Consider the following 140,134-nt stretch of genomic DNA (forward strand, 5'->3'; position numbering starts at 1 on the left):
AGGCAGATTTCTGAGAGTTCGAGGCCAGGCTGGACCAACAGCCTCCAAAACAATACAGAGAAACCCTGTCTCATAAAAAAAAAAAAAAGATGAGGTGTTTGATTGGGCGTGTGAATTAGGGTAACGAAAGGCGGCTTCTGATTGGGCGTGTTAATTAGGGTGACTAAAGGAGGCTTCTGATTGGGCTGTTAATTAGGGTGACTAAAGGAGGCTTCTGATTGGGCGTGTTAATTAGGGTGACTAAAGGAGGCTTCTGATTGGGCGTGTTAATTAGGGTAACTAAAGGAGGCTTCTGATTGCTGGACGTGAAGACTTGGATAGCTGGGTGTTGGTAGTCATCCTCAGGAGGAAGTGGCTAAGGGAGCTTGGTGGCAGCTTTAGGGATGTGGCCTAACAGTTTTTAGCAGGGCAGAGGGAGTGGAGAATGGCCTAAACAGTTTTTAGCAGGGCAGAGGGAGTGGAGAAGGGCAAGCCCTACTAGAACGGTGTTTGCCAGGCTTGGGCTGGCTGCAGTCCCTTCAAGCACTCTCTGTCTGCTTGCCCTCTCTCTGGCAAGTCCAGCTTCCCCAGCATTATAATCTACTTCTCCAGAGTTCTGCTGTACACTAAAGACTGGCTGAGACACCCAGCCTCATGGACTAAACAAAAACTGGATTTTTGGACTTAACATTGGCAGACTGTGGTAATATATTGTTTATGATTTATTAAAGCCACTGGAGATCAAAATAGCAAAGCAGCCATACTAGTTAGTCATAGAAGCCAGGCACACACACCTTTAATCCCAGGACTAGGATTAAGAGGTAGACTGATCCTGTTAGTTCAAAGCCACATTGACTACAGGAAATTGACCCAGTTGTAAAAGAAACAGCTCACACAAAGGGGATCTCCTCAGCACTTGGGATCACTCGCCTTTAATCCCAGCAGTAGGGAGGTGGAGACAGAGGACATGGCTGGGGGGAGAAAGGAATAAAAGGAGGAGGAGACAGGAACTGAGAGCTTTTGCCTCTGAGGATTCGTGAGGACAGGATTGCCATTTCAGCTGGGTAGAGGCAAGATCTACTGGCTTGGTGGCTTTGCTTCTCTGATCTTCAGCTTGAACCCCAATATCTGTCTGTGGGTCTTTTATGCATCGTGCTATGGCAGAATGCCATGGTTTTATCAGCTGGACCACAGCCTGTGAGCCACTCTAATAAGACCCCTTTTAAATATATTCATTCCACCCTGAGTAATACAATATGCAGCATGGATTATGTATTTTGCATGTATGTATGTATATGTATATGTATATTCATATATGTATCAGGCCCCCAGTCCTTAGTACAACTGACAGACACTATGTTGAAATCATCATTCCGACCTTACAGCACAGGGGCCCCAACATCTACCAAAACTGGAACAAAGACAAAATCTAGCCAATCAAAAACTGTCCACAGTCCAGGACCCAGGACCCAGGAAAGTCCCTAAGTGTACTAACCTAGCTTTTTCACTTCTGTAATTTTGCCTCTTGCTGTTCTTGCTAACCGAAGTGTGTCAACCAGGATGTGTTTTTTTGTGCATAAAAGAACTGGCTGGCATGCCTTTAATCCCAGCACTCGGGAGGCAGAGGCAGGTGGATCTCTATGAGTTTGAGGCCAGCCTGGTCTACAGATCGAGTTTCAGGACAGGCTCCAAAGCTACACAGAGAAACCGTGTCTGGAAAAAACAAACAAACAACAAAATGTAAGGTGAGGGACTGGAGGTGTCTCAGCCATTAAGACCACCTCCTAGCATTGGGACTCACAACCACATAAGCATACAAGTGCCCACACAGACACACAGGGAAAACACAGCACGTTTTAAAGAGTAAAATAAATCCAGTAATATGAAATTTTAAAATGTCAGGACTAGCCAGGCCTGCAATCCTAGTACTCAGAGAGGCAGGAGAAACATAGCAAGTGTACCAGCCTGGTCTCCACAGCAAGCTCCAGGCCACAGAGGAGTGCAAAGGGAGACCGTGCCGTGTGTAATGGTGCACACTTTAAAATTTTTTTTTTTGTTTTCTCGAGACAGGGTTTCTCTGTGGCTTTGGAGGCTGTCTTGGAACTCACTTTGTAGACCAGGCTGGCCTCGAACTCACAGAGATCCGCCTGCCTCTGCCTCCTGAGTGGTGCACACTTTTAATTCCAGCACTCTGGATGTAGAGGCACACAGATGCCCCTGTGAATCTGAGGCCAGCTTGGTCTTCATCAAATGTTCTAGGCCACCAGGGGCTGTGCCGGGAGACCCTGTCTCAAAAATAAAGCAAAACAAAAGCATTTATTGATATCAGTTATATTCAGGTTGAGCCACAGATCACCTGAACAAAACAAAAGCTAAGCGTTTATTGATGTCAGTTATAGTCAGGCGGGGTCACAGATCACCTGGACTTGCTCCTCCTGCACACAGCTTTGCCCTTTCAGCTGCTCCCCAAACCCCTGTAAGCCACTCTTCTGTTTTCTGCTTAGACGAATTTGGTTCTCCACTCCCCAACCTTCTTCTTTTAAGTCCATGTGTCAGGGCTGGAGAGAAGGTTCAGCAGTTAATTCACTTCCTAATACCCATAAGGGGGCTCACAACTCCCTGTAACTCCAGCTCCAGGGGATCTCTCTCTCTCTCACACACACACACACACACACACACACACACACACACACACACACAAAATAAAATAAACCCTTAAGAAACGTACGTATCTAGACCCTTAAGAGAAATGCAACACAAATTAAGGAACCATTCTGTTGATTTGGTCCCTTGTGCCCTCAGGCTCAGAAAGGCCAGGCTCTCAGGGCTCTTCAGTGAAGGCAGAGGCCACGGACGAGGAAGTGGATTGTGCAGCCTTGCTGAGGGCGTTTCGTAAGAACAGTCACTTCCTTTATTTATTTTTATTTTTTAATTTTTGGTTTTTCGAGACAGGGTTTCTCTGTATTGTTTTGGAGGCTGTCCTGGAACTCTCTTTGTAGACCAGGCTGGCCTCGAACTCACAGAGATCCAACTGCCTCTGCCTCCGCCTCCCAAGTGCTGGGATTAAAGGTGTGTGCCACCAACGTCCGGTCAGTTGCTTCCTTTAAGGCAATTTTCAGCAGGGGGGTGTGGGAGGAGTAGGGCATGTGTGTGGTGCTTGCTCATAATTCTAGCACTGGGAAAGCAGAGGCAGGAGGGTTTTGGAAAGTTCTAGGCCAGCTTGAGCCACAAAGTGAGACCTGTCTCAAAAACCCAAACCAACGGAAGTAGGAGGGGTGGGCCTGGGGTTTCTTGGTAGAGTGTAACACATAAAATAGAGAGGTAGAGGCAGGAGGATCAGAAATCAAGGTTATTTTTCCTGGCTATGTAGTAAATTTGAGGTTAGCGTGTACACCTGGAGTGTGTGTATGTGTGTGTGTGTGTGTGTGTGTGTGTGTCTGTCTGTCTGTCTGTCTGTCTTCATAAAAAGTTCAGGCTAGGTATTTTGTTACAGTGTAGGAAACTGTCTAAAGTACTGTTGGGTGGGGGTGGAGTCGAAGCTCAGAAGTTTAGAGAGCTTGTTGCTCATGCAATGGACCCACGTTTGGTTCTCAGCACCCACATGGCATCTCACAGCCATCTGTAACTCCAGTTCTAAGGGATACAGCTCCCTCTTCTGGCTTCCATGGGTACTGCATACACATGGTACACATACACACATGCAGACAAAGCACCCATACACAAAAAGTTAAAAGAAAAAAATTAAATAGCAAAATACATATTGTGGGAGGGAATGTCACTAATATCCCCTAGTTGTCCCTCCTTCCTTTCTTTTTTTCATCCCTCCTGATCGTGTATTTGAGTGGTAGAGAGTGATTTGGGGGCTTCTTGCACACTAGGCATGCAACTAACTGTACCACTTAATTATATTCTCAGGCATTTTGCAAAAAAAAAATTATTTCTTACTATTGTGTGTGAGACAGAGAGCTGTGTGGTGTGTGAGCTGGTTCTACTCACACCATTATATATGTCTTAGGAATGTAGCCCAGGCTGTGTCACGTGGCAAGGCCTTCACTAACTGAGCCACTTGGCTGCTTTTCATTACGTAGCCCTGGATGTCCTGGAACTCTTATGTAGACAGGGCTGGCCTAGAAATCATTGAGAGTTGCCAGCCCCTGCCTGAGTGCCGCCTTGGCACACTCATTTCTTGCTTTTTGAGACAGCGTCTCACTAAGGTCACTGAGGTGTTGTATCCGGACTTAATTTGTATCCCAGGCTGTCCATGAACATGCAACCCTCCTGCCTCATTCTCCCAACTACTGCAGTGCCCGCACACACACTCACATCTGTCTTCCACATCTAGGGAGATCTGCACGATGAGGAGCAGGACACATGTACAGGAGGCAGCTATGGCACCTGCCTTGCCCAGTGTCACCTGCAGGGGGCAGCAGGCCACTGCCTGATGCCAGGCGGCAGGCTGACACCCAGAGAGGACAGGAAGAACTTGTGGGTGTGGTACTTGAGAGCTGCCCGCATCCTGCCACCTCACAAATTAACAAAGAGATGTCCGAGCTGGCAAAATGGCTAAGTAAGACGAGCACTTGCCACTGAGCCTGATGACCTGAGACTCCATCCGTGAGAGCCTCGAGGTGGAAAGAGAGAACCAAAAGTTGGCTTCTGACATCGTACTGGTTAGTTTTTGTCAGGCCAGAGTCATCTGGAAAGAGGGAACCTCAATTAAGAAAATACCTCTCGCCGGGCGGTGGTGGCACATGCCTTTAATGCCAGCACTCGGAAGGCAGAGGCAGGAGGATCTCTGTGAGTTTGAAGCCAGCCTGGTCTACAGAGAGAGTTCAAAGCTAGCTAGGGCTGTAGCACAGAGAAACCCTGTCTCATGAAAAAAGGATGGAGGGAGGGAGGGAGGGAAGGAAAATACCTGTCAGATTGGCCTGTGTTAGGCGGTGGGTGGTGTCAACCCTGGGCAGCCATCCCCCGTGCTGTTGCTCAGCAGTTAGAGCACTTGTTGCTCTTGCAGAGGGCGGGGTTGAGTGCCCAGCTCCCACATGGTGGCTCATGGTCATCTGCAGTTCAAGTTTCCAGTACCCTGCTCTGATCCCGTGGGCACCGGGCACACGCGCGCGCACACACATGCGTGCGCACACACACACGGTGCACATGCATATGTATTATAATATACACCTAAACAGAAAAGAGCAGGCTGAGCAAGCCACGAGGAGCAAGCTAGGAAACCGATTTCCTCTAGGGTTTCTGCTCCAGTGTCTGCCCCTGGGTTCCTGTCTTGAGTTACTGCCCTCACTTCCTATCAGGGTGGACTATAAACTGTAAGATGAGGGCTGGAGAGATGGCTCAGAGATTAAGAGCACTGACTGTTCTTCCAGAGGTCCTGGGTTCAATTCCCAGCAACCACATGGTGGCCCACAGCCATCTGTAGTGAGATCTGGTGCCTTCTTCTGGACTGCAGGCAGACATGCAGGCAGAACACTATATAATAAATAAATAAATCTTTAAAAAGCAAAACAACAACAAAAAAATCAACCCTTAATATTAGAAATAAACAAATAAGCTGAAAGATAAGAGAAGTCTTTCCTCCCCTAGCTGCTTTTGATCAGGGTATTTATCATAGTTACAGAAAACAAACAAAGGTAGTTCTCCATAAACAGATCCTGGCATTCTCTAAATAAATAAATAAATAAATGGGGGCTGGAGAGGTGGCTCAGCGGTTGAGAGCACTGGCTGCTCTTCCAGAGGTCCTGAGTTCAATTCCCAGCAACCACTTGGTGGTTCACAACCATCCGTAATGAGATCTGGTGCCCTCTTCTTGCCTGCAAGGATAGATGCAGACAGAACACTGTATACATAATAAATAAATCTTTAAAAAATAAATTAATGGATAAGTAAATAAATAAATAAAAGTCCTGCTCTTTCCCAAGCAGCCAAGCAGCTTGGTCTCAGAGGTGAGTGTGAATGACTTTGGAGATCCTTCCCTCGACACCTAAAGCTGTGTGTCCCTGAGGCAGTGTCTTGGCTTCTCTGAGCTCTGGTCCCTAGCAATGCTGACAAGATGACAGCGACAGCAGCTGGTGCTCTGAATCCTTATTCAGATTGGTTTCTTTCATAGTCACAGACATTCCTTTAGGTAGAACAACCTCATTGTACAGATGGGGAAACTGAGGCACAGGTGTTATCCAGCCTCTGCTTAGTTAGCATTGCTGGTTCTGTCAGTGCTCTCATTAAATTAGGGACTGAGTCAAAGGGAAAGAGTGGGAGAGGAGGAAAGGGAAAAGGGGTGACAGAGGGACAGCGAGAGGAGGAGGGGAGGTGGGGCACGGAGCAAGAGGCAGAGGAGGAGAAGAGGGGGAGGAAGAGGGAAACAAGAACCACCCACTCTCGGCATAGCACTGACACGGAAACAGGCTGCGTGCAGAAAGAAATGGCTACAACTACAGGCGTAGCATCCGACTGCTTCCCTGCACCCTGGTGTGACAAAGGTAGCTTTCCCCAGTTGACCAGGGAAGGAAAGGAGGGCATGAAAGGCTTGGGGACAACCACTCAGAAATCTGCTGGTTTGTAATATCAAAGGAAGGAAAGAAAAATGACCTATTTAACCTTTTACCACATCCCCCAGTTTCAGTACAAAATACACTCAACTAGCCTCTTAGAAATAGTTTGTTGAGCTGGGCATTGGTGGTACATGCCTTTAATCCCAGCACTCGGGAGGTACAGGTAGGCGGATCTCTGTGAGTTCAAAGCCAGCCTGGTCCACTGAGCGAGTTGCAGGAAAGGCTCCAAAATATTACAGAGAAACCCTGTCTCCAAAAAAGAAAGAAAGGGGCTGGAGAGATGGCTCAGAGATTAAGAGCACTGACTGTTCTTCCAGAGGTCCTGAGTTCAATTCCAGCAACCACATGGTGGCTCACAACCATCCCTAATGAGATCTGGTGACATCTTCTGATGTGTAGATGTACATGGAGACAGGATGCTGTATTCATAATAAATAAATAAATCTTTTTTTAAAAAAAAAGTAAAAAGAAAGAAAGGAAGGAAGGAAGAAAGAGCTTGTTGGTTATCCCCAGCAGAACTAGAACGTGAGACCCTATTACTGTAGAGACTCTGGCTGCTGGACCCAGAGAAACCAAGCAGGAGCCAACTGGAAGCTTCCTCCTTGCTGGCCCAGCTCTCACCATTCCAGGCTGTGCTATGGCAGCAGGTTGGTGTGGGGGAGCAGACACCGACAGTTTCACTGAGCTGCGGATGCTGTGTCTGCACTCCTGACCTGCCGGATCTGGGGCAGCCGTGCACCGCTGCGATAGTGGCGCCTCTGTTAAGGTGTAACTAACCACTCTCTGCTTGGAGGGGACTCGTGCCTGGCATTTAAAATCAGGTCAAAGCCGGGCGTTGGTGGCGCACGCCTTTAATCTCAGCACTTGGGAGGCAGAGGCAGGCGGATCTCTGTGAGTTCGAGGCCAGTCTGGTCTACAGAGTGAGTTCCAAGACAGCCTCCAAAACAACACAGAGAAACCCTGTCTCGAAAAATCAAAAATAAAATAAAATCAGGTCAAGCGCACATGGTAGCATTTTCTTAGCTGTGGTCGCCTCTTCACAGACGACTCTGGCTTGTGTCTAGGTGACCAACCACACAGCAGTTTCTCAGCTTTAGACTTTGGATCTCTTATTTTGTTGCTGGGGTGCACCATGTAGCACCAGGCGGTTGAAGAAAAAAGGAAGTCCAACACAAAAATTTAAGGCCTACGCGGCCCCAGGAAAATCCAACCTCCTCTGATGGTCTGAACCCAGACAGCTGTCCAAAGGCGTATTTATTGATTGTTACACAAAACGTTTGTTGAAAGTGACACAAAGTATTTATTGATTGTTACACAAAGTATTATTGATTGTTATACAATGTATTTATTGAAAGTGACACAAAGTATGAATTGATTGTTACACAAAGTGTTTATTGGAAGTTACACAAAGTATTTCCTCACTCCAAGGTCCCTAATCTAATGTACATGTCTTACTGATGGGAACATCACATGCCCCCATGACTATAGTCCTGTATTGTATGTTGCTTGCAATACACAATAATACAAGAGCCTCAGGTATGCCTGAGGTGTCATGTGACCAAAGTCATGGCATGGCTGTCATGAACTTTCAGCAAGATTATCGCTGTTTTCCACAAAGATTCTCCAAGGTCAAAGTACTTCTAGGAAATAGCCGTTCATTCTAATGTCTACCCCAATGTAGTGATTCTGCTAAATTCCTACAACACTTCATCTAACTCAGCACTTAATACAAGGGTTGCAGTGCTCACCCTCATGCTTCCTCTAGCTCCATTCCTTCCTGCATTCCTAGGGCCTAGAACTGGCTTATGACCAATGTCACTTAATTGCCCCTCCCTCTCCTGTTCCCTGTGTAGTGCGTGTGTGTATAACCTGGCACTTTCCTCTATCACTCACCATCTGTTCTTTTTGAGACAGGGTTGTGGTGATACATTGTTTATGATCTAATAAAACTTGCCTGAAGATCAGAAAAGCAAAGCTGGACACAACCATAGAGGCCAGGCAATGGTAATCCACACCTTTAATGCCAACAGCCACACTAGTTAGCCCTAGAAGCCGGACAGTGGCGGTACACACCTTTAATCCCAGGACTAGAGAGGTAAATAAGACAGGAACAGGGTCTCAGACCCGGCAATTAGTCTCCAGCCTTGGTAGATGTGAGAACTCTCTGGTAGCTGGCTGCTTTGCTTTTCTGAGCTTCAGCTTGAGTCCCAATATCTGTCTCTGGGTTTTTATTATTCATGTTACACAGGGTCTCTCACTAAACACAGAGCTTGCTGATTGGCCAGATTGGCTGACCTGTGAGCTCCAGGGATCGTTCTGTCTTCTCCCACCCCCCACCCCTCACCACTAAGGGCACAAAAAGTCCTTCATTGGCAGAGTTGTCCCCTAGTCTACTTCCCTCCCTCCCTCCAACCTCCTCCTCCTCTCTCTCTCTCTCTTTTTTTAAGACAGGGTCTCTCTGTGTAGCCCTGGCTGTCCTGGAACTCACTCTATAGACCAGGCTGGCTTCAAACTCACAAAGATGTGTCTAACTCTGCCTCCAGAGTGCTGGGATTAAAGGCATGTGCCGCCATGGCCTGGCTCCTCTTCTTAATCTTCCTCCTTCTCCCTCTTTCCAATGTGCAGCTTCAAACTGTCCTTGAACTCATGACCTCTCCTGCCTCAGCCACACCCAACATAACTTCTGCCATCAGCAGACTGATCCTACGATATAGACAGTAGTGTAATTTCCAGTTCACAAGAGGTCAGACAGCTCAGAGAGGACACAGCCAGTAGAAGGAAAGCTGGGATTTGAGCTGGTGTGTGTGTGTGTGTGTGTGTGTGTGTGGCCTTCCCCTGAAGGTGTCCTAGGCCACTAGCCTCAGCAGATGGTGATGAGCCTGGCTCCCTGTGACCCTCTCGCCCCTCACCTGTGGACACACTCACCTGTGGACACATTCACACACACTCACCTGTGGACACACTCACAATGTCCTCACCTGTGGACACACTCACACACACTCACCTGTGGACACACTCACAATGCCCCTCACCTGTGGACACACTCACAATGTCCCCACCTGTGGACACGCTCACACACACTCACCTGTGGACACACTCACAATGCCCCTCATTCACACACACTCACCTGTGGACACACTCACAATGTCCCCACCTGTGGACACACTCACACACACTCACCTGTGGACACACTCACAATGCCCCTCACCTGTGGACACACTCACAGTGTCCTCACCTGTGGACACACTCACACACACTCACCTGTGGACACACTCACAATGCCCCTCACCTGTGGACACACTCACACTCACCTGTGGACACACTCACAATGCCCCTCACCTGTGGACACACTCACAATGTCCTCACCTGTGGACACACTCACACACACTCACCTGTGGACACACTCACCATGTCCCCACCTGTGGACACACTCACACACACTCACCTGTGGACACACTCACAATGCCCCTCATTCACACACACTCACACACACTCACCTGTGGACACACTCACAATGCCCCTCATTCACACACACTCACCTGTGGACACACTCACACACACTCACCTGTGGACACACTCACAATGCCCCTCACCTGTGGACACACTCACACACACTCACGTGGCTGCCCAGAGAGCCAGGCTGTAACTTGAGCCTCACTACGCTTGGGGTTACTGGACGGGTGGGCTGGTGACAGCCAGGACAGGGACATCTGCTCAGATACTATGTGCCCGGGCGCCCCCAAGAGCCACCTGTAATTTCATTTCCAGTGGATTCAAGACTGCGGCCTCCAGCATGGGCAACAAGCAGACTGTGTTCACCCACGAGCAGCTGGAGGAATACCAGGTGGGTGTGGGTGATAAGTCCTGAGTGGCCACAGCCTGGTCTGGGATGCGGGCAGTCTCCCAGAGCCTAATCTGTGACATCATGCTGTCTGTGTGGGGTTTGGAGTGACTGGAGGGGCACGCAGAGAGACTGCCATGAGGCAAGCCGGTTCCTCTCCCCACAGGACTGCACTTTCTTCACAAGGAAGGAGATCATGAGGTCAGTGGGGAGGTGGCACCCAAAACAACTTTCTAGTCACTGCTGGCCTGCGTGCAATCTTTTGCTTGTTCTGTTTTGTTTGAGAAGGAGCCCAGGCTAGCCTCAAATTTACCTCTCCTCTTGAGTCCTGAGATCTCAGGTGTGTGCCAGTATAGATGTCTGCAAGTTTAAAAAATTATTATTATTGTGGGGAGCATGATTTGTGAGTGTGCACATGTAGAGTTCAGATGACCATTTACAGAGTTGATTCTTTACCTCCTTTGGGTGCTGGGGATGGAGTCCAGACAGTTCAGATGTTCTTTCCACTGTATGTTCGTATTCAGGCATCTGTGCTGGTCTGCCCTTGGGGCTCTGGCAGGATACACTCTCAAATGCTGCCACTAAGAGCAACACCTGTGCACATTCACTATGTTCCCTTTTAAAGGGGCCCACCTTCCATCTTTCTCTCTGTTCCCTCTCTCTCTCTCTCTCTCTCTCTCTCTCTCTCTCTCTCTCTCTCTCTCTCTCTCTCTCTGCTTCTCTGTCTATCTGTCTCCCCCTCCCACTTCTCTTTTCTCTTCCACTGCTCCTGTCCCCAGAGGCCAGTCCTCTCCACCCCCACCCCCTCCCTTTTTACCCATTTCCTTTCCCCTAATAAAAAACCTCTCCATGTGAGCTCTGTTATATGGCATCCTTCTCTCTAGCACTGCTTTTGAAATTACAATGCCATGTGGGTCTCAGGGTTCAAATTCAGGTCATCAGGCTTGGTGACAAGTCAGCAAGCATCTGTCATCATTTTGGTTCACCTTAGATTTTTGGTGGTGGTGGTTTTTTGGTTATTTAGGGTTTTATTTTTCAGTTTTTGAAAACAGGGTTTCTCTGCGCAGCCCTAGCTGTCCTGGAACTCAATCTGTAGACCAGGCTGGGCTCAAACTCATAGAGATTCACCTGCCTCTGCCACCTGAGTGCTGGGATCACAAGTGAGCTCCCACCATGCTCTGTGTCTTTTGCATTGTGGAGGGAGTCAAGACATAGTGCCATCAAGACCAAAGCTTTGATGTGGGCGTTGCCCCCAGGTCAGTGGACTGAAGCAGAGATGGCTGGCTGAGAAGTCATATCCTGTCATACTGGCAGAGTTTTTGCACTGAGCAATCTGCTTATACCCAAAGATAGAAGGGAGCCATGGAGGGTTTGAGGTTGGGAGTTCAGAGCAGAGCTGAGATCAGCTCTGAGCTGTGAATGATGAAAAGGAGATCGTGACGTGGGTGGGTGGTTCCTGGTGACTGCAGGTCCCTGGCTCGAGATGGCTGAGAGGGACACAAATGAACCCCCCTTGTCATCTTCTGTCTGCTGGGTCATTAGCCATGAAACCCAAGCCGGCTGGGGTTCAGCTGTGGGGCGCTCAGGGATGAGCCCCTCGTGTGTGGGCACAGGGCATCCATTATTGATGGGCACGCCTCTCACCCATCAGCCCATTGTCTGTGTGAGGACAGTTGGCAGGGTCACTTTGGCCATCATGATCAGATTACTGGTGGGGAAACTGAGTTTTTGACAGAGAGGACTTCCATTTCCACACAGACAGGCAGACAGGCAGAGTCCTGGTGAGTCTGGCATTTCGACTTGCCCAAGCTTCCAGATTGTCAAACAGAATAACTGAAATTGGGAGGAGAGAGGGACTCACTGGATGTCCCAAAGGAAGACAAACTCTGGGGGTCCTAAATATGGCTCAGCAAATGAAGGTTCTTGCTGCCAAACCTACGGACCAAGTTCAAACCTCAGGGCTCACACTGTAGGAGAGAAATCACTCTCAAAAGCTGTCTTCTGACAACTTATACATGCAGTGTAACACACATACACACAAGTTAATACATAACACAACTGTAAAAATATTTTTTTGATTTTTCGAGACAGGGTTTCTGTCCTGGAACTAGCTCTATAGAACAAGCTGGTCTCACACTCACAGAAATCCACCTGCCTCTGCCTCCTAAGTGCTGGGATTAAATGCGTGTGCCACCACTGCCTGGCTCTGTAAAAATATTTTTAAAGGAAAGATAAACACATTCAGGGCATCCCTGGAGGGCAAGGAAACGGGCCGTACTCAGATATGTAGTCATGAGAACACCCAGGGACACAGGGACATCCTTGTCCCTGGGAGAAAGCTCTTAGCAGCTTGGGGACATCAGATGTCAAGGATGGTCTCCTTGAGGTTTATTATGCACTTGGGGGGGTGTACAGTGTCACCAGTGTTTTCTAGATTCCCTTTTAAAAGCCCAACTGGAAGTGGTAGAATAAGCCTGGCATCCCCACCCCTGGGAGCATGAGATAGCCTAGGCTACATAGGGAGACTCTGTCTCTGTCTTGGGGGAGGTCTGAACATTAACTGTCTGTGCCCTGCTCCAATGGGGAAACCTGCCTCCTCGTGTGCAGCGTGGAGGGGTCAGCGGAGGCTGCATCCTGCCAATGCCATAATGAACCATGTAGGTTACATAGCCAGGTCCCGCAGATATGGGCTGTGGAATGACGGGTCATTGGCACCAATGCCGCCTCCTCCAGGAAGCCTTCTTCCTCTTTACCTCGTTTCTACTTCCCCTCTCCACCTTGGCCTTGTCTGTGGGGAGGGCGAGAGAGCTGCCTGCTTCTGGTTCTGTGTGCTCCTGGGGGACCCAGTGTCCTTCCTTGGGAAGGACTGCCCATGTGTAAGAGAAGAGACAAGTCCCTTCTGCCTCTCGGCTCCCAGCCTTTCCCGGCCCCTCTCCCCCACGCCAGGCTCTTCTATCGCTACCAGGACCTGGCCCCCCAGTTGGTGCCGCTGGACTACACCACCTGTCCGGAGGTGAAAGTTCCCTACGAGCTGATCAGCAGTATGCCAGAGCTGAAGGTATGCCTGCGCTGTGCGGACAGAGCGGAAACGGAATGAAGACGGCTCCACTGTGTTCTAACGAGGCGGAAGCTGCCGACACCTTCATTTTACAGAAAGGATAGCCGGGGTCAGAGAGACACACAGGGATCACAAGGGAGTCCAGGCATAAACCAGGCCAAGGGGCAGGGGCGGGCCGGGAATGGTGGCATCAGATCTCCTGCAGAGGCCAACAGCTCTCTGTGAGTTCCAGGCTGGTCAGGGCCACACAGCGAGTTCCAGTCCAGCTGGGGCTCCTCAAAAATAAAAAATAAATAAAAGGAAGGAGGGAAGGAAGAAAGAAATCAGAAAGACAAAGGGCTTAGTTACTATTTGGGAAGGAGACATGCCAATGTGTGGGAGGATAAGAGGGGGGTTGTGTGCATGTGTGAGGGGAATGTGGGGGTTGGTGAGTGGGTGACAGATGTGGGGGATGGGCATGTGGGGGATGTGGTGAGGAGAGTGGGGCCATGTGGATGTGTACAGGGGACGTGTGTGGGAGTTATAGGGGATGTGTGTATGTATAGGCATGTGGGTGTGTATGCAGAATATGTGTTTTATGTGGAAATGTATTGTGGAAGGGGGATGCTCGTGTATGCGTGTGTGTGTGTGTGTGTGTGTGTGTGTGTGTGTAGTGACAACGTGCATGGGGATGGTGTGTGTGTCAGGGGAGGGTGTGTGCGTGTACAGGGAAATGAGTGTATGTGTGGAAGGGGAATGTTCGTGCATGTGTGTGTGTGTGTGTGTGCATGTGTCTGTGTGTGTGTGCCTGTAGGGACAATGTGCATGGGGATGGTGTGTGTGTGTTAGGGGAGGGTGTGTGCATGTATGTGTGGAGGGAGCCACCTGGAACAAGGCGGCTCACAGGCAGACACTGCTGGAGAAGCAGCTGAGAGGTCTCCATCCGATCCGTAGCAGGCAGAAGGACAGCCACTGGGCCTGGCTTGGGCTCTTGAAATCTCACAGCCCACCTCCCATGACACACTTCCTCCAACAAGGACACAGCTTCTAATTCTTGTCAGTGCCACTGCCTGATGACAAGAATTCAAATATGTGAGCCTATGGGGCTGTTCTTATTCAAACCATCACAGGTTCCTTAGGAGCAGAAAAGACTCACAGACAGCTGCGTCACCAAAGCCCACAGCAGCGTGGGTGGCAGCTCACAGAGCTGGGGTCCTGGAGCACACAGGCAGCTCAGCGGGTTGGAGGGTCCTTTCAGGTACCTCAGCTGGGCTGAGCCTCTTTTAAGCGGCCAGTTTGCTGAGCATCTCTCAGCAGTCATTACGGCGTCTACACTCTTGGAGAAGAAAGGGTACTGAATCTGATTAGCTCCAGGGACTTCCTGAGGATGCTTCCATCTTCATGAGCTACTCTTGAGGTGGAGTGTCTCTCCTCCCCTTGGAGCAGTGGCCCTCAACCTGTGGGTTGTGACCCCTTTGGGGTCAGATGATCCTTTCACAGGGGTCGCCTGAGACCATTGGAAAACACAGACATTTACATTATGATTCAACAGTATCAAAATGACAGTTATGAAGTAGCAACGAAAATAATTTTATGGTTGGGGGGCACTACAACATGAGGAACTGTGTCAAAGGATCACAGTCTTGGGAAGGCTGAGAACCACAGTCCTAGCAGATCTCTGTGAGTTCATGGACAGTCTGGTCTACAGAGTGAGTGCCAGGACAGTCAGGGCTACTCAGAGAATCCCCGACTAAAAACAAAACAAAACAAAAACAAACAAACAGACAAACAAAGATGTTTTGCTCTGGTGGGGTGGGGTGCAGGGTACCTGCACTCAAATACACACTCACACTCACACACACACACACCATTAAAATTAAATAAACCTTTATTTTTAATTTTACTTTTTTTTTGAGACAATCTCTCTGTATAGCCATAAAACTCATTACATATATCTACCTGTCTATGCCCCTTGAGTGCTGGGATTCAGTATGTGCACCATTACACACAGCTTTTTTATTTTTAAAAAATATTTTATCCACCGGGCGTTGGTGGCGCACGCCTTTAATCCCAACACTCAGGAGGCAGAGGCAGGCGGATCTCTGTGAGTTCGAGGCCAGCCTGGTCTACAAGAGCTAGTTCCAGGACAGGCTCCAAAGCCACAGAGAAACCCTGCCTCAAAAAAAAAATCATATGAGTATGAGTGTTTTGCGTGCATGTCTGAACTGGAGCTACAGGTGGTTGTGAGCCATTTTGTGGGGACCAGACACTGAACCTGGGTCCTCTGGGAGAGCAGCCAGTGCTGTTACCCACTGAGCCATCTCTCCAAGCCCTAAATCTATTTTTAAAAGATATATGTGAATTTAACTGTCAAACAACGACTAAAAATATTTAAAAACTAAAATAACAAAGAACAAGTACACACACACTGAGTGGCAGAGTATATGTGTGAAGTCCCATCTCCAAGCCTGGAAACAACACACAGACACACAGACACACACACACAGACACTCACACAGACACATACATACACACAGACACAGACACACACATACACACAGACATACACAACACACACACTAAGAAAACTCAAGGAGTAGTCACGGTGGACTTGGACAGGGCCCCTATAAGATCGTCAATCTCCCTCTGGAAAGAGGGACAAGCCTCAGTTATGGCTGTCGGGTAGATGTCAGCTTCTGATTGGCTTCCTTGGATCACAAGCAGCTTGTGGAACCGGAAATGGGTGCACAGATGCGCGGGGCCTGACTTCCTGTCGCAGACCCCTGTGTCCTGGGGAATGGGGCAGGAATGATACCTGGGGGGTCTGGGGGAGCCCTGCAGAGCAGATATTTGCCTTCCTGCCCCCAGGATAACCCTTTTCGCCAGAGGATTGCACAGGTCTTCTCTCAAGATGGGGACGGCCACATGACCTTAGAGAACTTCCTGGATATGTTCTCAGTGATGAGTGAGATGGCTCCTCGAGACCTGAAGGCCTACTATGCTTTTAAGATTTATGGTACGTGCCGGGCCCTGGGGTGGGAGCCAGACGGAGACCAGACAATGCTCATCTCCCCAGGGACTCCAATTCCCACAGGGCCCTGGCCTCCGCCCTATCCCAGACCTCCCTGTACACTAACTAGTCCAGCCACATTAGGCTCATCCTTTCTTGAATTTATCAAATGCTTCCAGCCTCTGACGTTTTCTTTTGCTGTGCCCTCTGCTTACAGCACCATCTACAGCCCCTCACTGGGGAACTCTAGGCAGGAGCTATACCCCTCAGCCATGCCCCCAGTGCTTCACTAGGGGATTTCAGGCAGGAGCTCCACCCTGAACCACGCCCTCAGCCTGTCACTGGGGAACTCTAGGCAAGGGCTCCACCCCTGAGCCACGCCCCCCAGTGCTTCACTAGGAGATTCTAGGCAGGGGCTCCACCCCTGAGCCACGCCCCGAGTGCTTCATTAGGGGATTTTAGACAGGAGCTCCACCCTGAACCACGCCCTCGGCCTGTCACTGGGGAACTCTAGGCAGGGGCTCCACCCCTGAGCCAGGCCCCCAGTGCTGCACTGGGTGTTTCTAGGCAACGACTCCACCCTGAGCCATATCCCCAATAAAACTCTCCCTGGCCACAACAGCTCACACACCCCATTCATGGTGATTCCTCTGGTGACTGATTCACTTGAGCTCCTCGGTTAGCTGACTGGGTGGATGGATAGATGAAAAAGTTATCCCAATGGCTGGCAAACAGGAGGCACTCAATAAATGCTTGAGTAAGAGAAACTCCGTCATCGTGGTGCCTGGCATGTAATAAGTGTTACATAATTAAACAGTTGTCACAATGTCTGGGATGGCTCTCTGTGCCTAGGGTGAGAAGCTCTGGGTAATCAGTAGGTAATCAATAACTGCTGCACGAATTTTGGGCATCCCTGTATAGTTCCAAAGCATGGGGACAGACATGTCCTCCTGCCACCTGGTGTCCCCAGCCCTACTGTTGGCTTCACAGACTTCAACAACGATGACTACATCTGTGCCTGGGACCTGGAGCAGACGGTGACCAGACTGACCCGTGGCGAGCTGAGTGCCGAGGAGGTGACCCTGGTCTGTGAGAAGGTGCTGGACGAAGCCGACAGCGACCACGACGGGCGGCTGTCCCTGGAGGACTTCCAAAACATGATCCTGCGGGCACCAGACTTCCTCAGGTGCAGGTTCAGACCCAGGGAAGAGAGACCTCAGGGAACTCCCCTAAATGCTGTGGCTTCAGCCCACTCTGTCCGAGGACCAAGGCCAGGAGTCTGAGGGCAGCTTCTCTGGGCAGAAGAAGGGTTTCCATCAACTGCCACAGTGCTTGGCTGGGAACTGTCCACACACACAGCTGGCCTCGGCAGCCTGGGGTAGGGCAAGAGCCCCTTTGTGGGGCTGGTGGGTAGATGCCTGTATGGGGACACAGGGTTGGCAGACTGTGGCCCAGGGTCACATCCATCCATTCCTTTATTTGTTTGGTTTGATTTTTTTCTCAGAAAGGCTCTCACTATTTAGACATGGCTGTAGCATGAGTTCTAATTGGTCTTAATAATAAAAACCCAGAGTTATATTATATTAGGGGGTGAAAGCTGAAAGATCAGAGAAGCAGAGTAGTCACTAGAGCTCTTACCTCCAGGAAATCCTCAGACTGGAAAGAAACAGAGTTCCTGTCTCCTCCTGTCTCATTGCTTCCTCTCTCTGCCCAGCCATATCACTTCCTGTCTGTCTGTACAGACCTCCAGATCTCTATGGTTAACTAGTGGATAACTCTACCCTCTGATCTTCAGGTAAGCTTTGTTTGTTAGAGTACAAACAAGATATCACTAAATTTCCCCCTTTTTTTCCTAAAATAAAAGGCTATAACTAATATAAGAAAAACTATATATAACAAGTACAATAACTATATACAATATAAACAGGCAATAAATATGTCAACAATGTCTAATCCATTGGCAACTATAAATCCAGAAAAAATACTCCATATCTGTCCTATCTTGGCGAGTCCAAAATGTTGAACTAATTCACTTTCTATTCTAACTTGCATTACCAAAACCATCTTTTTATGTCTCTCACCCTTACACACTTTACAGTTCTTTAGTGAACTTCTTTTCTGACTCTGGTAACAAGGAAAACTATAACTATAAATTATTCAACCCTATTAGAGACCCCAGAGGGAAATAATATTACCTGAGTAAGCAGGAAGTGCAAGTAAGTGACTTCCAAAAAATGTGAGAAACGACAGAAACAGGGCATCCATCTTCAGCCTATAGGCTGAGCATATCTAAGACTTTTCTGTGAAGCTAGATATTCTGAATGGCTGTCCTGCCTTTTCTTGGCAGTTCTTTCTTTTGTGTTCTGCTTGTCCAATTTGGACAACATCTTGTTTACAGTTGATGCAATGGCAGTTTCTTGCCCAGTGACTAACTTTTGTCACAAAGAAATGTATTTCTTTGATGCCCACCATCTTCTCTTAAGTTGCTTGGCACAGCCAGGAGCAGATGTAACTCACTGTCATAAAAAAAGAAGTCATGTTATTAAAACACCTTAAATGCCATATTCTGTAGATCTCTGAAGTGTTTGAAAATGGCCTGCCTATCTAAAATATCTGTTTGACCTTGAAAACATACCTAATATGACTACAAGTTTGATTGTAATAGGTGACTAATTACTAACCTGCGTTTCCTTATTCTAAATAGTTGGTAATAATAACTATTAAGGACTAAAATTTGCATTACATTGTTAAATGAGTTACATAGGTACAAAACCTCAAGCAAGATTAGAAATATATGTACAATATGTTCTAACAAAAATAATTTCAATTTTGTATCAGTATACAAAAAACATCCAAGCCAATGTAAGATATTTAAAACTAGTAGTTGGTTTTTTGATCTAAAATTTGATTTAAAAAACTACCTTTTTTATCCAATTTCTATATCCCCCTTATTTGTTTTCAGAGTAGATTCAATAATCTACCATTATATCCTACCATATCTACATCCTGCTTTTTGTTTTCAAAACAAGAACTCTGAATCTAATCTCCTTTCAGCTCTCTTCCTGATCCTAACCTGATCCTAACAACTTGTAACCAACTCCCTAAACAATGACAAACATCCGTGACCCATTGAACAACCCAAACCACCTAGGTCTTGGGAATGTGAGTGTCATTTTCTGAAATTTACTTCCTGCTGTCTGGGGGAGACGGCATCTTTAGGTGATCCTGAAAGGAAAAATGTTGGGTTAATTTTTCCCAACTAGGAGAAGTAGCTGTAGCATTTGCTGTCCATTCTCTGTGCAATGGGAAAGTGCAGGGCTTGTCTCAAGGCCTGGTCAGAGTAGTCTGTGAGGCTGGATCATCTCAGCTAGCTGCCTCAGTTTGTAGTCCAAAGCTGATCTTTAGGTGGTGTTTTTTCAGCTTCATGGTGTTATCACAGTCCTGGTGGAATCATCATTGTGGGGCCCCATCATCCTTTTTGATACCTCAAAGATGGCTTTTACGCATTATCTTGCTTCAGTGCAGAAAACTTAAAAATGTTCTCAAAGAGGTTAAGGAATCAATATTTGTTATGTATATCCAGAGTACAAAAACTAAATTCCTAGTTACCAGATACTCAAACCAGAAATCATGTCAGGAAGCTAGATGAAGCCTTTTTCTAGAGTGCTCTGTATGACCATTAATATCATGACAAAAATTAAAAATATATTAATCTTATAAATTTTGAGACAATATTTGTATCTCAAGAAAATCTTCAAAGACTCAAAATAGAACCAAAAGATTATGAGATTAGTGGCAATTGAATAGTCCCTTAATTTTTGTTTTTCTTCTGTCCCCTATCAGGTGGCTCTTCTGATATGAGCAGAAATTTTGCATTTTACTTTAACAAGCATGCTTGGGTTTAGAGAAGGAGAGATCCACACTCCAAATCCAAAGCCAGCTTTAATTTCTAACTGGATGGGGACTATAAAAAGACCACTAGCATTATATGTCTGTAGAGAAAAGCAGAAACCAAGATTTGGGAAGATTTATGAAATTGTATCTGTTGGAGATGTGATATGCTCGTAGGCCAAATTACTCTTTTTCTTGGGGCATTTTTTCCTGGATGGTTTGTCCTTTTTCTTCAGATGTCTTATTTGTCCAGTGGCCTTCAGATTTCTTAGCTGGATGCCTTCATTATCCTGAAAAGACAAAAACAAAACCCTTCCCCTCCCCTAATTTTGGGGGAGGTTCCCTTATGGTAAGTTATATCTGATCCAATGAAAAGCATTTGTTAGTTTTAAAGTTAGTTTAGATTGAACGGCCATGCTGCTTGATGAACTATCACCTCTTCTAATCAAAGGGTGTCTCTTGTTGAAAGTTAATCTTTATCCATTTTTATAGTATCCATATCTTTTCTTCTCCTGTGGAAACAAAAGCAAAACCTCTTCTCCAATGTAACACATATCCTGATTTCCATTCTGATGTCAGCACATGTTTAAAATATACTGGCTGATTTAATTCCATACTTTTTTCTATTATCCAGTGTCTCTCCACAGCTGTCGTTCCTTTCCCATTAACATTCAGAAAGTTCAAAATTAGTAAAGCATTATGTAACCTATTTCTGGGGGTCTTTATTGCCCCTTTCTGTTCACTTAGCATATCCTTTAGAGTTTGATTAGATCTTTCTATGACTGCTTGCCCTGTAGGATTGTGTGGTATACCTGTAATATGCTTTATATTGTAATAAGTAAAATCTGTTTCATTTTACTAGAGACATATGCTGGAGCATAGTTAGTCTTAATTTGTACAGATATCCTGTGATGGCCATAACTTCTAGCAAATGTGTGATTACAGAACCAGTCTTTTCAGAACTCAAAGCAGTTGCCCATTGAAGCCTGAATAGGTATCAGTGATGTGGTGTGCATATTTTAATTGTCCAAATTCTACAAAATGGAACACATTCATCTGCCAGATTCCATTCCTTTGAGTACCCTTTGGGTTACTTCCTGATGGTAGTGGAGTTTGGTTGTATAAAGAACAAGTAGGACATTTCCTTCTGATTCCCTTGGCTTGTTGCCATGTGAAGGAAAAATCTTTTTTTTCCAAACCTTTGCTGTTGATATGTTGAAATGTTGAAATTCTGAGGCCTCTAGCACATTTCCTATCAATAGGTGATCAATTTAATCATTACCTTGTGCTAGAGAGCCTGGAAGGCCCCTACGGAATCGGATGTATGTTGTATATATAGGATGATTCCTATTCCTGATTCTTTCTTATAACTGAATAAATAACAAAGTCAATTCTGTGTCATCTGGTATAAATTCAGCAGTTTTAATATGTAAAACAACTCCTTGTGCATATTGCACATCAGTAACTATGTTGAGAAGTTCCATAAAATTCATCAATACCATGAGAATAGCATACAATTCTGACTTTTGGACAGAATCATAAGGGCTTTTGAGTCACTTTACTTAAATTTCCTGACTTGTAACCTGCCTCTCCTGATTTATTTGCATCAGTGTAGAATGTAGGGGTTCCAGATATTGGTGTTCACTCTACAACGTGAGGAAGGATCCAGTTAGTTCTCTTATAAGTTGAATTCTCTTACTTTTGGGATAATTGTTAATCTCTCCCAAAAATTTTCTGTCCATAATTTGTCAATTTCATCATTAGTAGAAGGTACTATAATTTCTGCTGGGTCTATTCCTGCTAATTGATTGTCTCAATTTCCTTTTAGAATCAACTCAGAGACCTTTTCCACATAAGTTTTTATTTTTTACTCTACTTAGGTGGCAAAAAGATCCATTCTAGGCCGGGCATTGGTGGTGCATGCCTTTAATCCCAGCACTTGGGAGGCAGGGGTAGGCGGATCTCTGTGAGTTCAAGGCCAGCCTGGTCTACAGAGTGAGTTCCAGGACAGCCTCCAAAACAATACAGAGAAACCTTGTCTCAAAAAAACAAACAAAAAAAAAAGATCCATTCTAAGACAATATCTTCCCTCTGCATTAATATTCCAGTAGGAGAATGCTGAGAGGGTAAAAAAAACCAAAATACAATCAAGTTTTGGATTCAAACAATCCATATGTGTATCCTGTAATTTCTTTTCCACCAAAGCTAATTCTCTCCCAGCTTCAGCTGATAATTCTGTTGGAATATTTAAATCCTGTCACTGTCTAAGGTTTTGAACAAATTACTCAGTACATTTTTTTCTACTCCTCCCAATCTTTGAAAGTCATTAAGAGTTAGCAATAAATTTCTCCTAATTTGCACCTTTGGGGATCTAATTTTCTGTAGAACTATTTTATGTCGTTAATAATTAATAGAATCTCCTCTTTGTATTTTTCAGGAGCAATTTGTAATCTTCAATAAGGCACATTTTTTTTTACTTCTTCAAACATTCTTTCTAATGTATTTACTTTTGAGCCAGCTAGTAAAATATTGTCCATATAATGGTAAACTATAGGTTTGGGAAATCGCTTACATATTATTTCCAGTGGCTGACTTACAAAATATTAGTACAGGGTGGGGCTTTTTAACTTTCCCTGTGGGAGAACCTTCCATTGATCTCTCTCTCTCTCTCTCTCTCTCTCTCTCTCTCTCTCTCTCTCTCTCTCTCTCTCTCTCTCTGTTTTTTTCAAGACAGGGTTTCTCTGTATTGCTTTAGAGCCTGTCCTGGAACTTGTTCTGCCAACCAGACTGGCCTTGAACTCACAGAGATCTGCCTCCCTCTACCTCCTGAGTGCTGGGATTAAAGGCATGCACCACCAATACCTGGCTTTCATTGATATCTCTTAATAGGCTAAGAATTGTTATAAGTAGGCACCATGAAGGCAAAATTTTCTGTTTTTTTTCTTGTAAAGGTATGTAAAAAAAAAACCAATCTTTTAAATCAATAACTATAAGAGGCCATCCTTTAGGTAATAAAGAAGGCAAAGGAATTCCAGACTCCAAGAGAGCGCATTGGTTGAATTGTCTTATTAACAACTCTTAGATCTGTTATCATTCTCCATCTTCCAGATTTCTTTTTAATAACAAGGGCTGGTTGATTTTTTGGGGGGGGGTTGCTTTCTTTCTTTCTTTCTTTTGTTTTTCTTTTTCTTCTTTTTTCTAGACAGGGTTTCTCTGTGACTTTGGAGGCTGTCCTGGAACTCGCTTGGTAGTCCAGGCTGGTCTCGAACTCACAGAGATCCGCCTGCCTCTGCCTCCCGAGTGCTGGGATTAAAGGCGTGCGCCACCACCGCCTGGCAGGCTGGTTGATTCTTCAATATGCCGAGCATTTAGCTGCTCCTGTACTGGCTGTTCTAAGGTCTGCAGTTTCTCTGTTGTTAAAGGCCATTGCTTAACCCATCCAGGTTTGTCCATCAACCATTTTAAAGGTAGGGCTGTTGATGCCTTTGAAAGGTCAGCAGCTGTGGTGCCCTGTTCTTGTACAATCTGATTGGTCAGTGACTGTTCTTTATAAAACCTTCTAATATTTTCCCAGAAACATATGTTAATTTACAGTTTGTTTCTGAGATTGGAGGAATGTTACTCTGAGTATTCCATTGCTGTAACAAATTGCATCCCCGTAAGTTCATTGCTATGTTAGCCACATATGGCTTTAATTTTCCTCTCTGTACTTCTGGCCCTATGGATTTGAGCCATCTCACATTCTGTTTTTACCTGGGATAAAGTTCCAATCCCTAAAAGCTGACCATTTATCTCCTGAAGAGGCCAATTTGGATGCCAGATTCTGGTGCAATTATTGTGACATCCACACTAGTGTCTACCAGACCTTCAGTGACAATGTCATTTATTTGTATTTTTAATTTTGGCCTTTATTCATTTATAGAATTGCCAAAATATTTGCTTTATGGTTTCTCCTGAAGTCCTTGTTCTCTCCTCTATAGCTTTGCTATCATCCAGAGCAGCATGGTTTCTTATAACAAGCATTAGGTTCTTTAACTGCTCTGGGAAGGAGTTTCCTCTATGGTTACAGGAAATGGCTGAACCGAATTTGGCATGGGGGCTTGCAAGAGGCCCCTCAAGGCCTTCCCTGAAGGCAAAGGGTTACTTGACTGTTCCTTGTTGACCTACATTTATTTGTCCAATGCCTGCCTTTGCCACACCTTCTGCATAATTCAGAAGGGAGAGGAATTCTGTTTGAGCTATGCTTAGAAAAAAAAAACATTCTTTCTAGGAACACCCTGCCTACAATTCCCTTTAAGGTGACCTGTTTGCCACATTGCAACACTTGACATTTTGATTTTTCTTCAACCCTCTGGAAATCACCTCTCCTATCCATGATGGTCATGAGACTCAATATTGATTGTGTCTCAGACCCATTCCTCCATGGTGCTGATGATGCCTTTAAAAGCCGAACTACCCATTTGCATTGTGCATTGGCATTTTCAAAAGCCAGAGGCTCAACTTTTATTTGTCTAGCTGAAGTCAGTCTTTGTAAGAAATTCGCGAGGGCTCAATTTTCCTTCCTACTTCTCCAATTCTGTCCCAAGCATTCAAAGCTGCTGTGTGTCATAAATCCAGGATGTGATCATCACCATAGAGATTGCCTTTGTACATCAGCATAATCTCCCTCTCCAAGAAGTTGGTCTTGGGAGATTTCCATTCCTCTAGTCGGGCTTTGTTGTTCAGTGGTCTTTCTGCTGCATCTTCCCACCAGGTCCTCTGTTGTAATTGAGGACCAGGTTCCAAGACTGCTGTAACCAATTCTCCCCAGACTTGAGGGATAACATCTATTTCCCAATAGGTGAACGCATGCCACATGAGACTATCACTTCCTTGAATCTCCTTAAATCTAGCATTTCCACAGGAACCACTTAACTCTTGCACAGTCTTAGGGATATCTGTCTTTTGGCAGTTCCTGTAAGGTGACTGGATAAATTAATATTGGTTGTTTGAAAACCTTAGGCTGTTCCTTTCTAACCTTATAACAAAACCCTTAAATTGATTCTCTATTAAATTCTGCGGGTCTGAATGTCTCTATGATCTGTTTTATTAATTGTTCTAAACCTTGTATCTTAGCACTCATATTAATCAACTTTTTAGTGATAAGACAAAAGTGGTAAAATTGATAATGTTTATTATTAACATTACATAAATCCCATCTGAATTAATTATCCTCTCATTTAATTGTTCCATTTTCAAACTGTCCAGGGTATATCATACAGAAACATAAACCCCTCCATTGTAATAATGTTTCCTATTTTTTAATGTAGGGAAAACTCTCTCTTTTAACTAACTCCCCCCTTTAAGAATTGTTTTAGATAATCTGCTGATGATGTCAGTGAGCTGTGAGGCATAGCACGTCTGAGCAGAGAGCACAGGCGGTGACAGACTGGCCGAGGACGGTTGTAGCTGCTAGCGTGTAGCCGCGAGCTGAGAGCCGTAACTCCAGGCGAGGGCATCTAAAGGAAACCGCAACCCATGGGGAGAGGGAGCCGGAGTTGGTTGAAGAGAGGCTACCAGAACAACAGCTACACATCTCAAACTCGATTAGGGCTTCCGGAAAAAGAGGGGAGAACCAGTCAGCTGTGGGGTGACTCTAGCAGGAGCTCCGAATGCATTCCGGCCTGTGCCAGTGCTGCAAAGCCACAGGCAAGGGCTTTTTCATAAATTTATGCCTTTCAGTTGGGTGCCAATCTGTGGCATGAGTTCTAATAGGTTTAATAATAAAAACCCAGGTGGAAGCTGAAAGATCTGAGAAGCAGAGCAGCCACTAGAGCTCTTACCTCCAGGAAATCTCAGACTGGAAAGAAATTAAATTCCTCCTCCTCCTGCCTTACCACTTCCACTCTCTGCCCTGTCTGTCTGTACAGAGCTCTAGACCTCTATGGTTAACTAGTGGCTATCTCTACCTTCTGATCTTCAGGCAAGCTTTATTTGTTAGAATATAAACAAGATATCACTACAAACCTGGCTAGCCTGGAACTCTCTAAGTAGACCAGACAGGACTTGAACTCACAGAGATTCACCTGCCTTTGCCTCCCGAGTACTGGCTTTAAAGCACCTGCTGTCACGTTAAGCCTAAGCACTTGTGTTTATCAGAGGATTAAACTGAAGCTCAGAGAGGGCCAGTCTGGGAAGGAGCTGGCGAGTAAATGCTTATCCAGACAGGTGCTTACAATCCCCATGGAGATCTGGGCCTGGTAGCACATGCGCCTACAGGTGAAGCATCCAGAAGTCTGAGGCAGAAGGATTACCAGGAGTTACAGGGCTGCCTGAACTACAGAATGAGCCAAGGTCTTCAAAACCCAAAACTAACCAAATGAAAAAGGTCTGGGGGGTCTGGTGAAAGGGCTCAGTGAGTAAGTGTGATTGCTGCTCAGGCCGAAGACCTGGGTTCTGTTCCCAGCACCCACATGATGGCTCACTACTGTTTGTACTCGTTCCAGGGGATATGATACTCTCTTCTGGCCCCTGCAGGCTCCTGCATGTAATATGCTGCATATGCCCATACCCAGGCATACTCGCACACAAATAAATAAACAAATAGGTAAATGTAAGTACCTATTTGGAGAGCTGCTGCCTGTGATTTCTAGGGTGTCCATGTCCCTGTGGGTCCCTGCTTGCCTCTGGGTCTAGAAGAGGAGGTGCTGGGGACGTAGTGTCTATTTGTCACTTTCCAGTGATGAGTCTGCTTTTTCCACACAGCACCTTCCACATCCGCATCTGACAGCGCTCAGAGGACGTGGCCTGGCCCGCACCCGTCTCCACTCAGACCTCTCTGAATGAACAGCAGTCAGGCCTGCCTCAGGACCTTTGCTCTTTGCCGTGTGGCCACACCCATGGATTGCCATCTTCCATTCGTATAACAAACCGACTTCTAGACCTCCAGGTTAGCGAATGGAAGAAGTCCAATGCCACTCCATAGTTCCTTTCCCGAGGCCAACTTGAGCCCAGGAGGCCTCATTTTTCACTCACATCTTCATGTTTCATGGATTCCAGGAGCCCAAGGTTGTCCCAGGGCCTTTGGGGAGGGCTCCCTCCTGCCCACCAGGTGGTTATCCCCCCAGACAGCCCAGCCACCCAGATCTTTCCAGAACACGCACCTGGTGATTAAAAGCACCAGGTCTGGGGCTGAAGAGATGGCTCAGCTGTTAACAACGCCTGCTACTCTTGCAGAAGACTTGGTCTTGGGTTGTGTTCCAGCAGCTACATGATGGTGGTTCTCAACTGCCTGAGCCGCCCGTCCCAGCAGAGCTGACGCCACCTTCTGGCCTGTATGGGCACTTATGTGCACCCACCCAACCACATACACACACTTAAAAATGAAAATAATTCTAGCCGGTTGGTGGTGGTGCACACCATTAATTCCAGCACCTGCAGAGGCAGGTGGATCTCTGTGAGTTCAAGACCAGCCCTGTCTACATACTGCGTTCCAGGACAGCCAGGGCTACACAGAGAGACTTTATCTCAAACAAAACAAAAATAATAAATATGGAACTAGGAAAGGCTGGTGGGGCACAACTCTAATCTTGTTACTCAGGAGGCGGAAGCAGGTGGGTCTCTGCCAGTTTTGGCACAGCCAGGGATACATAATGAGACCCTGTCCCAATTAGTAGTGGAGATGATGATAAGTGGAAGTCCCAGGCCCTCCCTGCCTCTTTTCTGTATGTCCCTCCTGAGGAGCTGCTGCCTTCCTCAACCCCCAAGTGAAGAAATGTGCCCAGAGAGGCCATGTTCATCGACGATCACACAGCGCTCTAATGTAGGAGTCTCTTCAGAGGCCACTGCCAACACCCACTTTTGTGTTTTGGGGGGCATTTGTGTGCTCTCGTGCAGGTGGATGTCAGAGGACAACTTGTAGGAGTCAGATCTCTCCTTCCACCATGGGGCCTGAGGCTCAAACTCAGATTTAGCAGCAAGAGCCTTTACTGGAGTTATCTTGACCGTTTAGATTTCTTTTAACACTGGTCTGTGTTAGTGTCCTTGGGGTTCTGACAGGATACGTCCTCAGCTGCAGTCAATAAGAGCACCACCTGTGCACTTTCACTATGTTCCCTTTTAAAAGGTGGGCCTTAGTCAGGTGTTGGTGGCGCACGCCTTTAATCTCGGCACTTGGGAGGCAGAGGCAGGCGGATCTCTGTGAGTTCGAGGCCAGCCTGGTGTACAGAGTGCGTTCCAGGACAGCCTCCCATCTCTTTCCCTCTCCTAATCCATTCCATCTCCCCCTCCTTTCGTCTCTATAGCCACTCCTGTCCCCAGCCTCCCTCATCTCCTCCTCCCTCCCTTTCCCCTCCTCCAATAAGAAAACTCTCCACACGAGCTATGTTGAATGATGGCTTGACTCTCTTTCACCGCCTTTTTATAAACAGCAGTCTGGAATTCATTAAGTAGGCTAGTGTGGCTGAATGTGAACTATGAAGGCTCATGGATATAGAGGGCTAACTCATGATCAGAGAGCTCGGATACAGGCTTGACATGTGTTGTGCCCACCAAGTCACTGCGACAATTATTTTTAAAGTTATATTTACTGTGTGTGTGTGAACACATGTATGGGGCGGTTGGAGGGCAACTTTCAGGTGCTGGGTCTCCCCCTCCATAGTGTGAGTGCCAGGGATCGAACTCAGGTAGTCAGGCTTGCCTGCAAGCCTTTGCTGCCTTACCAATGGGCCATCTCATCCGAGTCCCTAACGTGGTAATTCTATTATTATTAAAACAATCAGGTCCCTCTGTTGGCAACTGCAGAATTCAGCCCTGTAACCCTTTCCAACAGTTCTCTGGTTGTGAGGGCAGGGGTGGGGACTGGAAAGAAGAGATGGGTACCCAAGATAAAGGGGGTGCTGTCAGTACCCAGGGGCGAAAGGTGGTGGTCGGAGGTATTCCTCAGGTAGCCAGCCCTGGGCTTCTGGAAACTCTTCAGGCTCTGGTTTGGTTGCCTGGACCGACAGGGCCCTCACCACCTTTCCACGCCAGGCCCTGACCCCTGAGACTGCCTCCTTCCAGCCAGCAGGCCTGGAGGCTGTGAAGGTGGCGTCTCCCTGGGGCTCTGAGGGGTTCTGGAGAGAGGTGGCTGCACCGGGGTCCGCGGAATGGCAAGCACTGTCCCAGCTGGATGCTCGAGTCACCGGGCTACGGTGCTGCACCACACGCCTGGCGTCTCCCAGCAGGTTCGTGGCTGACAGGTGTGAAGTGAGCCTCTGTTTCACCTTCCGGCTGGTCTCTGGCAGCGTCCTCAGGTTCTTCCACAGTCTCTGTCCTGCCTCCCCAAAACGTGCTTTTGGGGAGGAGGGGGCTGATGCGAGCTTTCCATCAGTTCCTGCGGAAGGCTTCCTTTCAGGAGCCTGGAACAGAGAACGCGGAACAGAGCAGGGGTGGCCTGGGGCCCGGCTGATCAATAAAGCTCTAGGCAGCCCCACAACCTCGTCCCAGAGCGCTGGAGCTCCCAAGCCCTATCCCTGCCCCATCTCTCTGTGTGGCTTTACCGCTGCTTGTCTACACTGAAGATTCATTAGCTCCTTCAAACGGCCAGGTCCTGGGGGGCTCCTTGAGGCCTGGTGGAGCACACCTTTAATCCCAACACTCAGAAGGCAGAGGCAGGAGGATCTCTGTGAGTCTGAAGCCAGCCTGGACTACATGGGGAGTTCAGGCCAGCCAGGGCTACATAGACTTTATCTCAGCAGAAACAAACAGAAACCCTTCCTCTTGGAAGGGTGGGGACAGCCGTGCAGAAGCAGCCATCTGGACTTCGAGGTTTGATGGGAGAAACAGAAAGGATATATACACACCCAGAATAAACAAAAAAAGCCTCTCAAGTTGGAAGTTGTTCTCTGTAACAACCACACAGGGTGATATGTGTGGGGAAACTTTAGATCCAGAGACACTTGAATGACTTCTAAAAGAAGTGTCTGGGCATGTGCAATGGTCCTGTGGAGGGAGCCGGGAGGAAAGGCCCGGGGCAGAGCAGCACAAAGGGTTCTCAGGGTGGCGGATGGGTCGGTCTGAGGGCAAGCACCCGAAGTTGCAGAGTTCTTGGTTGCTTCTGATGGGGTGGGGATGGAGCCCTGAACCTTAGGCACCCCTGACAAGCTCTCTACCAACTGAGCAACACTCAACCCAAGACTGCAACGTGGAGTCTAATTCGAGAGTGTGGAAGTCACTCGGAAGTTGTTTCTTCTTTAATTAACTAGCTACAAAAAGAGAACTCTTTCTAGAAAAGGCCTGCTCTCGCATCTTTCTCTGCCAGCCCCGACCAGGCTGGAGGTGCCTACCTCCTCGGGTGGGCAAGAAGAAGGCCTCTGAACTTCCGTGGGGCCGCGGTTTTCAGCATCCTGAACCAGGGCATTAGAGTACAGGAAGAGATCTTCGTAGTCCACGTTTGCTGGATCCTTCTGCAGGGTGTGGAAGAGGCATAGGGCTCAGACCTAGCAGTGAAAAAGGCTGGGGTGGGGAGAACCATGGGTGGTGGGGACCCCTGACCAATCTCAGAACCCAGGTCACACCCACCGAGCCTCAGGAAAAGAGCCCCGCCCACAGTGCCTAGACCACGCCCACCAGCTCGGATGAAAGAGCCCTGCCCACAAGTCTCAGAAAGAGCTCCAACTACTGCAGATCTTAGCCCACGCCCATCATCCATTAGAGGAAAGAGCCCTCCCATAGCAGGTTTAGGTCACATTCATCGTCCATAAACTGAAAGAGCCCAGCTCACGCCAGGTAGGCCACGCCCACCAGCCTCCGAGGAAAGCCATTCCTGCAAATACACCCCTGTTGAATTCCCTGCAGGGGGCCTCTGGTACTCCCTGGTCACCGGCTGATGTCCCCTTGTCCCCACCTGCCCGCAGGCTTGGGTCAGCAGCTCCCCGTATGGACGAATGGGTTTTTGCTGGTGGAAAGTGACCAGGGCGTCCAGAGAAGCGTGGCTCACGTGATCCCCAGCAAGGCTGACCGTCCCGTCATCTGAGAGTTTCACCATGAAGTGACGGCAGCAGGCCTGGGCTCTGTGGAGACACGCTGCGGTTGGGATGCTGCCTCTGTACCTTGGTTTCCCCAGTTACCACACGGGGTTTCTAAGGTCCACCCCAGGAGTTCTTGGGTGGATGAAATAAGGGGATACAAGCTAATTGTGGTGCCTGCCTGTCATCCCTGCGCTGGGGAGATTGAGGGTTTGGAGGCCAGCCTGGGCTACACAGTGAGACTCTGTCTCAACCAAATAGTAGTAGCAAAATGATGATAATCTTTTCATTTTAAAGATACAATCTCATGTGGTCCAGGCTACACTTAAACTTTCTATGTAGCCAAGGATGACCTTGAATTCCAGGTCCTCCTGCCTCAGCCTCCCCCTCTTTGCTGGGTTATCAGATGTGCACCTCCACACTACATAATCAGTTCAAGGCCAGCCTGGCTAAGAAACCCTCTCCCAAATAGGAAGACAGGGAGAAAGAGAGAGTAGGGACAGGGTGTTTATACAGAAGCTCCACCTCAGCCCCCACCCCACCCTATGCCCCCCCCAGCTCAAGCCATGCCTACAGGGTATTTAAGATCTGATCTCTAGACCCTCCATGTGATCTCTCTCGGGTCTTCCTGAGAGTCAGCCAGGAGTTGCTTTGCTCTGTCTTATTAATTGGGTTGGATTTGGCTTTTTGCATTGCAGAGAAACCCACAACCACGGATTTCAAAATACGTATCAGAGACGGAGGAAGAAAGGAAGGAAGGAAGGAAGGAAGGAAGGAAGGAAGGAAGGAAGGAAGGAAGGAAGGAAGGCTTCCCTAATGTTCTAAGATGCCAAAATCAGGCTTTGAGGCCCCAGGAGCTTGCAGCCCTGGCTTCCCTGACCCGGGCATGGGACTTCATGTCACTAATTTGAAGGTGAAGGGTGCAGGAGAGCCACCCTCAGACCCCTGCCTGCCCCAGCCTGAGATCGAGTTTCAGGTCTGCCCCTGCGTTCCATGACTGCTGGAGACAAGCAGCCTGCAGACTGGGCAGACTCCCCATGCATGAGGTGACCTTGGCCGTCTTCCAGAAGCCTTGGCCTAATCTCCCCTATGGTGCCCTCTCCCTGAAGCCTGGGCCTAACCTCCCCCATGGCCTTACTTGTAGGAAAGGGTATAGCCCACATGGCTGTGGCTGACTCGGATAAGAAATGTCCCCAGGGGTTGTGAGTCCAGCAGGTTCTCAGCAACTCTGGAAGAGACACAGAGAAAGGCAACTGGCTGGATATGAAGGCAAGCATAGGGGACGGCTGGGGTCCCGTTTGGCTTGGTTATGCACAGGGCACGCTTACAGCATTGCCCTTGGCAGCCTAGCTCTCACCTGTATGCTCTGTGCATGCATGTACACCCACCCCTCTGAGCCATGCACATAGCGACCTTGGATGTCTCATGCATCGGACTACCTGTATATCTCTCACTTAAGGATGGGATAAGTTCCCCCACCCCTAAAAACAATCACATTTAGTTTCTACTCAAGTGCACTCCCTGAGTATCTAGGAGGAAGAACTGAGGGTTGATCCTGGGCTGGCCAGATGGCGCTGCCAAGCCTGTCAGCCTGAATTCAATCGGGGGTGGGGGGACCCAATGTTCACAAATTGTCCTCTGACCTCCACACACAGTAAAGAAAGAAAATATAATAAAAACGTAAACACCTTGTTACAAAGAAAGAAACATTCTGACCCAGCCTCAACTGGCCCAGTGTGCATGTGCATTCAAGCAAACGCGTTTTTGGGGAGAATCCTTTGCTTCCCATCTTATACCTGTGTATAACTAGGCATGCGTGTGACTAGAATCAACTATATCACAGTAAAGGCATGCGCTGTGAGCAAAGACCTACATAATCCACCTGTGAATCAAAACGCAATTGCACAAGCACACTCCCTCGGCAAACAAACTCCCCTTGGAGAGCACACCTTTTTGGTCCCAGCACTCAGCAGGCAGAAGCAGAGACTAGCCTGTTTCAAGGACAGCGAGGGCAGGCAAATGTGCTTTGATACATTCAGAAGTCAGAGGACAAACCACAGAGTTGGTTTTCTCCTTTTGCCTTGTAGGTCCCAGGACTTGAACTTGCATAGTGAAGTTTGACTACAAGCACTGTTACCCCTTGAGCCATCTTGCTGGCCCTTGCTGTCAATCTTGACAATGTAACCCTCTCTAACCTGCACTGTTGCTTTGCTTCTAATTAGACAATTTTGCTGCTTTTGCAAATTCATGTGAGCCTTTAGCATAAGAAGCCAAGACCCTAGGAACACTTGACCCTGACCTAGGAACACCAGGGCAGGTCCTGGGTCTTGGGGACCCACACTTTCAGATTGCCTTTCTTTCCTTTTGGGGGGAAATGTCTGAAGTCGCTCAGGCTGGCCTCACACTCACTATTAGCTAGGGACAGCCTTGAATTTCTGGTCCTCCACCTCCTGCCTTCTGAGTACTGACGTCATTACGCCTGGTGTCTGCAGAGTGGGAACAGAACCAAGGACTTTGAGTATGCCAGGCAAGTACTCTACCAGCAGAGTCACAGCCTGAATGAGCAAATAACACTGTCTTTCTTGGTGGTTTGAAGTCACTGATGTTGACCTGAAGTAGATCTCCTATCTCCCACAGCCCCTGCCTGCCTGTCTCAAGCTTGAAATCCTCTTAGGTGGGACACGGTATCCAAGAGAAAAAAGCAGGGGCTATGGTTTGGGTCTGTCTCTTACACTGAGTCTAGAGCCCAGCTGTGCTATGCATGTGCTGTGTGACCTCAGGCAGGTGTCTAACCTGATCTGCTCCTCAGCTTCCCAGGGCCTGGAGCTAATCCGAGAGTAGTGAATAGGGGGCTTTGCTCCCAGATGTTCACTGTGGTTAGGGGAGACCAACCAGGAAGCAGGATATGGCAGGATGGGGGTTGCCATTATGTCCTTACTCTCGAGAGATGGTGCCATGGAACCACTCCGGGATCCCGTATTGGGCCAGCTGGTCCACCTGGGTATGCACAAACCAGTCCAGCCGAGGGGGCAGTGGCGGGGGCAGCCTCCCCGTTTCTGCCATGGCATCCAGGGGAGGGGATCACCTGTGGGGAGAAGGAAGGGGTGGGTGTCTCTTGGCTCTAATATCCCACACCGTGGTGCCTCCTCTCCTGGGAGCCCCCCTGGTGGCCAGAGCAAGGGTAGTTCTGTGAACACAGAATCGCTTCCTGTTACTATTGTGTCACAAGTGTTGTTTAGCTTGTGAGTGGGAAGGAGGGGTCAAGTGTCTTCTTCTATTGCTCCACACTGTGGTTTTGTTTGGTTTTACTTTATTGTGTGTGTGTGTGTGTGTGTGTGTATGTGCGTTCATGGGCCACAGTGTGTGTGTGTGTGTGTGTGTGTGTGTATGTGTGTGTGTGTGTGTGTGTGTGTTCAGGGGCCACAGTGTGTGTGTGTGTGTGTGTGTGTGTGTTCATGGGCCACAGTGTGTGTGTGTGTGGGGGGGTCTAGACGACTTCTGGGAGTCAGTTGTCTCCTTCCACCACACGGTTCCCTGACCAACGTTTGTTGTTGTCCTGTTTTTAGACAGGGCCTCTTCATGTAGTCCTAACTGTCCTAGAATTCACTATGTAAACCAGGCTGGCCTCCAGCTCATGGAGATCCACCTGCTTCTGCCTTCTAACTTCTGAGATTAAGGGCATGTGCTACCATGCCCAGTTAAACCGACATTTTCTTTTCCCAAGATAGCTCTGTATAGCTCTGGCTACACAGATCAGACTCTTCCCAAATTCACTGAGATCTTCTTGCTTCTGCCTCCCCAGTTCTGGGATTAAAGGAATGTACCCTGCTAAACTGACTTTTTGGGGGGGGGTTGAGACAGGGTTTCTCTGTGGCTTTGGAGGTTGTCCTGGAACTCGCTCTGTAGACCAAACTCACAGAGATCCACCTGCCTCTGCCTCCCGACTGCTGGGATTAAAGGTGTGTGCCACCACTGCCCAGCAAACTGACACATTTTAAAAAGATTTTTTTGTTTTGTTTTTATTTGTGTGTGTGTGCACACGCATGCACACTCCTGGGCACAAGCACAAACAGGTGCCTCTGGAGGCCAGGGGGCACTAGATCTTCTGGAGCTGTAGGTATGGTGGTTGTGAGCTGCTCCCCGTGGGCTCTGGGAACTGAACTGGGATTCTCTAGAAAGAGCAGCGAGTGGTTGAGACATCTCTTCATACTTCACCTTCTATTCTGAGAAAGGGTCTGTCACTAACCCTGGGGCTGGTCACAGAATTCCAGGGGTCCTCCTATGCCAGCCCCCCACCTCAAACTGGGCCTTTGTTTTGCTCTGTTGTTTCCATGCCTACTGAACAGCAAATATGAACTCAGGCCTTCATGCTCACACAGGAAGCTTTATGGGCTAAGCGAGACCTTGGTTTGGTTTATGAGACAGGCTAGCTTGACACTCACTGTGTAGCCAAGGATGGCCTTGAACCCCCAACCCCCTGCCTCTACCTCCTTAGGTGAAGCTCCTCCGGTGTGCAGTTAATTCACGCTCTTGGTTGATTTACACTCAAGGTACCACAGGGCTCTGTGGACTGGTGACATAGGGACACGGTCCTGAAATGCAAAGCAGTATTGAGCTGAAGGGTTCTTCCCTGGGGCCCATCAATTACTCTTCATTCAGTCCCTAGACCTGAGTGGGTTGATCCCACAGGAGGGTCTGTTGACACAGGGTGGCTGTGCTGACTTTCTTCCTGGAGAACAGACACACCCCCCTCAGGTGTGGCCCAGAGGCACTCAGAGGAAAGTCATTAACCAACTCCATTAATGAACACTTGATAACCAAGCGGCACACTGTCTCTGTCCCCATTTCCTGTTCCCTCTCTCTCAGGGGGTTCCACGGAGGTGAGTAGTATCTTCCAGGCCCGGTCTCTCCTGGATGAGGCCTGGGATCACAAGCATCTGGAATTAGAGGCAGATTATCTGGGTTCAAATCGTACCCTGTGGAGTATGAAATCACAAACTCCGTTGGGGCTTTAACTTTTATTGTTAAGTGACATCTTTGGAAGAAGATGACAGGGACAGAGGACTATATAGTCACTACATTACACATATAGAATTACTCATACCTCCATGTATACGGAAAGATGAGAGGCAGCCTCTTTCTTTTCTGTTGTTTGTTTTTGAGACAGAGTTGTATAGCCCAGGCTGGCCTCAGTGTACCTAAGGATAACCCTGAACTCCTGATCCCCCCTCCCAAGTGCTGGTTTCTAGGCCACTCTGGAAAATAACAGGAGTGGAGCTGAAACTCTTCTATTTCGAGGCTTTTATTCATTATGTTGCTTAGTTGCTTTTTTATGGTTTTGTTTTTTGTTTGTTTTCTGAGACAGGGTTTCTCTGTAGCTTTGGAGTCTGTGCTGGAACTCTCTCTGTAGACCAGGCTGGCCTCAAACTCACAGAAATCCTCCTGCCTCTCTGCCTCCCGAGTGCTGGGATTAAAGGCATGCGCCGCCACTGCCCGGCTTTTGCTTTTTAAAGTTTTTTGGTTTTATTTGTGTGCATGTGTGTGTGTACAAACGTGTATCAGCCATGTGTGTTCAGGTAGTGGTGCTGGATCACTGGAGATGGTTTACAGGCACTGGGAACTGAACTGGGATCCTCTGCAGGAGCACTGCGGACCCCTGTCCAGGCTCATTCTGATATTTAAACAATTTAGTGTGTCTGGGCAAGCGTCCATGTGTACACACGTGTGCGGGTGTGTGTGTAGCCTGAAGTTGACATCAGTGTCTTCTTTCACTCTCCCTCATGTATTGAAGTCTCGGAATGAGCCGGAGAGACTGACTAGCCAGACCAGACTAGATCCCTGGGGATCTCTGCCTCCATGTCCACACACCAGGAGGACAGGTGGGTTCTGGGGATCTGAACTCGGGTCCTCGAGGCCCTCCAATGCTCTATTCAGTGAGCCGCCCCGTCAGCCCTTCCCTTGACTTCCCATTTCTTCACTACTCACCACGCTTCACAGCACCTGCCGCCGTGCTCCGGGTCTCACAGAGCTCGCAGATTGCAGTTCCAGCCCCCAAGGGTGCAGCAGGAACTGTTCAGGCTGTGTGAGTACACGCTGTGACAAAATCACCTACCAACACGTCTCCCGGAATGTACCCCATCATGAAGAGACTCTACATCTGCCTCTGTATGAAATTCAGCTGAACCCAGTCACAAGCTGGCACAGAATGCTCTTTTTACCTCGGAACACTCCTACACATCTCTCAAGACCCAATGCAAATGTCCCTTCCTCCAGCCAGTCTTCCTTCCTCCGCTGCCCACAAAACCCTGGCAATGTTCCCTCCCCTCCCCTTGAGTGTCCCCATTGTTCCTTCCTCTGCTGGCTCTGGCTGGACCCCAAGGAGCTGGAGGGCCTTTATCCCTCTCTGCCTTACTTTCCTTGCTTAGGACACAGGGTTAGGTTAGTTGGCCATTGGTTTCTTTGAAACAGGTCTCATTACTACGCTGAAGCTAGCTAGCCTCAAACTCATGATCTAGCCTGCCTTGGCCACCAGAGTGCTGGAATGACAGTTGTGTATAACCATGACAGAGCTTGCAATGGTCCCCTCCTCTGGTAAATCCTTCCCTCATTTCCCAGCCCCACCCCACCCCACCCAGTGCTGGAGCCCCAGGGGTTCCTCAACTGGGATGCAGGGATGCAGGCGACATACCTCGGGGAGCCTGGGTTAGGTTGCTCTCAAGCAGTCTCTGAAGTCTTAGTTTCACTTCAGGGTCTGCACGTCAGAGGGGCAGGGCGGGCAGCCGCGGGCGGTTCCTGTTTCCTCCAGCAGGTGAAGCAGGGCGGGACTAAGGTCTGGGCTTGGTCTGTGGCTGAAGCTGATACTGGCTCCTGCCAAGTCTTTCACAGTATCTACTCGCTACCAGCTCCATGGAGCCCCAGGACAGTTGGAGCCCCTCCTCCCCTTTTGAGACAGTCTCATGTACCCTAGGTTAGTCTGGAACTCACTGTGTAACTGAGGATGACCTTGAACCCCCCCACCCCGTGTGCTAGCAGGTCTGCGCCATCATGCCAAGATTATGCATTGCTGGTGATGGAGCCAAGACCCTGATGCTTGCCAGGCAAGCACTCTGCCAGCAGAGCTGAGTTCCCCACCTTTATGGCAGCCCTGTCAGGAAATGGGGGTGTGACGGTCAGAAAGTGAAAGGGGACAACAGGAGACTGCTGGGTGGGCATGGGGTGCAGGAACCGTGTGTAGACGGGGAAACATCGTGGGCAAGCGTCCTGAGGTTGCACACACAGCTCTATCCTGCCTTCCTTTGCAAAAACACACTTGAAGTGACATTCTACGATTGTGTTGCCCTCTAGGCCAACATAGAAGTGTGATGTGGTTCAGGTTTGTAGTCCCAGTATTCAGAAGCCCGAGGCAGGAGGATTTGGGGTTCTAGGCTAGCCTGGGCTACATAGGGTGACTCAAACTCAAAATCCAAACAAAATCAAAGCTAGACAACACCCGTTTTGTTTCATTTGTTTTTCTAAGGCAGAGTATCAGCGCCCTGGCTGGCTTGGAAGCCACTCTGTACCTGAGGCTGCCTCAAAACCCTCTTCTTCTCGCTTCCCTCTGGGGTGCCAGGGTTACAGGCATGACCATAGTTTCTGTGGTACTGGGATGCTGCACTTGTGGGGGGTGGGGAGGGCGGGACCCCTGTGCACACCCTGGGTCCTGGGTGATATGTCCCTGTTCCTAACAGGCACAGCTGGCTTGGCTATAAGCAGCCTGTCCCACCATCTCTTGGCAAAGCCACTCTCTCCTCTCTGGAAGTTGACACCTTCTAGGACGGACTAGGAACCTTTCTGACCCCTGCTCTTCCCAGGGTGATGTGGGCTTGGGAGTCTTTGGGCTAACAAAGGCCAACAAACAAGGAAAACCATGTCAGCCCCATGACAGAGCCACTCAAGCAAGGGGCCCAGGGGCTCAGCTGAGTTGGCTCACTGGGGCCTGTTACTGTGACTTAATAATTCGGTGCCTTTTGACTGGGCTCAGGGGAGACACCTTCTGATATTACTGGCTGGGCCAACTTCAGGTAACTCCCCTAACACTTGCTTGCTCTGGGCTGGTCCCCAGCCTTCATGGTGAAGGAGAGAAGAGTCCAGAAGGCAGTGTCACTTGGACAGTCGGACCTTTGGGGTTCTCCAGTGCATGGGGCTCAGTGTCAGACAACATGAGCTGTTTTGGCTTTGCTCTTGAGCTGCGGTCTTTCACGGGATAACATCTTCCTGTCAGCAGTCAAAGTAGAATTCCCCTACCCCCCATGTCTGTGGTTCACAAACGGACACAGCTCCCCAAGGAAGCTGTGGTGGCCACCAAGGCAGTGTAAACAGGGCTGCCTGATGGAAGATAACAGGGACCCTGAGGTCCAGCGCCCTCTATGTCAGCTTCTTTTGTTGACCTCATAGGGTGAGGGCCAGTGGACAACCCTCAGGGTAGGCAGTTGCAGTCGAACTGCATCAGCTTCGACCACAAACTCTGGGGACAGGGGACGGGTAAGGAAGGGCAGAGCCACCATTTTATAGTTCTCTCTGCCGAGGGCATCTGCCTCTACTCTGTGTTCATTCCACAAACACTGGCTGGGCTGGACTTCCGCCCAGGTACCATGCCGGATGTCAAGGCTGAGGCACTCCTCTCATTCCAGCACTTGAGGAGGCTGAGGTGGGAGGAAGGCTAGATCTGGGCCAGTCTGGGCTGTACCCTAGCTCATAGAGGGGGTGGGCAGCAAGACGGCTCAGGGGGTAAATGCACTGGCTGCCAAGCATTACGACCTGAGTTTGATCTCCAGGAATCACAAAGTGATTCCTTCTACAAGCTGTCCTCTGACCTTGGAACATGTAGACACTCAGAAAAAAAAAGTTTTTAAGTTAAAAAAAAAGCTTTGCTGGGTGTTGGTGGTGCACTCGGGAGGCAGAGGCAGGTGGATCTCTGTGAGTTGGAGACCAGCCTGGTCTACAAGAGCTAGTTCCAGGACAGGCTCCAAAGCTACAGAGAAACTCTGTCTCGAAAAACAAATAAATCAACAACAAAAAAGTTTCTGCTATCACATTAGGCTTGAGCTGTGAGCCCAGGAACCTTAGCAGACACACTGAAAACATGGTATCACACACTGGAATATTACTCAACCCTGAGAACAACAGAAGCTCTGCCCCAGACTGTAACTTGTGTAAACTAATAACTTGCTCCTGGGTACGATGGCCCTTGCCTTGAATGGCAGCCCTTGGGAGGCAGAGGAAGGTAGATCTCAGATCAAGGCCAGCCTGGTCTACATATCAAGGACAGGCTTGTGGGGGCACACGAGGCGGCAGCAGTCAGGCACAGGAGGGTGTGTGTCATCACAACTGGCATACAGCCAGACAGGCAAATCCACAGACAGGAGAAGACAGGCTGCCAGGGGCACGGCAGGAAGTAGTGCCTGCTCACGAGAGCTCAGTGATAAAACACACTCTATGATTGTGTTAAAAACCTGCCCAAGGACTGGAGAGACACTTCGGTGGTTAGTATCACTGCCCTTGCTTGAGTACCAAGATTTGGTTCCCAGGGCACACAAGGTGGCTCACTTTTAACTCTGGCCCAAGGGATTCCATGGATCTTCTGGCTTCCGTGGGCACCAGGCATGAGTGTGGTACACAAACATACACAGAGGCCAACAGGCACACAGAGAAATAAAACTCAAAAGCCTCCCAACCTCATCAACAGCCCACTGGCCTCACACCCTCTCCCTCCTGCTCTTCTCCAGGGCTTGGGAAGACCTGCTTGGTTCCCACTCTGCTCCTTAATGCTTTCCATCTCTTGACTTTGTACCTTTTGTCACTGTTACCCTTCTGTTACACCAAAGCATGTCTCTGCTTAAAGACACATGCTATCATTATCTCCAGGAGACTCTGGGCACCGAACCTCAGTCTCAAACCTGCTCTGCGGAACTGTTGTAGAACCTAGACTGCACACGTGCTTGGCAGGACCGGATGTGTGGAGTTCCTTCTGAGGGCCAAATAATGCCACAGGGATATCACTCATGATGCTATAGGATACTTTCATTTTTATGTGTATGGGTGTTTGGCCAGCAGGCGTCTGTGCACCACGAGCATGTGTGCCTAGTGTTACAGCAGACTTGTTAGTCCTCTGGGGCTGGAGTTAAGGATTGTGGTGAGCCACCAGGTGGGTTGTGGAAATAGAACTGGGGTCCCTCTGCAAGAGCAAGCTCTCTTAGCCACTGAGGCATCCCACTAGCCCCGCAGGATCTTAGTGTAGCCTTTGTAGCCATGGCTCCCATCTTCTTCCCAGCCCCACCCCATCCTGACTCTTCCTACTGTCCTGTGCGGGGGAGCTGGAATCCCTCCATGGCACACATGGTAAGGCACCTTCCTCTTATCCCCACACAGAGTCAGCAGGGAGGGTTTGGTCATCCCAGCACCCAGAGGCTGCAACAGGAGGACTATTGGGAGTTGCAGAGCAGCCTGGGCTTCACAACGACCTCGGTCAAAACCACAAGAAGCAAATCCAAACGAGCCCTTATCTGGGGGCTCAGTGTGGTTCGAGCCATCTGCACACACCCTAAGGTCTGTGCTAAGCAAGCGCATGCTCACTGGAGAGTCCGTCCTCCTGACACCACACAGGAGTCTCCATGACTGCCTCCATGGAAACCTGCGTGCACACACTAGCCTTACCTCCTGGACCACTCCTTCACATGCTGGCCGTCTGTTCGTGTGAGGTGGCGCTTGTGATATGTCATTACTTTGGAATTACTCTGCATTACTTCTGGAAGTTTCTGTCCACTGTGTCCCTTGCTCACTCTATTAACTCCCTTCAACCTCCTGACAGTTTCTCTGTGTAGCCCTGGCTGTCTTGGAACTCATTCTGTAGACCAGCCTGGCCTCAACTCAGAGATCTGCCCACCCTGCTGGGATTAATGGCGTGCTCCACTGAGTCTGGCTTCATTAGCTGACTTTTTAGTCTGGCTTGTGGCTAGAAAGGCTGTGTGCTTAAGTTTGGCTCTGTGAACTTTTGGGGAGTGTGGAGAGCTTCTCAGGTAGCAAGCAGGCAGAGAGTCAGAGGGGGGGATGTCTGTAGCCAAACAGTACTCTCCAGACAAGGCAGGGTTGCCAAGTAACTCACAGCTGCGGGACTGCACTCACAAGGCTGGCCCAGGACCACACGGCCGGGGAGGGGCTCCTGAAGTCCCACCCCTAGTTGAGGAGCAATGGATGGCTGCCAGCTCCTTTGGGAGAGGGGCAAGTGCTCATCTCTCCAGGCCCTGGGCCACTTGTTCTAAATGTCATCCACTGAACCTGCCACCACATAGCATCCTGGTGGGTGCTGGGTGTACAGAACTGCTTCTTTTCAAATGCACTTAAATCCGATTTCAGGTGCACCCGTCAGGGTAAACAGGAAACGCTAGACACTCCAGGGGAAGGTGACTATTGCTGGTACGTTGGTTTTAATTTCAAAAAAAGGGAGATTTGGATGCTGACAGCTTGGGCTGACAGCAGCATGGGGAAAGGTTGGAGTAAAAGGAAGGGGCTCCCAGGCAACACCCCTCCCGCCAGGACGTCTGGTCCCAATCAGTCTCTCCGGGAGGACAGAGCTGTCAAAACACAACTGGGTAGTGACAGCGACAACCCACCAGACTGCAGGGCGGCACTGTGCCGTGGAATGCCTGTCTGGGTCTCAGGGACCAGGTGCCCCTGTGGGGCCAGGGCAGTCACGCTGGTTCCTGATCACCTGGGTACGCTGCTAGAAAATCAAAGGCGGAATCATTTCATGGTGTTAGGAATCTGGAAAAATAAAAAATCATCTCAGCTAGAAAAGGAACGTCCGTTTGGAGCCAGCCAGAGGATGAGAAGAGCTGGGAGGCGGTTTTGGTGCCATTGAGGCAGGTGGCCCAGTGACAGTGGTCGTGGGAGAGTGATGATGGTGGAGTCGCCTGCTGTGGGTACAGTGTCCCCTCAGTGCTGGACCACAGACTCCCATCCTGCTGTGGCCATGAGAGCCGTCCACTTCTTTCAAAACCCTCTCCATGGATTTTCCTTAGCTTGTGCTTCCCTTTGGTTTGACATGTAAGGAGACAGGGACATGGTTCTTTGTCACATGTCCGAAACTGAGAACAGGTGAAGGCAGGTGTCAGGCGTGGCCTGCAGTGGCTCTTGTGGCGGTGCTCAGGGCATGGGGCCAAGCAGGTTGGGCACCGCCGCTGGCCTCACTTCTGTGGTAGAGGGGCAGGGACAGAAGGCTGGAGATGGTGGCTGCAATGCCCCCACCCCACCTCTCTCCATCTGTGGCAATATGACAAGGGATGGATAGGCCTGACTGGCAGATGACACAGGAAAAACAGCAAGATTCTAACTCGTTCCATCTCTGAAGGTGGAAAAGATCAGACGGTTACTAAAATAATCAATTTCTCAATTGTGTCCGGGCGGCTGTATCCGAGCAGCAGAGGTGGGGGCTCGCCCGGGGCAGGCACAGTCAGCTGGGCTGAGCCAGGCTCAGGATGGGTGGTGGCCTTGTCCTCACAGGAGGCTGCACCGGAAGAAGCTGGTCCTCTTCTGCTGCTCCACTGTGATCTTGACCCCGTGGCTGCTCCCCTGTGGGCTGTTCCCTTCCTGAAGTCACAAGTGTGCCTTGTCACTCACTGTGGGATGTCAGCACCACTTGCTCCCACATGCAGCTGTCAGTCATCCAGTCTGTCTGCCCGCCACTGTCCAACCAACCACTCTGGCACCCACCACCCAGTCAATCCCCCACTATCTATCCATCTATCCATCCATCCATCCATCCATCCATCCATCCATCCACCCATCCATCCACCCACCCATCCATCCATCCACCCACCCATCCATCCACCCACTCATCCATCCATCCACCCACCCACCCATCCACCCACCCATCCACCCACCCACCCACCATCCATCCATCCATCCACCCACCCATCCACTCATCCACCCATCCATCCACCCACCCACCCACCCATCCATCCATCCATCCTTGCCATTCAGGTATTCCCTACTAACCACTCAAGTACCCACCCGTCACCCTTCCCATTCATCCACCATTGATCCTATCCACGAAAACTCTATCTCAATAACTACGTAAATAAATAAACAGGGGTAGGAGAGACAGCTCAGCAATTAAGAACACTGGCTGCTCTTTCAGAGGACCTGGGTTCAATTCCGGCACCTACACTGCAGCTCATAACTGCCTGTCTTCTGGTCCCTGAGGGCACTAGACATGTACATGGTGTTCAGACATAGTGAGTAGACATTCATGCAGGCAAAACACCAAACACATAAAAAATAAAAATCACAAAAAAACAACAAAACGATTCAGGGTGGTGGTGCTTCTAATCCCAGTATCAGGGTGGGGAGACAGGAGCGTCCTGAAGCTCACTATCTAGCAAGACCAACCTAACCAGTGACTCAGGGTTCAGTGAGAGACCCTGTCTCAAAATCTAAGGTAGGAATTGAATGAAGAAGACACCTGACAACGACTTCCGGCAGCCATTTCCACGTACATGCGCACAGTAGGATGGCTTCCTGGGCATCATGTGCTGCCCTGGCCAACGACAGCTGTACCCTACAGAACCCCACGTGGAGACCTAGGAAGCACCCAGACTCACCAATTTTTTGTCCATTTTTGCTTTGATATCCCTGGCGAGAGTGAAAAATGCCTGTGGAATGAAGAGCAGGCTGTCAGAGCCCTCTAGTGGCGGGATGTGATTGGCAGACAGCGAGGGAGGGATTCCAGCTAGCATTCCTCCTGTCTCCAACTAGGCCCCCGTCCGTCACCCTCTGGAGAGCACTAGGGGGTCAGAGGCCTGCTGTGCGGTCACCTCCCCTCAACTGGTCCTTGACACAGAGGCTCACAGGAGACCATGCGATTTGCCCAAAGGTCCCAGTGGTTAGCTGGTTCAGAAGGGTAGGAGGACCTGTGTCTGCCCATGCTGATGTCCTCCCTTTTGTTTTAGAGAGGTTCTCTCTAGCTTCAAACTCCTGTTTCTCCTGCCTCCACCTCCAAAGTACTAGGTCGACAGGTGCCACCAAGCCTGGCTACTCCTCTCTTGAAAACATTTGCCACAGCCAGCCTGCTTGCCCACTGCCCCGAGAGAGCATGCAGAGCCAGCTGGGTTTAGCCCATGCAGGGCTGGCAACCTGGGAAGCGGTACGAGGGGAGAAGGCACGGAGGTCTGCACAGGGAAGATGAATCTGACGGCAGGAAAAAGGAAGGGATACAGAAAGGCTGGGAAGGGTGGGCCCACCCAGGTGGCTTATGGGAGGAGTGGGGGTGAAGGCCATCGAGGGGGGTGGGCCCACTGTCCTCTGGGTACCTTGTGGGGTAACATGGATGATTTCGTTTTCTTATACAGCTTGCTCTGTAGCCCAGGCTGGCCTCAGCAATCCTCCTAGCTCAGCCTCCTGAGAGCTGGGCCTACAGGTAGCTCTACAGGTCTGTTTTTGAATATCATTAGGGTCATGTGAAGACTTGGACTTGGAGACAGCGTGGGGATCAGGGCACAGCACTGAGCCTGGCTCCCTTCTGGGGCTGAGTCAGCAATGTGGCTGAGGTGAATGCAGCTGGGTCTATGTCCTGGGTTGGCTGGGACACAGCTTCACTCTCCCCCGTCTGTGTGACGTGTGCCCAGAGTGCTGACAGAGGGCGCTGCAGAGGCCCACTCAGCAGCACTGGACTGGGGCCTGAGCCAGAGGCCCGTCCCTCTGGATCCTCCAGTTGAACCTCCCAAAGAAAGGCCTCTAAAGCCCTACAGCACTGACCCCACAAGCCCGTGTCTCCCCAGAGCCTGGGACTCACATTCTCCACATTGATGTTGGCCTTTGCACTGGTCTCCATGAACTTGATCCCATAGTCGAGGGCCAGCTGTAACAGGGACACATGAACAGTGAACACCTAGTGTTCCCTCAGGAGTGAAGCTGGGGCCGGGGACACAAAGCTCAAGTGGAGATAGGCCTGGGCAGGCAAGGGTGTCACCTGCACTGAGTGACGTACTGCACCAAGTAGGGAGGGAGCAGAGAGGAAGGAGAGCTGGGTGGCACGCCCCATCTCTGTTCCTTGCTGTGGCGCTGTGTGCCTGGCCTGGTGGGCTCTGGTGACATGACTGGAGCTCACCGCCAAGTTCTCATTGCCAGGCACGAGCAGCCTCTGTCTTCCAGTCCTGCCCGGCTCTCTCTCCTCCAGGCCAAGCAAGCCAGGGTGGCATGCCATCCTCTGCGCAAAAGCATGGGAAGGGGCACGGGGCCCCGGGCGGGACAGGCTCTGGCACCCACCTTTTCTCCCCGCTCCTTGGACACTTGTCTCTTGTCATTCACGTCACACTTATTCCCCAGTATCATCTTCTCCACATCTGCAGAGGCATGCTGAGGATAACGGACAACCAGGGTTGAAGTGGCCAGGTGGGGACTACTCGGGCTGACAGCCCACGCCCCAGCTGTTGAACCTTCTTAACTGCAAACAGCTTCCATGGGCCATGGTCATCAGGCTCCAGGGCCAGGGCTCCCAGAACGGATGCTGAGACCTTACCCACGGCCTCCCTGCTGCTGTTAGTGTGTGTACACTTGCGTGCACACACCACGGCACATGCTCATGCAGCACACCATGCGGAGGACCACGTGGAGTCAGTTGTCTCCTTCCGTGGGTTCTGCGACTTGAACTCAGGACGTCAGGCTTGCTGCCAAGTGCCTTTACCCATGAGCAACTTGCCAGCTGAAGCCTCAATGCCTGCTGGGACCTTTTTACTCTCCTCTTTCTCTAGGTTCTGGAAACAAGGCTGTGCCTAGAACAGCCAAAACTTCAAGCTGAGTTCTTGATGAGTACAAAGGCTTGGCCCAGCTCTGATTTCTCTCCTAGGAATGGATCCCTTGTCAGTCCCTTCAGTCCTGGGTCCACAATGACACGTGCTCCTATGTGGCTTTATAGATGGGATAGTTCTTGACATCCCAGACCCAGTGCCTCACCTACTTAGTCACCAGGGCCACATGAGAGCTGGCCAGGAAGGGTAAGGGGTGTGGTAGCTGGTCAGAGGACAAAGTTAGCTTTGGGAGGGGAAGCTGGGCTGGCTGCCTCCTTGTCTCTTCACAGTTTAGGGTCTCTTTCTATGACCGGCTGTTGACCTGAATATGGGCTTGGATAGGCTCATACTCTGTTGCAGTTGCAGCTCAAAATGTTTGTAACACACCATCCAAATCACAAGTCTCAGCTGCTCTAGAACCTTCTCTCTATATATAAAGAGCCAAATGTGCCTGTGACCCCAAACAGAGATGATTGCAAGGTCAGCCAAACACTACTGTGTGGGTCCTGGGCCAATGGCAAGTTTGGGTAGACAGCAGGCATTTTAGTCCCATTCCCCACTCCCTGCCGGTACCCCATGTTCCTGACTCTGAGGTGCAGCCTTAGGAGAAGAAGCAAAAAGGTACCCTCACCTCTTCAATGTTCCGAATCCAATTCCGGATGTTGTCGAAAGATTTCTCATTGGTGATGTCGTAGACCAGCATGATACCCTGGGTGAGGAAAGAGACATAGGCTTTGAGGGGCCCTGAGGTAGGCAGTAGACCATCAGGAGTGGTCATGGCCACTGCCAGAGAGGACCACTGTCTCAGTCCAGCCTGTCAGCTTCCCCACCGCCATGGTGACTTTTCTGACTCCCAAGCTGACCTTGACACACACCCTCTGTTATGAGCCTTGCTGGCCCCCTATGCCAGTAGAAATGCGGACCTGAACTTCCCAGTGGCCTCCAGACTCAGCTGGCGCCTCTTTGGATACCTGACATCATACCTACTATGTGCCAGGCTTACAGCAGGCAGGAACCTGAGGCTGGGGTGTGCACTCAGGCCCTGTCCTTGGAGGTCTAGTCAGATCCCTAATGAATGTGAGGGATGCCTTACAAGGTGCACAGGTCCTGAGAGATCCAGAAGGCAGCCTGAGCACACTGCCTCACTACTGCTATAGAGAGACCGAGGAACACGGAGACGAGATCTTTTTCATTAAGACTGAGGTCCAGGACACCTGAGTACTGGTTCACGCCTGAAACCCTAACACTCAGGAGGCTGAGGCAGGAGGAGACCAGCCTGGACTATGTGGTAAGGTCCCCCTCCCCCACGAAGCTCCAGAGGACGCTGAGACAGAGGGCAACCACCCTCTGATAGTCTGGTACTGTCCTGGCTTGTTTATGTGGTACCTCCAATGGCCCAGGTTCCATTCCACTATCACAAGGCCACACAGGACCAAGCACTCTGGGTTTTAAGACCCATAGTTGGCTCCAGCCCAGGCCCTGCTCGCTCTTCTCCTCAGGCATTGGCTACTGGGTACAGTCCTGTGTAGAACGCAGAATCCCACTTGTAAGGCCACCCACACTTGCCAAGGAAGAGGAGTAATCAGCGGGGCATAGCACAATGGCAGGCACGTGTGAGGGCCTGGGTTCCATTCCCAGCACTGAAATGACAATAAACACAAAGTCACACAGCTACCATTGCCTGTAATTCAGCCTCAGGAAACTGAGGCAGAGGCGGGCCACAAGTCTGAGGTACAGACATGATGCCAAGAGAAAAGCAGACTCAGGGATGGTGGTGCATGCCTTTCATACCAACACTCAGGAGCTACAAGGGTCAGGTGGATCTCTGTGAGTTCAAAGCCAAGCTAGTCTACATAGTGAGTTCCAGACCAGCCAGGTTGCACAGTGACACCCTGTCTCAAAACAACAAAACTGGGCTGGGAATGTAGCTCAGTTGGTAGAGCATTGGCCTAGAGTGCGTGAAGTCCTGGGTTCCATCAAGGCACTCTGTGAACCAGACATGGTGGCATAGGCCAGCACTCAAGAAGCTGAGGCAGAAGGATCAGAAGTTCTAGGCCAGCCTAAGCCACACAGCAAGAATGTGCTTCAACAAACAACACCGAAGGAGACCGACACCATTTTGGTGCTGGTGCAGGTCAAGTCTTAGGGTTCTGGCTGCAGAAAAGGGCTCATGTCCATACCTGTACTCAGGGCACAGCCATGATCCAAGGAGATACCAGACTAAGACCAAGGGTGCTCTGCGGAGTGTGTGTGTGTGGCACACTCAGGGGGGGCAGGGAGAGGCTCAGGGTGACTAACTCTGCCCCCAGTGCCCTCAAGGGGCAAAACAGGATTAATTTTAACGAGGGTGCTAAGGTTTCAGGCCATAGGATTGAGTTTCCAATTTGGCTGCACTTCCTGGATGCTCTAAATACTTAATTTAATGTTGTCATTCATGCCTTTTGCTCCCAGGCTCCTCAGGTGTCCCCATGAGTTCTCAGGCATCAGGCCTGAACAGGGACTGAGACACACACTGTCCTCACAGTGTGGACAGCTGCTGGAGGGACTGGGGCCTCTGGCTCTAAATGACAGGTTGAGCTACAGAAGTTACAGAGATGGGGAGAATGCGGCTCTGGGAAGACGGCCATTTGTTCTCATAGCAGCCCGCGGGCGTGACCCAGGGTTCTGGGCAGGGCTGGGGTTGCTCCTCCTGCCTCCCTTGGTCCCTCAATGCCCTGTTTTACATAGTCTCACACAAGCAGGACCAGGTCAGGGTAGGAGTCCGTCTTCTCTCACCGCCTCCCTCATCTCCATGGGGGAAATACACGGGGTGACTTTGCTCACATGTCATCTGTCTACAGGCCCAGGTGAAGATGGGGCAATGATAACCCCAAGTAAATCCAGCCTTCAGGTTCTAGCAAGTTCCAGAGACACGAAGGTGGCCCATGTGGCCTTTCTCAGTATTGAGAGGCCAGCCCAGGGTTTGTCCTTCCCTGAAGGATGGGCTTCCTGACACTCCTTCATCCTTCAACAAAAGGTATTCTCACCATTTAAGCCTTGTGCTGGGTCTGAGGCCTGGGAGTGTGTGCGGGATGTGAAGATGTTGCAGGAAGCTGGTCGGGGCACAGTGACCTCTCTAAAGCCAGTTTGAGTCCTGAGTTGCCTGAGGAGTTGGAACACAGGCTCCTCAAGACTTGGCCAGGTGTGGTGGCATACACCTGTGATATTTTGGCCTCGAATTGTGAGTTTCTGGCTAGCCTGGGCTACACAGTGAGTTCTAGGCCAGATTGGGCTGCACAGAAAGTCTTGTCTAAAAAGCAAACCAAAAAGGAGGCTGAGGAGATAGCTCGTCCATAAAGTGCTTACCACATGAGCCTGAGTTTGATCCCTAAAACCTCTGTCATGCGGCATTGCACTGCAATCCCTGCACTGGGGAGGCGGAGACAGCTGATTCCTGGGGCTCATCGCCAGCTAGCCTGGTCTACTTGGCAAGTTCCAAGCCAGAAGCACTCAAGGAACAATGCTGGAGGCTGACCTGATCTCTGACCTCCACACTCATGTACACACATGCATGTGCCCCCACATGAACACACACACACACACACACACACACACACACACACACACACACACACACCACACACACACACTTTTAGAACACATAAAACAAGCTGGTGCAGTGGTATACACCTACCATACCAGCACTTGGTAAGTTAAGGCAGGAGGACTTTGTTCCCAGGTCAGCCCAGGCTACATTTGGGACTATTTCAACATGAAAAACAAAACAAAAGCCAATCACAGGCCTTCTTACTGCCACTTGTTTCCACTTCAAAAGCAACAGAAATGATAACAAAGTCAGTACCATGGCACCCCTGTAGTAGGCTGTCGTGATCGTCCGAAACCGCTCCTGGCCAGCCGTGTCCCTAGAAAGAATGAAGGATATTAGTGATAGCTATGGCCTGCTGGACCTCTCCCTTGATTCCCTCCTGCTCAGGAAGCAGGACTAGAACTATGACACAGGAGAAGACTGCGGAGTGACAGGCCAAGGCCTTTCCAAGTCCCCTGACACAAATGCTCCGCTGGGTTGTGTCCCCTCTGCCCCTCATGTCTTAGCGTGCAGGTATTGTCCTGGGGGTCCTGTAGTTGATGCTGAGGCCGTCAGGAAGAGCAAGGTGAGCTCAGGCTGTGGCACATTCTGCTCCACCTTCATGATGGGTACTTGAGTTGGTGAGGCCATGCCTGGACCAGTGCTGGGCAAGTGGATGTGATGTGGCGTTTACAGATAGGTGCCTTACATAGTCACATGCCTGCCTGTTATCCTGGCCCTGGGGAGGCTTAGCAGGAGGACTGTGACTTCCAGGCCAGCCTGGGATACACAGTGAGACACTGTTACGGAATAAAAAAGGGATAGGGTGTGCCTGGTGGTACAGTATTTGCCTAATACATACAAGGTCTGAGAGGAAAAGTGATCTGGTCAGGGACACGGCTTTTTGTCCCTGAGCCCATGGTTCCTCCTGAGGGCTCTGGCCATCTGAATTACACAAAAGCGTCTAGTGCTGAGTCCAAGTTCTACCTCTTGCCTTTATTGTTTTCTTTTTTACTGTTTTGTTTTCCTTTAATGTTTTCTTATTTGTTTGTGAATGCCACAGCACAAGCATGGAGTAACTTGCAGGAGTTGGTTCTCTCCTTCTGCAGTGTGGGTCCTGGGGACTGAACTCAGGTCATCAGACTTGGCAGAAAGCACCTTTTCCTGCTAAGCCATCTTGCTGCCCCTTGGCTTTGACTCTTACTTTATCAGGGCTCAGGGGATGGAAGTCTGTGCCCTGTGTGCTAAGGCAATGCTCTGCCACTGAGTCGAAAGCTCTCGTTTTAGTATTTTTAGTTCTGAGATGACCTGCTGGGGGCACCTGCAGTGTCAATTACAGCCTGGGCCAGCTTTCTAGTGACTCTCCCCTTGGCTGAGAATGCTGAGGGGTGAGGTGGAAAGGGAGGAGCCAGGGTTTGCTGGGACTGTGTCACTTTGGACTTGGGCACAAAGGCTGCTGGATGGCCAACCAATTGGAAGCGGAGAACTTCTATGGCTCCACTTACCATGTGGCCAGGACTGATGACCAAGCCCTGAGGACAGACAAGGATTCTCCCTTATGCAGGTTCAAGGTCTGAAGTCAGACTGTGGGTGCTGACTGGCTAGAGACAAGCGCACCCAGGAGGCTCCCCCAGAGATATTGGCAAGCTGGGCGATGGCTCATGCTGAGGTGAAAGAGAACTGACCATGCCATGGGGGAGGGGCACCTAGGCTCTCTGTTCCCACTCAGGAGGGTCTGGCTGGTGAGCGACTGACCATACCATTTTGTTTGGTTCTGACACAGGTTCTCCCTGTCCGCCCTTAAGGGTTGGGATGACGGATGTACACCACAAGTCCACTGGAGCCTGCTCTTTGGGTCTGTTTGCCCAAGGCTGGCTGGATCCAGCCTCCCAGGATGCTGGGCCACCCCAAGTCCACACCAGTGATGGGGACGCTCACACTTCCCTGACTTTGGCGGTGAAGCCACACTCAGGGCTGAGGAGTGTGGACACTCTGGGCCTGGCCTTAGCTTCACAGTTGTTTGTGGGTTTCAGGTCCACACACCAGGAAGTGAGGCCTGGGTTCTCTCCTCAGGGGAGAAAACAGGAAGTGGTATGAGGCCTTTAAAATTTGGGGTGAGGCCGTGGGTTCAGAAGGAAACTCCCAGCTGGGTGCAGTGACACACACTTGTTATTCCGGGACCTGGGAACCTGAGGCTAAAGACTGAAGTTCCAGGCCAGCTTGGGCTACATGGTGGGACTCTCTTCCAACACAGAAAGAGGAAATTCGTAGTCCAGGTGTCCTGGGCTACCACCTCTGCCTACTCCTCAAGACACTTGGGAGGTCAGAGCCACCAGACTGAGCTAGTGACAGGAGCTGTGGCTTACGGCCTATCTTCTGAGCCTGGGCTTTAGGATTCTCTCCATTTCCATTTGAAAACTTCTAGAAGTATTTTCCCTGACTCTGCTGCTTTTGCTAGTTCTTGACATGGAGGGATCCCTCCAGGTTCAACATAATCCTTGAGTACCCTGGGACACTGAACTCACTGGACAGGTAGCTCTTCCCCCATAGGTTATGTCCCTTAACAAAACCATTAGGCTTCAATGGCTGGCAGAGCATGGCTACTTGGGCTGGGTATGAAACTCTGGAAAAGAACCGTGTGCCAGGGCCTGGTACCAACAAATTTTTCTCAATTGGTAGTGTTTGCCTAGCATGCACCTGGCTCTGGGTTCACCACCATCAGTGCAAAAACCAGGAGCTGAGACATACATTAGTCATCTCAGCACTCAGGAATGGGAGGCAGGAGGATCAAGAATTGGAAGTCATCTTTGGAGCTAATCCCAGCACTCAGATGGCAGAGGCAAGCAGATCTCTGTGAGCTTGAGGCCAGCCCAGTCTACATACATAGTTCTAGGACAGTCAGGGCTGAACAGAGAGACTCAGCCTCTCACACACACACACACACACAAGACAGTATGTGTGGGAAGGGGGCACCAACACCTCTGCTCCAATTGTGGAACAGCACTCACCATATCTGCAGTTTAATCCTCTTGCCATCAAGCTCTATGGTCCTAATTTTAAAGTCAATTCCTGAAAGAAAAATAAAAGGTGTTATTAAGGTTGGGTCACTTCCAAGCTGCCAGCCTAGGCTGGTGACAGGGACTGTGGCTTGTGGAGCAGCAGCTGGGTGCTGGGTCCTCAGGAGCTCAGGGTCATCTCTACGCCAACAAGACTGGAAGCTTCTGGAAGGATCCTCCCCTGCCAGAATCAGAGCCTGAGACTATAGGAAGCTGACAGGTGATGGGAGGTGGGCAGGCCCATCTAACGCTGGCCCCACCTTCCTGCCACCATGGCCCAGTCTCACAGTGGGCATCCTAAGGCCTTCTACGAGCCAGATCCTGCACTACAAAGTATCTAGCAGCTCATCTATCACCCCAAAGTGAACGGCACTGCCAACAGGCCACATCCTTTCTCCCTAGCCATTGCACAGGGTCACTTATTTATTTATATTTTTGTAACAGTAGTTCATGTAGGCCAGGTTGGCGCCAAATTTACTATATAGCTAACCTCAACCTCCTGATTTTTCTGCCTCCATTTCCTAAGAGTTGGGATTATAGACACGTGTCACCACACCTGGTACATACAGGCTTTCTTCTGTACAGATGGCCTATCAGCTACCTGTCAAAGCCTTGCCTCAATGTCACCTCCAAAGGCTCTTTCCTGATGGTGTCAGCTCTCTACCTCTGTACTCCCCTCTGCTGAGAGTGACTTGGAAGTTCTTTGGTCCCACTGTTACTTCTCTGCCACCACCAGCCTTCAAAGACACAAGCCTGCCAGGTGGTGGTGGCACACACCTTTAATCCCAGCACTTAGAAGGCAGAGGCAGGGGGATCTCTGTGAGTTTGAGGCCAACCTGGTCTAGAGAGCAAAAATACAAGCCTTGGCCTCCAGATGTAGCTGGGGTAGAGCACTTGCATAGCATCCACAACAAGGACTGGAGTTCCATCCAGAACCACAGGGTAGAGGGCAACGCGGTGAGTTGTGCCAGGCACACCAACACCCAGGAGGTGAAGGCGGGAGGATCAGGAATTCACAGTTAGCTTTGCCTACATAGTGAGTTTGAGGCCAGTCTATGCTACATCAGGTCTCAAGATCAATAAAACCCCCAAAAAACTCTAATTGTAAATATGTTCAAAGTGGGCCTTGGCCCCGAGCTTGCAGTGGGCTCAGAAACAGGCATCTCTCTATGGTGGGATACTGCTAGGTCATTGAACTGAATGAAGGACTCACACAGTAGATACTCTGTGGAGAAGCCTCAAAAACACAATGTTGAGTGAGAGAAGCCAGAGAGGAAGGATGGCCACATATGGAGTGACCAGGCTGACAGAGCAGGCAGATCTGGAGACCAGGACTGTGCCTGAGGTTGCCAGGCCAGGGCATGGGGAAGATAAAGGGCTGAGGGGCATGAAGGTGCTGGTATTTCTTTTTGGCACAAGGAAACACTCTGAAATTTATTATGGTGATGGATGTGCAACTCAAAGCATACCAAAGGAGCTGAGCTGTAAGCTTTAAATGGGTAGACCCATGAGATGTCAATTATGATGTTCCTTTTTATTTTCCTGTATTTATTTTTATTTAGGGGTTGGTAAAACGGCTCAGCAGATAAATGGATTTGCTGTCAATCCTCATGATGTCTGGAACCCACATTATTGCTTGCCATTGACTCATATATTTGAATGCTTAGTGATCAGAGAGTGAAACTGTTTGAATGGATTAAAAGGATTAGGAGGTGGGGCCTTGGAGGAGGCGTGTCACTGGGAGTGGGCTTTGATGTTTTAAAAGCCCAGTCTATCTCTGTTGGCCTGTAGATCAGGATGTAGCTCTCAGCTACTGCTTAGTGTCATGCATACTGTCATGCTTCCTACCATGATGACAATAGACAAACCTCTAAAACTGTAAGCAAGCCCCAATTAAACGCTTTTCTTAAAAGTGTCATGGCCATGGTGTCTCCTCACAGCAGTAGAACAATGACTAGGACCCTGGCTCACTGTGTAGCTATGCCAGTCCCCTGGCAGTCCCCTCACGTTCTAGGGGCTTTCACACTTGTTATTCTCTCTTCTGGAATGTTCTTTGCTTCCACAGTCATCTGGTGCCCCTCTCCTGCTCAAGTTGTTCAATGGCTTTGTGGGGCCTTCCTTCATGATCACCACTCCAACACTAGACACAACCATAGACACCTACCCCATGGCGAGCAAGAGTTGACTCAGGACCCTCTACCTAGGCCAAAGCCTGATGATACTCAAGTCCTCTCCATGCTACGACACTTGGTCTACATAGGAACTCTGAATGTATCCCATAGATATTTTAAATAACAGATTTGTGAGGTGAGGGTGCACTTCAGGAGGCAGCTCTCTCCTCCACCAGGTGGGACCCAGGAATTGAACTCAGGTTGTCAGGCTAGGCTACAGGACCATTACCTGCTGAGCCATCTCATTGGAGGACAGGACCTCACTGTTTCATGAACTTTCCTGGAGATATGAACAGGCCTCTATTTAAGTCTAACAAGAGACTAAACGAACAATCCCATCTAAGCCCAACTGGGTGAACCATGTGGACTTGGTTACGGAAGCATGGGTAAGGGGGTCACTAAAAGCTGCAAGACAGACCTCCATCGTGACAAGGAGAGTCCACTCTTACCTTACGCATACGTACTCCAGCACTCACTGAGACTCTGAGAAGCAGAGACAGAGCTACTGTGTACTGCAGGGAGGTGCAGACAGGAGCAGCAGACAGCAAAGGTCTGCTGGGTCCCCACCCCACCTTCGGAGAAGGTCAGCAACCAAGAGATAGCAGGGGAAAACAGTAGCCAGCTGTGAATCTGAGACAGCCAGGGCTGCACAGAGAGACCCCGTCTGGGGTTGGAGAGGGAAGGAGGGAGACAGAGGGAGGGAGGGAGGGAGGGAGGGAGGGAGGGAGGGAGGGAGGGAGGGAGGGAGGGAGGGAGGGAAGGGGGAGAGACAGAGAGAGAGACAGAGAGAGAGAGAGAGAGGAGGTGGCTCTTATTCTCAGAGTACAGCACCACAGCAGACCCTGCAGCCCAGGTTGACCTGGAAACTCACAGTGATTCTCCTGCCTCAGCCTCCCTAGTGCTGGGATTACAAGCACTATGCCTGAGTCCTCTGTAGATTCCTGTCCTGTCTAGAGGAGACACGACTACCCATTGTCCAGGATGGCAGTGGGTCAGGATGCTTGCCAACAAGCTCAATGACTTGAGTTCCACCCCTATAATGCACACAGTGAAGTAGAGAGCCAACCCCTATCAACTGCCCTTTGACCTCCGCACACCGGCCACAGCAAACACACATCTACACACATCCCAACCAAATCATAAATGTTATCCAAAACCGTTTGAAATCATGGGTGTGGGGCTGGGGCTGGGGTTCAGTGGGCAGAAGACTTTGTCTAGCCTGCACACAGGCCTCAGTGTACCCTCAGCACCACAGAAACAGAGGTGGCGGACACACCTGTCATCCCAGCATTCGTAGGTGGAAGGAGGGGTGAGGAGCTCAAGGCCAGTCTTGGCTACAAACAAATTCGAGGCCCAAGAGACTTAGAGCAGCCTGGGCAGCACTCTCCCTCTCCCTCCCTCCCCCACCCCCACAGATAGTGAGATGACTCAGTGGGTAAAGACACTTGCAACATAGCCTGAGATGACCCAGGACCACACATGACGGAAGGAGAAAACGAACTCCAAGCTGTCCTCTGACCTCCACATATGCACTATGACAGGAACACCCACACACAAATAAATAAATGTGGTCAAAATTAAAAAAAAAAAAACAGGCTGTGACTGGGGTTCACTAGGTAGGCTGCTTACTTAGTATCCTGGGCTTTACTCCCAGCACCCAAAAAACTGGGTGTGCTGATGTATCCCAGCAACCCCAGAACTTTGAAGATGGAGGCAGTTGGATGAGGAGTCTAAGGTTATCCTCACTACATAGCGACTTTAGGCCAGCCTGGGCTACACAAGGCCCCATCTTAAATAACAGAAAGATGATCAGATAACACTGTCTGCTGAAACAATGAACGGGCCCGAGGAAGTGGCTGGGTTCTGAGCCTGTCTTGAGAACTGATTTCAGGGTGCTGCAGGGCCAGGTTCACACCACAAATAACTCATGCAGCTCTGGAGGGCAATCTGCCACAGGGCCACAGCTTCCAGAAAACAAACAGCAATCAATCCTGGTCCATTAACGAACACAGGAGCACAGCTGGCTGCCAGTACAGACACACCTTCCTGCATAATTTTAGTACTAAACAGCCAGGGCACTCTCCCAGAGACATTTCCCAGTGTGTCACACAAGCCCAATGACACATAAAAGTCCAGGGTCACTGTGTTACCAGCCCTGGCCATGAATCCTGCTTTGGTCTAGAGCCCTCCTAGTTTCTATTAATACATGAATTGAATTAGGACTGAATTAGGAACTGTAAACTTTATGAGGCTCCAGAATTATGAGGCTGTAACTTGAAGGTCAATGAGATTAACTTTCCTAGAAGACAGAGGTCTGCGGGATGCTGACTTGGGGAGGGACAGATCCTGGTTCAAGTGAAGGAGGGCTGTCTCCCAGGGACCCTGAAGGGCTAAGTTGGTTTTCTAATCAAGAGATTCAAACCATCCAGATGGATATGGTCAGTGGTCAGATATGGGCTCCATATCCAGTACTTCAAAAAGAAAAACTGAACAAACCCACATAAGACGTAAAATATGTGTTACGGGGCCTACGAGAAACCTCAGGGGGTAAAGGTGCTTGCCACCAAGCCTGATGACGTGAATTCAATTCCTCGGTGGAAGAAAAAAACTAGCTCCCACAAGTTGTCTCCTGACTTTGGCATATATGCACATACACTAAACAAATGTAACAAAACCAGTGGATCAGGGTGGCTCATATCTGTAATTCCAGAACTTGGGAAACGGGCAGGCAGATTTCCAAGAGTTCCAGGAAAACATGTTTTACACAGTGAATTCTAGGCCAGCCTGTTTCAAACAAGCAAACAAACAAACAAACAAACAAGGGCTAAGGACACGTTCGATCCCTAGGACCCATGAAAATACCTGGGCATGGTGGTGTCAACTGACAATCCCAGCGCTGGGCAGACAGAGAAAGAAGGGTCCTAGGGCTGGCTGGACAGACAGCCTAGCTACTTGCTGAGTTCCAGGTTCAGTGAGAGACTCACAAAGATGGCTTGGTGGGTAGAGGTACTTCCCCACAAGCTTGGCAGCCTGAGATCAGTCCCCAGGACCCATAAGGTGGAAGGAAAGAACAGACTCCCACAAACTGTCCTCTGACCCCCACTTTCTGAACGCATGTACTTTCCGAATAAAAGCATTAAAAAGAAGCGACAGCAAGGTGGAGAGTGGCAGAGGGGCACCCCCTGGGTGTTAGCCTCGAGCTTCCCGTACTCACACGCATGCATGCGTGCGTGCGCACAAGCACACGCACTATAAAGCAAACACGCAAACAAAGAAACCACCTGAACTAGTATGTCTGTGACTAGGAAGTGTCTGAGGCCGGGAAACTGAGGTCTGTGTTGAGAGCAAGCCAGAGCCTGTGGGCAGCTACTGTCATTTCCTGCTTGGTCCTCACCTAAGGGTGACTCCAAAGCTGGATGTCTGGGTGGGGGAGGGGAGAAGCTTCAGGCGCACCTGTGTCCAGGGGTAGCTAAACCCTCTGCTTCCCCCAGATGGACCTCTTCACCCACTGTATAGAGCTAACCCTCAACCACCCAGGGCACCAGCCAAGCCAGACAGTGCCACATCTGCTCTGAACCAAATCAGATCAGAAAGGCTAGAGTCTGTCCAAGGATGGACAGCACCTGGAGTCCAGGAATAATTTTCTGTACTTGACAACTGACACGTGACTGTTTTAGAGTCCACCAGGAAGGAGAGCTCCGATGACATTAGCACACAATGGTCTGGTCAGGGAGACAATACAGCTTAGTTGACATTCCACAGAAATCATTCCCTAAGTTTTCCCTTTCTTTCTGAGCTCAACCTGGCCTTGAACAGGCTATGTGACCAAGGGTGCCCTGAACTCCTGATCCTCCGGCCTCCACCTGCCTAGTGCTGTCATAGCAGCTACTGGCCAGCGCGTCTGGTTTCAGGATGCTGGAGACGGACCCCAGGGCTGCAACAACTGCACAACAGCTTGGCTTGGGACAAACCAGGCGTAGGGACCATTCCCCTGTTCCAGGGCCAAAGAGCACGCACATCACCTGTTTGACAGCAGTAACTTCCAGATCCTACTGTCTCAATTCCGGCCATGACTAGTCAAGGCAAGGAGCAGGGTCTGTGCCATTTTTGACATGAGGACTTTGGCAATCACAAGCCGATTCTCTTCAACTGCACCGTGAGGCAGCCCTAGGGGAAAACTGTTCAGAAATTGACAGGTGCTGTCCTGCGCCCGGGACAGGGAAGTCAAGGCCGACCTTAGTTTCTCGCTGGAATTTTTTCCTCATATCCCCACCGGGATGACAGGTGCTAGCACCGCTCCTCGGGCAGAAGGCAGGAGGACTTTGGAGTCCCGACTTAAAGGTGAATTGATGGTGCTGGCCCTGTGAGGGTTTAAGCCGACACCTCTCTGGGACAGCTAGGCTTTGAATTTGGGGGTCAGACACACATGGGTTCAAATCTCATCCCTGACACCTGTAGACTGACTTTCAGTGCGTGCCACACCCTCCCTCAGTTTCAAATTCCTCCTTCAGCGACGCAGCACCCAACACGAGAGCACTCCAGTGTTTGATACTGCACAAGCCCAGCCTGCCACATAGGAAATGACACGAGGTCAGGTGTCACTTCCATGCCTCAGTTTCCACTGTTACAAGACGGGGATCTCTCTCTCTGGAGCTGCTGAGAGGACACGGAGCTGACAGGCTCCAGGACCCCAGCCCAGGGCAGGCTCTCCCTCAGACAGCAGCCCGAGTGTTCCCGTCTGCACCTCGTTCCCCGGCGTCCCGCCACCGCCCGGACTGCCGTCGGGGAGGCGGAGACCGCTGCGGTTCTCCGTCAGGGCCCGGATCCTCCGCCCGGGTGGATACGGAGTCGATTCCTCAGCCCAGCCCCACAGAGGCGCGGCCAGCCCCGGCCCCGGCCGCCCCAAGGCCCCGCTACCTATGGTGGAGATGAACGTGGAGTTGAAGGCGTCCTCGGAGAAGCGGAACAGGACACAGGTCTTCCCCACCCCCGAGTCCCCGATCAGCAGCAGCTTGAACAGGTAATCGTAGGTCTTCGCCATATTACACTCTCTCCCCGACGGGAAGTACGGCCGGCGCCTCGCCACTGGTCGCTAGACCCGTCCATCATCGCAGATCCCGCCCCCTATTGGACCTCGGCCCGCCGCGCGTCACCCAGGCCGACGCCCGCCCTCCAGAGCCCCGCCCGTCGCAGGGAGCCCAGGGGAAAGAGGCGAATCCGGCGCAGAGCCGGAAGCAGCCGGACCGCACAGCTCATTGGCTGACCCTTGGGATAGGGAGACCTGTGATTGGCTAGTGGTGAAGAGGGCTTCAAATGACCGGCGGTGGGTGTGGTTATACCCTAGCCCCGCCTTCTCATTGCCCCGCCCCTGACGAGAGGGACCCCGCCCCCAACCATTCCGCGCGCTCGCTGCCGAGAGGGAGGGACGGCTTGGTGGAATTGCGCATGCGTGCTGGAAGACGGTTGGCTCCAGCAGAGGGCGCACGCGCGCGGAGGACGCCTCCGCTTTCCCGCCGTCACAGCGCGCGCAGTCGCAGTAGGCGCAGCGGCGAAGCGCGGGAAGTACGCGTGTGGCTGTGCTGGTTCCTCGGCGGAGGTTTTCGGAGGAGGTGGGTGGCGCTGCTTCAGGTGGCCTCCAGGCTGGATGCGCTAGCTACGGCCCAGCTGATGCCGCGGGAGCCCGCCCGTGCCGTGGCAGCGTGTGCTCTGTGTCTGCGGGTGCGCTCCACACTTGCAACCGCGCACGACCCTGCACCCCACATCTGCCGGGGGAGGCAGGCGGTCCTTCCCTAGTTTACGGAAGTACACGGGCGCTGTAGGTGAGGTGACTTTCCCAGGCTGCAGAGTGGCACGTTTCCCCTTCTCGGGATTTTGGTTTGGGGTTTTTTCGAGACAGGGTTTCTCTGTGTGGCTTTGGAGGCTGTCCTGGAACTCGCTCTGTAGACCAAGCTGGCCTCGAACTCACAGAGATGCCGGCCTCTGCCCGGCTCCCCTTTTGTTTTTCATATGTGCTTCTAAAAGTCTGTTGATATGGAACCCGGGGTGACAGGAGAGCAGAGTGCCACCTGAAGGTTGACAGATGAGGAGCTGACAGTGTGGCTCAGCCAGTAAAGGCACTTGCTGCCAGGCTGGGGGATCTTAGACTCCTGGTTCACACTTAGTGGAAAGCAAGAACCAACTCGTGCAAGTAGTCTTCTGACCTCTACACATAGGTCTGTGCCACCCTCCCCCAAAAGGTTAGCTTAACACTAGGGGCCAACAGAACGGCCCAGTGGGTCCAGATGCCAAGCCTGACGTGACACGAGTTTGATCCCTGAGATGACACATGGGGAAGAAGAGAAGCAGCTCCTACAAGTTGTTCTCTTGCCTCCACAGGTAGACACATGCTAAGTAAATAATGCAATCAAAATATTACACATGCATTATATACATGAAGGCTGAGGGGATGGCTCAGTGGGTGAAACACTGGCTGAGTCTTAGATTGCAGACCAGCTTAGGTCAAGCCTGTCTCCACATGTGTCTCTCCTCACCCTCATAAGTGATTGTGCATGCGGGCTCCAGGCTAGTACTGAAAGACCTCAATACACCCCCCTTGAGACTCAGAAGGTCGCCCCAGTGGAAAATTCTCCAAGGTCCCCCAGGCTGGGAACAAGGTCAAATCGAAAAGAACATCTGAGCCGGGCGGGTGGTGGCGCACGCCTTTAATCCCAGCACTTGGGAGGCAGAGGCAGGCAGATCTCTGTGAGTTCAAGGCTGGGCTGGACCGATAGCCTCCAAAACAATACAGAGAAACCCTGTCTCGAAAAACCAAAAAAAAAAAAAAAAAAATAACATCTGGTCCAGAGTGCTGACACACGAAACCACCAGACTGTGGAGATAAGCTTAATTTTGACCTTGTGGTTTCTCCAGGAAGGTTAAATTATGCCCGCACTTTTTGCAATACCCCTATTGCTTGCCAAGATTATGTACATAAAAAGAAAACTGTCTTAAAGCCTGGCGTGCTCAGCTAGCTAAGGCTGCTGGAGTGCCCCCAAGCGCCTGTGTGAACAATAAACCTCTTGCGGTTTGCATCCAACTGTCTGGTTATTGAGCTCGGGACGTCACAATACATTGGACCTGATTACCCTAGGTCCTTCAGTACACACCAAGTTATCTTATGCTGCCTCCTGAGAGGAACAACATTAATTAAATGAACCCTTTCCCACTTCCCCTACATCATGCCAGCTGGGAATCAGAGACAGTCTGACTGCAAGCTCTTTCTGTAGACTACTCAACCATGTGGTAGCATGGAACCACTCCCTATAAAACCTGTGAGTAAAGCCACCGTATTCTTCTGCATTGACCTGGATTCTGAGATCCTACCATGCCCTCTGCCTGCCTACCTACCTCAGAACTCCATCGCCGCTGCTTGTATGTCTGTGTTAATGACTCTTCTAATAAATATCTTTGCTGAGAAGATAAATCTGTCTCAGTATCCCCCTGGAAGCTCAAATCAGAAACCTTTCACTGCATAAGGTAAGGACTGAGTTTGAATCCCCAGAACCCACATAAAAAATAGAGTGTGGTCTCACTCAACTATAATTCTAATACTCCTAACGTCAAAGGAGAATCTCTGGAAGCTCACAGGTAAGCCTGGCAGCAGCACAAACTTTTAAACAAACAAAAAGCCCCATCTCGAACAAGGTGGAACGAAAGCATGGAAAATTGAGGTTGTCCTTTGACCTTCATGGGCACACATACCTCAACAGGACGACATACAAAAAGCCAGTTGGCAGAGAACTGGAAGCTCTTCTCCACCTGAACTATCTACAACAAATAGCATGTACAGAAAAAGGCCACCATATGCATATATGGGAGAGGTTGGTCATAAGTTCTGTAACCCTTTGCTTTTGAGGAGAGGCCTGCTTCCTGCTCACAAGCCTATTCTCATTCTCAAAAGCACTATCTCTTACTAAACTGTTTTTATGTCCCTGGTACAATCCTTTGTCCTGGTATATAAGAGCAGGAAACCTGAGTGTGTGCTCCTGGGATGCACCTATAAAACAAGGCCTTCCTTGTATATGCCGGGCAAGTACTTTGATCCTGACCCTTGTTCCCAAGCTAGAAACTGGTTTCTGAGCTCAGACTGTAGGCATTTCAGCTGGATTGGGAGGGATAGGTATTCTGGCACTTGGGAGTTAAAGAATACTGAGTGTTACACAGCTCAGGTGGAAAGGTATCCTGGAGCTCGGGAGTCACAGAACACTGAGTGACAGCTTAGATGGAAAGGTATCCTGGAGCTCGGGAGCCAAGGACCACCACAGGTTGCAGTAAGCATAGCAGCTTACAGCCCTGCCTCAGGGAAAGGCTTCCCCAGTGTATCGGCTCGGCTGTGGCAGGTGAGGGTCTTCCAGCTGGGGATGTTCGCCTAGTGTAGCAATTTAGCTCAGGCAGGAGGTTTCCTGGGCAAAGTTGGTACAGTTCAGCTCTGCTCTCAGAGTGGACAGCCAAATGTAACAACTCCAACTCCGCTAAGTGTTACAGCCCTGCTTGCTCTGCTCTGTTCTGCCCAGGGTCGGCTCTTCACCGGAAGCTCATCCAAGGGGTTTATTGGGAGGGAAGAATCCAGGAAAGGGCTGCCCTCTGCCAGGTAGCGTGAACAGACACAGCTGAACAGACACAGGGTTTATATAGGGCTTCCAGGGTGGGTGGTCAGATTTTAATGCTGAGCTCAGATTGGCTAGAGCTCCTGCTCAAGGATTGGTTAGTTTTCTGCACAGGATAAGGGTCAGATTTGGCTCTGGTTTCAGGGCCAAAGTGTGTTTCTTTCTCTGGCCCTTTTTAGCCTTTTGATTCCAATTTCAGGGCCAGGGTGCATTTCTTTCACTGACTCAGACTCCAGAGACAAAGTGTGTTTCTTTGACACTGGTTTCAGGGTCAGGGTACATTTCTTCGGTTCTGGTTGCAGGGCCAAAGTGTGTTTCTTTGGCTCTGCTCAGGATGTTTCTTTGGCTGGTCCCTTTTCCCTACACAGACTATCCTGGAGTAATGGCAAGAATTTGATCTGTGGTTTCCTGTTACTCTGAGATGGTCTACTTTTAGGTTACTCTGGAGCGTTGGGAAGGCAGAGATGTAGGAAGCTGGCTTCTGCCTGCCTCTTCTCCCTTCTCATTCTGCTTATTGTATTCGTCCACCCCTGCTTGGGAAGTTTCCATCAGAACTGAGGCCCGCTTTCTAGGCCTCAGCTTCTGGGGTAGTTGCTTCTCTTGACTACATCTGCAAATTCCTTTTACTTCATGCTAGCTGCCTCTTCTGTCATCTCTGTCTCCCCTTCACTAAGCACTTCAGACATCTGTAGATTCCTGTTTGTATTTCAATACTGGTGTTCTTCGAGGTTCTTTCCATCTGACTATCATTTTCTGGATAGTTTTTCCTGAAACTTCTAATATCTCCATAGTGATAATTCTGAATTCCTCATCCAGGGGCCAGTGAGATAGTTTTGTGGGTACTGGTGCTTGATATCAAATGTGACAACTTGAGTTAGATTCTTAAGACCTATGTGGCGGGGTTCAGTGTGGAAGGGAGGTGCAATGCCTGGAACCTGTGGAGGAGAAGCCTTGATGTTCTGGGTATCAGGCTGAAACTGAACCAAGAGGATTTGAAGCTGAAGATGCATAAGGATGTGATCTCCATTCAGAACTTTCTCATCTATTTGGCTCTGCTGTGAGTCATACCACGTATCTTAAAGCTTATGAAGATTGCGAGTCATATGTGGATGCATGAAATGAGGAATCTGATGACAGTTTCTCCTGTCTGTAGATAACTTGGCCTAGAAAGGTATAAGAATGATTGAATGGCTGGGTAGTGGTGGTACACACCTTTAATTCCAGCACTTGGGAGGCAGAGGCAGGCGGATCTCTGTGAGTTCAAGACTAACCTGGTCCACAAGAGCTAGTTCCAGGACAGCCTCCAAAGCCACAGAGAAACCCTGTCTCGAACCCCCCCCCAAAGAATGATTGAATGGACATAAAAATTCTATCTGTTAAGAACAAGTTGGGCTGTGGGAACTGACATTCATAGCTGAAATATAGAACCATTTGGGAAGCACAAAAAGATGTATTGTGGTAATAGTCCTTAGGCTTATGGTGTCTACTTCTATGAATATTGATGGATTTGTTAGTAATATCATACTATAAAGGGATTATGTCTGAAATGGTACTGTCTTGGCAGGCATTTCTGTTTACATCTCTGTTAAGAGAAGCTTTTTCCTTGAGAAGGAGCCGTCCCGCCAGCCTGGTTCCAGAGCCGCATTAGTCCCAAATAAACACACAGGAGGCTATATTAATTATGAAGCTGTTGGCCTTGCTTGTCCCTTACTGGCTAGCTCTGTCTTAAGTAATTACCCTATAATTGTTAATCTAAGTATGTTTCTTACCGGAGAATAGTTCCCGGCGTCCTACCCCCATGGCGTCACATGTTGACTCTCTTGTGTTTCCCCTTCCCAGAATCCTCCTCGACTCCTAGTCCCTCCTATCTAGGTTTTCTATTGGCCAGACAGTACTTTATTGACAAATGCACAGGCAAATAACAGGACTTCCCCAACACATCTCTACTTCTGTTCAGAATGTATTTGTGAAGAGTCTGGTGGAAGTCTGCATATACTCAGTGACATTTAAGCACAGGACTATCAGTTCATATTTTTAGTAGAATACTGATTGACGGGGGAAGTCCTTCCGCATATATATTTGTCTGATTGGTTGATAAATAAAGCACTGTTGGCCGATAGGGAAGCAAGATAGGTGGGACTAGGAGTCAGGAAGAAGTCTGGGAAATGTAGTCAAGAGTGGGAAGTCGCCATGTGATCTCGGGAAGAGGACACATGAGGTTTTGTCCTCAGTAAGATGAGTCCTTGTAAAAATATATAGATTAGTAATTATGGGTTAATAATTAAGTCGGAGCTAGCCAATGAGAAACCATAGCAAATGGCCAACAGCTTCATAATTAATATAGTGTCTAGTGTGTTATTTGGGGGCAGAGACAGCGGTGGGACCCAGGCAGCTGGCAGGAAGAATACAGTTACAACTGATGAAAGAAAAAAAAAATCCAAGTGATGAAAGAAGAGACTCCATTTCTACAAGCTGTCTTCTGAGCTATATAAGTATTCTATGGCATGTACCATGCACCCAGACCCATATATACACACACAGAATAAATAGATGAATAAATAGTGCTAAAATAAATTGCTCATCCATTGCCCATGTCTAATTGCTTTCTGGTCATTATCCAGACTAGCTTGTCCTAAATTCCCTTGTGGGTGAAACTGAAGTAATTTTTGAAACTTTAAAAAAAATTCTCATATCCTGCTGGGCGGTGGTGGCGCACACCTTTAATCCCAGCACTCGGGAGGCAGAGGCAGGCGGATCTCTGTGAGTTGGAGGCCGGGCTGGACCGACAGCCTCCAAAACAATACAGAGAAACCCTGTCTCGTAAAACCAAAAAAAAAAAAAACTCATATCCTGATTCTTTGTGTATATAGGGGTGTGTGCGTGTGTGTGTGTGTGTGTGTGTGTGTGCACACGCGCACACACACACCAGAAGTTTATTTTGTCAGGTGTCTTCCCCAGTCACTCTCCACCGTATTGTTGGAGACAGGATCTCGATGTACTTGCCAATTCAGCTAAACTTCCTGTTCAGAGAGCCTCTGGTGTCTTCATCTCCTAGTGCTGGGCTTAGAGATGACTAACACCATGCCTGGCTTTCTCACAGGAATGCTAAAGATTGAACTCAAGATTCTTTTTTTTTCTTTTTTTTGGTTTTTTGAGACAGGGTTTCTCTGTATTGTTTTGGAGGCTGTCCTGGAACTCACTCTGTAGACCAGGCTGGCCTCGAACTCACAGAGACCCGCCTGCCTCTGCCTCCCGAGTGCTGGGATTAAAGGCGTGCGCCACCAACGCCCGGCCCCAAGATTCTTTTGTTTGTTTGTTTTTTTTTTTTTCAAGACAGAGTTTCTTAGAGTTTCTTTGTGGCTTTGGAACTAGCTCTTGTAGACCAGGCTAGTCTCCAACTCACAGAGATCTGCCTGCCTCTGCCTCCTGAGTGATGGGATTAAAGGTGTTACTGGGCCCTTTTTATTGTTATTTAGTCTTAGAGTCTATCAAAACTTGCCTCTATTCTAAGTCATTACTAGAGATACTGGGAAAATGTTCAATTCCAGTCACACCTGAGATTATCCTCACTGGCTCCAACTCTCCCATTTGATGGTAAGCACAGCTGAACACGTGTGCTGAGGCCTAACTGTGAATGAAGCTATCCTGAGTTCAGTTAGACTCCAACCTTGTGGGATGAGGAAGGAGCAAAGACATACACGAAATAATAACTTAGATCTTATGATAGTATGGCCCTCAGAGGACAGGGGTATGCTGTTTAAAAACATCTGTACCATCTAAACTCATGGTGTCCACACTGCATAGGGAAGCTCTTAATTATATTTGGTTAAGAAAATGGTTTGCATGTTGCATTAATATTCTGAAAGCTTTCATTTCTCTGTCTTGAGACAGGGTCTCAAATATCCCTGGCTGGCCTAGAACTCAGAGATCTGTCTGCCTGGGTGGTGGGACTAAAGGTGTGTACCACCTCACCTGACTTTTGGAGTCAGGTTTTACTCTAGTATAGGTTAGCCTGCAGCACTACACCCAACAAAAACTCCTTCTTCAATCCCTTAACCCCCTTGAAGGTAAGACTTTGAAGGCCAACACTAACAATTGCAGTAGTGAAACTATAGTGAGTGACAGGCTCTTACTCCATGTCCTCTACACTCAGCCAAACAGCAAGGTCATTTCTCCTTTATAGCAACTGCTCTCCCAGATGTTCCCTCTAAAAACATTTGGTCTCATGTGTGAGTACAGGTGTATGTATGTGTAAGTTGAGGTCAAAGGGCTTGGTTTTTTTTTTTTTTGAAGAGTTTCACATGTAGCCCTGGCTGTCCTGGAACTCAAGTGTTCTATAGACTAGGTAGGCTAGCTTTTACCTGAGAGGTCTCCTATAGTGGACAACTTTTATTTCTACTTTGTATATGTGTGTACGCCTGGTTATCTGTATGTGTATAACCTAAGAACAAGCGCCCCCTTGAGGTCAGAAGTGGTTGTTGGCTTCCCTGAAACTGGGGTTAGGGATAGTTGTGAGGTCCCATTGTGGGTGCTGGGAATGAAACCAGTCTCTTCAAGAGCAGCAAGTGTTCTTCATGCTCAGCCATCTCTCCTGCCCTGAAAGGATGTCTTTTAGAGTTGGCCCTCACTTTCCATAGTGGCACAAGAATCTAACTCAGATGGTCAGTCTTTTTTTGTTTTTGGTTGAGACAGGGTTTCTCTGTGGCTTTGGAAGCTATCCTGGAACTAGCTCTTGTAGACCAGGCTGGTCTCGAATGTAGAGATCCGCCTGCCTCTGCCTCCTGAGTGCTGGGATTAAAGGCGTGCGCCACCACTGCCTGGCGTCTCGGGTGATTAGTCTTGCTCGGAAAGCACTTTTACCCTGAGCCATCCTGCTAGCCTGTCCTAGGTTAGTGGCATTTTCCCACCTTGCCTTCCTGCCTATAAAACCAGCCAGTCACAGTATTCCTGAGATTAAATGCTAAGCTACTCCCTGATACTGCTAAGTTCCAGTCTTTAGCAAGTGGATCCAGTCTTCTGTATTTTCTGCTTGGCTTTGTATGTAACATAGGAAGCCTTTTTTCACCGTCTATTAACATCATTCCCACTCTGCTCAACCCAGCTTAGGCAGGATTAGGAACCACAAAGGACAGGACATCTGGAGTGACAGAAGCCACATGCTTATTGCTGGCAGGTTTTGTCCCACGGTTGCTTCTCTAGTCCCAAATAAGCACACAGACACTATATCAATTATTAAACTGTTGGCCAAAGGCTAGGGCTTCTTATTGGCTAGCTCTGTCTTAATTATTAACCCATTTCCACATGGTCTTATCTTACCAGAGAACACCTGGTGTGTCCTTTCTTCCTGCCTTTCCCAGAATTCTCCTCTCCTAGCCCTGCCTCTACTGGCCACAGGCCAAACAGTGTTTTTTTTTTTTTTTTTTTTTTTTTTTGGTTTTTCAAGACAGGGTTTCTCTGTATTGTCTTGGGGGCTATCCTGGAACTAGCTCTCAGACCAGGGTGGTCTGGAACTCACAAAGATCCACCTGCCTCTGCCTCCCGAGTGCTGGGATTAAAGGCGTGCGCCACCAGTGCCCGGCTCAAACAGTGTTTTATTCATCAACCAATAACATATATACAGGGCATCCCCATCACCTGAAGTATGGAGATTATCATCATTGTACCATGAAGTCACAGTAAAGAAGCTCTTGACAAGTCTCTCACTTTACATTCTGCTAACATTTGTTGAACCAAAATGGTTTGTGTGCCTGCACATCCTAAAACACAGCTGGGTTCCATAGGAAAAGGCAATTGGTGCTAAGCCTGAAGACCCCAGACCCAGATGGCAAAAGTAGAGGGACAACTCCCCTAGGTTGTCCCCTAACCCCATGTATGGTGTGCATTTAAATGCACAAGTGCACACACAATAAACGTTAAAAGATAAGCTACACAACTAAATCCTAAACAAGACATACCATTCCTTGGAAGGCTCAGGAAACACTGCAGAAGAGGGTGGCAACAATGTTAGAGACAGAAAGGATAAGGGCTGGGGAATGACATTGGACAGATATAGCCATCATAATCATAACTCTGAATTACTAGTAATATCCATGGTAGGTCTGCACAGCAGCAGGGCAAGCCAGGCGTTGATGGAGGAAGGGCCTGGGGCCCCACCTTCAGTGTGGAACTAGTTTGATGATAGGTTCACAAAAAGGGAGAATAGCGGGAGTGCCCGCGGATGATCCCAGCAGGCTCCAATAGAGACCACAGGCAGCCTTGGCCTAACTAAATATGTTGCAAAGCAAAACCAAAGGAGACTGGATGGAGGTGAGTTGTAAAGGCGTGGGAGGGACATAAGGGTGTGTGTGTGGGTGATAACCAGAATGTATTATACATAACCAAAAAGAATAAATGCATACATATTGTTTATGTAAAAATTTATTTGACCAAAATGTAGAAAAAGTGATATTATCACATATACAATTGCAAGAATCTAAAGAACAGAGTAGGTTTTATTCAATTGCACAGTTTGCTAAAAGTTCATCTTCCTGGTAGTGTGATGCTTAATAAATAGGAGTGAGGGCGGGGTCCAGATAAGCTAGAAGCAGGGTGATTTTCAGTGGAATTGTAAACTTGACTTGTCCCCACACTGCTAGGGAATGTGGAATGTTTCAGTCTGAGATGGTAACTTAGAAAGCAAAACTACAATAAACCCAAAATAATGTGCAGCCTACAGAATACTCCACATCCAGTTCAATCAGGGGTTTCTTGGTCTTTTATTAGTGTCATTCCCGAAGGAATTCAAGTCTTGGCAAAGTCAAGCTTCCATTTGTTGTTCCCTGAACAATGGAGATGAAGGTTTTAAACCAATTTCTTTTTCTATCACTGTGCTGCCAGAGAGACCTTTTGTTGCCCAACAGTTGTCTGTATTAATGACTAGCAGTCCTTTTGTTCCAGGCCAGTAGACCAGACTGGCCTGGAAATCAGAGAGACCCACCTGCCTCTGCCTCCCGAGTGCTGGGCCTAAAGGTGTGCACCACTGTGCCTGGCTTTGACATGGCTGATCTGGAAAGGATTGGACTCTGTCACGGGCTCTCTGAGCATGTCATTAGACCACAGCAGACGAGTCCTGGAATAAGACACTTGCTCCTCAGAGAACACTTTTGGAGTGAAAGGAAAATGTGCATGGAACAGCATCAAGGCTCTACTGGATGACAGATGGGCAATCACTTCACACCCTCACTTGGAATGCTTAAAGGAAGTTTGTTCTGCACAGTGGAGTGTGGAGCCGACTCAGCATCATCAGGCCAATCTACCGTTTGACTTCCCATGCTAGTCTGTTTTTAATTTTTGCTCTGGGTGAAAAATTCCCACTTTTCCTTGTAGCAACCCCCAGCCTCCCATAACTTCCCCAACAGTGACCAGACACTATCAGATACTTGAGCTTGTGCTTTAAAGTGTGGGGCTGCTAATTCCCAGAAACCAAATGCCCTCAGCCTTAAGCAACTACACTCAGTGTGAAATTCCCTGCCTATTTTAGGAATAAATGCAATTTAAGAATAAGACTAGCTAAAGAAGCTGGTGCCATTTGAAAAGAAAAGGAAAGAAACTTAAATGGTGCTCAAAGCTTGTCTGATACAAAATATTTGGTCATGAATTCATTATGTGCTTGGCATTTCCATCCAGCAAGGTGGAGACACAGTAACAAGAGGAACTTCTTATAGGAGAGGAAGACACCGCACACTCTCTGGAGTCGAGTTGATGTCAGAACAGGACTCTTCTAGTTTGGGTTATATACAGTTAAGTTCGTTTAGTGTCTGATCCAGTGTCTGATGTAAGCCCACATTCTCTTCTTTGGCCTGGGCAAGTTTTTCTGTTAAGGATTAAGATAGGAAAGAAAAATGAATTAATAAGCAATTTTGTTAAAGGAAGAAAAAGGGGGGAACCTCAAACTATCAGTGAAAGTCACAACTAAAGAAGTGCTTCTGTTCAAATCACACAGAATACCATGGAGTAACAGGGATCAAGGACCAAACAAGCTAAAATATGGATTATTAGGCTGGGTATGGTAGTGCATTATTTGAATCCCAGCTCTGAAGAGGCACGTAGATCTCTTAATTTGAGATCAGCCTGATCTACACAGCAAGTTCCAGGCTAGCCAGAGCTGTGTAGTTGGAGCCTGTCTCCAAAACAAAGTCTAGCAACAGCCTGGCTTTGTGGTATATACCTGACTCTCCAGCACCTAGAAGACTAAGGCAGGAGGATCAGGAGTCTGAGGCCATCGTGGATTAGCTTCAAGTCACCTGTTTCACTACTACCCCCAACCTAAAGAGAAATCTTGGGTTGGTAGAACTCCTCATCAAGAAAAGGCACTTGCTGCCAGGTCTGATAGTCAGGTTTATTTTTGTTTTTTGAGACAGGGTTTTTCCATGTGGCCCTGGCTGTCCTGGAACTCATTCTGTAGACCACGCTATCCCTGAACTCACAGAGATCCGCCTGCCCCTGCCTTCTGAGTCCTGGGTTAAAGGTATGCGTCCATCCTTCCAAAATCAGTTTTATCCCTGGGACTTACACAGTGGAAGGAAGAGCAGTGAGTCCTACAACCTGTTCTCTGACCTCCACCCGTGTGCTGCGGCACATGAGCATCTCCCACCCAAACACAGAAGTACAGATGAAATTTTAACATCCCACATGTTTCACGAGATGACTGTACAAAAACAGAATTCTTTGCCTGGGTGAAACTCAAATTTGACCTACTGCCCTGTATTTTCCTTTGCTAAATCCAGCAATCCTAGAGCCAAGGCACTTGGAATGAAGCCCTAAGCTGTACAATTAGAATGAGCCATTTAACCTTTGCAAGTGTCAGTTTGCCCATCTGTGAAATGGAGAGATTAACACCAGTGTGTATGATCTTAGGAGAACTAACTGGGACATGCTTCAGAACTCAAGAGGTACTGTACACATAAAAGATTTTGGTCCCAGATACAGGTACTTATTACATTTGTTAGGAAAGTATCTGGGGATGACTGCTGTAATCCCAGGCATACAGTGTTCATTATCTTTGTGCCTCTGGCAATGGAGTCAAACCCCAGGTAAATGGCATAAGACTGAAACCTAAATCAGACTACAGGTAAACTATTCCATAACTGAGAAAATGGTGGTTTGTGAGGTGGCCAAGGTTCCTGCTGCCAAACCTGAAGACCTGAGGCCCTACATGGTGGGAGAACCCTGATCCCTGTGTGCTCCCTTCACCCCCAAGGAAATAAGTAAAGACAATAATCTGCAAGTCGTTGAGAGCCCTGCATGATCAAGCAGGAGAACACTGGTTCGCGTGAGCGATGGCTGATAAAGGACCAGACCAGGAGCCATTGAAATACTGGAAGGAAGTGAAAGGCCTCCTAAACTGTGACAGGATCAACCTGGAAATTTTCAGAGGGAAAAGCACCTTACACTGCAGAAGATGAAAACCTCTCTATAGCCACAGAACTTTCATGTGACAAATTACTGTGACTAGCCCATGTTAACTGCATGCTCCTGGGAGCCAGCTGCTCCGTGTTCTTAAACAACTCTCCTGGTAATCCAGACTGCATGTCATGTTTGTTTAACAGAAAAGCTCTTGTAGGGCTCTAGTAGAATGATCAGACAGACAGAAAGGGATGGTTATTTCAAAGGGTGGAGGCTATTCATGTCTGGAAAAATCTCAGGGAAATACAGAGCAAACAAAAGCACTCCACTCCCTTGTAAGGTCTGTAATCTATCCCAAAGTGCATACAAGACAAGGTATGCAGGGCAGGGTTTACAAAATTCCCACCCCACCCCTCAAACAGGGTTTCTGTGTAGCCCTGGCTGTCCTGGAACTCGCTTTGTAGACCAGGCTGGTCTCAAACTCAGAGATCCGCCTGCCTCTGCCTCCCGAGTGCTGGGATTAAAGGCTGGCCAGCACTTCCCTGCTTACAAACTGGGTTAGAGTAAACAGCACATAGGAATGGGGGGCGGGCGGTGGGTGGACAGTGCAGAGATATGAGTCTTTACAAGGTTGGTCAAAGGTCAACCTTGGCTGCTATTCTAAGACGTCACTTTTTTTTTAATTGGGGTGTGTGTGCGCCTTTGTGTCTATGAAGATGTGTGTAGGTGCCTGCAGAGGCAAGAAGAGGGTGTCAGATGCCCTGGAGCTGGGGTTACATGTAATTGTGAACTACTTGGTCTGGATGCTAGGAAATGTACTTGGGTCCTTTGAAAGAGCAAGCGGTCTTAACCATGGCTCCAGCTTCCTTACTTTGCTTTCTTGAGACATGGTCTGTCACTGGCCAAAACCTCACTCAGTAGGGTAGCCTAGATGCCCAGCAAGCCCTCCTCCACAGTTCTGGCACTACAAGCCCAAGTCACATCCTAGCCTTTTCACTTTGGTCCTTACGCTTGAGAAGCAGGCTCTTTACAGACCAAGCAAACAAACAGTCCTTGTTTCAGGACTAATAATGAGGTTTTGGTGGTGAAAAGATTAGGAGGAAATAAGACTTCTCAGGGGAAAACCCGATTCATTGCCCCTCTCTGCCCTCCCCCTAAGTGTATGTGAGCACCCCTTGTGCACGTGCAGAGGCCAGAGGCCCGATCACTCAACCTTATCCCTGAGACAGTGGAGATGTGGAGACCCCAGTTATCATCCTCAGAGTTCAACAAGAGTTGAATACAGAGACCACAGCACTACTGTAACCACTTGGATTCATAGCCTGAACCCAATCAAGGGCAGGCTCCTTTTATCTGCCGACTCATCGGACACTCTCCACTAAGAAGCTCCGACTGGGCTGCCACTCCATTTAGCTACTGCTGTGTTTGAGGACTCCTGCCAGAATGGCTTTGGAGTTATTTTCAGAAAAGAGCCACACGGACCTCATTTTTCTTTAGGTAAAAAGAGCCTCTACCTCTCAGCCCAGCCATGGTCAAAGGCTCCTGCTCGCCTCTGCTCAAAGATGAGGTGGCAAGGACAAGATGCAGATGGCCTGTTGTCATCCCAGTCAGAGGCTGACACGTGGGAAAAGGCTAAAGTTCACACCAGGAGGTGGGTCCCTGGAGCTCCCAGGCACCAGAGGCAGGAGGCCATCTGGGGATGGCTAGGACCCAAGGTGGCACCCAGTGCCCTCAGAAAGAGGTTTTGTCATTGAGGGCTGGCTCAGATCCTTCATGATAACTATTTACTTGAGCTTCTCGGCACTCTGTCTACAGGGTGGTGTCCCCAGGGAGGGAGCGTTGAGATGGAACAGTGAAGACAAACAGGAGGAGAAAAGGGAGAAAACTGTGACCAAGACGGAGTTGAGCCCCATGTCAAGCAAACGACTATGGAGTGACTACTAAGACGGAGTTGAGCCCCATGTCAAGCAAACGACTATGGAGTGACTACTAAGACGGAGTTGAGCCCCATGTCAAGCAAACGACTATGGAGTGACTACTAAGACGGAGTTGAGCCCCATGTTAAGCAAACGACTATGGAGTGACTACTAAGAGGCCTCAGGCTCTGAACTGGAGTAGCCTAGGTGAGCTCTTCAAAGAACGAGCTGGGCCTGGGGCGCACACCTTTAATCCCAGCACTGGGAGGCAGAGGCAGGCGCCTGGTGTACACTGTGAGGTCCTGTCTCGAGATAAATACCCCACTACCATCACCACTGGGCCCAGACGACATTGATGATTTAATGACGTCATCCTGTCACAGGTCATCCTTTGGAATGGAGCATTTTCCCTTATATGGATAAGGGATATGAAGAATGAGTTTTACTCCCTTCCTGGATGAGACAGCATGGAGGATCCCAACCCCCAAGTGCCTGGAATTTCCGTGCTCTATCTCGAAGAATAATAAAGTCACTTCAAGAAATGCTGAGTTACGTGTTGCCCAGGGAACCAGGGTGCTGCAGGCCCCCCTTTTCCTTTTTTCTTCACACTAAGATAAGCTTTGACTCTGGGAGAAAGGCCAGCAAGAACTGGAGGCATTTAAAAAATGCAAGGCATCTCTGAGAATTCTCAAGACCTCACTCTGGAAACAAAGGCCAGCTCTGTCCCTTCACAGACCCCCTCATCCAACTTTTTATTGTCACTTAGGGAGGTGGAGATTCCTACCTTCCAGGTCATCGATTGTCTTCTCCAGTTTGGAAACTGTCCTCTCTGCAAACTCAGCTCGGGTCTCAGCCTAGGGAAGAAGAGAGTCACTACCCTGCCTCAGATGAGCCTCTCAAAAAGGACATGGCTGGGTGTAGTCACACTCACCTCCTTCAGTTTGTCAGACAGAAGCTTAATTTCTTCTTCATATTTATCCTCCTTTTCAGAATACTGTGGGAGAAACCAAAAGGCAGTTCTTAAGAAGCGGGGAAGGGGGCAGGAGAGATGATGGTTCAGAGGTTAGGAGCTCTTGATGCTTTTACAGAGGGCCGGTGTTCAGTTCCCAGCATCCACATGGAGGCTCACAACCATTTGTAACTTTCAGTGCCGGGAGGGGGGGGCGAACCTGACACCCTGCAGTGCAGACAAATGCAGGCAAAACACTTGCACACATTCAATAAACACTTTCAAAAAGGAAGGAGGAGCTGGGGAGGTGACTCAGGGAGTGAAACACCGGCCAGCATCGAGGACCACAGCATCCACATAAAAGCTGGATAGCTGTGGCAGCCCATCATGGGGATGGACTCCTGGAGCAAGCTGGCTAGCTAGACTAGCCAAATAGATGAGCTTCAGGTGAGAGATCCTGCCTCAGCAAGGCTCCCATTAACAAAGGTCTGCATGCCGACACCCTGGCATGGGCCAGGTCACCTGGACTGAAGAGCAGAGCAAAACGCAGCAAGTGCCCCTCCATCTGACCTTTTCAGATGCAGCCTCCAGGGACTTCAGGTTGTTAGTGACGTTCTTGAGCTCCTCCTCCAGGTCGCCACACTTTCTGCAGCAAGACAAGAGATCTGTGTCTTCCCTCACATTATAACAGGCAGCTCCCTTCCAAGGAGCCCCCACTCCCCAAGGAATGCTGGGAGCTTATCAAACCCTCTCTTGCCAGACACAAGCAGAGGCAGGGCAGGAGGGCACTTGGACGCTGTAAAGCAACCTGGGCATCTGCCAGGGATGAGGCAATAGGGACTTGTGAAATCTGTGACCGGCCAGGCTTTCTCACAAAGGCGTGCAAATGAGATGAGGGTGGAGGGGGGGGTTGGGGGGTGGAAGCCGGCATTTAGAGCTCACACTGGACACTCCAGGAAGCAAGCCTAGAATGCATCTGTGAAGCCAGCCTGCTCCCAGCCCCGAGGGCTCTGTGCAGCTGGATCCCTGGTCCAAGGCCAAAGGGAGAGGTGTTTTGTTTGTTGGGACTTGTGGGATTCTAGGTGAGCTACCCCAACAGGAATGTGTCAGGCACCAATACCAATATCAGCAGCAAAGCCCTCAAACACTTTGTGGGGCACCTGCCATCTACAGACAGCATTCTGTGAAGATCACATGGCCTGGCTGGGTGTGCAGAGCTAAGGAAAAGTCCAAGTTCCAGGCCAGCCTGGCTACACAGGAACACTGAGGAAGTGGGAGGCGGGATGTAAGAGCCGGAGGACTGAAAGGAGCGCTCTGAGATACTGCCTTCTGTATCAGACAGGGCTTTGCAAACTCACAGCAGCAGCGGCCGCCTACAAGACCTGCACAGGATGCGGCCTGCCAATATTCCATCACGGGGGAGGAATGGGCGCATGAGGCCCACCTTCCCCAAGTAGTTATCAGCAGTTAATGGCCTCTGGGGGAGGAGGAGATACATTTCTTAGTGGGGTAGCTATACAGCAAGTTGCCTTGCTCAGGTAAATAAGCTCTACCCATGCCCATGCTATGTGTACACACACACACACACACACACACACACACACACACACACACACACACATATATATATATCTCACTGTAGCAGGTCACACACAAGAAGAAATAAGAAATGAAAGTTAGGAGGGGACACGCTGAGCAAAGGGAATCACTGGGAGAGGATTAAAAGAGGTGTAAGGGTATGATATAAACAAAGTAAAGTGTGTGTGTGTGTACATATATAAAATTGTGAAAAACAAAAGTTTAAAAGCTCAGTTTAGTAGTGTGTGCCTGTCATCCTGGCAGCCAGGAATCAGAGGCAGGAGGATCAGGCGTTCCAGGCAGTAAGAGACCCTGTATCAAAAAACAAAACGAAACAGAAAGCAAAGCACAGTAGCCTTGGCTGGCTGAAGGAAATTTCAGGGCCTCTATGTTGTCCTGAGTCTCAACCCAGTTTCCCAGGTTGTTGGTGGGAAAGGGACCCAGCAAAGCTTTCCCTGGGTAGTAAGAACCATCGGCAACCATGTTCTGTCAGCGGATGAAGCAAAAAAGGAAGGCTGAGCCCTGAACCCTGGATGCCCAAGCCCTTGAGCAGAGGCTCTAGTTGTAGACAATTCCCATTCTCCCGCCTCCACCTGGAGCCGGATGAGCAGCTCCACCCCGTCCTGCCACTTACAGTTCAGACACCTCCGCACGCTCCTCTGCTCTCTCCAGCTCGCCCTCCAGGATGACCAACTTGCGTGCTACCTACAAAGACAGAAGGGCCAGCTGAGACCTATCCCACCACGGTCATTCCGTACAGGTGACGGTCCCTTCACATCTAAGAGCTCTGGGGCCTGCAAATGATGGGAAACCTCAGGTCCCCAAAGTGGAGCAGGCAAGAAGAAGGGACAGCTGAGTCACTGAGGGAAGAAGGACTAGAGCCCAGTGCGATGGTGACACTGTCGTCCCTGCTTGGGAGGCCCGGTTACAAAAACAAAACTAGGCATGGGAAGAAAGGAAGAAAATCAGGAACTAAAGGTTACTTCTGGTTTATAAAAGGGAGTTGGAGGCCAGCCTGAGACATCTTAGACACTTTCTCTGAAAACAAAATTCAGCCATGTATGGCGAGTGGTTCATGCCTATGACCCAGCACTTTGGAGACGGAGGCAGGAGGATCAGGACTTCAGGTCATCCTTTTCTACACGGGGAGAACAGCTTAGACTACAGAGGAACCTTTCTCAGAAAAAAACCCAACAACATAGATTGGAAAACCAAACACAGGATAGCCAGGCACTTATGGTCCTAGCACTTGGAAAGCTGAGGCAGTGGACACAGAGCCAAGAGCTTATAGCTGGGCATCAGGAATTCCAGGCCAGCCCAAGCTAGTATGAGGTCCGAGAAGACACAAAAGGGACAGTGGAGCCTGACGGGCAGACACGACCCCCCGCGTCTGCAAACTCGTCTCACATCCAGCTTAAGGGACAAGAGCAGTGCGCTGACCATTTGGTCTCCAGCAACTCAGACAAGTGGCCGCAGTACCTTTTTTTTGGCACCCATCAAGATAGTGTCCCAGCTAAGTGACTGTGTCTGGGAACACAGACGTTCCCACAGAGGTAATTATCCTAAGTGTGGGCTTCCTTTGGGTTCCTATCCTATCGGCAGCACCGTTTCCTCCCACTTCCTGCGGCCACGCCCATTGGTCCCACTCACCTCCTCGTACTTCCGGTCAGCCTCCTCAGCGATATGCTTGGCCTCTTTGAGCTGCATCTCCTGGATCTCCATCTTCTCCTCGTCTTTCATGGCTCGGTTCTCTATCACCTTCATGCCCCTGCAAAGGGGACGGGTGGGGTGTCAGAGCCAGGTCCTCAAACGCCTCCACCCAGCACCAGGCAGGGACGAAGACCTACAGTCAACTTCCACGCTGAGTTCACTGAGAAGCCAGCTGCACTGGGAACTGAACCCAGGTCCTCTGCAAGAGCAGCCACTGTTCCTAACTACAGAGCCATCCTCCTGCCCATGGTATCTTTGAGACAGGTCTCACTGTACCCGGAGCTTGCTGTTCTCCACAGACTGGCTGGCCACGGAAGCCCAAGGGTCCTCCAGTCTTTGCCTCTCTGGTGCCAGGATTACGGGCACGCACCCATGGCCATCTTTTACGTGAGGGTTAGGATACTGAGGCTCTCAGGCCTGTGCAGGATTACAGACACACACACACACACACACACACACACCCATCTTTTACGTGAGGGTTAGGATACTGAGGCTCTCAGGCCTGTGCAGGATTACAGGCACACCCATGGCCATCTTTTACGTGAGGGTTAGGATACTGAGGCTCTCAGGCCTGTGCGGCGAGCACTTCACCCACAGAGCAATCGCCCCAGACTCATGTATATGTTTTTGAGACAGGGATCTCATAGCCTAGGCTGACTTCAAACTCACTGTGCAGTCCAGGATAGCTCCGAAGTTCTGATCCTCCTGCCTCGACCTCCTCAGTGCTGGGGTGATGGGCTTGTATCACCACACCAGGCTTATGTGGTGCTCAGGACTGAACCCGGCTTTGTGCAAGCATTCTTACCAACTGAGCCTCAGTCCTACCCCAAGACCCTTTCTGTCAGGTCTTAGAAGACAGGGTTTTGCTACTCAGCCCAGGCTACTACACCAGCCTCAGCCTCTGGGAGCAGTAGGAGGACAGGCATGCTTCACCACCATGTCTGGTGTCCTCCAGGCACTACCAAATACCCCAACTCTCACAATCACACCATGTGATGTGTCACTATGCCCACCTACAGATAAAAGAAACGAGGCAGACAAAGGTTCAAGCTATGGAGCTGTGAAGCAGCAGAGTTGGCCCGGCCCCTCAGGGTGCACCGTTCTGTGCTCCCCTCAGGGAGACAAGCCTGAGCATCAGCAGTCACGGCGAGTGCGCGGCCACGCCTTTGGGGATGGAGAGCCGGTGTAGTAGGAACCGAGGGGAGAGCACAGAGGCTTTCTAGCCAAGGGTGAGGAGAGAACTGGAGGAGCCCCCACGTGACAGAGCGGCCCACCTCTGTCACCTCAGCACCTGGGAGACTGAGACAGGCCTCTAGCTCCTGGCAAGCCCGACTCTACAGCAGGATCTTGTTTCAATAAAACAAAACTTAAAAAAAGAAAAGCAAACAATAAACCCAGAGCTACGCTGTGTGTGGGTTTGCACCCCTTTAGTCCCGGCTCTCAAGAGACAGAAGCAAGGGGGTCTCTGTGAGTTTCAGGCCAGGCAGGGCTACACAGCGAGACTTTGTGTTAAAGCACAAAAAGAGAAAGAAGCAACCTTCAAACCAACCAACTAACTACTCCCCCCCAAGCCCTCCAAAAGCACACAGGAGAGCCACAGGAGTGAAAGAACATGCCCAGGAAGGGCAGGGTGTTTATGCTGGGGGGAGGGGGAGTTACTGGAAGCTTCCAGAGCCAGGACTGAATGGAAACAAGCTTCAGTACAAAGACCACAGGGAAGGCAGGCACAACCTGGGCAGCCCTAAGTGCTAAAAATAAACTAATTTCCAAAGGCACGCACCACCGTGGACATGCAGAGGATGTGTGACTGCTGTGTGAACCCCAAGCAAGAGTCTCACCACTAAGGCCCACCCACAACCTGAACCTTTGCGCAGCCACAGCACAAGTGGAACATTCCCCACGCAGCAGGCCACTGTTAAAAGGAGGGCACAGGAGAGACGCACGAAACGCTCCCCCGTCTCGGAGTAGACGGGATGGAGGATGTGTATGGCCTTCCTGTTTAGACAGGAAGATATCTCATTATACATATGCAAACATCTCCAATTCTAGAAACACCCGAACTCCTAAGCATGGCGAAGGACACGTAAGTACATCCAGGTCAGAAAGGACGATGCCCTTGGACAGCCAGAACTCAGCTGCCTCAGCAAAGCTTGCCCTGGCTGAGCTGCATGCAGTGGAGCAGAGGAGGTCATGGGGTCAGGGACATGGCTGGGGCTCAGGTGCTTCCATACAAGCATGAGACCGGAAGCTGCTCCCAGCACCACATAAACACCACCGCTAGGGAGGTGGGGACAGCATCTCTGGAGCTCACTGACCAAATGTATGGCTGACTGGATGAGCCTGTCTCAAAAAACAAGACGGAGAGATAGATAGCCAGAGAGAGCTCAGTGGGTATAGCACTTGTCACCACCAGTCTTGACAACAGGGAGAACCCTAGCATGTCCCAGGACAGCCAGGACCCTGCTTCAAAGACACACACACACACACACACACACACACACACACACACACACACACACACACACACACCAAAGATGGAAGCTAGGCACAAGGCTTGGTGAAACACATGCTATTAAAACTATGCCAGGCAGTGGTGTCGCACGCCTTTAATCCCAGCAGAGGCAGGAGGATCTCTGTGAGTTCGAGGCCAGCCTGGTCTACAGAGTAAGTTCCAGGACAAATAGGGCTGTTACACAGAGCAACTCTGTTTAAAAAAAAAAAAAACCAAAAACCAAAACAAACAAGCAAAAAAACACAGACACACACACACACAAACCCTGTGGAGTATGACAAAATACCTGATTTATTTGTTATTATAACTTCACATTTATTTATTTGTGTGGGAGTGTATATGGCCCAGCATAAGTGTGGAGGTTGGAAAAACCTGTAGGAGTTGTTTCTCCTTCCACAGTGTGGGTCCCAAACACCAACTGAACTCAGGATGTCACACTTGGCAGCAAGTGCATTTACCACTGAGCAATCTCACTGGCTTATTGTTTTTGGTTTTTAATACTTATCATTTTTAAGTGTGTGTGTGTGTGTGTGTGTGTGTGTGAGAGAGAGAGAGAGAGAGAGAGAGAGTGCAGGTGCCCACAGAATTCAGAGGCACTCTGCTCCCTGGAGCTGAAGTTACAGACAGCTATGAGATGCCCAGTGTGGGTGCTGCGTGTGTTCAGGGGCGTGCAAAGCCATGGCACAGATGTGGAGTCAGAAGACAGCTGGCAGGAGCTGGCTCTCTCCTTCCACCGTGTGAGACCCAGGGACTGAACTCAGTCATGAGACTCGGCAGCCAGTACCTCTGCCTACGGGACCACCTCAACGGCCCAAGTGAACCTTTCCCAGTGCCGCGTACAGAACTCGGGGCCTCTCTCGTGCTAGCAGGAGCTCCCCATCAAGCAGCACCACGCCCCCTGGTTGGTGTCTAGTGTCTGGTTTATATGTTCACAGCAGCACATTCTGAGATCAGTTCTGTGGGAGGAGCCCACACTGGAAACCTTCAGTATTGGGCTGGCCGGCCACACTGTCCATGGCTGGAGCTTCTGAGTGCCCTCTGCCCTCCAAGCCGAGACACACCAGAGTCACTCACTCAGGGGGACAGTGGGACAGAGCTCACTGTAGAGGCTGAAACACAGCACAAATACCACCAGAACAGCTTTACACGCAGCAATGGCTGGTTATGCACTGTTGTCAATGCACAGCTGTCATCTTCCAGAAGCTCTGCCTCCCTGGTCCTGGAATAAAAGCGTCCCCCGCTATGCCTGCCCCCTCCACCTTAACTTCCTCTTTTGTCCACACCATCTAGAAGCCCCATTTTCCCCAGAGTGGGGACCGGAGGCACAGTGGGGTCCCCACAAAGCACACTGAGGCCCGGCCCACACCTACACATTGCTGCTTTTCTCTGCCTGCTGGAATTCTCTGCCTGCTGGAATAAGCTCTCCTGGGCCACTATCAAAACAAAGCAACAACAGAAACCCAAGCCGGCCACACGGGGGGAGCATCCGTCATCCCAGCACTCGGACAGCTGAGGCGGGAAGGCTGCCAGGAGTTAAAGCCAGCCTGGGCTATATATGTAGACCCTGCCTCAAACAGAATAAAACAGAAAAGGAAATTAAAAACAAACAAACAGATCCCCCAAATCTCCACACAGAGTGTGGTGTCTATAGGGCTGTCACACATCTATAAAATCCCATTGGCTTTCCCTTCAGTCCTGAAGTCACCAGTACTGTCTCAAATCTTTTTTCCATCCGAAACTTGTGTGTGCACACAGAGGCAGAGGGGACAGCAGGTGTCCTGCTCCATCGCTCTACCCTAGGCCCTTGAGACAGGGTCTCTCACTGAGCCATCAAGTCCCACATCCTCCTGTGTAAACACAACAGGCCTTTTGCATGGCTGCTGGGCATGTAAGTGCTTATATACGGACTCATCAGCCCGCATACACACCTTCTCAAAAGTCAGGAAGGGAGGCAGAGGCAGGCGGATCTCTGTGAGTTCGAGGCCAGCCTGGTCTACAGTGCAAGTGCCAGGATAGGCTCCAAAGCTACACAGAGAAACCCTGTCTCGAACTCCCCCCCCCTCCAAAAAAGAAGTCAGGAAGGGCCTCATGTAGCCCAGGCTGGCCCGGAACTCTCCAACCTCCCCCCGTGCTGGGCCACGGGGCGCCCCACCACACCTGACTCCACCCCGTCTTCCACAGGTGGATGGATCCTACCTTTCGCTCTCATCTGCAGCCTTCTCCGCCTCCTCCAGCTTCTGCAGGGCTGTGGCCAGTCGCTCCTGGGCCCGGTCCAGCTCCTCCTCCACCAGCTGGATGCGGCGGTTAAGAGCAGCCACATCTCCTTCAGCCTGGGGAGTCAGAGTGCACCAGCCGGGTTACAGAAGTGGCAGAGACCCACCACACCTTCCCTGACACCCTGCCGCAGCCCACCCAGAATTCACTCTCATCTGAATTTAAATTTGCTTTTGAAACATTATTTTTCTGTGAGACAAGGCTTTGCAAATCGGCCAGGCTGGTCTCCAACTCGGGCAAGTCACAGCAACCAGCCTCTCTGGAGAACATAAAATAGCAGTCTCTCTGAAAACTTTGGGGAGTTCCCTCTGTGACATGAGAGTCCGCCTGTGCAGTTATCACGTGTTGAGTAAGAATCTGACTGCGACAGTAAAAAGAAAACCAAGCTTGGGGTGGCGCACACCTTCAATCCCAGCACTTGGAAGGCAGAGGCAGAGGATCTCTGTGAGTTCCAGGCCAACCAGAGATACACAGTGAGAGCCAGTCTCCAAAAAAAGAAGAAAGGAAAATTGGGCTTGGTGACACACACATCACTCTGAAGTCTGAGGCAGGAGTATAGCCAGATGGTGGCCACAACGAGATAGAACCCACAACGAGCTCAGCATGAGGGTGAGTTCCAGGCTCCAGGTAGGATTCTCAGGAAGGCTGGCAGTCACTGGGTGCACAGGGACCCCGCTGAGCATGTCAGTGTTCAATCCCGTGCAGCGGAGCAGTCCAGGGAGCTTGGACAGCGTGAGAGGAAAGACGCTGGGCTAAGGGCATGCAGACTGAAGCCCTGCTAGCCCTTTGTTGTTTGTGGTTGCCCTTAGCATAGCGGGAGCGGGCGCTTGCACACTCTAGCGCGGTTGGCAGGCTTTCGGGGGCCTTCCACAGCATGCAGAAAAGCAGGAGCCCTGGGGGCAGCTGGGTAGGGGTAGCTCTCATAGACTGTCTCATGTGCTCGTGTCTCTCACACACTGAACGTGCCACAGGACTAAAGGCTGCAACCAAAGGCGGTGACATGGCTTATCCCTCACATAGGAAAGATGGTGGGGGCAGGGTGTGCGTGCGTGCGTGCGTGTGTGTGTAAGAGGGGACCTGTGCGGCAGTCAGAGGACAACCTTCAGGGTTGGTTCTCCCCTTCCACCATGTCCTGGGATTCAAACTCAAGGTGGTGCAGCTGTTGGCAAACGCCTTTAGTAACTGAGCCTTCTTCCTGCCCTGGTACTATTGTATCTTCAAGTCTCACCCATCTTATGGGTGAGGACACAAGGCCCCATCAGTGCAGTGGTTTTGTTCAGTGACTTGGGGCTGATAAGTTCCTTCTTTCTCTGTCCCTCAGAGGCTTGGAGTCTAGGCCAGCCACCCAGGGGTGGCCACCCTCAAGAAGGAGCTTGGAAAGTTGGTGACAAGAGACTCAATTAGCAGGACATGATGACACATGCCTGTGGTCCCAGCTCCAGGTGACTGAAGCCAAAGGATAAAGTGTTTCAGGCTAGCCTGGGCTACTATACAGCAAGGTCCTCTGTCAAAATACCAGAAGGGGGGGTGGAACTGGCTCAGTGGGTGAAGGTCTTGCTGCACAGCATAAAGACCTGAGCTTGAATTCCATCACATGGGCGCAGGAGTTCAGCTGAAGGAGACAGAGGGAGTCACGCTATCTATTGGGTTCCTTTCAGGGATAACCACTACATGAGGACAGCTATAAAGAGCAGTGAGTCTGGGTCCTCCCTGTCCCAGACCGAACAGCAGGGAAAGTAACAGAACAAGGCTAGGGTGACCTGTGACCCCATCTCCCAACACCAATGTGTGCCTATGTGTCTCAAGTTTCTTCCCTCACCACGTGGGTCCTGGGGATTGAACTCAGGGCATCAGCCTTGGTGGCAAGTTCCTCTACCCAGCTGAGCCGTCTCAGTGGCGGTAGGTGGCTCGTCTTAATGTCTTAAACCTGTCACACTCCAACAACTAAGGCAGGGTTGGTTCCCACCCACTTCATTCCTACTACATTTAGCAAAAGTACACAACTAGCTGCACTATCTAATCCGTTAACGTTTGTCATTTTCCAAAAAGAACCTTGTACCCATCTGCAGTCAATAGTTTTCTGAATCATGGTCTCATGTAGTTCAGTCTGGCCTTGAACTTCTGATTTCCCTGCCTGACCCTCTCAAGTGCTGGGACCACCTCATCCAGTTCACCCAGTCCTGGAGATGGGGCATGCCAAGCAAGCACCGGGCCACTCAGGGACAGAGCCAGCCTCTGGGGTAGAGGCAGCTGCAGAGGTGCAAGGCCACACCCAGGGTGGTTACCAACGTCCATAGACACACTGAGTCTCTTGATTCACGAGTTGTCTCAAAGGAAAGAATTTAGATTGATGAGGCACGTTCTGAATCTTGGCACATTTTCAACTGCTCAAAATCGAAAGAGCTTTCTTTCTTAAACATGCACTAGCGGCAGGACATGCGCACACGGGAGACAGACAGACACACACTCACACACTGCCCCCCCCCCCGCTGCGCAAGCGGGCACCGGATGGAGACACACACACTCACACACACACACACACACACACACACACACACACACACACACTCTCCCACCCCCACCCCAGGCTAGTCATCCTGAGTCCCGAGTCCCGCCCCTTCCTGCAATCAAAGCCTTCCACGGGCTACAAAGGGTTTCCCTTATAAGGTAAAAGAGGCTCGCTAGTAGATACTTGTGGCCAAGGAACAGGAAGACGTCGGTTAATCACACAAAAATCTAAATGAAACCAGCTGTTGGGACACAGGCCCAGAAGTCTGCCACATGCCCCCCCCCTCCCCATTTCTGGTCTGGGTGCCTCTGGCCTGGAATCAACTTAAGACATCTTTCCACAAGGAAGAGAAGTACACTGCCCTAAGTTTTCCAAAAGGCACCCCCTGCCCCCGCCGCCAAATTCCTGGCTTGGCTGGAGACTCGGGGCCATTTTGGAGCTGTCTAGGGTGGAGTGTGAAGGGCCAGAAGCGCTACTGTGTGGAGCTTCCACCCGCAGCCGAGGCTTCCTCCAGCCGGAGCGGCCCTTGAGGGATCCAAGGTTTCTACTCAGGCCAGGCTGTCGCCCAGAGCGTCTCGGGAGGAGCCCAGGCGGTGCCTGCGCTGCAACTCCACCTGGCCTGGCAGTTTCTAGGGTCCCCGCCCTGAGTCTCTACACTCCGGCTTCCAGGGTCCCTGGACGTCCCCCCAAGACCTCTCCTTTGTCCGAGAGGCTCCTCAGCCAGCAAACGCGGCTCTGGTGCCCAGGCTGGGGGTTCTCAGAGCCCCGGAACCGTCTGGAATGCACCTCCCTAGTCTCGCCTGCCCACCCACCTTCGGCGGACTTTAGGGAGAGAAACGCGAATCGAGTGCCTTGTGGGTGTCAGAGCTGGGTTAGAACCCGGATCAGCCTCCGGCCCCGGGCAGGACCCAAAGATGAAACGGAGGTGCGGTGGCCGCTTCCTCTTTCGGAGCTATTCATGCACCCGGGCGCCCTGCGAGGGCGCGATCAGCGGGTGGAGGGGCCCCGGTGGGTATCCCCAGGGGCTTCGGGAGACGAGGAGACGGGGTGCTGCAGGCCCAGATACTCCTGCCCCCCACCCCGCCCTCAGCGGACACGTCGCGGCCGCACCCCAGGGACGCGCGGGCCGGGAAAGTTCGGGCGCGAAGGAGCGCGAGCGCGCGCCGCCCCCGCCCCCACCGGCCCCGGCCGCAGACAATGGGAGCGCGGCGTCCGCCCGGCCGCCCCGGAGAGAGCCGCTCGCTGGCCCGCTCCGCGCCCCAGCCCCCGCTCCCGCCCGGCCAGCGGACGGCGCCCGCTGGGGCCCCGGGGTGCGGGTGACCCAGGCGGGGGACGGAGGGACGGAGGGAGGGAGGGCTGGAAGCGCGCGGAGCCGGGGAGAAAGGAGGGCGCGCAGGAGCGCGGCGCGGGCCCGGGAGCGCGCGGGGCTGCAGCGCGGGCCGAAAGCTGGGGTCGCGCGGGGGCTCGGGGACGGCGCGGGCCCGGGTCGCTCACTTTCTCGCGCCGCTCGCGCTCGCCGTCCAGCTCGCGCTGCAGGCCCTGCGCGCGGTCCTCCGCGTCGTCCGCCTGCTGCTGCAGGGCCTGGATCTTGCGCTTCACCGCCTCCAGCGAGTTGAGGCCGGCCATGGCGCGCTCGCTCCGCTGGGCTCCGGCGACAGCTGGGCGGCCGCGCCCGGGCCCGCGAGCCTTGGCCACGCCGGGGCCGCCCCCGCCTCTCCCCGCCCCCGGCCGCTGCCGTCGGGCCGATGAGGTCACCCCGGCCGGCCCGCGACGTCAGCACCGGGCGGGGGGGGGGGACTGACGTCGGCACCGCTGGTCGCCGCTGCCCCGCGGGCTCCTCGTCCTCCCGCGCGGCCCGCCCCGCCTTGCCCGAGCGGGCGCCCGCAGCTGCGCTTACATCCGAGGCTTTCTTCTCCGCCTGCTCTAGCTTCTCGTGCGCGTCCTTCAGGTCCTCAGAGTGCCTGTCCAGCTCGTCCTCCGCGCCCTTCAGTTTCTTCTGGAGGTGCGTTAGCTCCTCTTCCACCTGGGGACACAGAGGACACCCAGTCAGCCTAAGGGTCTGGGCCCAGCTCTCTGGGCCTCAGTTCCCTCATCTGTAGAGTGCGGACGGACGTGGTGATGCGCGCCTGTCACCCAGCACTTGGGAGACTGAGGCAGAGGCATTGGGAGTTTGAGGCCCTGCCGAGAAACATGAGTCTTTTTTTTTTTTTTTTTTTTTTGTTTTTTGTTTTTCGAGACAGGGTTTCTCTGTAGCTTTGGAGGCTGTCCTGGAACTCACTTTGTAGACGAGGCTGGAAACATGAGTCTTTATGAGCTGGCGAGATGGCTCAGCGGGTAGAAACCCTTGCCTCCAAGCCTGACGCTGTCCACAGACCCCACTCCCATAAGCTGCCCTCTGCCCTCACAACGCGCCCCCCACAGTAATGTAGAAAGTGAAGAGTCTGTATAGACAGGTCTCTTACAGAGAGCACAGGTTTGACTCCCTGCTCCTGTTCCAGGGGATCCAACACCCGCCTCTGGCCTCTGTGACACTGCTGCACAGGCTTGCACGCAGACAAAACACCCACACACGTAAAATAAAAATAAATCATCCACCCATTGCAGTAAGTGTGCACCACTGAATTCCTGGACTCACTAGCGTCCCCACTCTCTTGGGGAAGTCAGAGCCTCTCTTTTCTTATAAACACTACAAATTCCATTTTGCATTCCCATTTTCAGAATGCCGCTTTCGGTGATCTCTGTTTAAGCCAAGTGGGGCCTCTGAGTCTCTCGCCGAGTTTCATAGTCTGAGGACAAATTTCTGATCATGTACAGGCCCGTCTCCCTGCCGAGAACCTTCTGTGGCTCCCCACTGTTCTGCAGAGTCCTGAACCTGTTCCCGCCTGGCTTTGTGGGCTCACTGGAAGAGACTTACCCCTCAGAAACCAATCCCCTTTCAAGCTCAAGCTCTCCCTCCCCCAGTTTTTGTACATTTGTCATGAATCTGTTTTAATTAGCACATCCCTTAACCTCTCCAGACCGCAGTCCTGTTTGTCCTGAGGGTCTGCCCCCCACTTCCTGTTTGAGGTGTTCCATCCACCTCTGTCACAGTCACCCAGGAAGCCACCCAGCCTCGGCTACACCTCCTAGCTGCCAGGACCACTCCTGTATCGCCTCCGGTGGGTCTCCTGCTGCACCCCAACGTTGTACCAGGCTCCAGTCCGGCAGCCCTCAATGACTCCCTCAGCAGGGAGCACACAGGTGATTGCCTTCCCCTAGGTTAACTAGGACTGGAATCCAGTTCTCAAGATAAACTTGTTGAGGACTGAATGCTCACACCAAGACTGATCTCTGTGGACAGCAAGTGTTAACTAAGATGATAACCAGCTGAACATGTGTGTGCGTGAATGCAAGAGAGACAGAGAGAAAGAGCATGCAAAGCAGTCGAGAGAACATTAAATGCTGTCTTCTCTCTCTCTCTCTCTCTCTCTCTCTCTCTCTCTCTCTCTCTCTCTCTCTCTCTGTGGTTTTTCAGGACGGGATTTCTCTGTGTAGCCCTGGCTGTACTGGAACTCCCTCTGCAGACCAGTCTGGCCGTGAACTGGCAAGGATCCGCCTGCCTCTGAGTGCTGGGATTAAAGGCGTGTGCTACCATGCCTGGCTGCTGTACACCCTTTTTAATTTTAATTTTTGGGGACAGGGTCTCACTGTGTGGGTCAGGCTGGCCATGAGCTCTGAGAGCTCTGCCTCCCCACACAGGGGTTAACACTTTGTTCTCTTCTCTCCCAAAGGGAGGATGTTGTAAGAGGGGCCCCCTGGGAGGTTCTGAGGCACCCCTCAGTGGGTAGGAGTTAAAGCCCACCCCCAGGGGGAGACCCAGGCCTGGCATGGGGACCCAGCTGATGTCCCAGATGAGGCCCAGCAGGAGCAGGCCCAGCTGGCTTGTGCGACAACCCAAGGCCGCGCCTCTACAGTCCCAGGCTGCACTGTGAGGGATGTGACTGGGCCATCCATCTTCCCTGGCACTTCAGCTAAAGCCAGCACCCTGACCCCAGGCAGAGAGCCCCAGATAGGTGACCCCTGACCCCTTTTCTGGCCTTGGTTTCCCTATCTGCAGAATGGAAACCTTGGCCTGGTGACCTCTGAACACTCTGAAGCAGGAAACTGACTTTGACTAAGAGTGAGTCATTTTCCTTAAGGACACCTCCCAGAGCAGGGCTGGCCCTCACCCTTGTCTTCCTTCTGGATCTGTGGAAGAGTATTTATTGAGCACCTACTGTATACCAAGCCTGGGTACTCTCGGTGTGAAACAGTTAAGACCCCACTGGACTCAGAGGCGGTAAAGAGAGTTTGAATGGTTTTGTGTGCTTCTAAAAAAGAGGTGTGTGTGTGTGTGTGTGTGTGTACATATGAGTGTAGGTGCCTGCAGAGGTGTTGATCCCCTGGAGCTGGAGTTACAGGCAGTTGTGAATTGCTGGACTCACAACCGTTAGCCACAGACCCGTCACTCCACCTCTCTGTGCAGACAGGGAATAGCTTGAACTCCTGACCCTTCCGTCTCCACCTCATAGTGCTGGGATGACAGGCATGTGTCTCTTCACCTGGGCACCCGACGGAGTTCCCGATGTGTTGGGAGACAACATTTGAACAAGAACAGTTGGGAGCTAACACAGACAGACAGGCTCACTGAAGCCCTGCGTTACGGAGTGGCAAACACTCCCGGAAAGGGGAGCGGACTCCAGGGTCACATGGGTGGGACTTGGATCCCAGACTCTGCTCTCCACAGTTTTGCTGTCAGCCCACCTAAACCTAGTGTCCCCAGCCTCCTCCCTCTGGCACCCTGAGGCTAGGGATGTCACTGAGGACCAGGTTTGCCACTGAAGTCACCATGAGCTCCAGCAGCAGGAAGTGATCTTTGACATGTGTACAGTGTGCACGTGTGTATGGTGTATGGTGTGTGTGTGTGTGTGTGTGCTTGCCTATGTGGAAGACAGAGCTAACATCAGGCCTCTGCTTCTGTCACTCTCCACTCTGTTTTTTGAGGTAGGGTCTCTCAGTGGAACTTGAGTCCACTAATTTGGTTAGCCTGGTGGGGCAGGGAGCCCCAGATCCCCAGTGCTGGGGTTACGGGCGTGCCCTGCTGTGTTGGGCTTTTACATGGGATCTGGGATCCCGAGCCCCCAGGAGTTTGTTGATTGGATCTGTGACACTCCAAAGCCTCCAGGGGTAGGAGGTGGGCATGAAAAAGAAACAGATCTAACAGGAACTGGACCGTTTTCCTTCTGTCCAAATTTCACGCACAAAGCGTGTGGGTGTGCAGCCTTCCCTGGCCAGCCACTGTGCTTTGGGCCTCAGTTTCCCTCCCAGTCAAGTGGTCATAGGATACACAGTCTAGTGAGGCGGAGGCAGGATGCGGGGTCAGAGGGCAGCAGGAACGGATGTTGCTGCCCTGAGTTGGGAGTGGGCAGGAAACAGCCGGGCCAGTTTTCCATCCTATTTCCACAGTAGACAGGCATAGCCAGGAACCGGATCTGGGGTCCCTGGAGACACAGGGGCAGGGGTTGGTTCAGATGGGTCCTGATGGGCTCCCTCTGTCCTCACACTGTGCTGGGCCCTCTAGGAAAGGGGAGTCATGTCGGCACCCGTACCCACCCTGCAGCCTCTAGCACCAGAAGTGACCTAGCTCTCTGCCCCAGCATCCCACGATGTCACTAAGGGCTCAGAGACGGTGGCCTGCGGCCAGGTGCGGTGGTGGACACCTCTCATCCAGCCTGCGCAACACAGTTGGATGTTGTGTCAAAAACCATACCTGGGAAACGGCACGGTGGATAGAGCGCTCTGCCAAGCTTGACAATCCGAGTTCAATCCCAGGACCAGAAGGTGGGAGAAACGAACCACCTGCTAAAAGTTGTCCTCAGAGGTTTCCACATGTGTGCCCCTCCTCCCCAAACACAAAACAGCCAAATAAAGTGGAGAACCCTGGATTCGAACCCCAGGCACTTCTAGCAGGCTGCTTGAGGAAGAGACTTGGAATATATAGAAGAAAACAACAAAGTCCAGGGCAGGGGAGATGGCTCAGTGGGTAAGAACGCTTATAGCACAAACTTGATGATATGAGTTCAAATCCCCAACACCCATATAACCCCCGTATGGATACTCACGTGTTGCAACCCCAGTACTATATGTATGTGTGTGTGTGTGTGCGTGTGTGTGTGTGTGTGTGTGTGTGTGTGTGTGTGTGTGTGTCACAGGAGGGTCACTGGCTGCCAGGCTAGCCCCAGGGCCAGTGAGAGACCCTGCCTTAGGGGATAAGTCAGAGGTTGCTAGAGCAGATACTAGGCATGTTTCTCTGCCATCTGGGACACAGACGTGTGTACACCACACACACACACACACACACACATACTCGAAAAGAAAAATCCAGCAAGAAGCGGGACAAACTGCCACTATTTTGGCCACTGAGCTGAACTGTGAGTCTCTGAGAACGAGGTTCCCTTCGGAGAGCCGATAGAGCAGCCAGTCACAAGTTAGTGAGCAGAGGGGCTGCAAACTCACTTTTCTGTATCCCAAGCCGAGCCCTTCATGACAAGGACTTGAGGGTTGGGCAAAACCCAACATTCACGCACCACACAGTTGTGGGCAGGCAGTCTCGCCCAGGACAGGGAGGGGCGCCAGGGAAGGAGGGGTGGAGCTAGCCTACACAAATGTGCCACACAGGTTCTCCAGGCGGTCCCGGGACAGTGGGGGATGGGGAGGCCCGAAAGGGAAGTCAGGCGGGGCCGGATGTAACTCCACATTTATCGAGTGCTTACTCTCAGCAGGGCACTGGGCCAAGGGTTTCACCTGCACAGTCACCCATGAGCCTCCGTGTCAGCCGGGAGGTGGCTCTGCGACTTCCCCACCTTCCAGGGAGGCCGCAAAGGCACGGAGAACAGGCGGTGCCTGTCCCTGGACACACAGTGATGAAGTCCTCGGTCACTCCTGGCCCGGGCAGGGCTTCGGAGTTTGGTGTCACCATCCCGGGGACCCCTGGGTTTCTCTGAGGCTGTAGATGCTTCTGTGGGCTTCGCAGGTGACCCTGTGGTGGGACACGCCCCCGAGGGCAGAGTGGGGTGCTGCTAGAGTGGGGGACAGCGTTGCCGTCTTCCTCCACTGTGACTGACTCTGGACACAACGTTGAAGCGGGCGCATTCGCTCTGCCGGGGTCGCTGCAGAGGCTGCCCGGGACTGCAGAGGCTGCCCGGGACTGCAGGGGCTGCCCGGGACTGCAGGGGCTGCCCGGGGTCGCTGCAGAGGCTGCCCGGGACTGCACAGGCTGCCCGGGACTGTGTGAGTGCTGAGCCTGGGCAAGTGTCCACTGACCCCAGATCCCCAGGGAACCCCCACCCCAAGGCCTCCTGGGTACCTGCTCCCTATACTTCCTGGCAGCTCCAAGGCTGTCGGGGCAGAAGAGGTCTCTGGTCCTTTCGCAGGGAGCCTGGTTTCCAGAGTACTCGGTGCTACTCTCCCTGAAACCCAGACTCCTCCTGGCTGCTCTGTAGTGGGTCACAGGTCACCTCTCTCCACACACAGCCACTCTCTTTAGGATGCTGTCACAACGGGGGACACGTTTGACACTTAACCTAGACACACAGGGCAATGTCCATCCTGATGACACCTCAGGGACACAAGTCCAGACACTACAGCCCCAACAATATAGGATCATCCTGTGACTGACAGAAGCGCACAGACAGGCAGACAGACAGACAGACAGACAGACAGACAGTCTTGTCTTCCTCACACCTTGGCCCTATAGCGAGGAAACACGACATTCACACACCACACAGATGTGAGCACACACGGGGAGAGAGAGGAGCCTCCACACACAGCCTCCCTGACTCACTGGCTGACCGCTGGGCCTTCCTCAGACTCCCTTAGTGAGTGCTACGTTTCTCTCACACCCAGGGGCTGCACCTGGCCCTGTCCACAGCCTCCTAGGAAGAGCAGGGCTCCCTCAGTTTTTCTTTGTTAGAAAACTACACATCCCCGTGTCATGGGCAAGAGCGGAGGGCAGAGGGCAGCTGGCTGCAGGCTTCTCCTCTCCCACCATTGCATCCTGGGACTGAACGCCGGGGTCCGTCTTGGGGACAGACCCCCTGGCCGCGAACCAGCTCTTCAGCTGACACCCTGCCTTTTCTGTTTCAGGGCATTAGCCCCCACCTTCCCGGCAGTGCCCAGGCTCCAGAGTTCCTGGGATGCTCACCCTCCGGTCCGGCCCTGGGATGCTCACCCTCCGGTCCAGCCCGAGACAGTGGAAGGAGTCAGCACAGAGAGGGCGCTGGGCAGCCCGGAAGCAGCCCGCTGGGCAGCCCGGAAGTAGCCCAGCGTGGCTGGGGCTCTTACTTGCTTGCACTTGTCCTCAGCGGCTTTTTTGTCCACCTCGGCCTGTTCGGCGCGGTCGATGGCGTTCTCCTTGTCCAGCTTCAGCATCTGCATCTTCTTCTTGATGGCCTCCATGGCTGCTGTGGGGTGTGGGCCGGGGTGCAGTGAACAGCCCAGGGTGGAGGACCAGGCCTTATAAGCCGTGCGTGCCCGCCCTCCTGCGGGCGAGTCTTGGAGGAGGCCCAAGTCTGCTGCCGGGCCAGCCACCACTCGCTCGCACTTGGGAGGACTTGGCCAGCTCACCTGCCCGAAGACCTCACCTTATTTGGGTCGAGGCTTTTCTTAAAGATAAAAAAAAAAAGGCCAGATCCGGTTCCATTTGTAACCTGGTGACACAGGTCTGGGCCCCATGTGAGACTATGGGCAACAGGCAGGTCTCCGGAGACTCCTGTGAGCAGGTCTGGGACAGGGTTGTACCTGGCAGCCTCAGTTTCCCTGGCTCCAGGGAAGAATGAAGGTTTGTGAGTGGCTCAGAGTCTTTGCTTCAGACGTGGAGATGCCTGTCTACACCCTTGCCCTGTGGAGTGCTGCCCGTGGATATCAGGGCCAGCTGTCGTCATTAGGTCCCCTGGCGGCACCCAGCATGGTCTCTGCTCTCCCTGCTCTCCCTGCTCTCTCTCTCTCTCCCTGCTCTCTCTCTCTCTCTCTCTCTCTCTGCTCTCTCTCTGCTCTCTCTGCTCTCTCTCTGCTCTCTCTCTCTCTGCTCTCTCTCTCTGCTCTCTCTGCTCTCTCTGCTCTCTCTCTGCTCCCCCTGCTCTCTCCCTGCTCTCTCTCTGCTCTCTCTCTCTGCTCTCCCTGCTCTCCCTGCTCTCTCTGCTCTCTCTCCCTGCTCTCTCTCTGCTCTCTCTCTCTCTCTCTGCTCTCTCTGCTCTCTCTCTGCTCTCTCTCCCTGCTCTCTCTCTCTCTCTGCTCTCTCTCTCTGCTCTCTCTCTCTCTGCTCTCTCTCTGCTCTCTCTGCTCTCCCTGCTCTCTCTCTGCTCTCTCTCTGCTCCCCCTGCTCTCTCTGCTCTCTCTCTGCTCCCCCTGCTCTCTCTGCTCTATTCTCTTTTTCCCAGCGTCTCTCATTCTATAACTCGCTGCTGTCTTATGTCTCCATCTCTCCTGTCACCATGGTTTCTCTCACACGCAGCTCACCAGAGTGAGAGCCTGGCCCATCAGCTACTGTGGGTTATCTCCTGCAAACTTGCAGCTCTAGGCAAGTTTCATAGACCCCACACTCTGTCTTCCTTGTTCAGAAACGATGTGGCTCCCTAGTACCTACAGAAATAGCACATGGCCTTAGACTCCCATGCCTCCCATCCCTGCCAGTGCCCCTGAAAAGCCAAACCCTGGGCTCCTGGCCCAGCAGCAAGACCTTCTTGGTCCGGGATCCAGTCCTAGCCCATACCTTCCCCTAAGTTCTTTTTCTATCCCTTCCCTAATTTGATCTGTGTTCCTGCCAAGCAGACTCAGTTTCCCTTTGTGACAAAAGCAGACTGAATTAAATGTATCTCCACATTGTGGATGAAAAAAAAAAAAAACCAAACTCAGCGGCAGGTCACAAAGGCTCCCTGTCAAGTCACTGACACGTTAAACCTGTCACCAGCCTAACAAACAGGTAGACACTTTGCTCGAGACAGGATCTTCCAGTGGGGCCCAGGCTAGCTCGGGACTCCCGGTTCTCCCATCTCAGCCTAGCAGAGTGCTGGAGCCACAAGCATTGCCTGGGCACTGGGCTACACTCCACCGTAGTTTTTGCAGAGCTGTGTGAAACTCCGAGCCTTACCCTGTGCCCAGAAGGGTTTGTCTGCCCACTCGTGACCTCGCTGGGGCATTCTAGGCAGCATTTCTACCTGTGGGCTGCACCGCAGCCTCCCTTCTCTGATTCACAGATAGGAAACCAAGGCCCAAGGCTCACTCCTGGCCACCCAACTTGTCAGTGACTCAGCTGAGTCTGGTGCTGAGGTCTTCACTGCCCCCCCCCATGTGGTTGAATCAACCACCTAAAGTTGAGTCATCCGAGGTCGCCTGGCTCCATCCCTACTGCCTCTGGCGCCTGCCTACCTCAGGTGCTGTGGCTAATCCCAGGTCTGACAGCATGGCTCAGGGAGAGGACCCACCCGCAGAACCCGTTTCCCTCGGTCTCTTAGGGGTAGGCCCTGGTGTCATGGAGCTCTGGGGTGGAACCTGACTTTGGGAGAGGACTAGGGGACTCGCCCCTGTCCCCAGCCGTGTCCTCTCTGTCCTCTGACCTCTACACTCAGGGATGAACACTGCCTTTCTATGTCTCTGCCCCAGGGTCATTTGGGAAGTCCTGGCTAAGGGTGGAGTGTCTGGTCCCTGAGGGGAAGTTTGATGACTATCCTCTCTATGCACCCAAGGCAGGGCCAGTTAGAAGATGACATTTCTAGCTCTAAAAGAATGTCCCCTGTACTCCACTTGAGGATAGACGTCTTGGACATGAGAGTATTATGATCCAGGCTACTGTGCTAGTTCAGCGCCCCCTCACTCTGTCTGTCTGTTTCTCCCTCCTGTGTGTGTGTGTGAGAGAGAGTGTGTGTGTGAGTGAGTGAATGTGTGTGAGAGTGTGTGTGCCCACACGAGTGTGTAAGGCCAGATTGTGGGATTCTGTTCTCTTCTTCAGGTCGTCAGGCTTGGTGGCTAGCTCCTTCACCCACTGAGCCATCTCTCCTGCCCAGTGTGAGGGTTTGGGTGACACGGTAGAGACTGTGACTCGATTCTGTGGATTGAGACCGACCGTTTCAACAGTGCAAACAAATGTCTCAGTTTGGGTGTTGCAGAAGCAGATCCTGACACAAGATCTCAGGGGTGAATAGTTTATAACGGGGGTGATCCAAAGAGCACTGACACCAGGAGACCCCAACCTTCACCTAAACTGGTTACCACCAGGTTCAATGGGGTTGCAGTACCAGAGCAAGCCTCTTGGGGCGCCAGAGAGCACAGACCTCCCCACCCCCACCCCCCCAACCTTGTTCTTTGTGGTCTGTACCTGGAGGGTGCTGATTGGCCAGTGTTTCCGTGACCAATTTTTGTTTGTTTGTTTGTTTGTTTTTGTTTTTGAGACCGGGTATCACTATGGAGACCAGGCTGGCCTGAACTCACAGGAATCCATCTGCCTCTGCCTTAGGTGCTGAGATTAAACATCTGCGCCACCACATCTGGTCTGTGTTTTAGTTTTTTTGAGACAGGACATTGCTTTGCAGCCCAGGCAAGCCTCTGTGCAGTTGGTCCCCTGGATCTTTACATGCCACAGATTCCTGGAGACTTTTAGGGTGGGGAATAGACTCTCTGATGCCATTTGACCCCAGAGTCACCCACCCCCCTACTATTGATGGACGGCTACAAGCTGACCCTCCCCGAGACATCCAGAGTTACTTCCCCACCCTCCCTCGCTGCCACGCAGGGTGAACAGGGGCTCAGCACTGCACTTTCTCGCTAAAGCCGTTGGACATCCTCGTCATCTGCCCTGGCCTCTGGGCTTCGCTCTGCACCCAGGGCCGAGTGCCCCTCTGTCTGCAAACTAACTGGGTTGTAGCCTGGCGGGGGGTAAGAAGGACCTGTGGGACTAGCAAGATGGATCTGTGGTAGAGCAGAGGCCGAGCATGTGAACCCCAGGATCTGTCCCTGGTGTCAGCCCTGGGGATCCATTCCCATCACTGCCGGGAGGACTGGCATAGGCTGTGTGGGTGTGGCCTGGTGTCCTTGCAATGCTGAGTAGCACTTTGTGGTTTAGAGAGCTACAAAACAGGCAGAGCCACAGGCTCGGCAGCATGGTGGGGTAATTAATAATAATTGCAGTTAACATTGATTGGCCCCATTGTGCCTGCAGCTGTCTGCCAAGTGCCTTCAATTGAATTGCATGCAGTTTTACAATTCTCCCAAGAGAAGAGCACTGCGTTTTATTTAAAAAGAAAAATATTACTTATTTTTATTTTATGTGTGTATGTGTGTCTGTGTGTGAGTTTGTGTGCCACATGCGTGCAGTGCCCTTGGAGGCCAGATGAGGGCATCAGATCTCCTAGAACCACAGTTATGGGTTTCTGTGAGCCAACCAGTGTAGGTGCTGGAACTGAACCCAGGTTCTCTGCAGGAGCAGCCACTGCTTTTCACAGCCAGTAATTTACTCAAGCGTCAGAGCTGGGATTGGAACATGGGCTCTTGACTTTGGAGTCTACACACAGAGCCACTAGCCAATGCCATGAACAGCCTCTTCTGGTCCAGGACCAGCTCAGGTTATCCACAGCAGTCAGCCAGGGGGGATCATTGCTGCTGTCAGGGTTCAGTTCCATTCATGACTCTGAACTATCTGGCCCTGGGGGTGTGGTAGCCTGGGTTCCAGCTACCTCTAAGGATGTTTGCCCATGGAGTGTAGCTTTCCCTGTGGAGCAGGTGTTTGCCTATGGGTCACAACATCCCTTGTGGAGCAAGGGGCAGGTTTGTTTGGTTTCCGTAGAGATAATAATATCCCTCTTGGACTTGAGGACAGGGCAGGGATGTTCGCTTCCAACAAAAAAGCTGGGATTTATTCCTTTAAACAATAGCTTTTATTTTTGTTTGAAAATATGTTTTCATGCAATATATTCTCTTTTTTATTTTATTTTTTATTTTTTGAGACAGGGTTTCTCTGTGTAGCTTTGGAACCTGTTGTGGGATTTGCTCTGTAGACCAGGCTGACCTCAAACTCATAGAGATCTGCCTGCCTCTGTCTCTCGAGTGCTGGGATTAAAGGTGTGCACTACCATTGCCCAACTCATACAATACATTCTGATGTCTGTTTCCCCTCTCTCAACTCCTCCCAGAGTCTCTCCACGGAGAAATCCATCCAACTCCATTCCTTCATTCTCTCTCTTTCTTCAGGAAAAAGAAAAAGCCAAATAGGCAAACAAACAAAAAACAAACAAACAAACAAACTAGAATAAAAAACAAAACAAAGAAAAACCACAGAAACACACACACATACACACACACACACACACTCAGAGCTATGAAAACACAAAGTTGGAAACCATAATTTGCAAGCAAAAGACCAGTAAAACAAAATAATACCCGGCCGGGCGTTGGTGGTGCACGGCTTTAATCCCAGCACTCGGGAGGCAGAGGCAGGCAGATCTCTGTGAGTTCGAGGCCAGCCTGGTCTACAGAGTGAGTTCCAGGACAGCCTCCAAAGCCACAGAGAAACCTTGTCTCGAAAAACAAAAAACAAAAACAAAAATAATACCCAAACAAAGCAATATGAGTAAAAAAATTGTAAAAAAAATACTACTGAGTTGGTTTCATGTTGGCCCTCTGCTGCTGGGTTTCATGTTGGCCCTCTGCTGCTGGGTTTCATGTTGGCCCTCTGCCGCTGAGCACAGGGCCTCCACTTAGAGTGGTGTACTCCCAGTGAGGCTCCTCCGGAGAAAAGTCAGCTTCCTTTGCAAGTGGTTGTTATTTGGAGATAGTGTCTGGGTGAGGGGCTGGGCCCATGTCCCCTTCCCCCTCTCAGCACTGGACCCTCCTGCAGGCCCTGTGGAGCCGTTCGGTCTCTGTGAGCTCGCCTGTGCATCATGGCTGTTGTACCTAGAAGCCCTCTTCTGCAGGGTTCTCCGAGCCTGAGGAGGGGGACCTGATAAAGACAGTCTGTTTAGGACTGGGTTTTCCCAAGGGTCCAGCTGTGGGTCTCTGTGTTAGTTCCCACCTGCTGCAAGAGGAAGATTTTCTGGTGATGGTTAAACAAGATCTATGGCTGTCGTAGAATGTCGTTAGGAGGCGTGTTATTGCTGTGCTTCTTTAGCAAAACAGCAGTATTTGGTTTTCCCCTAGGCTCATGGCCTGTCTAGTCTCAGGCTCTTGGCCACGAGAAAGGTGTCAGGAATGGATTCCATCTCATGCAACGGGCGTTAAATTCAGCCAGGGAGTGGTGGGTTACTTTCACAGCTTTCTGTCACTAGTGCACAGGCATTTCATGCAGGCAGGCGACCACAGTGGATCTCAGGTTTGTGACTGGGGTTGATGGTTACCTTTCCCCAATTTCTTTACGAGAATTTAAAAACTTTTTAAAGTGTGTGTGTGAGAGAGAGTGTGTGTGTCTGTGTGTGTGAGTGAGTGTGTGTCCGTGTGTGGCATGTCTGTGTGTCTCTGTGAGTATGTGTGTGTGTGGTGTGTGAGAGTGTGTCTGTGTGTCTGTGTGTGTGAGAGTATGTGTGTGTGTGGTGTGTGAGTGTGTGTCTGTGTGTGTGAGTGTGTGTAAGTGTGTGTGAGTGTGTGTAAGTGTGTGTGTGTGTGTAGGTAAGTAGGAAGACAGTTTGCAGGAGATAGTTCTCTCTTTCTATTATGCAGGTCATAGGGGTCAAACTTAGTTCATCAGGCTTGATAAACAAGTGCCTTACCTGCTAAGCCATCTCAGGCCTTTTTCTACAACTTCATCTATATTTACACATCTCGATCCCCCTCCTACTACTCCCTTGCTACCTCTCCAACATGTCTCCCTCCTACTTTCTGCTTTATCTCTTCCTCTCTGTTTCTCTCATCTTTCTCTCTCTTGTATGTATGTAAGTACGTAAGCATGCATGTGAGCAACCCATAGTGCAATTAACACTGCCTGTTAAGATGTTGACCCATCTTGGCTTGATCTTGTGACAGCTGCAGCTAAGTTCATGAGTGCAGAGGCCCCCGTGTGTTCTAACGACAGCGTGTGGCAGCACTCCTCCCTGCTCTTACATTCTTTCTGCCCCCTCCGAGGAGGTGTTCTTTGAACTCTGGGGGAGGGGTGGTGATGGCTGAGTACTCAACAGTCACTTTAATCTCAGACCTTTGGCCAGCTATGGGTCTCTGCATGAGCTGCTGCCCCCTGTGGAAGGACGTCCCCCTGCGCACGACTGAGAGCTGGGCTCGCTCACGTCGCAGAGAGACCTGCTGGCACCGCTGCGGGAGTTACAGGTGAAGTCCTCTGATGCCTGGCTCCCGCAGGTTCTGTGCTGTGTGGAGGAAGGGCGAGCGAGCGAGGGCTGCTGGGTCCTGTAGCCTCAGAGTCTGGCATGTGTGGGAGGGCGCTGGCACTTCCTCGTGGTTCCCTCGGACCCCTGGCCTGCACAGTCCTGCAGGGATGCGAGCGCTTCCCTAGCGGAGCTTGGCTCTCTCCTGGCCTGGCCGCCTCGTGGCCGCACCCTGTCTCTGCAGGGAGAGGTCTCACTGTGTGCTCCCCTCTCTACCCGCTCATCCCTGCTCGCTCGCTCGCTCTCTCAGGATTTATTTTACTGTTCTCTCTCTCTCTCTCTCTCTCTCTCTCTCTCTCTCTCTCTCTCTCTCTCTCTCTCTCTCTCTCTCTCTCTCTCTCTCTCCCCCCCCTCCCTCCCTCTCTCCCTCCCCTTCTCCCTTCCTCCTCCCCCTACCCCCTCTGTTGACCCCCAATCCAGGCCCGGAAGCCTGCCAGGGCAGAGAATGGAGACCAGGAGGTCTCACTTGGGGGAAGCCACCAAGACTCAGCTTCCCTTTGAATCTTCCTAAGCAAAAGCAGACACTTCAGGCTAGGAGTCCAAAAGTTACGCAGTTATTATTTTATTATTATTTAATGTACCTGTGTGTCTCTGTCTCTCTGTGTGTATGTGTGGGTCCCCAGGAAGGCCAGAAGTGGGTGTGGGACCTCTTGGATCTGGAGTTACAGGCATTTGTGAGTCTTCTGATGTGTGTTACAGGATGCCAGTCAGGTCTCTGATAGCGCAGTAAGCCATGGCTCCGGCCTCCGTTGTCCAGTGCTTTTCTGGGGTGGAGAGCACTGGCTGCTCTGCTGGAGGCGGTGAGTTCGCTTCCCAGAACTCACATGGCAGGTCACAGCTGTCTGTAACTCTAGTTCAGGGGAGCTGATGCCTTCACACAGACGTACATACAAGCAAAACAGCAATGCCCACAAAATTATTTCCATGGGTAAAATCATGTGTGCGTGTTGTGGGGTGTCCACCAGAGAAGACGACTCTGACACCAGTTTAAGCCAATAGAAAGCCTTAGCCAGCCTGCGACTGCCCCAGGTGGTCAGGACCCCAGTGTAGCCCTAAGCCTTTCTCAGGGAGAGTTTTTAAGCACAAAGACCACACCCTGGATTGATAGATTTCAGTCAACAAGACAGTTAGCTAGAAGCCAGAAAGCAAGGCTAGCACATTTAGACTTTCCCAGAACTATGGACTTGGATGGATTGAGTCTGTGTTTTAGTGTCGTCTGGGGGTACTGACCTCTCATTGAGTTATATGGCCTGGGCGGTACTCCACAGTACCAGTCAATTGTCCCGAGGTCCCGGGCCCTGTTACGTGTGTCTGGGTGGAAGTGTGTGCTCGTGTGGTTCTTCTGGCAGGCAGAGGGGTGCTGGGTCCCCTGGAGCTGGAGTTACGGGGATGCTCGGTGGGGATTGAGTCTGGTGCTTCACGCGGGTGCTGGGGGTTGAGTCTGGGTGCTCCGTAGGAGCAGCCGTGCTCTTACCCACTGACCTGCTGCTCCGTGCAGTTCTCCAGATCATAACCGTCTTCATCTGTGTTGCTCTAGCAAAATACCCGAGACTGGACAATCACTACAGGAAGGAGGGTTACTCCAGCCAGGAAGTTCAAGATTATGCTAGGCAGTCTCTACAACAGAGCATCTCAGAAGGCAACGTTATAAATAAAAATATTTATTTTGATTGACGTATTTTGCGAGGCAGAGTTGAACTTCTGTGGTGGAAGTTGTTTCTCTGCCTGAGAACTGTGGGTGGACTGGAGAAAGTGGGGAGGGATTGTCACCATGTCTGCTCGAGTCTCGCCTGTGTGCTGAAGAAACCATCATTTGCTGGCACTTGTTCTTAAACTGTGCGGTTTAAGGATGCAGCCTACATGACAGGGAAGACATGGAGAGGTGTCTTGGTCTGGGGAGGCATGAGCTTGCAGCTGCTGTCTCTGACGTATAGGGAGATGAGGAAGCAAAGAGCTTGGATAGGAAGTCGGTGTCATTGTCAAGGCCCACGCCAGGGGTCACTTCTCCCAGCTAGGTCTCATAAGTGCTCCACACAGTGCTACCTTCTGGGGACCAAGAACTCAGACACACAAACCTGTGGGGAATATCTCACACACATTCAAACCACAACAAAACTGCCACCAGCCCTACTCCCAACAATGTCACTAGGTATTGTTAGCTGGGCACCAGGAGGTGGTGGCGCAGGCCTTTAGTCCCAGCACTCGGGAGGCAGAGGCAGTGGATCTCTGTGAGTTTGAGGCCAGCCTGGTCTACAGAGCGAGTTTCAGGACAGCCAGGGCTGCACTTGAGATGGCTCAGTGGGTACTGGTGCTTTGTGGCCAAGCCTGATGACCTGTCTTTGAAGGAGAGAATCAACACCCACAAGCTGTCCCCCAACCTTCACACAGGTGTCACTACCAGGTGCACTTCCATGCATAACACATGTAAGAAATGTTAAAGATGGTTTTATAAGCTAGGCACATCAGTACCCTAACAACAAATAAATAGTGATGAAGTGATGTGGACACAGTCTCCTCTCTCTTCTCCTCATCATTCCTCTCCCTCCTCCCTTCCTCTCCCTCTCTCTCCCTACCTCTCTCGCCCTGCAGGCCAGGATGGCTTTAAACTCCACATTCTCCCACCCCAGCCCCCCGGTTCTGGGATGATATAACAGACATGCGATACCATGCTTAGCTTCCAACCACATTACCACGTCGTTCTTTTCAGTCTTGGGTTATCAGGAGATGATAGGATGCTTAGGGGCTAACGACACAGGCACTGAGACAGGATGTGGGGATGCTATTTGAAAATATGCACACAGTACCAAGATGTCTAGCTTGAAACAGAGATGGTGAAGTCATGGGTGGATAGGCACAACATGGCAGACTGGACAGAGGGTTCTGCCATCCTGGGAGGGATGGAGTGGAACAGCATAAGACACCGTCATGTGGGAAGAGTGACACATGATTGGGATATGGCTCCATGGTTATGGGCACTGGCTGCTCTTAGAGAGGACCCAGGTTCAGCTCCCAGAACCCACATCTGTAACTGCAGCTCCAGGGGATCAAACACCCTCTTCTGGCTTCCATGGGCACTGTACACACATGGTGTATAGGCACACATGTAGACAAACACTCATACGCATACAAAAATAAAATAAAAATGGAACACTTGGGATTTCTTTGGCGTTTGAGCTTCCTTTTTCTTTTACAATTTAATGAGTTTGTTTTGTGCGCATTTGTGGGTGTGGTTGCTGTGACCCGCATGTCGAGTCAGAGCATGGTATGTGAGAGTCCATTCCCTCCTTCCACTATTCTCACTATTCGAGCTCCAGGGATCCAAGTCAGGTGGTCAAACCTGGTGGCAGCTTGGAGCCTGGAGTTTTCTGCTTGACATTGTTTTGGGACTGGCTGAAGCTGCAGGATGTAGGATTGTGACAGGAGGACCAGAGGCTGGCACCCGTGCGGTGTGTCCTGTGACAGGAGGACCAGAGGTTGGCACCTGTGCGGTGTGAAGTATGCACAGCAGGAGGGCTCAGACAGGGCAGGACTTATGATTGGTGGAGGAAGAAGGAGGAAGGAACTCAGAACACCCAGTCCACCACCATGGGAGCTGTGGCCAAGGACAGGTGACCAGGTCACAGTACTGGAATGGATAATTGATTCTGTCCTGGAGGCAGGAGAGATGGCTCAGCGGTTAAGAGCACTTGCTGCTCTTGCTGAGGACCTGAGTTTGGTTCCCAGCACCAGGGGGGATCTGATGCCCTCTTCTGGCCCCCTTGGGCACTGCACTCACAACACCCTGGCTGAAAATAAATCTTAGAAAAATTCTGTCACCCAAGTACTAACTCTGTCCATCCTGTGAGTCACCTGTACCTCTAGCTCTAAAGGTCTAATGCCTTGTCCTGGCCTCCATGGGCACTACACACACACACACACACACACACACACACACACACACACACACACACACGAGAGAGAGAGAGAGAGAGAGAGAGAGAGAGAGAGAGAGAGAGAGAGAGAGAGCGTCTAAAGCAAACAAACAACTGCTTTGTAGAAAACTTTGGGAGAATAAATAATTGGCCAGTTAAAGCCATGTGGTGAATGTCTGAGCAGTTCAGGAGAAAGGGGACTTGACTCACACCTTCTGAACAACTCCCAACCCTGTGGCTACTCAACAAAGACTGTCTTCCTTCGAACAAGGGCTCCCAGGGCACCTTTCATGTCCCTGTTCCTCAGACTATAGATAAAGGGGTTCAGCATGGGGGTGACCACAGTGTACATCACTGCAGCCGCAGTGTCCTTCTGGGCGGTGTGGGAGGATGTGGGACTGAAGTACACCCCGATGAGTGTCCCATAGAACAGGGTAACCACAGAGAGATGGGAACCACAGGTGGAGAATGCCTTCCGCTTCCCTCCTGCAGATGGGATCTTCAGCACGGCCGTGAAGATGCGTGTGTAGGAGACCAAGATGCCCACGAAGGGGGTGATGATGGGCAGAGCTCCCACGGTGTACACCATGGTGTTGTTGAGAGATGTATCTGAACAGGCCAGCTTTAGCAGTGGGCTGAGGTCACAGAAGAAGTGGGGGATCTTGTTGTGGGCGCAGAACGAGAGGCGGGTCAGCAGGACTGTGTGGGTCAGGGCATTTGCAAAGGCTGAGGTCCAGGACGCAGTGACCAGGAGGCCACAGAGGCGGGGTGTGATGGACGTAGCATAATGGAGAGGGTGACAGATGGCCACGTAGCGGTCATAGGCCATGGCGGTCAGCAGGAAGCTGTCGATGCCGGCAAACCAGATGAAGAAGAACATCTGTGTGAGACAGCCGGAGTACGAGATGCTTCTGTGTCCTGTCACGTGGTTGGCCAGCATCTTGGGGATGGTGGTGGAGGTGAAGCAGATGTCTACGAAGGCCAGGTTGGCCAGGAAGAAGTACATGGGGGTGTGGAGCCTGGGATCAGCGGCAATAGCCAGGATGATAAGCAGGTTCCCCAGGCCTGTGAGTAAGTACATGCTCAGGAAGATGGAAAAGAGCAGCTCCTGCTGCCTGGGGTCCTGCGACAGGCCCAGCAGCAGGAACTCAGAGACCCCGCTGAGGTTGGCACCTTCCATGGTAGGCCTAGAATAACAGTGAGAAACTGGATCTGTCCACGGTGCTGACCAAGGTCTGTCTGTCCGTGCCACCCCTTACCACTGCACCTGAATTGTACACTCTTCCCTTGCTCGGACATCCCCCGAGTCCCTTACTGGGGATTCTAGACGGGGGCCCCACCCCTGAGCCATGCCCCAACCCCTGACTGGGGGATTTTAGGAAGGGGTTCTGCCTCTGAGCCACACCTCCGGCCCCTCCCTGGGGGATTCTAGGCAGGGCTCCACCACTGCAGTGAAGCCTCTGCCAAGACTCTCACAGCGATAGGGTGGGCATGACTCAGTGGCCATGCTCGCTCACCTAGCATGACAAGGCTCCTGAAAGGGGAGAAGTAAAAACAATACTGTGCAGGAGCGTGTGTCTGTGTGAGATAGCATGTTTATCACATCCCCAGTACTGTCCCAAAGCCCTTGAGACAATCAATGACAGGACAGGACAGGCTTCTCTTGGTCACAGCTTCAGAGGTTTCAGTCCCTGCCTTGTGACTGGAGCAGTGTGAGACAGTGTGCTAGGGTGGGCGTGGCAGAGGAGGAGAGAGAAGGAGGGGCCAGCACCCCAATCCCTCTTCCCACTAAGCTCTGCCCCCTAAATGTGCCACTATTTCCTAATAGTGACAAAGACTGAAGATCCAGTCCTTATTATTATTATTTTGTTTTTTCTATACAGGGTCTCTCTGCATAGTCCTGGCTGTCCTGGAACTCATTCTGTAGACCAGGCTGGCCTCGAGCTCAGAGATCTGCCTCCCAAGTGCTGGGATTAAAGGTGTGTGCCACCACCGCCCAGCTTATTGTTATTTTTTTGAGACATGGTCTCACTCTGTAGACCAGGCTGGCCTTGAGCTCACAGTGCTGGAACTATAGACACTCACCACCACGCCTGGCTCCAGTGTTTTTATAACTATGTGTGTGTGCAGAGCCAGAAGAGGGCATCGGGTCCCTGCAGCTGGAGTTACAGTCTCCCAACATGGGCACTGGGAACTGAAGGCTTCCGTCACAGGCTTTCTGTAAGGGCAGCACAGACCCCTTTTTTCCAGCCTCTAACACATGGGCCTGTGCAGGGAATTCTAGACCCAAGGTTTAATGGGCAATGATTTCATTTCCTTTTTGCTGCTGCTGCTGTTGTCTCTTTGAGACCCCTGTAACTAAGGTGGGACTTGAACTCTCTGTGTACCAAGGCTGATTTTGGGATTCTGCTTCTCCTGCCTCCACCTCTCAGTGCAGGGGTGACAGGTGTGTGATTCCATGCCCTGCTGGTCATTTCCTGAATTTGTGACCAGAAGAAGGTCTGCTTAAAAAAGAAGCAAATCCAGGCTGGCAAAATGACTCAGTGGGTAAGGGAGCTTGCTGCCAAGTCTGACAACCTGAGGTGGATGCCCAGGTCCCACATGGTGGAGAGACAGAAAAGAATCCTACATGTTTTCCTCTGACCTACACACACACAGAGAGAGAGAGAGAGAGAGAGAGAGAGAGAGAGAGAGAGAGAGAGAGAGAGGGAGAGGGAGAGGGAGAGGGAGAGGGAGAGGGAGAGGGAGAGGGAGAGGGAGAGAGAGGGAGAGGGAGAGGGAGAGGGAGAGGGAGAGGGAGAGGGGAGAGAGAACAAGCTCTGTGTAGATGAACGTGAAGGCACCACACCTCCAGCGCTAGCTTTCCCTGGACAGTTTGTTCCTCCTTAGTTTGGATAATGAATATAATTTGTTATCCAGCTGAGTTGTTTGCTTTTGTTTTGCTTTTAAATTTTAAGACAAGGTCTCTATGTAGCTCTGGCTGTCCTGCAACTTGATATATAGATCACGCCGCCCTAAAACTCACAGAGATCCTTCTGTTTCTGCCTCCAGAGTACTGGGATTAAAGGCGTGCACCATTAAATCTGGCTAAACTGGGTTTATCCATGTGTTTTTGGATGCCTGAAAACCAATCTCTGTCTGTCTGTCTGTCTGTCTGTCTCTCTCTCTCTTTCTCTCTTTCACACACACACTCTCTCACACACACTCACACACACTCTCTTATATACACACACTAACACACTCTCTGTCTCTCTCTCACATTCTCACATACACACTTACACACATTCTCTCACACACACACTCACACACACTCACACAATTCTCTCACTCATACACACTCTCTGTCACACACACTCTCTCACACACTCACACACTCTCTGTCTCTCTCACACACACACACTTACACACACTTACACACACACACAGTCCACTTTTCAGCCCTGTCTGAGTTGGGTACTTAATTTCAGAGCCCAACACCATTCTGTGCTCAAGGCCACCACTCCTGTGAGCTGTCACCCAAGGGCCCTTAACTCCTCTCAGGTGTCCTGGTCCTTGCTGGGCCTGCTCAGATCCCCAGAGGTTATGTCAACCCTGTCTCAGTGTCTGACCTGATTCTGGGCCCCCTGGCTTAGCCCCACCCCCACTGAAGTCAGAGCGGCCAGGCAGGGGTGGGGTGGACAGTGGTGGCCATAGGCCGCCTGGCGAGTCACATGTCCTCCCCACCCTCCCCTTCCTCCTCTCCTCACTCTCTCTCCTCCTCTTCCCCCTCCTCCCCTCCCCTTTCTTCCCCTCTGCCCTCTTTTTTGGTTTTTAAATAAGATGGTCCTCGTCACTTGCGGTGCTGGAGCTGGATACGGGGACTCTGCTTGCTGGCACTCGTCACTGGGCCACATCCTCCGCCTTTGATCTGCTGAGGCAGGGTCTCGCTGTAGCCCATTCTGATCTGGAATCATGTACCCTCCTGCCTTGGTCTCCTGCATGTTGGGATGATGGGTGTGGGCCCCCACACCCAGCCCCCCTCCCCTGATGATTCTCAGCTTGTCCCACTGACTCTCAACCTTACCCCTTAATCCTGTCTCCAGGATTCACTAACCAGGCTTGACCTGGATCTCTCTACGCAATGGCACTTGATCAGGGTGAGGGGATCTGCCTCCCCTCTGTAAAACCTTCACTGGCTTCCTGCTGACCTGCTGCTGAGAGCTGGCAGCTCCCATTCATGAGATGCTTGCTGCATACACTGCATACAGAAGGCCATGGCAAGGGAGGGATGGAGCCCCGTCACCACACTTGGCACTCCAGCTAAGGTCTCATGCACCGAGGGGACTCAAGAAACTGTCAAGGGCTCAGCACGCCACACCCTGTCTTTCTCCAAAGCTCTTAATGCCATACCACACAGCCTGGGCATGGTGGGCTCGACTGTCACCCCAGCACACTCAGGAGGCTGAAGCAGGAGGTTACAAGTTCCAGGTTAGCCTGGGCTACGTAGCTATTGTCTCCAAAGGAGCGGGAGAGGAACACCATTGCCGTGCAGGACCCAGACTGCAATCACTCAGCAGAATTGCCCGTTTTGTTCTGCGACTTGGTGAGGTCTGGAAAGGGTCATACAGTGCTTGGTGTGGCCCTTTCTCCTTCTGCCCAGCTCATCTGCCTCCACTCACCTGTGGGACGAGAGCCAGCTCTTCTTGGGAAAGTCTTGGACAGTGTGTGGCCCTGGATGCAGCTCTTTGTCCCTACAAAGGACTGCACAAGGCCTTGGCAGAGCACGATTTAACCTCCATCCTCACACCCTGGGCTTGGTCCCCGGGGTCTTGTTAGGACACTGGTTAATTGTCCCGTGTTCCGTTCCTATTGGACCAGCTTCTCAAGGGCTGAGGGCACTGTAGCTCCTTCCCAGGGTTTCCCTCCACGCCTGGGGTGCCTGTGTCTCCAGGATTCTTTGGGGGACTCCCTGAAGAGCATGGTTCAATAGAATTCCTTTGACACTGTTAGTCCTGCCCAAACCCTGGTTTGCAGCTGCCTGCTTCTGGGAGCAATATCCCCATTCATACTTTTCTCTCTTTGTTATCAAAGATAAAATTTGTTATTGGGAGGAGGGGGAGAGACACAATGTCTGTAGCAGGCACGCTTCCTGCTTTGTCGATAATGTGTCGAGGCAGGCAGCATTCTCAGCCTTCAGCAGGAATGGAGTTTCTTGAATTAATGTCCTTCTATTCCTCTCAGCCTGGTCCTGGTCCCCCAGGAATAGCTTCCCTGCCTCACTTTGAGGCAGCAGCAACTGGTTCTATTCCCTTGCTGAGGGGAGTACCCCAACTCCAACTTCCTGTGGGATCAGGTTCCCACTGACCTCACCAGCTTTGTTTATAACAAATCCCATCTCCCATTCCCTTCTAAACTATGCTTCCTGAGGCCCCAGACTTCATATTTGGGTCCTCCGACTGGAATTCCTGCAGGTTTGTTCCTCAAGCTGAACTCGCCGTTTGCCCGGAGCCCCTTCTGCAGGACTCATTTCCCTGAACCCCTTCCACCCCGGGGACCTGGCTCCGGCCTCCTGCAAATCCTTGGCCTGTGGCTGTTTGTTGCTGCTTCTTTGTCTCTTCTGCCTGGAGTTTCTCAAGCACAGGGCTTGAGTTTCCTCTGTTGTCCCAGCCCTACTCAGCTGCCAGGAGAGGGGCCATGGCTGAGATGAACAAGCTAGGCTTCATAGAGCATGCTGGGAAGCTGCACCCGTGTCTTCCTGGTGGACCATGGACGCTTTCCAGCTGGATGCGCTGCTGGGCTCCAACACCCGGTGTCCTGCTCAGAATCACAGCGAAACCTAACCAGTTATGAACTGGCTGGTATTCGGGTGGGGCACCTCAAGAAGTGTCTGAGGTGGGGTGGGCAGATGCCTAGCATACACGAGGTGCTGGGTTCCAGCCAGGTATGAGAGAGAGAGACAGAGAGACAGAGAGAGACAGAGAGACAGAGACAGAGAGAGACACACAGAGAGACAGAGAGAGACAGACAGAGATAGAGGAGAGAGAGAGAGAGAGGGACAGAGACACAGGGAGAGAGAGACAGAGAGACACAGAAAGAGAGACACAGAGAGAGACAGAGAGAGACAGAGAGAGAGAGATTGGAGAGACAATTCAGAAGGTATGAGCATTTTAATTTTCTGCTCTTGCAGAGGACCCTAGTTCACTTCCAACTTCCGGTTCTCAACGGCCTGTACCTGTAACCTCTGGGCTCTGAGGACACTGCACACACACACCAGCGCCTGCCCCGTTTGTAAAAAATAAAACAACTTTTTGTTGTTTGTTTCTGTTTTTTATTTTTTTCGAAGCAGGGTTTCTCTGTACCAGGCTGGCCTCGAACTCAGAGATCTGCCTGCCTCTGCCTCCTGAATGCTGAGACTGGAGGTGTGCACCAACAAAACAACTGTTTTTAAAAGGAAGGGAGGGAGGGAGGGAGGGAGGAGGGAAAGGGAAGCGAGGGAGGGAAGGAAGGAAGAAAGGAAGAAAGAGATTAGAGCACACCGGCCCACCAGCTCTGGGATTTGGGATCCACCCCCACCGCGTGGAGACGGAACCTGACCTTCCAGTACCATGATGAACATTTTTATTTTGCTGTATGCTTTGATGTTGTGGAACACTGAATTGCGTGGCTTTAAACATTTCCCTCTGGGTCTCCAGCGTTTAGGGGGACTCTGAAGGACCTTTAGGCATCACCCCAACTCTGGGTCTGAGCAGCAACGAGGCTGTGCAGATTGGGGAGGCACCGCGCCCTCTTGCGGCCACACTGAGAAGCACAGCACAGAGCACAGTAGCATCAACCCCAGAGGTGCCTTCTCCTGGCCCCCTCATCCTCTTCCCTCCTTCCCTCCCCAGTCTGCTCTTACCTCTCCTTTCTCCATCCTCCCTCCTCTCTCTTCTCCCTGCTCCTCTCGTCGCCGTCTTCCCTCCTTTCCCTTTCCCGTTTCCTGCCTGGCAGATGAACCCGGGGCCACATGCAGATGAACATGGCAGGTAAACATTCTTCCACCGGACCACACGCACAGCTACAGCTGCTTCCAAATTGGCTGAGATTTCATGGAGTCATGGTTCAAGCAGATGCTTAGTGTGTACATGTCATATTGTAGACTCCCCAAGTGCCCACACTGAGGTAGGATCTTACCATGTAGTCCTGGCTGGCCTGGCCTGACTGATCAAAACACTGACATTGTCTAGGCATGGTGATGCAGATGTTTTATCTCAGTTACTTTGGGAGGCTGAGGCGGGAGGATTACAAAACAGAGTAAATTCAAGGATAGGCCCTTTTCCGAACGAAACAGCAAGAGGAGACCTGGGGATGTACCTCAAGTGTAGAGCCCCCGCCTAGAATCTCCCAGTGAGTGACTGGGGGCGGGCTTACAAATGGAGCCCCTGTCAACACTACTAATAGCAGTAGAGAGACTGTCCACCCTGAGTTGAGCAATCTTTTTTTTAAGATTTATTTATGTATTATGTATACAGATCCACGGCAGAACCCCCATCCCAGCAGCTCCTACTGCTTTATATATGTCCTTGGGAAGGGGCCTTGCAAATCCTGTAAATTTGAGGAGTTTCCCGAGACTTGTGAGTTGTGTTTACTTCCTGAGCCCCATGAGCCCTCATCCTTCCTCGAGGAGTTTGGAGGAAATCACTAGACAACCATCACTCCCAGACTGCAGAAATGTCAGTCATGGGTGAGGCAGGTTGGCTGCAGGTAGCTGCTGCCTCTGTTTGCTTCCTGTTGCTGTAACACAATGCTGTAGACTGATAAGTTATGAGAAAAAGAGGTTCATTTTAGTCTGTGAATACACGGTTGAGGGCCACAGCTGTCAATGGTTCTTTTTTGGGAACATTGCATATAGTCCAGGTTGGCTTTACACTCACTATGTTCTTAAGAATGACCTTGGACTGCTTTTTAATTTGTATTTATCATCATTTTTCATGTGTGGTGGGCATGTATGCACATATGTATGTATGTATGCATGCATGTAGGTATGTATGTACCTATCCTATGTATGTATGTATGTAGTTTTGCATGTGTGTGTGCACATGTGAAGGCCTGGGTTGGTGTCAGGATCCTTCTTCCGCTCCACCTTATTCTTTGAGGCTGGGTCTCTTCAGAAAGCTCAGAGCTTACAGATGTGTCTAGTCTGTCTAGACAGCTTGCGCTGGGATCCTCACCTCTGCCTTTCGAGGCCGAGACTGAGGTGGGCTATCACACCACCCAGCATGTGTGTGGGCTCTGGGGAGGCCGAGACTGAGGTGGGCTATCACACCCAGCATTGTGTGGGCTCTGCCATCTGAACTCACATTGCCGTGCTTGTGAAGAAAGCACTTCACTTCAGGGCTGCAGCCATTTCTCCAGGTGATCGTGAAATCCCAATCCTCCTGCCTCCACCTTCCCAGTGCCTGGGTGACAGACACACCTACCCTCCTATTTAAATAACTGACAAAACATTTATCATGTGTGTATATGTCGTATGTGTGTGGTGCCCAAGGAGGCCAGAAGAGGGCTTCGGATCTCCTGGAGTTGTAGTTACAGGTGGTTGGTTGTAAGATGTGTGACTCGGGTGCTCGGAACCAAACGCAGGTCCTCTGGAAGAACAGAGGCCATCTGCCGTCCCTAAATTAAAAAAAAATATTTTAGGTAGCTTCTTGCTGTGTATCCCATGCTGGCTGAAACTTGAGGTAATCTTCCTGCCTCAGCAACCCTGTGCTAGTGTGGGGATGGCAGCTGTGTGCCCCAGCTGGGGTATAACTTCTGGTTTTCTACAAGTTCACACAGAAGGGAGAAGTGCGCCCCGGAGGCAACTGGCCAGTAGCAATGACCTGTGCACGCCTCCAGCCTCAGAGAAGGGCTCCTGGGAGGGGCAGCATCACAGGCCATCGGCGCTTCGCCCTGAGGTCAGCCCTGCCTGTGGCCTTGACCAAGGCCATTCGGACTTCTCTGTTTCTCAGGCTGTAGATGAGGGGGTTGAGTGTGGGGGTGATGAGGCTGTAGAAGAGGGATACCACGTTGTCCTGTTGGGGGCTGTGGTAGCTGCCCGGGACCATGTACATGAACACGGCTGCCCCATAAAAGAGACCCACCACGGCCACATGTGAGGAGCACGTGGTGAAAGCCTTGTGTCTGGCTTCGGCTGAGCGCATGCGCAGCACAGCCCCCAGGACGTGGCCGTAGGAGGTGAAGATGAGAGACAGGGGCAGCAGTAAGATCAGCACCCCCGAGACGGATAGCGCCAGCTCGTAGGCGGATGTGTCTGCACAGGACAGCTTGAGCAGGGCCGGCAGCTCGCAGAAGAAGTGGTCCACCGTGTGTGAGGCGCAGTAGGGGAACTGCAGGGTGACAGAGGTCTGCACGGAGGCCACAAGCGCGCCTGAGAACCAGGATGCGCCCACCATCCCCAGGCACACCTGGCCTCTCATGAGCGCCTGGTAATGCAGCGGGTGGCACACAGCCACATAGCGGTCATAAGACATGAGGGACAGAAGAACGCCCTCAGAGACACCCGTGAGCATGAGGAAGAACATCTGGGTGGCGCATCCCCCGAAGGTTATGGTGTTCTCTCCCTGCAGGAAATCAGCCACCATCTTGGGGATGGTGACCAGGGGGAAGCCAACATCCAGAAGCGAGAGTTGGCTGAGCAGAAAGTACATGGGTGTGTGCAGCCTGGAGTCTGTGGCAATCAGGAAAATCAGGATGGCGTTGCCTAGCAGTCCTGTGGTGAACACAGTGACCACGAGGAAGAGGAGGGCAAGGTGGGGCCCTGTGTGGCGGCTGAAGAGCCCCATGAGGGTGAAATCTGTGGCTGCTGACACATTTGATGCCGCCATCCTCCCAGAGTGCATCCCTGTCTAGGGAAGTACAGGGGATTTGGCAAAGGTCCCAGTAGGATAGTTTCACATCATACTGCAGCTGTTTGGTGGTGGCCTCCTAGAGTTTCTCTAGAAAGGGGATGAAAACTTATGAATTAATCCAGGATCAGCTCCAGTGAGGGGCTGGGGGCATGGCTCAGGGTGGAGCCCCTGCCTAGAGTTCCCCAATGATGAGAACACGGAGAATTCCGCCCTGGTGTTCTGCTTTTGCTATCTTTCAGGCAAGCGCAACCTACCAGCATTTCCAGTTGCAGTGGTCGCTGAGCTAAAGAGCACAGGCCAGCTCCCGTGGAATGTCAGGGCACACAGCTCCCCAGACACCCTGCCACTGAATCAGGTGTGGGAGTTTGAAGCAGGGAGACCTTGCCCAAGATGGCACATGAAGAAATGTCTGGAACTGTGAAGAGAGGCTCATTTCCATATCCTTGGCAGACAGAAGATCTGAAACGCATCAGAAATGGAGTATTCGGGATGGTTCAAGGGAGACGGAGAGTCAGCAGGTTGGACTAAGAGGAGACACAGCATCAGCCTGACTGCTAAGTTTCTGGTGTGTGTGTGCGTGTAGGATAGATATCAGTCTTGGGTGTTGTTTCTCAGGGCTGGGCTGTCCATCTTGGTTTTTGAGATGGGGTGTCTCCCCAGCTTGGAGCTTGCCAACTAGGCTGGCTGGTTAGCAAGTCAAGGGAGCGGCCTGTCTCTGCCTCCCCAGAGCTGGGGTTGTAGCTTCTGCCACCGGCTTGTTCTCCGTCTCCCTTTCCCTGCTCCCTCTCCCTCTCCCCCTCCCTCTCCCCCTCTCCTCCTCCCCCTCTCCCTATCCCTCCCCCTTTCCCTACTCTCTCTCCCTCCCCACTCTCTGCCCCTCCCCACTCTCTCTCCATCCCCCCCCCCACTCTCCCCTGCTCCCTGATTGGGTGTCCACGCACAGGTGGTGGTCAGAGAACAACTTGGAGGAATCAGCTCTCTCTCCTGCTATGTGTGTCCCAGGGACTGAACTCAGGTCCTCATGCCTGCATGTCAAACTCTTTTCTGACAGTCATCTCCCCAGCCCACAGCTAGCTCAGGCCAGATGGACTCATGCTTGGTGTGTATGAACGCGTGGCCATCCACCCACCTGCCTCCCCTCCCCGCGAGCTCAGAGCATCTATCAGTAGCGTTCACACTTCCCACCTCCAGCACTGCGCATGTCTGTGTTGAAGATGCGCCTGTTGCGGCTGACGGATACACAGACATCTGCCTCTGGAGCACAGCACAGACACCTGCCTTGCCATGCCCACTGGAAGAGAGACATCGGGCAGCAGGATCGTCCTGGAGACCACCATGCCGTTCCCATGGACCCTCCAGTCTCTCTGACTCCTCCTCTAACCAGCGCTGCTGAGCTTCATCAGAAACCTTGGGTTCAGGGCTGGCGATAAAGCTCAGTTAAGGGCACGCGCTGCTCTTCCAGAGGACCGAGTCTGGTTCCCAGAGCCCACACCCACTTGGGGCTCCAGCACCATGGGATCACATACCTTTTCCTCTGAGAGCATCTATGCACATATACACACGATTTAAAATGAATAAATTGAATAATAATAATAATAAAACTTTGGCAAGGGCCCAGGGAGATGAGTCACTGGGCGGAGATGCTTGGCGCCAAGTTTGAGTTCACACCCTGAGGAACAAAATGGTGGCAAGAGAGAGCCGACTCTGCAAGCTGTCCTCTGACCCGCGCACACGTCACACACATCACGCTGTGTACCCCACCCCCTCGGCTTAACTGCCGTCCTGTCTCCACTTCTGTTCCTTCTGTCTTGTGTCCTTTGAAACCGACTTTAACAAGTTCATTATTTCTTCCCTGATTGAAACAGTCCCTCCTGGAGGCTCTCAAGGCCCCTTTGCAAGGTTGTAGAAGCGGTAAAGCGTTTCCTCGGGGTGGGGGAGTGGGGAGATGGGGGCATGACACCCATCTGGGACAGATGGTGATGACAGTGAAATCCACAGATGCATCGCCCACTGTGGACGAGGCTTTCTGGAAATGCTGCCCCTTGCATCCTCTGTACTCACGCAAGACACCCCAAGAAATGCTGGGTTTCTTGTTTGTTTATTTATTTGGTTTTTTTGAGGCAGGGATTCTTGGTGCAGTCCTGGCTGTCCTGGAACTCACTCTGTAGACCAGTATGGCCTCAAACTTACAGATTTACCTGCCCCTGTCTCCTGAGTACTGGGATTAAAGGTGTGCACCACCACGCCTGGCTCAATGTAATTTTTTTAACTCTTCCTTTATTTAAAGGTACTTGTTTTGCAGTGATTACTCTCAGTAACCAACCACTTGTGTCTCGTAGTAAATGACTGCTTGGAAAGAAGAAGCTTAAAGCTTATGTTAGTTGTGAGGGTCTAGGAAAGTGATTTAAGGTATAAAAAATGAGAAATGTTTCAGATTTGTTTCCATTTCTATTCTATTGTTATACTAAGACTTGAAAGGCTCACAGTTAAATATTAATCAATGGTATTCTGATAAGCTACTAATCTAGCCCATGTAAAGTACTGTTACTATTATCATAGTTACAAGCTCAAAAATTTAGATTTCCTTCGATGTCTTCTAAGTATAGACTTAAAAGTGCTCCTCATTGTGTTAAAATTACCTCTGTCCAATGGATATGTCCAACCTTCTGGACAGAGAAAAAAAGTACTAATGCTTTTTAACCCCAAATTATTGTTTTGGGTCCCTAAGCTCTTACTATGACTCAAGGTGTGAGTCTACTGCTTTTTCTACAGTGAGAAATTCAGTACAAAACACAAACAGGGGCAATGTTGACATATCTAAAATTTTTATCTCATTTTGTAAACTTCAAAAAAGTCTTGTAAGCTTCAAAGAGTTATGAGACTTGGACCCATCTCTCACAGGTCAAATGGACATCAGATAAGTACTCCTGTCAACCAGCAACCTGAGTTTCCCTGCCTACTGCCTTTTCCTGAGGTTGGGATCTCTCCCCATTTCCCTGGTCTTGGGATTCCTTCCTCCCTCCACGCCCCAGACAAAGATCAAACAAGAAACTCACAGGTTCACCCTGCTGGGCTTGGGTAGGGTTGTTTGTTCATCTGCTGTAGATGCTCTACTGGGGCAAATAGTTCACATCTCTCCAGGAAAGGCTACGACACATTCCTGTACTCACTCACTCTCTTGTTAACAGTTAGTCACACTCTTATACTGTCTTAGTCACTAAAGGAAGCTTGGAGACCTGGAGGTCCCAGCAGGAGCGATGGCTCACTGGTCAAGTATGCTTGCTGTTCTTGCTGAGGACTAGAGTCAAGTTCCCAGCAACACATGGCAGCTTAAAACTGCCTGTAACTCCAGTTACAGCAGACACAATGCCCTCTTCTGGCCCCCATGGGCACTGCATGCATGTGTGCAAACCTCCACACAGACACACGCATATACACATAAATTAAAAATCTAAAACTTGAAAGGAAGCCTGGGGGTGAAAAAGACAAATGATCCCAGAGGGCCTGGAGTCCCTTTGGGGAGACAAGAACAGGAAGTGAGAAAGTAAAAGAAAACCCACCATCTTCTTCCACAAAGTAACAAAGGAGATTCGCCAATTTGAGAAGCACTCACACAGCAGAGAAAATGAAACAGACCTGGCAGTGGGAAGAAGGGACCCACAGATTGGGAAGGCTTTGCCAGCATTTGCCTGACAGGAGTTACTATCTTGACTATATGAGGAACTCAAAAACATCCACCAAAGAAGCAAAACAGCTAGTCCACACAGGGGTGTGGGCTGAATGGATGGTTCTCAGAAGAAGAAAGACAAAAGGTCAATATGCTTTTGAAAATGACATTCAGCCTCTTCAACATCTTGGGAAATGCGTATCAAAAAGCTCACTAAGAAGCGGGGCTGAGGGTTCCTCTGAGATTAGAACCTTCTGATTCCCAAGGAACTCCTTAATTAAGCACAGAAAGAAAACAAAGGCTTCAGGAAGTTCCCAAAGTGATAGGACTGACTAAGCCAACTTTTCTCAGGTATGCATAAGACCTACTGAGAGAGACCAGCTAAGGGACCTGGAAGGACACTCTCCAACCTGTCAGGCTGCCTGCAGGCTGTGTGGTGCACTCCAGGCTCCCAGCTCTGTGAAATGTCACCTGCGTTGTGAGGGGCTTTTGTGATGCAGCTGTAAGTAACCCCAATAAACCTCATGGTTCACCAACTTGGATTTTGGTGGTATTTGTAATTTGACCTGTTTTTAGTTTCCTATCTGGAGTGACTAGACATTTTTTGTTCATGTTCCCAGTAATAATGTCACACAATGCTTGTCATCTCAGCCCTCAAGAGACAGAAGCAGGAGGGTCAGGAGCTCAGATCCAGCCTGGGCTACGTGAGACCCCGACTCCAAACTTAAACCAAAAAGGTACACAGACACTCCACTTCACCCCAGGGAAAGTGATTGTCACCAGCAAAACAACAGATGCTGGTGATGATGAGGGAACCCTTACGTACTATGGAGTGCAAACCAGTGCAGCCCATAGAAATCAGTCTGGGGTTCTCTTAAGAACTAGAGCTAGAATTACTATGCAATCCAGCTGTGCCCCTCAAGATTTATCCAATGGGATCAAGGTCAGCACGGGTTGACTGCCACATGTGCAGCTGTCTCCAGAACTTCCTCACATAACAATAAGTAGGACCACCTTAGGATCCAGCAGCTCTCGTAGTGGGTAAATATCCAAAGAAAACAAAATCAGTGTGTGGAATACATCTGAACCCCTGAAATCATTGTGCCACCAGGCAAAGGAACTGAGGTGGAATAGAAGCTAAGTGTCAACAGACAAACGAGGAGGAAAATGAGATTGCTTGCATGGGATGTGCTTTTTTAGTGGAATATTACTCAGCCACTAAAGGACACCTGGCCAGTGGAACAGTGGGATGACCTTGAGAACAAGACATTAAGTGATGTAACCCAGGCACGGGAAGACAATTATTACCTACTATTGAAGGACCAAAAATTAAAATTAATGAAAGTTTAAAAAGTTAGGCCCTGAAAAGGGAACTTCTAATGATTGGGAATGCCATGGCTGGTGCCTGAGCCCCGCTCTCAGAGAAGGGGAGGTGACCCTCCACCACCTGGGTCAAAATTCCTATGTCTGCTAATTGCTGGTCTTAAGGTTGTAAAGATCCCTCAGCCCAGGGGATAACTGGCAGACCCTGTGACCCCATAACCATGCAACCTCATGCCCTGTCTTATCTTACTCAAATGTATCTTGCTTACTGCTTTACTCTGTACTTTGTATGACATTAAGTAACAATGGGAACTTTAAAATTTGTGGCCTTCAATCTTATGGTCTGCCCCTTTAAAAGCTTCTCTTTATGGCTGGTGGGGATCTCATTTCCCTGCCATGGAGTGAGATCCAAGCTGGCCAGCTTGAACAATAAAAAGAAACCTCTGCATTTGCATCAGGAAGTGTTGGCTCCTTGGTTTGGTCTTGGGTTCTGCGATCCTGGTACGGCACTATCACTTATATATGGAGTCTAGAGCAGCTGAACAGAGACAGAAAACTGGGTTGAAAGTAGCAGATCATGCCTATAACCTCAGTAAACTAGAAGCTGAGGCAGGAGGACTGTCATGAGTTTGAGACTGTCTCAGAGAACAACAGCTCACAGCAAACAACCAACAACAGGAAGAGAAACCAAACCAAGCAATCAACTAGGCACAAGAACAAGAAAGCCCAAATTTAACCAACCAACCAACCTTCCAATCAATTAACCACAACAAAAATAAAACCTCCAATGCTGGGCGGTGGTGGCAAACGCCTTTAATCCCAGCACTCGGGAAGCAGAGGCAGGCAGATCTCTGTGAGTTCGAGGCCGGGCTGGACCGACAGCCTCCAAAACAATACAGAGAAACCCTGTCTCATGAAAACCAAAAAATAAAAAATAAAACCTCCAAATCCATGGGACTGGAGAGGTTGCTCAGTGGTTAGAGTGTTGGCTGCTCCTGCAGAGGACCTGGCTTGGTTCCCAGCACCCACGTGGTGCTCACAACCATCTGCATGTAACTCCAGTGTCAGGGAATCCAGTACCTTTTTCTGGTCTCTGAGGGCACCAGCCATGCACGTGGTACACAGATATAAATGCAGTCAAAACACTCGTACATATGAAATAAAATAAATAAATCTTAAAAATAAAAACCAAACCCACAAATCACCCCCAACCCAACCAACTGGCTGGCTTTCCTATTGACCAATCAACCAAGTAACCAACCATGAGAACAGAGCAGTAAATGGAACAGAGGTCACCAGGGGCCTGGACAGGCAGATGCTGGCTGGCTGATCATCTCACAGCCACTCTGGGTTCTGACGCACAGCCGAGCTGGAGATCAGTGTGCTTGCTAAACTGCTTAAAATAACCATGGCCCAGTGCATATGTAAATCAGAAAGTCAAATATCTTAAATATACACAACCTTATCTGTCAACTAAAAGTTAAATGGATCAATAAGCTAACACCTGGGGTTTTACTAAAGCCTGAGTTTCCAGGGTGATGCCTGTCTTCTCCAGTCCCTGGACAATATACGACGTTGAGGAAGTTACCGGGACGTGAGAAAGGAGAGGACTCTGCTTGAGGAGTCTGGCTGGAAGGAAGAGTCCTGAAGTAGATACCCACTGCTTCTTTGCTGACAGGAAGCCAGCAGTTTTCTAGGAATCTCACCAGGAACTCCATTTCAGCCTCACTTCCTGTGCAACCTCAGTGGCCTCTGGTTTTACCAGATTATAATTCCATCCAAGGTGACCTGGAGCCACCCTGTCCTCTCACTTATTGAGATAAAGATCTGTTTATCTTCCCAGCAACGCTTTGAAGTCGTAGTTTGAGAGTCACCATGCTGGTTTACACAGCCGACGCTGAGACACTTAATTGAGACTCTCCGGTGAGCCCGTCCGCACTTCATCTCAGTTCTGAGAATGTCCCTCCTTTTCCTTAACCTTCATGCTTAAGGATAATGCAGAGACATCTCTTAGTGGGTTATGTTTTAAGAATAATGTAAAGATACCTCTTAGTGAGTTGTGTCTTAAGAATAATGCAGAGATATCTCTTAGTGGGTTATGTCTTAAGAATAATTCAGAGATACCTCTTAGTGAGTTGTGTCTTAAAGATAATGCAGAGACATCTCTTAGTGATTTTTATCTTAAGAATTATGCAGAGATACCTCTTAGTGAGTTGTGTCTTTTGCAGAGAAGTCCACACCCACGCCACTCTGCATTCATTCTTCTTTTAAGGGGCTTTCGATTTTTAAGAAGAAATAGTAATAATAATAAATAATAGCCATTAGTGTGTGTGCATGTTCTGTGTCTGCCCGAGGGCCTGCCTGTGTGCCCGTGGAGGGCAGAGCACAACTTTGCCAGCTTGTTTCCTACTTCCACTTTTATGTGGTTTGGGGTGACTGCCTGCCAGGCTTGTCACAATGCCCTTACCCTCTCAGCTTCCTTCTTGCTTCCTATTTTTGAGAAGACCCCCACCTCAAATCACAAGTCTTGGGCTTGCCTGAGTGAAGCCCCTAAAAATGAAGAGAATGAAGGTTGGAGAATGACTCAGTGATTAAGAGTATACACTACTTTTGCAGAGGACACAAATTTGGTTCCCAATACACATGTTTCTGATTCTGGCAGACACATCTGGGCATCAGTTGCTGACTACAACCTGCTCCTAAAGACTACGAGCTCCAGACTTGCTGTGGATGTAAACCAGTCCAGCCCATGTGGACATCCCTGTTTCTTCAAGAGTCTGCCAACCAGATGCTTCTGATAAATACTCCACTGCCTAAATTCTCCTTTTGCTTTTGATTAGCATTTCAGTCTATGTGGACCCCTTGACTACGACACCCCAAAATCAGCAAGAAGTAGCACAGAAAAGAATATGTCGCCCCTTTTCCCTGGTTGAGATGCTAAGTCAAAAAGAAAACTCCCTTACCTAGGGGACAAGATGACAATAAAAATTGTCTGGGTTGCCGGGCGGTGGTGGCGCACGCCTTTAATCCCAGCACTCGGGAGGCAGAGGCAGGCGGATCTCTGTGAGTTCGAGGCTGGGCTGGACCGATAGCCTCCAAAACAATACAGAGAAACCCTGTCTCGAAAAACCAAAAAAAAAAAAATTGTCTGGGTTACCTATAAAACAAGGAGGAAGTGAAAGGGGTAAACTAAACTCAAAGGCTTCACTTCTAATAATTTAGAAATAAAGGGACCAGACCCTCACTCAGCCCCTGCTTTAGCAGCCATGACAGCCATGTAGGCCTCTGACTCAGCACATGACACAAGGAAACTCCAGACCCCTGGTCTCCCAGAGCCTAGGGCCAAAACTGAACACAAAGAAACTCCAGACCCCCGCCCCCAGCTCCTAGATGCTTGGCTCCTGGGAACTGTTTGGCTACAAAAGAAACTCCAGGGGAGACCAGGCCATCTACAAGTAACAAGACAATGCCATAGAAACTGTAGAATGTTCCCTCTCAGCACTGACTAGTGAAAATAATTGGTACATAGGCATTTCATGCCAAAATACGACTTTGAGAAATTCTCCTAATTGTTCCCAAATGTCAACCAATCAGAAACCAACCTGTACCTACTGATGTAATCCTGTAACTTTTGTCTTTAAAACCTAGCAGTAGGCAGGGAACTTTACTCCCTCTGTGTCAGCTTGCTAGACCGGGTCTGGGTCCCTGTCATGGTTGGATGAACAGTCATTAAAACCTTGCTTTTGCAGTTTGGTGGGCCTGTCTTCCTGGTGGTCTCTGGGGATCTTTGCGACTTGGGCACAACACTCTTACCTCTGAATCAGAAATCTTAACAGAAAGGATTAAGGGAGCTCCTCCAGGCACTGTGAACGACTTGGGCTGTGCCTCCCTCTGTCTCCTCCCTGCTGAGGACAGAGACCCCTTCAAGTGATAGGGTGCAGGTAGTAAGCAAGTTACTTTAGAGTGGGAGGAAAAGGCTTGGGGTGGGGAAACACGGGCTTCTGTCCCTAGAGAAGGCTGGTAGCGGGCTCTGCCCGGCAGGTAAGTGGTCCAGAAATGCTTCAGGGGAAACCAGTTCTCCCTGTGCGTGCTTGTAGCACAGCTGCCTCAGACCAGGTGGGTGAGCGTCTGCCCCACCACACTGCACCTGGTGTGCTCTTATCTGCAAAGCAGCCAGAGACCCAGAGACCCAGGGCTCCATCCCAGAGCTCTCCCTTACCCCAGTCAGCTGCCAAGCACAAGTTCCCACAGGGCCAATTGTGCTGTCCATCCCCCCCCCACTTCCAGTGTCAATCACAAGTCCCTAAGCTTACCCATTCTCAACTGTCAGTCACAAGTCCTTGAGCCCACAGTGCCCACCTCAGCTGTCAATGACAAGTATCTGAGACTGCTGCTTTGCAGCCAGCCACCAGAACCAGTGTCATCCATGCCCTGACTGGACACACTGGGCCTCAGCGTTCCCACATCCGTGGCTTCTGTCTGTCCGCACCAACAGCTGCAGAGCTCCCACAGCACACACAAAGTAGGTCAACGGATGTTCTTACAGCCAGTTCTGGGCCAGGAAGGTGGGGAAAGGTGAGGGTTTCTAAGCCCCAGAGGGAAAAGAAATTCTAGTTTCCATGGTGTGGATGCTTGGACCAGAGACTAGGCATAAAGCCAACACATGACAACACAGGAGACCTTGAAGGCCAGCATGTGGGAAGACAGGAAGAAGGAGATCCCACGGATTCCTGTGGACTGCTGGTTACTAGTTGAGAGAATGCCCCTGGGCTTAGGCAGTGCTCGCCCATCCATCTTGAGATCTGGGCAGGTCATGCACCCTTTACCTGGATTTAGATGACAGTAAAAAGCCCCTGATTCACAGTCTCATTGTCTCAGTCTCCTAAGAGGCTGGGGTCACAGGTATGACCCATCATACTTGATGAAGGAGCTTACACTCTTGAATTAAGTTCTCAAGTATTATTTGTATCATTAAAGAAATGTCATATTCAAATAGTTGGTGGGCTGCAGCTTGGTGGACGAGGGCTTGCTTGCATGTTGGAAGCTCAGGGTCCCATCCCATCACTATGAAAATAACAAGGACTGACTCCGCAGCAGGCTCCCACAATGGAGAACACATGGGTTTGGGTGGGACACTTATGAACCTTGGCAACATTGACGTTTTTAGGTGGACGAGAGCTGGCAAGGTGGCTCAGGGGGTGAAGGCTCTTGTCACCTGAGTTTAATCCCTGTAACTAAGTCAAGTCAGCTTCCCCAGGGCTGTCCTTGCTCGCCTGCCTCCATGACACCTCCTGTTTAATTGCGCATCTCTGTTTAATGTTTCTTCCTGGGTGGGTGAGCTAGCTCAGCAAGTAAAGGGGCTTGCAGCCAAGTCCGAGAATCTGAGTTAGATCCTCAGGACTCATCCGGTGGAAGGAGAGAACCAACTCCTGTAAGTTGTTCTCTGACCTCCACACGTGTGCTGTGACTATACATAAACAAGATTTGATAAATAAGAATCCTTCCTGTTCCAGGGCAGAAACTGCCTCCCCATCCATGGATGTCTTAGGCCCACGTCCCTGCTCCCAACTCCCCTCCCCACAGGACTCACCTGGATCTGTCCTGGCTTCTCTCAACTGATGGATACAGGGTCACAGACAGCCATCTAGGCTCAGACTTGAGAAAGGGGTGCAGGTGGGCTCAAAGAATGTGGACTCAGGAACAGGACGTGAACTTAGGACTGCTGACTTCCAGATGTTGGGTCTTCGCCTATGAAGAACAGCTGGGGAATGTCTCAATGACTTCCTGTTGTCTCCTGAAGTGTTTGGGTAGCCCCACTGCTTATTTAGGAAAGTGCACCCCTACCAGGATCTGGAAATCTCTTGCAGGTTGCCTTTGAATAGGATTTTTTAAAAAAATTACTTATTATGTATACAGTGTTCTGCCTGCATGTATGTTTGCAGACCAGAAGAGGGCACCAGATCTCATTACAGATGGGTGTGAGCCACCACGTGATTGCTAGGAATTGAACTCAGGACATCTGAGCCATCTCTCCAGCCCCTTGAATGGAATTAAAAAAAAAGATTTTACAGTATGTGTGTGTGTGTGGGGGGGGTGTGCACATGCGCAGCACCGTTGGAGGCCAGAAGAGGGTGTTGGATCCGCTGAAGCTGGAGTTACAGGAAGTTGTGAGATGCCCTGATGTGGGACCTGGGAACTGAACTCAGATCCCCTGCAAAGAGCTGTAAATGCTCTTAACCTCTGAGCCATCACTCCAGCCCTTGTGATGTCATCTCTGCGTATCAAAGGTTGCCTTAGAAAATTAATGCTTCGACCCACCAGGTAGGGTGCAGGACCTGGGACAGCTCTTTCCTGTTTCAGCTCTCTTGTTATTGTGTGTGGGCTCATCTCTCTCCTCCCACTTTACGTGAGCTCTGGGGTTCCAATTAGGTCATTGGCTTTGCCAGGTAGGCAGTTTTACTCACTCAACCCCCCTTCCCCACCTCCCTGGGCATTATTTCCCTCTTCCAAATAAACGGAGTGATGGCTTCCTCAGGGTGGAGCCTATGCCACAGGCCCAGGGTCTTGCACACAGGCAGGTGCTCTGCAGTGAGTTACACCCTCAGCCCTCTCTGGACTTTTCTCAGGCCTCCGTGTCTCTTTCTCCTCCTCCCCTCTCCCATATACATGAGTGCAGGAGTGTGTGTCACAGCCCACAGGAGTAGGTCAGAGGACAATTTGCTGGAACCAGCTCTCTCTTTCCAGCCACATGAGTTCTGGGGATCAACCTCAGCCACAGGCTTGCCCAGCAAGCACCTTGACCCCTGAGCCGCCTTGCCAAAACCCTCTCTTTCCCCCCTACGTTTTGAAACAGGATCTCACTAACTTTCCCAGGCTATCTGGAACTCTCTGCACTTCAGGCAGACTTTAGGCTAGCAATCCTCCTGCCTCAGCCCCTGAGCAGCTGCAATGACAGCCCTGCGTCCCTGAGCCTGTCACAGCTTTCTTGGATTGACTTGAATGTCTTCCCTTCACAGCTCCTCTGCTGTGTTTAAGGTCTGATGCTGAGAATAAGAGATGAAGAGACGTGCTGAGCTTGACTGGCTCTGTGCCAACAAAACCTCTACATCCTTCATCCCAGACAGCACCAGGCTCGGGAGACTCGACATTCATGGACATGGTTCCTGGTTTTTTGTTTGTTTTTTTCTTGAGACAGGGTTTCTCTGTCTTTGGAGCCTGTCCTGGAACTTACTCTGTAGACCAGGCTGGCCTTGAGCTCACAAAGATCCACTTGCCTCTGCCTCCAGAGTGCCGCCACTGCCTGACTCTTATTTTTCTTTTCTGAAACAGTCTCCTGCAATCCAGGCTGGCCTTGAACTCACCACTATGTAGCTAAGGTTGACTTTGGACCTGATCCCCCTGCTTCCATCTCTCAAGTGCTAGAACCAGCATTTATTTGTCTGATTTATATGATGCTGGGGATGGAACCCAGGGCTTGTGCATGCTAGGCAAGCACTCCACCCACTGAGCTGCCACACCCTACCCACTGAGCTACTCTACCCACTGAGCTACTCTACCCACTGAGCTGCCACACCCTACCCACTGAGCTACCATACCCTACCCACTGAGCTACTCTACCCACTGAGCTACTCTACCCATTGAGCTGCCACACCCTACCCACTGAGCTACCACACCCTACCCACTGAGCTACAAGCACTCCACATACTGAGGCACAAGTAAAACACTCTAAAATAACAGATGGAGAAAGATGGCTCTACCTATCCTGGAGTTTATGTGTCTTTAAATTAAAACCAACCATAAAATGTGATTTAAAATATTGCTCTGGTGGGGTCCGGTAGTTAAGAACATGTGTTACTCTTGCAGAGGACCTGGGTTTGGCTCTCAGCACCCACAGTGGGCAGAGGATCCCATGCCTGTGGCCTCTGAGGACACCTGAATTCACATACACAACTCTCCTTGCCACACACACATAATGAAAAATAAAATAAAAATTACTGCGTGCCTAAAGTCTGCAGAGCCAACCAAGGTTGCCTAGGCTTTGCCCCAGGGTGTTCTGGGGGATTCCACAGCAGCTGTCCAGAGTTCATCTTTCCAGCTCTGCAGCTTCTGTGGAAGCCCAGGGGTGGACTTCTAAAAGTGTTGTCTGGAGTGTGCAGGCTCACAGTAGTGCAATTAAATGAAATGAGATTGAAGAAGGACCACCAAGATGGCTCAGTCAGGAAGGGGCTTGCCGCCAAGCCTGATGATCTGAGTTCAATCCCCGGAACCCAAAGGAGAGAACTGGCTTGCAAGTTGTCCTGGACCTCCATGTGGGTGGCAGCTGGGGATGAAGTAAACACATTTTCTTACCCTCGCAAATGCCTGCTGTCCTGGCAACTGGTCCAGTCTTGAAATGAAATATAGATATCAACAAGTCCTTTCTATTCTTACAGAGACACCCAGGAGTTCCTAAGCCCCTGTCCAGTCCCCATGTGCCCTGGTCTACACACCTGTGCGCACATTTTTCTAGAATGTCTTCCTGGCAGAGCCTTCTCAGAGACCAGTCCCCTGCTAATATCACTTGCTTTGCTCTGCGGTGCCATTAAAAATGCTCTCCGAAGGCAGAGTCCCTGGGGATCCTATTGCATCAGGACCCTTCTTTTCATCTCTTGGGTTTTTTGTTTAGATGGAAAATTAATAGCTCTGGGAAGTAGAGCCCTTGAGCCTGGAATTCCTTCCAGAAGATTTTGGAAAACATATTCAACTTTCAGCTCTGGGAGACAGGTCAGTGAGTGACTCAAAGCCAGTTGTAGCTGACAACTTAAAACTCTTGTTTTCTTGTGGGAACAGGGCCTAGGAGAGCTGGTTTTCTCTTTTTTCCATCTTAATATATACACACATATACAGAAATTTAACTTCTAGGGGCTGGTACTGATGCTCAGTGGTAGAACACTTGCCTAGTGCATGTTATGTTCTGGGATGCACTCCTGAGTCACATATATGTTCCATCTACCTGTCCCTGTATCTGTCGTCTACTATCTATCTATAATCTACCTACCTACCTATCTATCTATCTGTCTGTCTGTCTGTCTATCTATCTATCTATCCATCCATCCATGTATCTATCTATCTACACATCCATCCATCTATGTATCTACATACCTACCTACCTACCTATCTATCCATCCATCCATCCATCCATCCATCCATCTATCTATCTATCCATCCATCCTTCTTTCTGCTTATCCATCTATTTTGCATAGAATGAGGAGAGAGCAATGTTTTTGAATGTGTAAATGGGTATTAGAAATTTGAAAATTTGATTGAGTGTTGTGGCACATGCCTTTAAGGCCATCGTTTGGGAGGTGGAGGCAGACAGAACTCTGAGTTTGATTCTAGCCTGGTCTACAGAGTAAGTTTGAGAACAGCCAGAGCTACACGGAGAAACTGGCTCAAAAAAACCAACTGATCTGGGCATTGAGGCACAGGCCACTTGGGAGGATGAGACAGGAAGATGGTGACTTCAGGTCGGCTTGGACTATACAGTGAGTTCAGGGCCAGGAAACTCAGGCTAGTGAACTCTAGGCAACTTAGACCCCGTCTCAAAATAAAGAGTACAAAAGGAGAAAGTCGGGGCTGTCAGGGGAGCAGGCTCGGGAGTGGAGGGCCTACCTAGCACATAGGGGCCTGGATTTGATCCCCAGTACAGAAAGAAAAGTGGATTAAAAGGAAAAATGGTAAAATATAAAACAAATTTGAATTAAGCAGCACACTTAACATCAATATTTCAATATTTGAAGAGATACTATAATTTTCAAATTTCTTGAAGAATTGATGAAAGAAAATGAAACATTACAGTTGGTCCATATTAGAATGGGGCAGGACACTGATCCAGAGACAACGAAAAGAAATAAAAAGTGTGGAAATGTAGATGAAATGAAGCAATTACTTTAATTTTTTTTTGAGATAGGGTCTCACTATATATCTTTGGCTGATCTGGAATTCTCTGTATAGCCCTGGCTGTCCTTGAACTTGCAAAGATCTGTTTGCCTCTGCCCCTTGAGTGCTGGGATTAAAAGCATATGCACCATGTCTAGCTAAGATTTTATTTTTATGTATGTGCGCATGACTATGTCTCATGAGTATTTGGCACCCATGTACAGGCTCCGTCAGAGGCCACAGAGGACATCAGATCTTCTGGGACTGGAGATGGAGGTGGCGGTCAGTCACCTGATTCGGGTGCTGAGGCTCAGGCTCAGGTCTTCTCCAGGAACAGCCAATCTCAGCTGCTGAGCCATCACTCCAGCTTCTGCAATGGAAAAATTCTGAATGTAGCCAACTTTTCCAAAGTGGAACAATAAATGTACAAACAGACATATGTATGTGTAAATACATGTATTTAAAGCTTAAAGATTCTGTTTACATTAACTGACGTGTGCGTGTGTATGTGTGCATGTGTATATGTATCACAGCATGTGTGCGAGTCAGAGGAACCTCTGGGAGGCATTCTTTCCTCCTACCATTAGGGGTTGAGCTCGAGTTGCCAGCTTCACAACAAGCATGTTTACACTCTGAGCCACTTTACTGGCCCATAGACAGAAGTATATTAAAGGCATTTTAGAATCATGTACAAAGGAAACAAAAAATGATCACAAATACATGAACTATAATAAGCCTGCTACTAAAAATATCCCTACAAAATGAGAACCCTAGGATCATACAGGTTCCTTGTTGAGTTAATTTATGGGAAAGAGGAGACGTGTGTGTGTGTGTGTGTGTGTGTGTGTGTGTGTGTGTGTGTGTGTGTAGTCCAGAGGAGGGTGCTGGATCCTTTGGAACTGGAGTTAGAGATGGCTGTGACCATTACATGTAATCTGAGTGCTGGGGACTAAATTGGCGTTGTCTGCCAGAGCAGTCAGTGCTCTTAACAACTGAGCCACCTCTCCAGCCCCGGCTTAGTTTTTGAAAAGATTTTTGTCAGTATATATTAATTACATGTAACAATGTGTTTTATTATGACATATTTGTACACATATGTAATGTATCTGATCATATTTACCTCTGTTACCTTCTCTTTCATTGAGTGAGTTTCAGGGAGCAAGTTCAGCTTGTCTGGCTTGGTGGCAACCTTATCAACTGAGCCATCTCCCTGACCCTGTCCCCTCTCTTGTCCCCTCCCACTTCCAATGATCTTCCTTCCTCTTTCCAGCTAACCCCACTTTTGGCTTTTGAAAAACCAGTGAGTCATTTTAGAGTTGCTTACAGGAACACGGGCATACGCCACACTGCTGAAGAAAGTGTCCCTCCCCTCTCCAGCAGATGTAACTGCCACCAGCTCTTCAGGTGGGGAGTGACACACATATTAAAGCGTGGAGAGAGAGATGGATGGAAGACTTCTTCATTCATCCCGGCAGCCCTGCAACAAGTTTGACACCAAGATGAATACCATGAGAAACCACAGACCCATCTCCATAACAGTCAGAAACAAACTCAGCCAGCTGTGGGTGCGGGTGGGGGGCATGCTGGAATTTGTGAAGCTGAGACAAGAGATACAGGAGTTCAATCAAGGCTCTCTGGAATTTATGAGACTCTGTCTCAAAAACAATAACCCAGCAGCAGAAATAAAAAAGAAAAATGTGCAAAAATTATAAACAAAACATTAGCAGAGGGAACCCAGTAAATTTCAAAGAGGTGATATATCCTGACTTATTCCAGACAATCTTATTGTTCAGAAACCAGCTAATCTGGACTGGTGAGACCGCTCAACAGCTAAAGGCACTTGCCACCAAGACCGATGACCTGAGTTTGATCCCTGGGACCCAGTGGTGAGGAGATAACAGACCCCTGAATGCTGCTGTCTGACTTCTCTTGCGCAGGTCCCGCATGGTTAAAAAAAAAAAAAAGTACAATAAAAAAGTTTAAAAGAGCCGGGCGGTGGTGGCGCACGCCTTTAATCCCAGCACTCGGGAGGCAGAGACAGGCGGATCTCTGTGAGTTCGAGGCCAGCCTGGTCTACAGAGCGAGTTCCAGGACAGCCTCCAAAGCCACAGAGAAACCCTGTCTCGAAAAACCAAAAAACAAACAAACAAACAAAAAGTTTAAAAGAAACCAACCAATATGATTTATAGTGTTAGCAGGGCTTCCCGCCATCTTTCCGTGTCACCATGGCGTGTCCTGGCTGACGCTCTGAAGAGCGGCAACGATGCTGAGGAGAGAGGCCAACGCCAGGTGCTCATCAGGCCCTGCTCCAATGTCATCGTTCGGTTCCTAACTGTGATCATGAAGCGTGGTTACGTTGGTGAATTTGAAGTCATCGATGACCACAGAGCCGGGACAATTGTCGTGGACCTCACAGGCAGCTTGAACAAGTGTGGAGCGATCAGTCCTCGATTCGACGTGCAGCTCAGAGACCTAGGAAATGGCAGAGCAACCTGCTCCCACCCCGTCAGCTTGGCTTTGTTGTACAGACAGCCTCAGCGGGCATCACGGACCATGAAGAAGCAAGACAAAACACACAGGAGGGAACGTCCCGGGGTTCTTTTTCTAGAGATGAAAAACACAGAAATAAAAAGCCTCCGTAGACTGTTCAGGGTCAGTCCTTCTGAACTGTACAGCAGAATAGCGAATGGCTGTCCTGCCTGGTGACACTTGCCTGTGATCGTGCCCTTACTTGAGCTGTCCAGACAGGATGGTTGCCTCTGGGTTGAGGTCCAGTGGTGCCCAGCTGTGAGGCTGGACACTATGAAACCATGACTGTTGTCTTCTTGTGAGTTGCCATAAGTAGGCCCCTTGTTGCAGCACTCTTAACAGCAGACGTAGGTTGCAAGCCAGTAACATCTGCGGGCAATGGGTAAGGACTGTGCAGGCTTTGGGAGTCCAGGGTGGACCAGTCTGGCTCATTTCCCAGTGGGAGGCCTGGGACTTCAGTCTGAGTCTTCACTCGGCAGCCCTGTCTGTTATCTCTGCAGGATCACACTTGAGTCCTGAGGAAGCTCATTTCTTGGATATTAAGACTCAGTCTGAAAGATAATATTAAAAAAGAATAATGTTAACAGAATAGAGGAGAAAAAAAGCATAATCATCAAGTAAAAACACACAAAGAGCCGGGCAGTGGTGTGCACCCCTTTAATCCCAGCACTCGGGTGGCAGAGGCAGACGGATCTCTGTGAGTTCTAGGGCAGCCTGGTCTACAGAGAGAGTTCCAGGACAGCCTCCACAGCCACAGAGAAACCCTGTCTCGAAAAACCAAAAAAAAAAAAAAAAAGATTATATGTATGCATGCATGTGTGTACACACATGTGCCATATCACAAATGTGGAGGTCAGAGGACAATGGTGGGAGTCGATTCTTTCTTTCACCATGTGGGTCTCAGGGATTGGTCTCAGGTCATCAGGTTTGGTGGCAAGTGCTTTTATCACTGGGCCATCTTGTCAGCCCTAGACAATGATTTTATAATTTATGCAGAAAAGGCAACAAAAAGGCTGGTGAGGGACTCCTTGAGTCCCTGGCACCTCTGGCCCTCGACTGGCCTCTTGGCTGCTGGACCTCAGACCTCACCCCCGGGTGGGATGCAGCAAGCGTTTCTGGCCTCAGCCTGGGCCAGTGCCAGCATTGCAGAACAGTTTTCGGTGTGGCCTCTTCTCCTTACCCCACCAGCAGAGGGGAAGTTGCTGCACATCGCTTACCTCAGCTCTGCGGGGGAGTGTGCAGAAGGCAGGTGTGTTTCAGGCAGTCGGCCTGCTGCCCCATGCACTCCTCCGTGTCACTCAGGCTCTGGGGTCACCTGCCGGGCCTCCTGATCACTGAGTCCTTCATCCTCCCAGCTCTGCTAAGCCCTTCCCAAGCTCCCACTGTCTGTCTTGAACCTGTTACCTGTTGGCGACCCCCATCAGACATGTGCACCGTGATGACGGAGACCTTATACACCTTATGATTCTGCTTCCTGAGTCCAAAGCAGTAGGGCAGGGATTCTGTAGGTGCTCAGGTAGCTCACGGAAGGGAGTGTCACCTCACCCCTCCATTCTAAAGGGAGACAAGCTGTTTGCTTGAGTTTTCACAGCCAGCTTGGACTCAGCTCCAATGAATTTGAACTTTTCTCTTTCTGACTGCCAAGGAAGGGAAGGGTGAGGTTCTCCCCAGCAGGTAGCATTCATGAGAGTCTAAAGGGACCCCAGGAGCCACACGTGGTGCCACACACACACACACACACACACACACACACACACACACACACACACACACACACGACTGTAATCCCAGCACTCAGGAGCCCGAGGTAGGAGAATTGCTGCATGTACCATCTTGTGTGTGCGCGCGTGTGCATGCGTTTGTATGTGTGTGCAGATGCGTGTGCACGTGCGTGCATGTGTTTGGACGTCAGGGGACAAGCTCGGGTGTTACTGCTTCTCAGGAGCCTTCCACCCCCTGTTTGAGTTCTTCAGATGGGCTACACTGGCCTGGAGGATCCATCTGCCTTTATGCCCTGATGCTGGGGTTACAGGCACATGTGGCCATGCCTGCATTTGCTTTCCACTTAAAATTTTAACTGTTTATTTATTTGTGCAAGTGTGCGTGGAGGTCAGAAGGCAGCTCGTGGGAATTCGTTCTCACCTTCCTAGGTCATCAGGCTTGGGGGCAAGTGGCTGTCCGTACTCCACCATCTCACTGGTCCATGCCCAGGTTTTTCCAGAGGCGCTGGGGACTCAGACTCAGGCAGGACCTCATGCTCAGTGAGGGAGCACTCTTACCCATGGAACCATCTCCCCAGACATGTCTGCTTTGTTTTGTTTTAATGTGCCTGTGTATGTGTGTGCATGCGTGAGTGTGTGTTTGTGTGTGTGCACATTCCTTTGTATGTGGGTGAAGGCACCTACCTTGTTCCCGTAAGGTCAGTGGACATGCCCTCACATGCCTTCTGTGGAACTTGCATACCCAAGGAACTGTGGGAGGATTTTCTTCACACTCTTACACGGAGCAGAGTCCTAGCTCACAAGCCCCACAGTGGAGGCCAGCCTGTTTCCTCACACCCTCTCTTTGGGGCTCTATCTCCATTTATCTGCCCACTGCTTCCTCCAAAGCCCTCACACAAGAGGTATGAAGTCCCGAGGACTCAGTACTCATCTGTGTGACCCAGAGTATGGGGTCCTGATTGGTGGTTCCTCTGTGCTCCCGGCTGGCTCCTCCCCCATATGTTGGCCACCTACCCAGGCAGGAGGGGGCCGCTGTGCCTGCAAGGGATGGGCTGGCCCAGCCCAGACTCCTCTCTCCATCCCTGGTCAGAAGCCAGAGAAGGACCCGGGGACTCAGTGCTTCTGAGAGAAGGTACTGGCCTGAGGGGCCCTGGCCCGGGGGGCGGGAGGGGCTGTGCCAGGCTGGGGCAGGACAGGAAGTCAGCATCAGGTGTTGATTTTCCCTGCAGGATGCCGCTGCTGAGCCTGTCCTGGCCGGGCCTGGGGCCTGCAGCAGCTTCCCTGTGGCTGTTCCTACCCCTGGCGGGGGCCTCCTGCCTCCTGGCTTACATCCTGACCCAGGTTTACGCTATCTACGAAAACTCTCATCACCTTCGCTGTTTCCCTCAGCCCCCCAAACGGAACTGGCTCCTGGGTCACCTGGGCCTGGTGAGTGTGGTCGTGAGGGTGACGTGGGGCTTCGGAGTAGAAGGAATTGTGAGAAGCCTGGGATGGGGCTCAGGGATCTGGGGACAGGGGTGGGCTGGGGTCTAGGGCGGCAGAATGACGCCATTCCACGGATGCGCTGTCCTGAGCCCTTTCCACCTGGGTCTTGCATCCATTCCCGGTGTCTTCCCCACAGACGTCCCTGCTGCAGGCTCCTAACACGGCTGAGGACCACGGTGTTCTCAGGCTCTCTGTGCTGGCCTTGAAGCCCGTCCCCTGCCTCTATCAAATCTTTTCAGCCATCTCTTGTCTCCTTCCGGTTACAGAAATGAGCTGCAGTCCCCCCAGGCACACCCAGGGGTGTAGCTGGCCTAGGAGATCTCTAGGGTCTGATTTCCCACCCCCCGGCCCCCGAACATCTTCCTCTTATGTCTGGCTTCTCCGCTGAGATGTACCAGTGAGCCCTGTTGCTCAATCTAGATGCGAGCTGGCCACTCGCTTCCCCTTTCAGACGCCTACCCAGAACCCTCATCCACGCCACACCTCGAACATAGACTTAAATCTGTTTCTCCCTCTGTGCGATTTGGTGACACTTGTTTTCCTTGTAAATGGCACGGTGCCAGGGGGGCAGAGGGTCAGCTGGACCACAGGCTGCTCTCCTCGAGCTGGTGTCCAGCTCCACCCTGATGGAGACCTAGGGGTCACCTCTGCTCCCTGGGAGTCTGCCAAGGCTACAGGTCCCCCAGATGTAGCCCTTCCTCTCAGGAAGAGCCAGAGGCTGCAGGGGTGCCATGCTAACTTTTCCCGGGTAGATGTGAGCAAGTGTGCATTCACCCCAGGAGGCATCCGAGTAGCAAGTTCACCTGTGTCCAGCTCAGTGAGAACAATGGGGTTATTAGGTGTTTTGTTGCTGTTGTTGTTGTTTTGGTTTGGTTTGGGTTTTTTGAGACAGGCTTTCTCTGTGGCTTTGGAGGCTGTTGTCCTGGAACTAGCTCTTGTAGACCAGGCTGGTCTCCAACTCACAGAGATCCGCCTGCCTCTGCCTCCTGAGTGCTGGAATTAAAGACAAGCACCACCACTGCCCAGCTATTAGGTGTTTTTCACAGAGAACAGGAGAAGGGTTTCTTATAGGCTCATGGGTGACCCCCAAACAGCTGTATCATTATGAGGACACACCCATCCTGGGTGACCCCCAAACAGCTGTATCATTATGAGGACACACCCATCCTGGGTGACCCCCAAACAGCTGTATCATTATGAGGACACACCCATCCTGGGTGACAACTTCATGGAAGCTGCACCATAGAGTCCTGATTAAAAAGAAAAAAAACCTTTTGCTTTATACTCTAGCATATCCCAAGATGACTTGCTGCTGGGGGAGAAGAGTCCCAGCTGGAGTGCCAGAAAAGGGCCTCCTGACCCTCACTCTGGAGTCTAACAACTCCATCACCGTTACCGTTGGCTTGCTTACTGTCCTAGTTTTCTGCTGCAGTTGCCATGACTACCAGGAAACATTGAAAATGACATCCTGTTGGGCCTAGAGGAAAAGCGCCATGCATGACACAGCCATGCAACCTTGACAGCCTTTGAGCTGGCAGTGATGAGAGACCACCTGTCAAGGGTGGATCCTGGGTCGAGGGAAGGTCGCCTGGAGAAGAGCGATCCCAGGGCAGGGAGAGAGCCCGAGGATTAGAGAGGCCCCCCACCAGGAAAGGTTCCCTAAGGAGGAGGCCCAGGCCCAGGAGAGGGGTGATGCCGAGTGACAGGCGGGTGCTGAGGAGCAACGACGGGGCGGGAGGAGAGGAGTCTGGAGCAGGAACAGGGCCAGGTTGCCCAGGACCCAGGGAGAGGGAGAAGCGGGGACATCAACAAATCCTAAGACCACATTACCACCGCCATGCCCATGAGAGTTCCCTATTGTGGTCTCTGATGTGGGAACTGCTCCCAGGATGAGAAAATCCACATTTCAAAGCCAGGGTGGACATCATGGTGTCGAGAGACTTAGGGGGACTCCGAGCTAACGTCCACTCACTGGGATAAGGCTTTGGCATCTCCTGTGTTTCCACCTTCCAGACTCCTCATGCCTTGGAGTCTCATGAGCCCCAGAGGGATGCCCAGCTGGTGACACTAGTTTGGAGATTCTGGAAACTTCAGAAGGCAGGGTGTAGTTGGAAGACATAGATCAGTAGGGACAGGTTCTTGGGGGTATCTTGTCCTCTGTGCTTTCTTATCTCGTTTTACTTCCTGTCTGTGTGAGGCTCCTGTTGTCATGAGGTAAAACATCAAGTGGGTGGGCCCAGCCGTCAATGACTGAATGCTCTGAAACCTTGAGCATTTCATCTGTTCTTTCAGGGACTCTGCTCACAGGTTCATGGAAGTAACTAAGAGATTAATGGGTGATTCTGAAGGAACTAAAGAGTCCAGAATCTGATGAGAATTCAGACAGTAATGGCTGTGCCCTTGAGGTAATGGCTGTGCCCATGAGGTAATGGCTGTGCCCATGAGGTAATGACTGTTCCCATGAGGTAATGACTGTTCCCATGAGGTAATGGCTGTGCCCATGAGGTAATGACTGTGCCCATGAGGTAATGACTGTGCTCATGAGGTAATGGCTGTTCCCATGAGGTAATGACTGTACCCACGAGGTAATGACTGTTCTCATGAGGTAATGGCTGTGCCCATGAGGTAATGACTGTGCCCATGAGGTAATGACTGTGCTCATGAGGTAATGACTGCTCCCATGAGGTAATGGCTGTGCCCATGAGGTAATGACTGTGCCCATGAGGTAATGACTGTGCTCATGAGGTAATGACTGCTCCCATGAGGTAATGACTGCTCCCATGAGGTAATGGCTGTGCCCATGAGGTAATGGCTGTGCTCATGAGGTAATGACTGTTCCCATGAGGTAATGGCTGTTCCCATGAGGTAATGGCTGTGCCCATGAGGTAATGACTGTGCTCATGAGGTAATGACTGTGCCCATGAGGTAATGACTGTGCTCATGAGGT

At 50.6% G+C, this 140,134-nt stretch overlaps 7 protein-coding genes and 1 pseudogene across 12 annotated transcripts in view; 3 read left to right on the top strand and 5 right to left on the bottom strand.

Annotated features, from left to right (window-relative positions):
- Nucleotides 1-10,332: 10,332 nt before the first annotated feature.
- Nucleotides 10,333-27,404, top strand: Cib3 (calcium and integrin binding family member 3). The gene is made up of 6 exons (XM_040742177.1): nucleotides 10,333-10,383; nucleotides 10,547-10,581; nucleotides 13,327-13,438; nucleotides 16,286-16,433; nucleotides 17,418-17,613; nucleotides 27,063-27,404. Exons 1-6 carry the CDS (start codon nucleotides 10,333-10,335, stop codon nucleotides 27,082-27,084), a joined length of 564 nt encoding a protein of 187 aa, XP_040598111.1. The 3' UTR covers nucleotides 27,085-27,404.
- Nucleotides 27,405-28,682: 1,278 nt separating this feature from the next.
- Hsh2d (hematopoietic SH2 domain containing) lies at nucleotides 28,683-38,094 on the bottom strand. Of its 4 annotated transcripts, none has more exons than XM_021223587.2 (8): nucleotides 37,992-38,094; nucleotides 37,289-37,381; nucleotides 35,791-35,895; nucleotides 34,242-34,388; nucleotides 32,442-32,531; nucleotides 31,183-31,348; nucleotides 30,623-30,742; nucleotides 28,683-29,695 (listed from the first exon to the last, which is right to left on the bottom strand). In XM_021223587.2, the coding sequence occupies exons 4-8, from the start codon at nucleotides 34,364-34,366 to the stop codon at nucleotides 29,198-29,200; spliced, it is 999 nt and encodes a 332-aa protein (XP_021079246.1). In that variant the 5' UTR covers nucleotides 34,367-34,388; nucleotides 35,791-35,895; nucleotides 37,289-37,381; nucleotides 37,992-38,094; the 3' UTR covers nucleotides 28,683-29,197. The 4 variants fall into 4 exon arrangements, with proteins under 4 accessions (XP_021079246.1, XP_021079247.1, XP_005087137.1 ...); XM_021223588.2 differs by having other exon boundaries at nucleotides 37,289-37,396; nucleotides 37,992-38,006; XM_005087080.4 differs by lacking the exon at nucleotides 37,289-37,381 and having other exon boundaries at nucleotides 37,992-38,074.
- A 4,654-nt stretch (nucleotides 38,095-42,748) lies between these two features.
- On the bottom strand, nucleotides 42,749-60,990 carry Rab8a (RAB8A, member RAS oncogene family). Its single transcript, XM_005087079.4, has 8 exons — nucleotides 60,834-60,990; nucleotides 53,698-53,758; nucleotides 50,966-51,026; nucleotides 47,756-47,833; nucleotides 46,604-46,693; nucleotides 46,131-46,196; nucleotides 44,941-44,991; nucleotides 42,749-43,927 (listed from the first exon to the last, which is right to left on the bottom strand). The coding sequence occupies exons 1-8, from the start codon at nucleotides 60,955-60,957 to the stop codon at nucleotides 43,835-43,837; spliced, it is 624 nt and encodes a 207-aa protein (XP_005087136.1). The 5' UTR covers nucleotides 60,958-60,990; the 3' UTR covers nucleotides 42,749-43,834.
- A 9,970-nt stretch (nucleotides 60,991-70,960) lies between these two features.
- On the bottom strand, nucleotides 70,961-95,887 carry Tpm4 (tropomyosin 4). Of its 2 annotated transcripts, XM_040742178.1 has the most exons (9): nucleotides 95,755-95,887; nucleotides 89,291-89,416; nucleotides 84,807-84,940; nucleotides 80,039-80,156; nucleotides 79,023-79,093; nucleotides 77,381-77,456; nucleotides 76,793-76,855; nucleotides 76,646-76,715; nucleotides 70,961-72,413 (listed from the first exon to the last, which is right to left on the bottom strand). In XM_040742178.1, exons 1-9 carry the CDS (start codon nucleotides 95,866-95,868, stop codon nucleotides 72,331-72,333), a joined length of 855 nt encoding a protein of 284 aa, XP_040598112.1. In that variant the 5' UTR covers nucleotides 95,869-95,887; the 3' UTR covers nucleotides 70,961-72,330. The 2 variants fall into 2 exon arrangements, with proteins under 2 accessions (XP_040598112.1, XP_040598113.1); XM_040742179.1 differs by lacking the exons at nucleotides 89,291-89,416; nucleotides 95,755-95,887 and adding an exon at nucleotides 88,888-89,090.
- Nucleotides 95,888-106,916: 11,029 nt separating this feature from the next.
- Nucleotides 106,917-107,858, bottom strand: LOC101830570 (olfactory receptor 1361-like). The gene has a single exon (XM_005087077.2). The coding sequence runs from the start codon at nucleotides 107,856-107,858 to the stop codon at nucleotides 106,917-106,919; it is 942 nt and encodes a 313-aa protein (XP_005087134.1).
- A 7,675-nt stretch (nucleotides 107,859-115,533) lies between these two features.
- Nucleotides 115,534-116,520, bottom strand: LOC101830301 (olfactory receptor 2Z1-like). The gene has a single exon (XM_005087076.2). It carries the CDS (start codon nucleotides 116,518-116,520, stop codon nucleotides 115,534-115,536), a length of 987 nt encoding a protein of 328 aa, XP_005087133.2.
- Nucleotides 116,521-133,630: 17,110 nt separating this feature from the next.
- LOC101835997 lies at nucleotides 133,631-134,060 on the top strand (annotated as a pseudogene).
- A 2,559-nt stretch (nucleotides 134,061-136,619) lies between these two features.
- LOC101835736 (cytochrome P450 4F3) overlaps nucleotides 136,620-140,134 on the top strand; it is a 22,894-nt gene continuing 19,379 nt past the window's right edge. Inside the window, exons 1-2 of one of the 2 annotated variants that reach the window (XM_040742180.1) lie at nucleotides 136,620-136,834; nucleotides 136,932-137,130. In XM_040742180.1, coding sequence (XP_040598114.1) covers nucleotides 136,933-137,130 — 198 coding nt within the window. In that variant the 5' untranslated portion in view covers nucleotides 136,620-136,834; nucleotide 136,932. The remainder of the gene's footprint in view (nucleotides 136,835-136,931; nucleotides 137,131-140,134) is intronic. The other variant, XM_040742181.1, reaches the window with a different exon arrangement.

Source organism: Mesocricetus auratus, unplaced genomic scaffold (assembly GCF_017639785.1).
Source record: "Mesocricetus auratus isolate SY011 unplaced genomic scaffold, BCM_Maur_2.0 Super-Scaffold_6731, whole genome shotgun sequence".
Classification (NCBI taxonomy): domain Eukaryota; kingdom Metazoa; phylum Chordata; class Mammalia; order Rodentia; family Cricetidae; genus Mesocricetus; species Mesocricetus auratus.

Excerpts from the sequence above, each read along its gene's own strand:
- LOC101830301 (XM_005087076.2), bottom strand. The coding sequence starts at position 116,520 with ATGGCGGCATCAAATGTGTCAGCAGCCACAGATTTCACCCTCATGGGG.
- Hsh2d (XM_021223587.2), bottom strand. The coding sequence starts at position 34,366 with ATGGCAGAAACGGGGAGGCTGCCCCCGCCACTGCCCCCTCGGCTGGAC. Across the intron at positions 32,532-34,241 it reads CATGGCACCATCTCTCGAGA|AGTTGCTGAGAACCTGCTGG; the intron begins GTAAGGACATAA and ends TGTCTCTTCCAG. Across the intron at positions 30,743-31,182 it reads TGACCCAAGCCTGCGGGCAG|AAGGATCCAGCAAACGTGGA; the intron begins GTGGGGACAAGG and ends CACACCCTGCAG.
- Tpm4 (XM_040742178.1), bottom strand. The coding sequence starts at position 95,868 with ATGGAGGCCATCAAGAAGAAGATGCAGATGCTGAAGCTGGACAAGGAG. Across the intron at positions 89,417-95,754 it reads CTGAGGACAAGTGCAAGCAA|GTGGAAGAGGAGCTAACGCA; the intron begins GTAAGAGCCCCA and ends CTGTGTCCCCAG. Across the intron at positions 76,856-77,380 it reads TGGAGGCTGCATCTGAAAAG|TATTCTGAAAAGGAGGATAA; the intron begins GTCAGATGGAGG and ends TTTCTCCCACAG.
- Cib3 (XM_040742177.1), top strand. The coding sequence starts at position 10,333 with ATGGGCAACAAGCAGACTGTGTTCACCCACGAGCAGCTGGAGGAATAC. Across the intron at positions 10,384-10,546 it reads AGCAGCTGGAGGAATACCAG|GACTGCACTTTCTTCACAAG; the intron begins GTGGGTGTGGGT and ends CTCTCCCCACAG. Across the intron at positions 16,434-17,417 it reads CTATGCTTTTAAGATTTATG|ACTTCAACAACGATGACTAC; the intron begins GTACGTGCCGGG and ends TTGGCTTCACAG.
- LOC101830570 (XM_005087077.2), bottom strand. The coding sequence starts at position 107,858 with ATGGAAGGTGCCAACCTCAGCGGGGTCTCTGAGTTCCTGCTGCTGGGC.
- Rab8a (XM_005087079.4), bottom strand. The coding sequence starts at position 60,957 with ATGGCGAAGACCTACGATTACCTGTTCAAGCTGCTGCTGATCGGGGAC. Across the intron at positions 46,694-47,755 it reads GGATTCGGAACATTGAAGAG|CATGCCTCTGCAGATGTGGA; the intron begins GTGAGGGTACCT and ends CGTTATCCTCAG. Across the intron at positions 46,197-46,603 it reads CCAAGGAGCGGGGAGAAAAG|CTGGCCCTCGACTATGGGAT; the intron begins GTGGGTGCCAGA and ends TCCCTGTTACAG.